Source organism: Copadichromis virginalis, linkage group LG3 (assembly GCF_057382275.1).
Source record: "Copadichromis virginalis isolate Kocher_CV1m ecotype Utaka linkage group LG3, C_Virginalis_male_GT1.1, whole genome shotgun sequence".
Lineage (NCBI taxonomy): Eukaryota > Metazoa > Chordata > Actinopteri > Cichliformes > Cichlidae > Copadichromis > Copadichromis virginalis.
This window is the reverse complement of record NC_140620.1, coordinates 25,356,284-25,500,462: the sequence shown is the minus strand read 5'-3', so window position 1 is coordinate 25,500,462 and position 144,179 is coordinate 25,356,284. Positions and strand designations below refer to the sequence as shown.

The 144,179-nt window shown below is 39.0% G+C and overlaps 11 protein-coding genes, 1 long non-coding RNA gene and 1 pseudogene across 16 annotated transcripts; 9 read left to right on the top strand and 4 right to left on the bottom strand.

Annotated features, from left to right (window-relative positions):
- The first annotated feature begins 6,520 nt into the window (after window positions 1–6,520).
- On the top strand, window positions 6,521–8,467 carry LOC146713649 (uncharacterized). Its single transcript, XM_085452698.1, has 2 exons — window positions 6,521–6,592; window positions 7,361–8,467. The coding sequence occupies exon 2, from the start codon at window positions 7,370–7,372 to the stop codon at window positions 8,237–8,239; it is 870 nt and encodes a 289-aa protein (XP_085308824.1). The 5' UTR covers window positions 6,521–6,592; window positions 7,361–7,369; the 3' UTR covers window positions 8,240–8,467.
- Window positions 8,468–18,596: 10,129 nt separating this feature from the next.
- Window positions 18,597–20,547, top strand: LOC146713648 (uncharacterized). The gene is made up of 2 exons (XM_085452697.1): window positions 18,597–18,668; window positions 19,441–20,547. Exon 2 carries the CDS (start codon window positions 19,450–19,452, stop codon window positions 20,317–20,319), a length of 870 nt encoding a protein of 289 aa, XP_085308823.1. The 5' UTR covers window positions 18,597–18,668; window positions 19,441–19,449; the 3' UTR covers window positions 20,320–20,547.
- A 4,623-nt stretch (window positions 20,548–25,170) lies between these two features.
- LOC146713647 (uncharacterized) lies at window positions 25,171–27,121 on the top strand. Its single transcript, XM_085452696.1, has 2 exons — window positions 25,171–25,242; window positions 26,015–27,121. The coding sequence occupies exon 2, from the start codon at window positions 26,024–26,026 to the stop codon at window positions 26,891–26,893; it is 870 nt and encodes a 289-aa protein (XP_085308822.1). The 5' UTR covers window positions 25,171–25,242; window positions 26,015–26,023; the 3' UTR covers window positions 26,894–27,121.
- Window positions 27,122–37,267: 10,146 nt separating this feature from the next.
- On the top strand, window positions 37,268–39,201 carry LOC146713646 (uncharacterized). Its single transcript, XM_085452694.1, has 2 exons — window positions 37,268–37,322; window positions 38,095–39,201. Exon 2 carries the CDS (start codon window positions 38,104–38,106, stop codon window positions 38,971–38,973), a length of 870 nt encoding a protein of 289 aa, XP_085308820.1. The 5' UTR covers window positions 37,268–37,322; window positions 38,095–38,103; the 3' UTR covers window positions 38,974–39,201.
- An 11,802-nt stretch (window positions 39,202–51,003) lies between these two features.
- On the top strand, window positions 51,004–52,937 carry LOC146713645 (uncharacterized). Its single transcript, XM_085452693.1, has 2 exons — window positions 51,004–51,058; window positions 51,831–52,937. The coding sequence occupies exon 2, from the start codon at window positions 51,840–51,842 to the stop codon at window positions 52,707–52,709; it is 870 nt and encodes a 289-aa protein (XP_085308819.1). The 5' UTR covers window positions 51,004–51,058; window positions 51,831–51,839; the 3' UTR covers window positions 52,710–52,937.
- Window positions 52,938–73,909: 20,972 nt separating this feature from the next.
- Window positions 73,910–84,110, top strand: LOC146713644 (uncharacterized). The gene is made up of 7 exons (XM_085449478.1): window positions 73,910–74,005; window positions 76,944–77,146; window positions 77,283–77,384; window positions 77,780–78,133; window positions 82,669–82,746; window positions 83,306–83,406; window positions 83,561–84,110. Exons 3-7 carry the CDS (start codon window positions 77,294–77,296, stop codon window positions 83,567–83,569), a joined length of 633 nt encoding a protein of 210 aa, XP_085305604.1. The 5' UTR covers window positions 73,910–74,005; window positions 76,944–77,146; window positions 77,283–77,293; the 3' UTR covers window positions 83,570–84,110.
- A 2,111-nt stretch (window positions 84,111–86,221) lies between these two features.
- Window positions 86,222–91,669, bottom strand: LOC146713643 (RING finger protein 150-like). The gene is made up of 2 exons (XM_085449457.1): window positions 90,725–91,669; window positions 86,222–89,247 (listed from the first exon to the last, which is right to left on the bottom strand). The coding sequence occupies exons 1-2, from the start codon at window positions 91,173–91,175 to the stop codon at window positions 88,958–88,960; spliced, it is 741 nt and encodes a 246-aa protein (XP_085305583.1). The 5' UTR covers window positions 91,176–91,669; the 3' UTR covers window positions 86,222–88,957.
- Window positions 91,483–93,009, bottom strand: LOC146713642 (tripartite motif-containing protein 16-like; annotated as a pseudogene).
- LOC146713641 (butyrophilin subfamily 1 member A1-like) lies at window positions 92,965–104,795 on the top strand. The gene is made up of 7 exons (XM_085449487.1): window positions 92,965–93,034; window positions 95,796–95,915; window positions 96,115–96,453; window positions 97,201–97,403; window positions 98,391–98,469; window positions 99,804–99,908; window positions 101,327–104,795. The coding sequence occupies exons 3-6, from the start codon at window positions 96,261–96,263 to the stop codon at window positions 99,818–99,820; spliced, it is 492 nt and encodes a 163-aa protein (XP_085305613.1). The 5' UTR covers window positions 92,965–93,034; window positions 95,796–95,915; window positions 96,115–96,260; the 3' UTR covers window positions 99,821–99,908; window positions 101,327–104,795.
- A 519-nt stretch (window positions 104,796–105,314) lies between these two features.
- LOC146713640 (uncharacterized) lies at window positions 105,315–110,528 on the top strand. Of its 4 annotated transcripts, none has more exons than XM_085449428.1 (6): window positions 105,315–105,475; window positions 107,314–107,414; window positions 108,221–108,580; window positions 109,228–109,320; window positions 109,411–109,517; window positions 109,596–110,528. In XM_085449428.1, the coding sequence occupies exons 1-6, from the start codon at window positions 105,393–105,395 to the stop codon at window positions 109,638–109,640; spliced, it is 789 nt and encodes a 262-aa protein (XP_085305554.1). In that variant the 5' UTR covers window positions 105,315–105,392; the 3' UTR covers window positions 109,641–110,528. The 4 variants fall into 4 exon arrangements, with proteins under 4 accessions (XP_085305554.1, XP_085305548.1, XP_085305559.1 ...); XM_085449422.1 differs by having other exon boundaries at window positions 105,317–105,475; window positions 109,408–109,517; XM_085449433.1 differs by having other exon boundaries at window positions 105,412–105,475; window positions 106,799–107,414; window positions 109,408–109,517.
- A 7,532-nt stretch (window positions 110,529–118,060) lies between these two features.
- On the top strand, window positions 118,061–120,368 carry LOC146713639 (putative selection and upkeep of intraepithelial T-cells protein 1 homolog). Its single transcript, XM_085438803.1, has 5 exons — window positions 118,061–118,104; window positions 118,306–118,607; window positions 118,697–118,978; window positions 119,087–119,209; window positions 119,810–120,368. Exons 1-5 carry the CDS (start codon window positions 118,061–118,063, stop codon window positions 119,923–119,925), a joined length of 867 nt encoding a protein of 288 aa, XP_085294929.1. The 3' UTR covers window positions 119,926–120,368.
- Window positions 120,369–121,096: 728 nt separating this feature from the next.
- Window positions 121,097–121,464, bottom strand: LOC146713638 (uncharacterized). Its single transcript, XR_014918186.1, has 2 exons — window positions 121,372–121,464; window positions 121,097–121,240 (listed from the first exon to the last, which is right to left on the bottom strand). It is a non-coding gene; the product is annotated as an uncharacterized LOC146713638 (long non-coding RNA).
- A 2,341-nt stretch (window positions 121,465–123,805) lies between these two features.
- Window positions 123,806–124,747, bottom strand: LOC146713637 (uncharacterized). Of its 2 annotated transcripts, XM_085449345.1 has the most exons (3): window positions 124,666–124,747; window positions 124,199–124,558; window positions 123,806–124,033 (listed from the first exon to the last, which is right to left on the bottom strand). In XM_085449345.1, exons 1-3 carry the CDS (start codon window positions 124,712–124,714, stop codon window positions 123,876–123,878), a joined length of 567 nt encoding a protein of 188 aa, XP_085305471.1. In that variant the 5' UTR covers window positions 124,715–124,747; the 3' UTR covers window positions 123,806–123,875. The 2 variants fall into 2 exon arrangements, with proteins under 2 accessions (XP_085305471.1, XP_085305479.1); XM_085449353.1 differs by lacking the exon at window positions 123,806–124,033 and having other exon boundaries at window positions 124,182–124,558.
- Window positions 124,748–144,179: the final 19,432 nt, after the last annotated feature.

Here is a 144,179-nt window from a genome sequence, read left to right as displayed (position 1 = left end):
AATGTTGTAAACCTGCATCTTCTTTTGCGCATGCGAGAGCCAGAGAGCGTTTGCTGTCGCATTTTATTTGTAGTGTGAACAAGCAGACAAAAAAAAAAGACCTGCAGTGTGAACGTAGCCTTACAGAGGCGAGGCTGCTGGACACTGGCGTCACCAGGCCCTCTGACCACCACCAGTAGGCAATGGGTGAAGTGTCTTTCCCAAGGACACATAAAAACGCAGAATCACCATCGGCCCACAGGGCGACTGCCCGGTATGCCTGATAGCCAGTCTAGCTATGATCGTGCCATCAGTGAACCCTTTGCGTACCACCTTTGCGTGCCCAGGGTTACCAGCCCCTGGCATAGGGAATAGCACTGACCACAACAGACTCTAGTTTTTCACTTATAGCCATATAAGCCTATACTGGTGTTTTAAAAGTCATGTTAGCACATGCTTTTCTAAATAGTTTTTGGGATGCTTAGAACTCAAATTGCACTGCTTTAAATGGTTTATTTTGATGCACATCCTGTTTTCTTTGTAAATTTACATTATAGGATTTATTTTCATTTTTTCTGCAGTATATAAAAATTGGTGTATATCAAAAATAAAACTATGAAGACACTCAAAATAAATTTCCCGTTGTTGTAAACTATTTTTTGTACCTTTTTTGTATATAAAGTTTTGAGGGATAAACCTCTTGAATTTCTCGAAGTAGAAATATATGTAAAAAACTAAAAAAAAAGCCATTTTCATTTTTTTTTCAATTTATTGCACTTTTTTGCAATTTATGTAGTTACTATGGAATTAATGCATACATGTTATTAAAATTTGGGCTATAACAGTTGTATTGATGTATAGCAACTTTTAATGCTCCAAAAAATGGCACTACAGCATGTAAAAATATAAAGTAAGCTCTGGTGGACTTGGTTCTGTGGTAGGTCTTAAAGGGTTAACACCTCACTTTAACTTGTTGAATTCATGAAAGTCTGTTTTTATTCTGTTTGATTCTTTATCTTTTGATCTTTTTGTCTTCTGACTCAACAAGATGTCTAGAAACGAACTCACCTTCTTTACTTGCTGCTTTAAACTGTCAGTTCACTCAGTGACTCCACCCACACCCCTGCTTTCACAATTGCTTTCCTCAGAATTATTGAACAGTTTCGGGGGTTCCTGTCAGACCGCTTGGAAGTAGTTTATGAAAGCATCAAAAACCCTAGCACGCGAGGAACAAACTGTGGCTTTGTCCTTCTGACACACACACACACACACACACAATGAGCTTCAGTTCAGCTCTTCATTTTCTGTTTTAACTGTTTTCCACTGAACTTTATCTGCTGCAGGTTTGTTTGTTTTTTTAGAGTGAGTTCATGATGATCCTCCAGAATCATACATTCAACCATTTCACACGAGAATGAGAACCGATAAGAGGACAGCACTGTGACTCAGAACGTTCAAGTCTTTATAAGCTCAATAAATGTGAGGAAAAATTCTAGGTCACCCCCTCACCATCAGGTGCTTGTATTCTGACAGTAACTTCAACAATATAATTAATGAAGCCATGTTAGATTTCATCTTCATACCGTACATATTTTCAGCATTACAGGCCGTCCAAGTAGAGAGGATGGCTCTATTTTCATTATTTTATTCAAGTGCTTTGGAGCCCAGCAGAGCCACATGAAAGTTTCTGGGCCTTAGAAACACACGTAAGCACTGTTAGAAATTACAACCATATTAGTTTTGCACACACTGTCCTTCTGAGACACATTCACACACTGAGCTTCAGTTCAGCTCTTCATTTAACTGTTTTCCACTGAACTTTATCTCAAAATGATATTTTTTTCTGATCTGACTCAGGAATTCATACCTCAGCAATATTTACGTCCACTAAAATTTCCATTTAAGTTTATCCATAATGCACTTTGTGAAGTTTCCTCCAGTGAATGATCAAACATTGGGCAACAATGCTGGTTTGTGCAGTAATGAAAGTGCTGCAGGTTATTGAGACTCTGACAGATCCATCATGTGGCTCGCAGCTGCTCAGAGAGCTCAGGTTTAGTCTTCATACTGGGACTCTTGCAGTGTGTGGGAACATGGGAACATGAAGGAGCTCTAACGTAACTCACAGTAATAGATGACCTATGTGGTGAACCTTAAGTGTAACAGGTTTAAATAAAGTTAAAAAACACTGAAGGAGGTGTGAGTCAAAGACTCATCTGCAGTTCTCAGTTTTTACATCAGACCCTCTGGTTTTACAGCAGAATGTAAGAAAAAAACATCTGCTCAAAATTCATATTAAAGTTGATGTTATAGGCAGTGTTGGGAAGGTTACTTTTAAAATGTATCCCACTACAGATTACAGAATACATGCCCCAAAATGTATTTTGTAACATAATACTTTGGTTTACTTAATATATTATCATGCTTTTTACAACTACATGAATGTACTATTTGTGTGTGATTTATTACTGTTAATGAAGGTCCGAACCGTAGTAAAGGGACATCTGGCTAATGCATCGAGCTCCATGTCGGGCTCGTAGCCGAAAAATAGCTTTACTTTGTTGTGTGGGTCAACTTAGCTCCCGTTTCTGCTCGATGACAACTCGTACTTTTCCACTCTTCTTTTTCTCCCTCCTCACACTCACAGACACATAACGGGTATGGCAGTCCATTCTCCCTGCAGCACGGACTACACCCATGAGGCTACATTCTTCAGAGTTAGGCCTGTAGCATTCTGCCTATTAGCTTTGCACAACAACAACAACAACAAAAAGGTGCTCTTAACCCAGGAAACACACAGTCACAGAGAGAGAGCGCGCAACTCTGTAACCATGGCAACTGTAACGCTTCCACTTGGAACAACAGAACAAAGCTGTCAAACAAAACCCAAACAGTCCTGACCCGCCGGAATATGAAACAGGAAAATACTGCGGTGTAATCCATTTATTTCAGCAAAGAAACTATATTAAAAAAAAATCCTTTTTACCTAGTTACTCATATTTTGTATCTTAAATACGTAACGGCGGTACATGTATTCCGTTACTCCCCAAAACTGGTTATAGAACAATCAGAGAAAGAATTTGTGGTAAAAAACCTGCATTTTGTAGTGAATGAAGTCAGTGACCCTTATTCATGCTGCAGGTTATTACTGACTGGGAAAGAAACACACAAACACGAAACTGTGACCAAATAAACCGATCCACCCAGCTGCTTTGACTACCACTGAATCCATTTTCAGTTATGATAAAATTCACCAGAATGTGAAAGACAATATCCAAGCGGTCTGACAGGAACCCCCGAAACTGTTCAATAATTCTGAGGAAAGCAATTGTGAAAGCAGGAGTGTGGGTGGAGTCACTGAGTGAACTGACAGTTTAAAGCAGCAAGTAAAGAAGGTGAGTTCGTTTCTAGACATCTTGTTGAGTCAGAAGACAAAAAGATCAAAAGATAAAGAATCAAACAGAATAAAAACAGACTTTCATGAATTCAACAAGTTAAAGTGAGGTTTTAATTAAGAACAGTGCAAACAGAGCAGTCAATTCAATTCAATTTTATTTAGATAGCGCCAAATCGCAATAACGGTACGGCTTTGACTGATTCCATCAACAGCACCAGAATGCTTCCCGTCTGTCAATGCAAAAATGAAACTTATAACAATAAGATAACTCAGTAGGTGCTCCGGATCCACACCTCAAAGTCATTACTGATGCCCTGCAGAATTTTACGTGCGTTGCCATTCCAGTAGTTTTATTGCATTAGTACTCTACTGAGGTCCACACCAGACATCACCACTGCAACATCTAACTTTTGTGGTGTCCTTTGTTTAAACATTCCCACATAGCAAGCAGGTCTGGACCAAATCTGGTATCAAGCCGGCACTGCTGGCTGACTTCTGGCATGATAAGACGTCTGTCATCCAGATATGGGCCAGGCCTGGCATAGATGGCACTGTCTATGTGATGGCATGCCACAATTGATGTTTGGTTTATGTGGCCCAGGCTTATAGAAAAAAAGGCCTGGCCCAGATCTGGCACCAAGCTGGCACTTCTGACTGACTGGTGTCATGACAGAGTGTATGTCAACCACATGTGTGCCAGGTCTGGCAATGACGCCACTGTTTATGCGATGACATGCCATATCTGGCCCGATTATGGTTTGGTTTATGTGGCCCAGGCTCATAGAAAACAGCTCTGGCCAGGATCCGGCATCAAGCTGGCTGACTGGTGTCATGGCAGAGTGTATGTCAACCAGATGTGGGCCAGGTCTGGCAGTGAGGCACTATTTATGTTCCTATTTTCCTATTTTAGTTAGAAGACCCAAATGCCATGTTGCAATACTATACTGCTCTGGTAGCCAACCTTTCACATGTAGGTTTGACAGGTTTGTGAGTGTACACTTTATCCAAAACCTAGTGAGGGTTTACTCATCTTTGCCAGCGGGTGGCTGTAGCTCAGGCAGTAGCGCAGGTCACCTATTGATTGGAAGGTTAGTGGTTCAATCCCTGGCTTCTCCAGTCTGCATGTTGTGAGTGTGAATGTGTATGAATGTAATTACGAAGCACACAGTTTAGAGAGAGTGTGATTGGGTAAATGTGGCATGTTGTATAGAGTACTTTGAGTAGTCTGGGAGAGTTGAAAAATGCTATATAAGAATCAGTCCATTTACTGTCTGAACAGAATTTCATCATGTTACTTTTGCACTGTTATGCACATGTTGTTATTACATGGCTTAAATAAGGTATGCATTAAGCTGACATCTGGGACCAGAGCTGAAACTGTTCTGGGCCAGCACAGGGCCATCAGTGTGTCTGCAACTGGCCCGTGGCTGCACAAAACTTACACATGGCCCACATACCGCAAAGAATGACAGCCCTTTGGTGGCCCAGACCAAGTTTGCCAGAGGTAATCCACACATGGATAAGCAAAGGAACACCGGTGTGTCTGCAACTGGCCTTGTGCTGGCCCATGTGTAGGCCACCTCTAGCAAACCAGATCTGGGCCACCAATGGGCCATCATTCTTTGCGGTAACTGGGCCATATGTAAGCACAATGTGTGGGCCAGATCTGGACCATACCAGTTTTGCTATGTGGGTTGGAGCCTTTGTGGAGTCTTTGATAAACTCTTCATGATTTGCTTACCATCCCCGCCTCTGAGCTGAGGGTGCCGTCATCTATCTGCTCAATATAGACACATACACACATATATACACATATATGTGTGTGTGTGTGTGTGTGTGTGTGTGTGTATATATATATATATTTATATATTTATATATTTATATATTTATATATATATATATATATATATTTATATATATATATATTTATTTATTAGGGGTGCAACGATACACAAAATTCACGGTTCGGTTTGGTTCGATACTTTGGTATCACGGTTCGATATTTTTTTGATACAAAAAAAATGTTCATGCCTTTTTAATTTGTCATTTATTAAAATTATAAATATATATTTTAACTCAAAAGTACAGTTTTTAAATTTAATGTTGCTGAAACAACAAAGGGATAAAATAATAAATCTATCTGATCGAGAAATCACTCATCTTTGGAAAAGAGAGTTTATTACAGAGAAATGGCTCTTTCCAAAATAAAGATTCTTTCGGAAATGTAGCTGGGTAATTGTGTCATTGGCATCGGTGAGCCACTGTCAATATGTGACATATTGAAATCACGTTTGAATTTGCGCTTGTTTTTTGCTTTCACTTTGCAATCGCGTGAACTGTGTATAGAGAGCGACAGTACTGATTGGTGAGTGATGATAATTTGCGCAATTAATTAATTAATTAATTACCAATCGTTAGCTTACTATGCAAACATGACAAGTGAAATCTCCCGCAGCTTAAACATGTGAGAGGTTGATCGCGCAGAGAATCGCTGAGCGTTATGTGAGTGCGTGTGTAAAAGCAGCAGGATATATATTTCAGTTCTGCTGAGCCAAATAAGACAGGTCAGGGTGAAGAAGTGACAGCCAAACAAAATCTTACCACAAAACGGAAAAGTTATGACAAATCAGACTAAAAGGCAAAAAGAAAGTGCAGCTTTTTTTTATTACTTTTTTGTTTCAGCAACATAAAATTTAAAAACTGTACTTTTGAGTTAAAATATATATTTATAATTTTAATAAATGACAAATTAAAAAGGCATGAACATTTTTTTTGTATCAAAAAAATATCGAACCGTGATACCAAAGTATCGAACCAAACCGAACCGTGAATTTTGTGTATCGTTGCACCCCTAATATATATATATATATATATGTATATATATGGATGGATGGATGGATGGATATATATATATATATGTATACAAATACACTGGGATATTTATATTAGAGCTATTTTGTTAGATTTTATAAACTCGTCATATGTTGGATTAATTAATGATGACCAACATGGAACATATTGCAACATGGAGATAAAAGTAGGTGGGTCGTCTGTAACACAGTCACCGTTCTAACGTGTATTTCCTAAGAAACTGCATGTCACAGCTGGTGATTTCACAATCAGCCTGTCGTGTATAAAGGCAGGTGTTTCTGTTTGAGATCAGCATATTCCAGCCACCTAAAATACTTTATCCAGTGAAACACTTTCTGCGCACACGTAAGTCTGCAACACTGTTTAAAAAGTTTTTGAGATTTAGTCGAGCTAATGCAATCTATTAAATGATTCTTACTTTACTTTCTACTTTACTGATGGTGGTACAGGTTTTTGGTTTCTATCAACATGAACTTGAAATCTCTTTACTTGCTATTTTTATTAAAGTGAAAGCATGCAAGTTAAGTTTTGTTTATTGTGCATTATACGTAAGCTCTTTTAGGTTGATCTGACTTGTTAACTCCTGTGTCTGGGAGAGGGTGCCCCTAGTTAAATCATGTGTCACCACTTGACATAATCTAATCACATTGTTCTAACAATTCTCTTTTTTTTCAGTACACTGCTCACACAGTACGTGCATTTTGTTGTGTTCTGCATAAAAATGTCATCCTAGCCTCAGTAGGCCATTATAAACAGATTCCAGGTCTGCATCAACTGTGATGTCCAGATTAATCTTTTTAAATGTTGGCTGAGAAATACTGTAACAGTCTGAATGATGGCTTAATCTTTATTTGACTCATTGTTTCAAAATTAGGATTGGTTCTGTGGATTTGCTTTTCTTCATGTTTCCTTTTGAAAGAGCTTTGGAACAAGAAGATATAATGTGTTGCTACTGTCAGAATTACTAATAGTAACATAAGCACAGTTTGGTAAAAGGTCAGCAATTCATGGCATTAGTAACCAACTGTGCAACATGCATGTTTCTGTCCTGTTTTCTCTTTAAAACCACTTTGCTCTCTGTGTGTTCACTCATGAATTCTTTTTTTGATGCAGGAACTCAAAATGCCCGACATCACTGATCTTGCAGTGTCTGTAGATAAAAGTGATGAGAGTAAGCTTCGTGCAGAACACTTCATGAAAATTGATGTCAATCTGAATGAAGGAGTCAAAGGAAACACCATCTACCTTTGGTACAAAACGGGCAACTGTGCAGCCATCACCAGGATTCAATTTTCATTCAATAAAGAGATGGCAAAGGGCTTGATCTCTGATGGCTTCCACAAGATTGAAAAAAACCTCAACTCTGGAGCGGGTGGAGATGAGATCTACCTGTGGTACAAAAAAGGCACCACAGACTATGATGTTCCCATCCAGAAGCTTGATGTCACTACGAAATGGTTAGATGAAGCTCAGAAGCTTAAACATGGCTGGGAGAAACTGGCCTTTGACCTGAACCATGGTGCTGGAGGAAAGCCAGTCTACCTGTGGGTGAAGAGAGAGAAGCCAACGTACATCTGTGACATTGATGCCAGCACTGCCTCTGATGGAGATGCTGACTTCTTCAGCAAGGGTTACATCCGAATGGATGAAAACAACAAAGGGGGAAAACTCTTCATCTGGTACCGTCAGACCACTGACCCTGAGCGGGCCATCAAAGATCTGGAAATCTCCATCAGCCAGGATGAGTATGACAGCTTTCAAAATCAAGGCTATGAACCAGTGAACCAGGATCTACAAGAGGGAAGCCAATCTAACCAGGTGTTCCTGTGGTACAAGAAAGACGACTGCTGCAAAAGCCCCATCAAGATCATCACTCTGATCAGCAAAAACGCTAAGGGGGTGTATCAGGATGTTGGAATGGAGGTCATTGAAAAGCCCTTCATCAGAGGCAGCTGTGCCTGTGATAGCAGTTACCTGTGCTTCCTTCAATGAGAGTAGTCGTGGTAACAGAGCTGAAAGCAAGGAATCAAAGTTGTTCCTGTTTAATGGGTTTGGTGATGGTTCTTCTTTCCTTTCTGAAATGATCTTCAATCACTGTGATCTCAGAGCTTTGACTCCACCAACGATCATTGATCTCACAATCAATCAATCTGTTTGACTCTGTATGACTTTATTCTAATGATTGTCTCTGTTTCAATAAAGCCTCTTGAGCATCTGAAATATCTTTGTGTCGTGTGTCAAAGCTTCAACTGATGCGTGTTAACAGAATAAAGTGAAGAGAGCAGCTCAGCAGGATCAATACATGACTTCATTTAGCAGAAACCTGGGTTCACTGTCTGGGCATTTTAATAACATCGGTATTATTTGTGGTAGTAGTATTGATTGTTGTAAAGCAGAAATCTCACTAAATCTCGTTGTACGGAGATCCAGATGAATTTAAAGATGTCATCAGAATTTATTACTGTTATTATTTTGGTTCCTGATGACGTTTGCAGACTTTGAGCTACAGAAACCATTCAGCTTGAGCTCTTTCAACCTGTTTAGGAAGCCTTATAATTCTGAAATACAGTCAGAGCATCATCAGGCAGAGAGTGAAGGAAAGGAGGCAAAAACAGAGGGAGGAAGAAAGGAGAGGATGATGAAAAAGGAAGCAGGAGAGGTGAAAGTTACCGAGTATACTGATGTTTGTGAGACAGGGGCCGAGATGTCACATCAGTTTACATGGTGGGACACATGCAGCCCACTCTGATCCTGAGTCAAACTTTGCCTTGTCTCAGTGTAAACAGCTTTATCTGCACATTTAATCTCTCATATATGTTTATATAAGTAAAAGAGGGGCACATCTCAGTGTTTCTACGCCATAAAGAAGTCACTCTGTCAGCATTCCTCTCTGGGCAACTACAGAGGAGCAGAAGAGTCAAAATAAAGGCTTTTATGCCTCAATAATTAATTACAATAAAATATGCATTATAAAATTCGCATTCAAAATCAATAACTAAAAGTGAAATAAAAAGTCCTTCTAAAATATTTTTACTAAGCAATGTGGGAACATTTGGACTGACGAGTTTACTGTCAGCATTTTAATCGCTAGTTTAAAGGCTGTAGGTTGCAGCCATTGCTCTAACACTGTATAACACTGTATAAATGTAGTCTGAATTTCTTCAAGCTTTATTTATGAAGAGCACTGCTGCTTACAAAACACATAGCTAGCTTGTACTGCTGGGTTATGTTTTCATAAGCTAAGATGCAAGAAAGTCCTGTGTTCATTTAAGGCCGGGGTCCCTCTGTGTGGAGTTTGCGTGTTCTCCCCGTGTTCGCGTGGGTTCTCTCCGGGTACTCCAGCTTCCTCCCACAGTCCAAAGACATGCAATTAGTGGGGATAGGTTAATTGGAAACTCTAAATTGCCCATAGGTGTAAATGTGGGTGTAAATGCTTGTCTCTGTGTTAGCTCTGCGACAGACTAACGACCTGTACAGCGTTTACTCTGCCTCTCGCCCTAAGACAGCTGGGATATGCTCCAGGCCCTGAAAAAGGATAAGTGGAAATGAATGAATAGATGGATGAACCTCCTCTATGGTAGTATAACTGAAGCACATAACTAACACTGAAACCTCAGAGTTTCTTTTAAGTCACCTCGATGAGACAAAGTCCAAATTATTTATAAACATAAATACAGCTTTTCTCACACTTTTCTCTCTACATTTGGAGATTTGTGGGAGCTTTTAATAAATGACAAACACATTTGTCATCTTTATGTGCTCACAGTTTGACAGAGAAACAACAGTCTGACTTTGTTCAGAGTTTATTTAATAATATGTAGGGAAAAAATGACAGTTTTTCACCACAGATTTTAGTGTTTTGTTATAAAGTTCTTGTTTGTTTGTTCTGTGACTCAAAAACAAAACAAACACACAAACAAATAAACACAAAGACTTACCAAAGATATAGACTTCAGACTCTGACAGTGATCCAAACTGTCACTGTCAAAGTGAAATGAATCGTTGGAGTCGAAACAAACCGAGACAAGAATTAACGAGTCACTGCAAGTTTCCAGCATTCCATCATCTACTCCTCAGATAAAAACTGAGCATGATGGACACAGGCACGGTTTGGACGGTTTGACTTTATCACATATTGCATCAGATCAGTACAGAGTGTAAACCAAAGAGGAGCTCAAAATGGTTTCAGCAGTTTATTATTACCTTCAACAAGGAGCTCATGTTTTTCTTAGCATTTGCATTTCATTCTGTCTGTAAACACAACAGCTCTAAAGGTTTAGAATGTATTCTGATAAAACTCTGTTGGGTGTAGAGCAGGATCATGTTATAATGATCCAATAAGGGTGCATCTGGTTTACATCCACTGAGGTCTTTTTGATAGAAAAAAAAATGTTCATGCCTTTTTAATTTGTCATTTATTAAAATTATAAATATATATTTTAACTCAAAAGTACAGTTTTTAAATTTAATGTTGCTGAAACAACAAAGGGATAAAATAATAAATCTATCTGATCGAGAAATCACTCATCTTTGGAAAAGAGAGTTTATTACAGAGAAATGGCTCTTTCCAAAATAAAGATTCTTTCGGAAATGTAGCTGGGTAATTGTGTCATTGGCATCGGTGAGCCACTGTCAATATGTGACATATTGAAATCACGTTTGAATTTGCGCTTGTTTTTTGCTTTCACTTTGCAATCGCGTGAACTGTGTATAGAGAGCAACAGTACTGATTGGTGAGTGATGATAATTTGCGCAATTAATTACTGCAAACATGACAAGTGAAATCTCCCGCAGCTTAAACATGTGAGAGGTTGATCGCGCAGAGAATCGCTGAGCGTTATGTGAGTGCGTGTGTAAAAGCAGCAGGATATATATTTCAGTTCTGCTGAGCCAAATAAGACAGGTCAGGGTGAAGAAGTGACAGCCAAACAAAATCTTACCACAAAACGGAAAAGTTATGACAAATCAGACTAAAAGGCAAAAAGAAAGTGCAGCTTTTTTTTATTACTTTTTTGTTTCAGCAACATAAAATTTAAAAACTGTACTTTTGAGTTAAAATATATACTTATAATTTTAATAAATGACAAATTAAAAAGGCATGAACATTTTTTTTGTATCGAAAAAATATCGAACCGAACCGTGAATTTTGTGTATCGTTGCACCCCTTTTATATATATATATATATATATATATATATATATATATATATACATACATACATACATACATACATACATACGTGTGTTCCTTTGCTTATCCATGTGTGGATTACCTCTGGCAAACTTGGTCTGGGCCACCAAAGGGCTGTCATTCTTTGCGGTATGCGGGCCAGTTGCAGACACACTGATGGCCCTGTGCTGGCCCAGAACAGTTTCAGCTCTGGTCCCAGATGTCAGCTTAATGCATACCTTATTTAAGCCATGTAATAACAACATGTGCATAACAGTACAAAAGTAACATGATGAAACTCTGTTCAGACAGTAAATGGACTGATTCTTATATAGCATTTTTCAACTCTCCCAGACTAGGCAAGGCAAGTTTATTTGTATAGCACAATTAACAACAAGGTGATTCAAAGTGCTTTACAGAGACATTAGAAACAAAAACAAATAAAAAGCATGATTTAAAATTGATTAAAACAAGCAAATTAACAAACAAACAAAACAGTATATAAAATCAGAACAATAGATAAAATCAGTAGTTAAATGTAAGTTTTGAAATTTAAGCTAAAAAGTGTGGATTTGGTGCTTTATTCAAATGCAGCTGAGAACAGGTGAGTCTTCAACCTGGATTTAAATAAACTGAGTGACTCAAATTACTCTATACAACATGCCACATTTACCCAGTCACACTCTCTCTAAACTGTGTGCTTCGTAATTACATTCATACACATTCACACTCACAACATGCAGACTGGAGAAGCCAGGGATTGAACCACTAACCTTCCAATCAATAGGTGACCTGCGCTACTGCCTGAGCTACAGCCACCCGCTGGCAAAGATGAGTAAACCCTCACTAGGTTTTGGATAAAGTGTACACTCACAAACCTGTCAAACCTACATGTGAAAGGTTGGCTACCAGAGCAGTATAGTATTGCAACATGGCATTTGGGTCTTCTAACTAAAATAGGAAAATAGGAACATAAATAGTGCCTCACTGCCAGACCTGGCCCACATCTGGTTGACATACACTCTGCCATGACACCAGTCAGCCAGCTTGATGCCGGATCCTGGCCAGAGCTGTTTTCTATGAGCCTGGGCCACATAAACCAAACCATAATCGGGCCAGATATGGCATGTCATCGCATAAACAGTGGCGTCATTGCCAGACCTGGCACACATGTGGTTGACATACACTCTGTCATGACACCAGTCAGTCAGAAGTGCCAGCTTGGTGCCAGATCTGGGCCAGGCCTTTTTTTCTATAAGCCTGGGCCACATAAACCAAACATCAATTGTGGCATGCCATCACATAGACAGTGCCATCTATGCCAGGCCTGGCCCATATCTGGATGACAGACGTCTTATCATGCCAGAAGTCAGCCAGCAGTGCCGGCTTGATACCAGATTTGGTCCAGACCTGCTTGCTATGTGGGAATGTTTAAACAAAGGACACCACAAAAGTTAGATGTTGCAGTGGTGATGTCTGGTGTGGACCTCAGTAGAGTACTAATGCAATAAAACTACTGGAATGGCAACGCACGTAAAATTCTGCAGGGCATCAGTAATGACTTTGAGGTGTGGATCCGGAGCACCTACTGAGTTATCTTATTGTTATAAGTTTCATTTTTGCATTGACAGACGGGAAGCATTCTGGTGCTGTTGATGGAATCAGTCAAAGCCGTACCGTTATTGCGATTTGGCGCTATCTAAATAAAATTGAATTGAATTGACTGCTCTGTTTGCACTGTTCTTAATTAAAACCTCACTTTAACTTGTTGAATTCATGAAAGTCTGTTTTTATTCTGTTTGATTCTTTATCTTTTGATCTTTTTGTCTTCTGACTCAACAAGATGTCTAGAAACGAACTCACCTTCTTTACTTGCTGCTTTAAACTGTCAGTTCACTCAGTGACTCCACCCACACTCCTGCTTTCACAATTGCTTTCCTCAGAATTATTGAACAGTTTCGGGGGTTCCTGTCAGACCGCTTGGATATTGTCTTTCACATTCTGGTGAATTTTATCATAACTGAAAATGGATTCAGTGGTAGTCAAAGCAGCTGGGTGGATCGGTTTATTTGGTCACAGTTTCGTGTTTGTGTGTTTCTTTCCCAGTCAGTAATAACCTGCAGCATGAATAAGGGTCACTGACTTCATTCACTACAAAATGCAGGTTTTTTACCACAAATTCTTTCTCTGATTGTTCTATAACCAGTTTTGGGGAGTAACGGAATACATGTACCGCCGTTACGTATTTAAGATACAAAATATGAGTAACTAGGTAAAAAGGATTTTTTTTTAATATAGTTTCTTTGCTGAAATAAATGGATTACACCGCAGTATTTTCCTGTTTCATATTCCGGCGGGTCAGGACTGTTTGGGTTTTGTTTGACAGCTTTGTTCTGTTGTTCCAAGTGGAAGCGTTACAGTTGCCATGGTTACAGAGTTGCGCGCTCTCTCTCTGTGACTGTGTGTTTCCTGGGTTAAGAGCACCTTTTTGTTGTTGTTGTTGTTGTGCAAAGCTAATAGGCAGAATGCTACAGGCCTAACTCTGAAGAATGTAGCCTCATGGGTGTAGTCCGTGCTGCAGGGAGAATGGACTGCCATACCCGTTATGTGTCTGTGAGTGTGAGGAGGGAGAAAAAGAAGAGTGGAAAAGTACGAGTTGTCATCGAGCAGAAACGGGAGCTAAGTTGACCCACACAACAAAGTAAAGCTATTTTTCGGCTACGAGCCCGACATGGAGCTCGATGCATTAGCCAGATGTCCCTTTACTACGGTTCGGACCTTCATTAACAGTAATAAATCACACACAAATAGTACATTCATGTAGTTGTAAAAAGCATGATAATATATTAAGTAAACCAAAGTATTATGTTACAAAATACATTTTGGGGCATGTATTCTGTAATCTGTAGTGGGATACATTTTAAAAGTAACCTTCCCAACACTGCCTATAACATCAACTTTAATATGAATTTTGAGCAGATGTTTTTTTCTTACATTCTGCTGTAAAACCAGAGGGTCTGATGTAAAAACTGAGAACTGCAGATGAGTCTTTGACTCACACCTCCTTCAGTGTTTTTTAACTTTATTTAAACCTGTTACACTTAAGGTTCACCACATAGGTCATCTATTACTGTGAGTTACGTTAGAGCTCCTTCATGTTCCCATGTTCCCACACACTGCAAGAGTCCCAGTATGAAGACTAAACCTGAGCTCTCTGAGCAGCTGCGAGCCACATGATGGATCTGTCAGAGTCTCAATAACCTGCAGCACTTTCATTACTGCACAAACCAGCATTGTTGCCCAATGTTTGATCATTCACTGGAGGAAACTTCACAAAGTGCATTATGGATAAACTTAAATGGAAATTTTAGTGGACGTAAATATTGCTGAGGTATGAATTCCTGAGTCAGATCAGAAAAAAATATCATTTTGAGATAAAGTTCAGTGGAAAACAGTTAAATGAAGAGCTGAACTGAAGCTCAGTGTGTGAATGTGTCTCAGAAGGACAGTGTGTGCAAAACTAATATGGTTGTAATTTCTAACAGTGCTTACGTGTGTTTCTAAGGCCCAGAAACTTTCATGTAGATCTGCTGGGCTCCAAAGCACTTGAATAAAATAATGAAAATAGAGCCATCCTCTCTACTTGGACGGCCTGTAATGCTGAAAATATGTACGGTATGAAGATGAAATCTAACATGGCTTCATTAATTATATTGTTGAAGTTACTGTCAGAATACAAGCACCTGATGGTGAAGGGGTGACCTAGAATTTTTCCTCACATTTATTGAGCTTATAAAGACTTGAACGTTCTGAGTCACAGTGCTGTCCTCTTATCGGTTCTCATTCTCGTGTGAAATGGTTGAATGTATGATTCTGGAGGATCATCATGAACTCACTCTAAAAAAACAAAAACAAACCTGCAGCAGATAAAGTTCAGTGGAAAACAGTTAAAACAGTAAATGAAGAGCTGAACTGAAGCTCATTGTGTGTGTGTGTGTGTGTGTGTGTGTCAGAAGGACAAAGCCACAGTTTGTTCCACGCGTGCTAGGGTTTTTGATGCTTTCATAAACTACTTCCAAGCGGTCTGACAGGAACCCCCGAAACTGTTCAATAATTCTGAGGAAAGCAATTGTGAAAGCAGGAGTGTGGGTGGAGTCACTGAGTGAACTGACAGTTTAAAGCAGCAAGTAAAGAAGGTGAGTTCGTTTCTAGACATCTTGTTGAGTCAGAAGAGGTTTTAATTAAGAACAGTGCAAACAGAGCAGTCAATTCAATTTTATTTAGATAGCGCCAAATCGCAATAACGGTACGGCTTTGACTGATTCCATCAACAGCACCAGAATGCTTCCCGTCTGTCAATGCAAAAATGAAACTTATAACAATAAGATAACTCAGTAGGTGCTCCGGATCCACACCTCAAAGTCATTACTGATGCCCTGCAGCATTTTACGTGCATTGCCATTCCAGTAGTTTTATTGCATTAGTACTCTACTGAGGTCCACACCAGACATCACCACTGCAACATCTAACTTTTGTGGTGTCCTTTGTTTAAACATTCCCACATAGCAAGCTTGTTTTGACACACCTGAATCAAATGAATGGCTTGTTATCAGGCCTTTGCCAAACTTGATGGCATGCTGAAGAGGTAATCAAACCATTAGGGATGCATCTAAAAACTGGAGGACAGTAGCTCTCGAGGACTAGGATTGGGCACCCCTGGTCTATGTGATGGCATGCCACAATTGATGTTTGGTTTATGTGGCCCAGGCTTATAGAAAAAAGGCCTGGCCCGGATCTGGCACCAAGCTGGCACTTCTGACTGACTGGTGTCATGACGGAGTGTATGTCAACCAGATGTGGGCCAGGTCTGGCAGTGAGGCACTATTTATGTTCCTATTTTCCTATTTTAGTTAGAAGACCCAAATGCCATGTTGCAATACTATACTGCTCTGGTAGCCAACCTTTCACATGTAGGTTTGACAGGTTTGTGAGTGTACACTTTATCCAAAACCTAGTGAGGGTTTACTCATCTTTGCCAGCGGGTGGCTGTAGCTCAGGCAGTAGCGCAGGTCACCTATTGATTGGAAGGTTAGTGGTTCAATCCCTGGCTTCTCCAGTCTGCATGTTGTGAGTGTGAATGTGTATGAATGTAATTACGAAGCACACAGTTTAGAGAGAGTGTGATTGGGTAAATGTGGCATGTTGTATAGAGTACTTTGAGTAGTCTGGGAGAGTTGAAAAATGCTATATAAGAATCAGTCCATTTACTGTCTGAACAGAATTTCATCATGTTACTTTTGCACTGTTATGCACATGTTGTTATTACATGGCTTAAATAAGGTATGCATTAAGCTGACATCTGGGACCAGAGCTGAAACTGTTCTGGGCCAGCACAGGGCCATCAGTGTGTCTGCAACTGGCCCGTGGCTGCACAAAACTTACACATGGCCCACATACCGCAAAGAATGACAGCCCTTTGGTGGCCCAGACCAAGTTTGCCAGAGGTAATCCACACATGGATAAGCAAAGGAACACCGGTGTGTCTGCAACTGGCCTTGTGCTGGCCCATGTGTAGGCCACCTCTAGCAAACCAGATCTGGGCCACCAATGGGCCATCATTCTTTGCGGTAACTGGGCCATATGTAAGCACAATGTGTGGGCCAGATCTGGACCATACCAGTTTTGCTATGTGGGTTGGAGCCTTTGTGGAGTCTTTGATAAACTCTTCATGATTTGCTTACCATCCCCGCCTCTGAGCTGAGGGTGCCGTCATCTATCTGCTCAATATAGACACATACACACATATATACACATATATGTGTGTGTGTGTGTGTGTGTGTGTGTGTATATATATATATATTTATATATTTATATATTTATATATATATATATATATATATTTATATATATATATATTTATTTATTAGGGGTGCAACGATACACAAAATTCACGGTTCGGTTTGGTTCGATACTTTGGTATCACGGTTCGATATTTTTTTGATACAAAAAAAATGTTCATGCCTTTTTAATTTGTCATTTATTAAAATTATAAATATATATTTTAACTCAAAAGTACAGTTTTTAAATTTAATGTTGCTGAAACAACAAAGGGATAAAATAATAAATCTATCTGATCGAGAAATCACTCATCTTTGGAAAAGAGAGTTTATTACAGAGAAATGGCTCTTTCCAAAATAAAGATTCTTTCGGAAATGTAGCTGGGTAATTGTGTCATTGGCATCGGTGAGCCACTGTCAATATGTGACATATTGAAATCACGTTTGAATTTGCGCTTGTTTTTTGCTTTCACTTTGCAATCGCGTGAACTGTGTATAGAGAGCGACAGTACTGATTGGTGAGTGATGATAATTTGCGCAATTAATTAATTAATTAATTACCAATCGTTAGCTTACTATGCAAACATGACAAGTGAAATCTCCCGCAGCTTAAACATGTGAGAGGTTGATCGCGCAGAGAATCGCTGAGCGTTATGTGAGTGCGTGTGTAAAAGCAGCAGGATATATATTTCAGTTCTGCTGAGCCAAATAAGACAGGTCAGGGTGAAGAAGTGACAGCCAAACAAAATCTTACCACAAAACGGAAAAGTTATGACAAATCAGACTAAAAGGCAAAAAGAAAGTGCAGCTTTTTTTTATTACTTTTTTGTTTCAGCAACATAAAATTTAAAAACTGTACTTTTGAGTTAAAATATATATTTATAACTTTAATAAATGACAAATTAAAAAGGCATGAACATTTTTTTTGTATCAAAAAAATATCGAACCGTGATACCAAAGTATCGAACCAAACCGAACCGTGAATTTTGTGTATCGTTGCACCCCTAATATATATATATATATATATATATATATATATATATATATATATATATATATATATATATATATATGTATATATATGGATGGATGGATGGATGGATATATATATATATATGTATACAAATACACTGGGATATTTATATTAGAGCTATTTTGTTAGATTTTATAAACTCGTCATATGTTGGATTAATTAATGATGACCAACATGGAACATATTGCAACATGGAGATAAAAGTAGGTGGGTCGTCTGTAACACAGTCACCGTTCTAACGTGTATTTCCTAAGAAACTGCATGTCACAGCTGGTGATTTCACAATCAGCCTGTCGTGTATAAAGGCAGGTGTTTCTGTTTGAGATCAGCATATTCCAGCCACCTAAAATACTTTATCCAGTGAAACACTTTCTGCGCACACGTAAGTCTGCAACACTGTTTAAAAAGTTTTTGAGATTTAGTCGAGCTAATGCAATCTATTAAATGATTCTTACTTTACTTTCTACTTTACTGATGGTGGTACAGGTTTTTGGTTTCTATCAACATGAACTTGAAATCTCTTTACTTGCTATTTTTATTAAAGTGAAAGCATGCAAGTTAAGTTTTGTTTATTGTGCATTATACGTAAGCTCTTTTAGGTTGATCTGACTTGTTAACTCCTGTGTCTGGGAGAGGGTGCCCCTAGTTAAATCATGTGTCACCACTTGACATAATCTAATCACATTGTTCTAACAATTCTCTTTTTTTTCAGTACACTGCTCACACAGTACGTGCATTTTGTTGTGTTCTGCATAAAAATGTCATCCTAGCCTCAGTAGGCCATTATAAACAGATTCCAGGTCTGCATCAACTGTGATGTCCAGATTAATCTTTTTAAATGTTGGCTGAGAAATACTGTAACAGTCTGAATGATGGCTTAATCTTTATTTGACTCATTGTTTCAAAATTAGGATTGGTTCTGTGGATTTGCTTTTCTTCATGTTTCCTTTTGAAAGAGCTTTGGAACAAGAAGATATAATGTGTTGCTACTGTCAGAATTACTAATAGTAACATAAGCACAGTTTGGTAAAAGGTCAGCAATTCATGGCATTAGTTAGTAACCAACTGTGCAACATGCATGTTTCTGTCCTGTTTTCTCTTTAAAACCACTTTGCTCTCTGTGTGTTCACTCATGAATTCTTTTTTTGATGCAGGAACTCAAAATGCCCGACATCACTGATCTTGCAGTGTCTGTAGATAAAAGTGATGAGAGTAAGCTTCGTGCAGAACACTTCATGAAAATTGATGTCAATCTGAATGAAGGAGTCAAAGGAAACACCATCTACCTTTGGTACAAAACGGGCAACTGTGCAGCCATCACCAGGATTCAATTTTCATTCAATAAAGAGATGGCAAAGGGCTTGATCTCTGATGGCTTCCACAAGATTGAAAAAAACCTCAACTCTGGAGCGGGTGGAGATGAGATCTACCTGTGGTACAAAAAAGGCACCACAGACTATGATGTTCCCATCCAGAAGCTTGATGTCACTACGAAATGGTTAGATGAAGCTCAGAAGCTTAAACATGGCTGGGAGAAACTGGCCTTTGACCTGAACCATGGTGCTGGAGGAAAGCCAGTCTACCTGTGGGTGAAGAGAGAGAAGCCAACGTACATCTGTGACATTGATGCCAGCACTGCCTCTGATGGAGATGCTGACTTCTTCAGCAAGGGTTACATCCGAATGGATGAAAACAACAAAGGGGGAAAACTCTTCATCTGGTACCGTCAGACCACTGACCCTGAGCGGGCCATCAAAGATCTGGAAATCTCCATCAGCCAGGATGAGTATGACAGCTTTCAAAATCAAGGCTATGAACCAGTGAACCAGGATCTACAAGAGGGAAGCCAATCTAACCAGGTGTTCCTGTGGTACAAGAAAGACGACTGCTGCAAAAGCCCCATCAAGATCATCACTCTGATCAGCAAAAACGCTAAGGGGGTGTATCAGGATGTTGGAATGGAGGTCATTGAAAAGCCCTTCATCAGAGGCAGCTGTGCCTGTGATAGCAGTTACCTGTGCTTCCTTCAATGAGAGTAGTCGTGGTAACAGAGCTGAAAGCAAGGAATCAAAGTTGTTCCTGTTTAATGGGTTTGGTGATGGTTCTTCTTTCCTTTCTGAAATGATCTTCAATCACTGTGATCTCAGAGCTTTGACTCCACCAACGATCATTGATCTCACAATCAATCAATCTGTTTGACTCTGTATGACTTTATTCTAATGATTGTCTCTGTTTCAATAAAGCCTCTTGAGCATCTGAAATATCTTTGTGTCGTGTGTCAAAGCTTCAACTGATGCGTGTTAACAGAATAAAGTGAAGAGAGCAGCTCAGCAGGATCAATACATGACTTCATTTAGCAGAAACCTGGGTTCACTGTCTGGGCATTTTAATAACATCGGTATTATTTGTGGTAGTAGTATTGATTGTTGTAAAGCAGAAATCTCACTAAATCTCGTTGTACGGAGATCCAGATGAATTTAAAGATGTCATCAGAATTTATTACTGTTATTATTTTGGTTCCTGATGACGTTTGCAGACTTTGAGCTACAGAAACCATTCAGCTTGGTGACGCTGAGCTCTTTCAACCTGTTTAGGAAGCCTTATAATTCTGAAATACAGTCAGAGCATCATCAGGCAGAGAGTGAAGGAAAGGAGGCAAAAACAGAGGGAGGAAGAAAGGAGAGGATGATGAAAAAGGAAGCAGGAGAGGTGAAAGTTACCGAGTATACTGATGTTTGTGAGACAGGGGCCGAGATGTCACATCAGTTTACATGGTGGGACACATGCAGCCCACTCTGATCCTGAGTCAAACTTTGCCTTGTCTCAGTGTAAACAGCTTTATCTGCACATTTAATCTCTCATATATGTTTATATAAGTAAAAGAGGGGCACATCTCAGTGTTTCTACGCCATAAAGAAGTCACTCTGTCAGCATTCCTCTCTGGGCAACTACAGAGGAGCAGAAGAGTCAAAATAAAGGCTTTTATGCCTCAATAATTAATTACAATAAAATATGCATTATAAAATTCGCATTCAAAATCAATAACTAAAAGTGAAATAAAAAGTCCTTCTAAAATATTTTTACTAAGCAATGTGGGAACATTTGGACTGACGAGTTTACTGTCAGCATTTTAATCGCTAGTTTAAAGGCTGTAGGTTGCAGCCATTGCTCTAACACTGTATAACACTGTATAAATGTAGTCTGAATTTCTTCAAGCTTTATTTATGAAGAGCACTGCTGCTTACAAAACACATAGCTAGCTTGTACTGCTGGGTTATGTTTTCATAAGCTAAGATGCAAGAAAGTCCTGTGTTCATTTAAGGCCGGGGTCCCTCTGTGTGGAGTTTGCGTGTTCTCCCCGTGTTCGCGTGGGTTCTCTCCGGGTACTCCAGCTTCCTCCCACAGTCCAAAGACATGCAATTAGTGGGGATAGGTTAATTGGAAACTCTAAATTGCCCATAGGTGTAAATGTGGGTGTAAATGCTTGTCTCTGTGTTAGCTCTGCGACAGACTAACGACCTGTACAGCGTTTACTCTGCCTCTCGCCCTAAGACAGCTGGGATATGCTCCAGGCCCTGAAAAAGGATAAGTGGAAATGAATGAATAGATGGATGAACCTCCTCTATGGTAGTATAACTGAAGCACATAACTAACACTGAAACCTCAGAGTTTCTTTTAAGTCACCTCGATGAGACAAAGTCCAAATTATTTATAAACATAAATACAGCTTTTCTCACACTTTTCTCTCTACATTTGGAGATTTGTGGGAGCTTTTAATAAATGACAAACACATTTGTCATCTTTATGTGCTCACAGTTTGACAGAGAAACAACAGTCTGACTTTGTTCAGAGTTTATTTAATAATATGTAGGGAAAAAATGACAGTTTTTCACCACAGATTTTAGTGTTTTGTTATAAAGTTCTTGTTTGTTTGTTCTGTGACTCAAAAACAAAACAAACACACAAACAAATAAACACAAAGACTTACCAAAGATATAGACTTCAGACTCTGACAGTGATCCAAACTGTCACTGTCAAAGTGAAATGAATCGTTGGAGTCGAAACAAACCGAGACAAGAATTAACGAGTCACTGCAAGTTTCCAGCATTCCATCATCTACTCCTCAGATAAAAACTGAGCATGATGGACACAGGCACGGTTTGGCACTATTTATGTTCCTATTTTCCTATTTTAGTTAGAAGACCCAAATGCCATGTTGCAATACTATACTGCTCTGGTAGCCAACCTTTCACATGTAGGTTTGACAGGTTTGTGAGTGTACACTTTATCCAAAACCTAGTGAGGGTTTACTCATCTTTGCCAGCGGGTGGCTGTAGCTCAGGCAGTAGCGCAGGTCACCTATTGATTGGAAGGTTAGTGGTTCAATCCCTGGCTTCTCCAGTCTGCATGTTGTGAGTGTGAATGTGTATGAATGTAATTACGAAGCACACAGTTTAGAGAGAGTGTGATTGGGTAAATGTGGCATGTTGTATAGAGTACTTTGAGTAGTCTGGGAGAGTTGAAAAATGCTATATAAGAATCAGTCCATTTACTGTCTGAACAGAATTTCATCATGTTACTTTTGCACTGTTATGCACATGTTGTTATTACATGGCTTAAATAAGGTATGCATTAAGCTGACATCTGGGACCAGAGCTGAAACTGTTCTGGGCCAGCACAGGGCCATCAGTGTGTCTGCAACTGGCCCGTGGCTGCACAAAACTTACACATGGCCCACATACCGCAAAGAATGACAGCCCTTTGGTGGCCCAGACCAAGTTTGCCAGAGGTAATCCACACATGGATAAGCAAAGGAACACCGGTGTGTCTGCAACTGGCCTTGTGCTGGCCCATGTGTAGGCCACCTCTAGCAAACCAGATCTGGGCCACCAATGGGCCATCATTCTTTGCGGTAACTGGGCCATATGTAAGCACAATGTGTGGGCCAGATCTGGACCATACCAGTTTTGCTATGTGGGTTGGAGCCTTTGTGGAGTCTTTGATAAACTCTTCATGATTTGCTTACCATCCCCGCCTCTGAGCTGAGGGTGCCGTCATCTATCTGCTCAATATAGACACATACACACATATATACACATATATGTGTGTGTGTATATGTATATATATATATATATATATATATATATATATATTTATTTTAGGGGTGCAACGATACACAAAATTCACGGTTCGGTTCGATACTTTGGTGTCACGGTTCGATATTTTTTCGATACAAAAAAAAATGTTCATGCCTTTTTAATTTGTCATTTATTAAAATTATAAATATATATTTTAACTCAAAAGTACAGTTTTTAAATTTAATGTTGCTGAAACAACAAAGGGATAAAATAATAAATCTATCTGATCGAGAAATCACTCATCTTTGGAAAAGAGAGTTTATTACAGAGAAATGGCTCTTTCCAAAATAAAGATTCTTTCGGAAATGTAGCTGGGTAATTGTGTCATTGGCATCGGTGAGCCACTGTCAATATGTGACATATTGAAATCACGTTTGAATTTGCGCTTGTTTTTTGCTTTCACTTTGCAATCGCGTGAACTGTGTATAGAGAGCGACAGTACTGATTGGTGAGTGATGATAATTTGCGCAATTAATTAATTAATTAATTACCAATCGTTAGCTTACTATGCAAACATGACAAGTGAAATCTCCCGCAGCTTAAACATGTGAGAGGTTGATCGCGCAGAGAATCGCTGAGCGTTATGTGAGTGCGTGTGTAAAAGCAGCAGGATATATATTTCAGTTCTGCTGAGCCAAATAAGACAGGTCAGGGTGAAGAAGTGACAGCCAAACAAAATCTTACCACAAAACGGAAAAGTTATGACAAATCAGACTAAAAGGCAAAAAGAAAGTGCAGCTTTTTTTTATTACTTTTTTGTTTCAGCAACATAAAATTTAAAAACTGTACTTTTGAGTTAAAATATATATTTATAATTTTAATAAATGACAAATTAAAAAGGCATGAACATTTTTTTTGTATCAAAAAAATATCGAACCGTGATACCAAAGTATCGAACCAAACCGAACCGTGAATTTTGTGTATCGTTGCACCCCTAATATATATATATATATATGTATATATATGGATGGATGGATGGATGGATGGATATATATATATATGTATACAAATACACTGGGATATTTATATTAGAGCTATTTTGTTAGATTTTATAAACTCGTCATATGTTGGATTAATTAATGATGACCAACATGGAACATATTGCAACATGGAGATAAAAGTAGGTGTATGCTGTCCTCGCCCTGAGTCTCTTAGTTTCACCAGCTAGACAGCGAGATAACGATGCTCCAATAACCAGACTTATTTTCCTTTTTGCGCTGATTTATTGAAGAATGGCCTCTGACCATTGCCTTCTCTTTGACCATCGTAAAACTGAAAGTACAAAATACTGTATTAGCTAACTAACATTGTAAACTAGCTTGTTACCCTCTTACTGCAAGCTAACAAGATAAAACTTTCAAATGTACAAATTATCGTACCATTTTTACACAAAACAAAAGAATAATTATTTTATCGACACTCATACTTACAGACATATCTTGTCCAAGGCAACAACATTTTAAGGTCCGTATCAGCTTAGAACGATAACATTACGGTATCACTTTCCGCCATCTTTTATTTCTTCTTCACGTTCTCATTTTTTTCCTTTCCCAAAGTAACCGAACCCAAAGCAGCCACTAGAGGGAGCTCTAGGGCAGCTTACAACTATAATATCCGATTTAAGTTATAAAAGGCAGAACAAGGTGGGTCGTCTGTAACACAGTCACCGTTCTAACGTGTATTTCCTAAGAAACTGCATGTCACAGCTGGTGATTTCACAATCAGCCTGTCGTGTATAAAGGCAGGTGTTTCTGTTTGAGATCAGCATATTCCAGCCACCTAAAATACTTTATCCAGTGAAACACTTTCTGCGCACACGTAAGTCTGCAACACTGTTTAAAAAGTTTTTGAGATTTAGTCGAGCTAATGCAATCTATTAAATGATTCTTACTTTACTTTCTACTTTACTGATGGTGGTACAGGTTTTTGGTTTCTATCAACATGAACTTGAAATCTCTTTACTTGCTATTTTTATTAAAGTGAAAGCATGCAAGTTAAGTTTTGTTTATTGTGCATTATACGTAAGCTCTTTTAGGTTGATCTGACTTGTTAACTCCTGTGTCTGGGAGAGGGTGCCCCTAGTTAAATCATGTGTCACCACTTGACATAATCTAATCACATTGTTCTAACAATTCTCTTTTTTTTCAGTACACTGCTCACACAGTACGTGCATTTTGTTGTGTTCTGCATAAAAATGTCATCCTAGCCTCAGTAGGCCATTATAAACAGATTCCAGGTCTGCATCAACTGTGATGTCCAGATTAATCTTTTTAAATGTTGGCTGAGAAATACTGTAACAGTCTGAATGATGGCTTAATCTTTATTTGACTCATTGTTTCAAAATTAGGATTGGTTCTGTGGATTTGCTTTTCTTCATGTTTCCTTTTGAAAGAGCTTTGGAACAAGAAGATATAATGTGTTGCTACTGTCAGAATTACTAATAGTAACATAAGCACAGTTTGGTAAAAGGTCAGCAATTCATGGCATTAGTTAGTAACCAACTGTGCAACATGCATGTTTCTGTCCTGTTTTCTCTTTAAAACCACTTTGCTCTCTGTGTGTTCACTCATGAATTCTTTTTTTGATGCAGGAACTCAAAATGCCCGACATCACTGATCTTGCAGTGTCTGTAGATAAAAGTGATGAGAGTAAGCTTCGTGCAGAACACTTCATGAAAATTGATGTCAATCTGAATGAAGGAGTCAAAGGAAACACCATCTACCTTTGGTACAAAACGGGCAACTGTGCAGCCATCACCAGGATTCAATTTTCATTCAATAAAGAGATGGCAAAGGGCTTGATCTCTGATGGCTTCCACAAGATTGAAAAAAACCTCAACTCTGGAGCGGGTGGAGATGAGATCTACCTGTGGTACAAAAAAGGCACCACAGACTATGATGTTCCCATCCAGAAGCTTGATGTCACTACGAAATGGTTAGATGAAGCTCAGAAGCTTAAACATGGCTGGGAGAAACTGGCCTTTGACCTGAACCATGGTGCTGGAGGAAAGCCAGTCTACCTGTGGGTGAAGAGAGAGAAGCCAACGTACATCTGTGACATTGATGCCAGCACTGCCTCTGATGGAGATGCTGACTTCTTCAGCAAGGGTTACATCCGAATGGATGAAAACAACAAAGGGGGAAAACTCTTCATCTGGTACCGTCAGACCACTGACCCTGAGCGGGCCATCAAAGATCTGGAAATCTCCATCAGCCAGGATGAGTATGACAGCTTTCAAAATCAAGGCTATGAACCAGTGAACCAGGATCTACAAGAGGGAAGCCAATCTAACCAGGTGTTCCTGTGGTACAAGAAAGACGACTGCTGCAAAAGCCCCATCAAGATCGTCACTCTGATCAGCAAAAACGCTAAGGGGGTGCATCAGGATGTTGGAATGGAGGTCATTGAAAAGCCCTTCATCAGAGGCAGCTGTGCCTGTGATAGCAGTTACCTGTGCTTCCTTCAATGAGAGTAGTCGTGGTAACAGAGCTGAAAGCAAGGAATCAAAGTTGTTCCTGTTTAATGGGTTTGGTGATGGTTCTTCTTTCCTTTCTGAAATGATCTTCAATCACTGTGATCTCAGAGCTTTGACTCCACCAACGATCATTGATCTCACAATCAATCAATCTGTTTGACTCTGTATGACTTTATTCTAATGATTGTCTCTGTTTCAATAAAGCCTCTTGAGCATCTGAAATATCTTTGTGTCGTGTGTCAAAGCTTCAACTGATGCGTGTTAACAGAATAAAGTGAAGAGAGCAGCTCAGCAGGATCAATACATGACTTCATTTAGCAGAAACCTGGGTTCACTGTCTGGGCATTTTAATAACATCGGTATTATTTGTGGTAGTAGTATTGATTGTTGTAAAGCAGAAATCTCACTAAATCTCGTTGTACGGAGATCCAGATGAATTTAAAGATGTCATCAGAATTTATTACTGTTATTATTTTGGTTCCTGATGACGTTTGCAGACTTTGAGCTACAGAAACCATTCAGCTTGGTGACGCTGAGCTCTTTCAACCTGTTTAGGAAGCCTTATAATTCTGAAATACAGTCAGAGCATCATCAGGCAGAGAGTGAAGGAAAGGAGGCAAAAACAGAGGGAGGAAGAAAGGAGAGGATGATGAAAAAGGAAGCAGGAGAGGTGAACGTTACCGAGTATACTGATGTTTGTGAGACAGGGGCCGAGATGTCACATCAGTTTACATGGTGGGACACATGCAGCCCACTCTGATCCTGAGTCAAACTTTGCCTTGTCTCAGTGTAAACAGCTTTATCTGCACATTTAATCTCTCATATATGTTTATATAAGTAAAAGAGGGGCACATCTCAGTGTTTCTACGCCATAAAGAAGTCACTCTGTCAGCATTCCTCTCTGGGCAACTACAGAGGAGCAGAAGAGTCAAAATAAAGGCTTTTATGCCTCAATAATTAATTACAATAAAATATGCATTATAAAATTCGCATTCAAAATCAATAACTAAAAGTGAAATAAAAAGTCCTTCTAAAATATTTTTACTAAGCAATGTGGGAACATTTGGACTGACGAGTTTACTGTCAGCATTTTAATCGCTAGTTTAAAGGCTGTAGGTTGCAGCCATTGCTCTAACACTGTATAACACTGTATAAATGTAGTCTGAATTTCTTCAAGCTTTATTTATGAAGAGCACTGCTGCTTACAAAACACATAGCTAGCTTGTACTGCTGGGTTATGTTTTCATAAGCTAAGATGCAAGAAAGTCCTGTGTTCATTTAAGGCCGGGGTCCCTCTGTGTGGAGTTTGCGTGTTCTCCCCGTGTTCGCGTGGGTTCTCTCCGGGTACTCCAGCTTCCTCCCACAGTCCAAAGACATGCAATTAGTGGGGATAGGTTAATTGGAAACTCTAAATTGCCCATAGGTGTAAATGTGGGTGTAAATGCTTGTCTCTGTGTTAGCTCTGCGACAGACTAACGACCTGTACAGCGTTTACTCTGCCTCTCGCCCTAAGACAGCTGGGATATGCTCCAGGCCCTGAAAAAGGATAAGTGGAAATGAATGAATAGATGGATGAACCTCCTCTATGGTAGTATAACTGAAGCACATAACTAACACTGAAACCTCAGAGTTTCTTTTAAGTCACCTCGATGAGACAAAGTCCAAATTATTTATAAACATAAATACAGCTTTTCTCACACTTTTCTCTCTACATTTGGAGATTTGTGGGAGCTTTTAATAAATGACAAACACATTTGTCATCTTTATGTGCTCACAGTTTGACAGAGAAACAACAGTCTGACTTTGTTCAGAGTTTATTTAATAATATGTAGGGAAAAAATGACAGTTTTTCACCACAGATTTTAGTGTTTTGTTATAAAGTTCTTGTTTGTTTGTTCTGTGACTCAAAAACAAAACAAACACACAAACAAATAAACACAAAGACTTACCAAAGATATAGACTTCAGACTCTGACAGTGATCCAAACTGTCACTGTCAAAGTGAAATGAATCGTTGGAGTCGAAACAAACCGAGACAAGAATTAACGAGTCACTGCAAGTTTCCAGCATTCCATCATCTACTCCTCAGATAAAAACTGAGCATGATGGACACAGGCACGGTTTGGACGGTTTGACTTTATCACATATTGCATCAGATCAGTACAGAGTGTAAACCAAAGAGGAGCTCAAAATGGTTTCAGCAGTTTATTATTACCTTCAACAAGGAGCTCATGTTTTTCTTAGCATTTGCATTTCATTCTGTCTGTAAACACAACAGCTCTAAAGGTTTAGAATGTATTCTGATAAAACTCTGTTGGGTGTAGAGCAGGATCATGTTATAATGATCCAATAAGGGTGCATCTGGTTTACATCCACTGAGGTCTTTTTGATACAAAAAAAATGTTCATGCCTTTTTAATTTGTCATTTATTAAAATTATAAATATATATTTTAACTCAAAAGTACAGTTTTTAAATTTAATGTTGCTGAAACAACAAAGGGATAAAATAATAAATCTATCTGATCGAGAAATCACTCATCTTTGGAAAAGAGAGTTTATTACAGAGAAATGGCTCTTTCCAAAATAAAGATTCTGTCGGAAATGTAGCTGGGTAATTGTGTCATTGGCATCGGTGAGCCACTGTCAATATGTGACATATTGAAATCACGTTTGAATTTGCGCTTGTTTTTTGCTTTCACTTTGCAATCGCGTGAACTGTGTATAGAGAGCAACAGTACTGATTGGTGAGTGATGATAATTTGCGCAATTAATTAATGCAAACATGACAAGTGAAATCTCCCGCAGCTTAAACATGTGAGAGGTTGATCGCGCAGAGAATCGCTGAGCGTTATGTGAGTGCGTGTGTAAAAGCAGCAGGATATATATTTCAGTTCTGCTGAGCCAAATAAGACAGGTCAGGGTGAAGAAGTGACAGCCAAACAAAATCTTACCACAAAACGGAAAAGTTATGACAAATCAGACTAAAAGGCAAAAAGAAAGTGCAGCTTTTTTTTATTACTTTTTTGTTTCAGCAACATAAAATTTAAAAACTGTACTTTTGAGTTAAAATATATACTTATAATTTTAATAAATGACAAATTAAAAAGGCATGAACATTTTTTTTGTATCGAAAAAATATCGAACCGAACCGTGAATTTTGTGTATCGTTGCACCCCTTATATATATATATATATATACATACATACATACATACATACATACATACGTGTGTTCCTTTGCTTATCCATGTGTGGATTACCTCTGGCAAACTTGGTCTGGGCCACCAAAGGGCTGTCATTCTTTGCGGTATGCGGGCCAGTTGCAGACACACTGATGGCCCTGTGCTGGCCCAGAACAGTTTCAGCTCTGGTCCCAGATGTCAGCTTAATGCATACCTTATTTAAGCCATGTAATAACAACATGTGCATAACAGTACAAAAGTAACATGATGAAACTCTGTTCAGACAGTAAATGGACTGATTCTTATATAGCATTTTTCAACTCTCCCAGACTAGGCAAGGCAAGTTTATTTGTATAGCACAATTAACAACAAGGTGATTCAAAGTGCTTTACAGAGACATTAGAAACAAAAACAAATAAAAAGCATGATTTAAAATTGATTAAAACAAGCAAATTAACAAACAAACAAAACAGTATATAAAATCAGAACAATAGATAAAATCAGTAGTTAAATGTAAGTTTTGAAATTTAAGCTAAAAAGTGTGGATTTGGTGCTTTATTCAAATGCAGCTGAGAACAGGTGAGTCTTCAACCTGGATTTAAATAAACTGAGTGACTCAAATTACTCTATACAACATGCCACATTTACCCAGTCACACTCTCTCTAAACTGTGTGCTTCGTAATTACATTCATACTCACAACATGCAGACTGGAGAAGCCAGGGATTGAACCACTAACCTTCCAATCAATAGGTGACCTGCGCTACTGCCTGAGCTACAGCCACCCGCTGGCAAAGATGAGTAAACCCTCACTAGGTTTTGGATAAAGTGTACACTCACAAACCTGTCAAACCTACATGTGAAAGGTTGGCTACCAGAGCAGTATAGTATTGCAACATGGCATTTGGGTCTTCTAACTAAAATAGGAAAATAGGAACATAAATAGTGCCTCACTGCCAGACCTGGCCCACATCTGGTTGACATACACTCTGCCATGACACCAGTCAGCCAGCTTGATGCCGGATCCTGGCCAGAGCTGTTTTCTATGAGCCTGGGCCACATAAACCAAACCATAATCGGGCCAGATATGGCATGTCATCGCATAAACAGTGGCGTCATTGCCAGACCTGGCACACATGTGGTTGACATACACTCTGTCATGACACCAGTCAGTCAGAAGTGCCAGCTTGGTGCCAGATCTGGGCCAGGCCTTTTTTTCTATAAGCCTGGGCCACATAAACCAAACATCAATTGTGGCATGCCATCACATAGACAGTGCCATCTATGCCAGGCCTGGCCCATATCTGGATGACAGACGTCTTATCATGCCAGAAGTCAGCCAGCAGTGCCGGCTTGATACCAGATTTGGTCCAGACCTGCTTGCTATGTGGGAATGTTTAAACAAAGGACACCACAAAAGTTAGATGTTGCAGTGGTGATGTCTGGTGTGGACCTCAGTAGAGTACTAATGCAATAAAACTACTGGAATGGCAACGCACGTAAAATGCTGCAGGGCATCAGTAATGACTTTGAGGTGTGGATCCGGAGCACCTACTGAGTTATCTTATTGTTATAAGTTTCATTTTTGCATTGACAGACGGGAAGCATTCTGGTGCTGTTGATGGAATCAGTCAAAGCCGTACCGTTATTGCGATTTGGCGCTATCTAAATAAAATTGAATTGAATTGACTGCTCTGTTTGCACTGTTCTTAATTAAAACCTCACTTTAACTTGTTGAATTCATGAAAGTCTGTTTTTATTTTGTTTGATTCTTTATCTTTTGATCTTTTTGTCTTCTGACTCAACAAGATGTCTAGAAACGAACTCACCTTCTTTACTTGCTGCTTTAAACTGTCAGTTCACTCAGTGACTCCACCCACACTCCTGCTTTCACAATTGCTTTCCTCAGAATTATTGAACAGTTTCGGGGGTTCCTGTCAGACCGCTTGGATATTGTCTTTCACATTCTGGTGAATTTTATCATAACTGAAAATGGATTCAGTGGTAGTCAAAGCAGCTGGGTGGATCGGTTTATTTGGTCACAGTTTCGTGTTTGTGTGTTTCTTTCCCAGTCAGTAATAACCTGCAGCATGAATAAGGGTCACTGACTTCATTCACTACAAAATGCAGGTTTTTTACCACAAATTCTTTCTCTGATTGTTCTATAACCAGTTTTGGGGAGTAACGGAATACATGTACCGCCGTTACGTATTTAAGATACAAAATATGAGTAACTAGGTAAAAAGGATTTTTTTTTAATATAGTTTCTTTGCTGAAATAAATGGATTACACCGCAGTATTTTCCTGTTTCATATTCCGGCGGGTCAGGACTGTTTGGGTTTTGTTTGACAGCTTTGTTCTGTTGTTCCAAGTGGAAGCGTTACAGTTGCCATGGTTACAGAGTTGCGCGCTCTCTCTCTGTGACTGTGTGTTTCCTGGGTTAAGAGCACCTTTTTGTTGTTGTTGTTGTTGTGCAAAGCTAATAGGCAGAATGCTACAGGCCTAACTCTGAAGAATGTAGCCTCATGGGTGTAGTCCGTGCTGCAGGGAGAATGGACTGCCATACCCGTTATGTGTCTGTGAGTGTGAGGAGGGAGAAAAAGAAGAGTGGAAAAGTACGAGTTGTCATCGAGCAGAAACGGGAGCTAAGTTGACCCACACAACAAAGTAAAGCTATTTTTCGGCTACGAGCCCGACATGGAGCTCGATGCATTAGCCAGATGTCCCTTTACTACGGTTCGGACCTTCATTAACAGTAATAAATCACACACAAATAGTACATTCATGTAGTTGTAAAAAGCATGATAATATATTAAGTAAACCAAAGTATTATGTTACAAAATACATTTTGGGGCATGTATTCTGTAATCTGTAGTGGGATACATTTTAAAAGTAACCTTCCCAACACTGCCTATAACATCAACTTTAATATGAATTTTGAGCAGATGTTTTTTTCTTACATTCTGCTGTAAAACCAGAGGGTCTGATGTAAAAACTGAGAACTGCAGATGAGTCTTTGACTCACACCTCCTTCAGTGTTTTTTAACTTTATTTAAACCTGTTACACTTAAGGTTCACCACATAGGTCATCTATTACTGTGAGTTACGTTAGAGCTCCTTCATGTTCCCATGTTCCCACACACTGCAAGAGTCCCAGTATGAAGACTAAACCTGAGCTCTCTGAGCAGCTGCGAGCCACATGATGGATCTGTCAGAGTCTCAATAACCTGCAGCACTTTCATTACTGCACAAACCAGCATTGTTGCCCAATGTTTGATCATTCACTGGAGGAAACTTCACAAAGTGCATTATGGATAAACTTAAATGGAAATTTTAGTGGACGTAAATATTGCTGAGGTATGAATTCCTGAGTCAGATCAGAAAAAAATATCATTTTGAGATAAAGTTCAGTGGAAAACAGTTAAATGAAGAGCTGAACTGAAGCTCAGTGTGTGAATGTGTCTCAGAAGGACAGTGTGTGCAAAACTAATATGGTTGTAATTTCTAACAGTGCTTACGTGTGTTTCTAAGGCCCAGAAACTTTCATGTAGATCTGCTGGGCTCCAAAGCACTTGAATAAAATAATGAAAATAGAGCCATCCTCTCTACTTGGACGGCCTGTAATGCTGAAAATATGTACGGTATGAAGATGAAATCTAACATGGCTTCATTAATTATATTGTTGAAGTTACTGTCAGAATACAAGCACCTGATGGTGAAGGGGTGACCTAGAATTTTTCCTCACATTTATTGAGCTTATAAAGACTTGAACGTTCTGAGTCACAGTGCTGTCCTCTTATCGGTTCTCATTCTCGTGTGAAATGGTTGAATGTATGATTCTGGAGGATCATCATGAACTCACTCTAAAAAAACAAAAACAAACCTGCAGCAGATAAAGTTCAGTGGAAAACAGTTAAAACAGTAAATGAAGAGCTGAACTGAAGCTCATTGTGTGTGTGTGTGTGTGTGTGTGTGTGTGTGTGTGTGTGTGTGTGTGTGTGTGTGTGTGTCAGAAGGACAAAGCCACAGTTTGTTCCACGCGTGCTAGGGTTTTTGATGCTTTCATAAACTACTTCCAAGCGGTCTGACAGGAACCCCCGAAACTGTTCAATAATTCTGAGGAAAGCAATTGTGAAAGCAGGAGTGTGGGTGGAGTCACTGAGTGAACTGACAGTTTAAAGCAGCAAGTAAAGAAGGTGAGTTCGTTTCTAGACATCTTGTTGAGTCAGAAGAGGTTTTAATTAAGAACAGTGCAAACAGAGCAGTCAATTCAATTTTATTTAGATAGCGCCAAATCGCAATAACGGTACGGCTTTGACTGATTCCATCAACAGCACCAGAATGCTTCCCGTCTGTCAATGCAAAAATGAAACTTATAACAATAAGATAACTCAGTAGGTGCTCCGGATCCACACCTCAAAGTCATTACTGATGCCCTGCAGAATTTTACGTGCGTTGCCATTCCAGTAGTTTTATTGCATTAGTACTCTACTGAGGTCCACACCAGACATCACCACTGCAACATCTAACTTTTGTGGTGTCCTTTGTTTAAACATTCCCACATAGCAAGCTTGTTTTGACACACCTGAATCAAATGAATGGCTTGTTATCAGGCCTTTGCCAAACTTGATGGCATGCTGAAGAGGTAATCAAACCATTAGGGATGCATCTAAAAACTGGAGGACAGTAGCTCTCGAGGACTAGGATTGGGCACCCCTGGTCTATGTGATGGCATGCCACAATTGATGTTTGGTTTATGTGGCCCAGGCTTATAGAAAAAAGGCCTGGCCCAGATCTGGCACCAAGCTGGCACTTCTGACTGACTGGTGTCATGACGGAGTGTATGTCAACCAGATGTGGGCCAGGTCTGGCAGTGAGGCACTATTTATGTTCCTATTTTCCTATTTTAGTTAGAAGACCCAAATGCCATGTTGCAATACTATACTGCTCTGGTAGCCAACCTTTCACATGTAGGTTTGACAGGTTTGTGAGTGTACACTTTATCCAAAACCTAGTGAGGGTTTACTCATCTTTGCCAGCGGGTGGCTGTAGCTCAGGCAGTAGCGCAGGTCACCTATTGATTGGAAGGTTAGTGGTTCAATCCCTGGCTTCTCCAGTCTGCATGTTGTGAGTGTGAATGTGTATGAATGTAATTACGAAGCACACAGTTTAGAGAGAGTGTGATTGGGTAAATGTGGCATGTTGTATAGAGTACTTTGAGTAGTCTGGGAGAGTTGAAAAATGCTATATAAGAATCAGTCCATTTACTGTCTGAACAGAATTTCATCATGTTACTTTTGCACTGTTATGCACATGTTGTTATTACATGGCTTAAATAAGGTATGCATTAAGCTGACATCTGGGACCAGAGCTGAAACTGTTCTGGGCCAGCACAGGGCCATCAGTGTGTCTGCAACTGGCCCGTGGCTGCACAAAACTTACACATGGCCCACATACCGCAAAGAATGACAGCCCTTTGGTGGCCCAGACCAAGTTTGCCAGAGGTAATCCACACATGGATAAGCAAAGGAACACCGGTGTGTCTGCAACTGGCCTTGTGCTGGCCCATGTGTAGGCCACCTCTAGCAAACCAGATCTGGGCCACCAATGGGCCATCATTCTTTGCGGTAACTGGGCCATATGTAAGCACAATGTGTGGGCCAGATCTGGACCATACCAGTTTTGCTATGTGGGTTGGAGCCTTTGTGGAGTCTTTGATAAACTCTTCATGATTTGCTTACCATCCCCGCCTCTGAGCTGAGGGTGCCGTCATCTATCTGCTCAATATAGACACATACACACATATATACACATATATGTGTGTGTGTGTGTGTGTGTGTGTGTGTATATATATATATATTTATATATTTATATATATATATATATATATTTATATATATATATTTATTTATTAGGGGTGCAACGATACACAAAATTCACGGTTCGGTTTGGTTCGATACTTTGGTATCACGGTTCGATATTTTTTTGATACAAAAAAAATGTTCATGCCTTTTTAATTTGTCATTTATTAAAATTATAAATATATATTTTAACTCAAAAGTACAGTTTTTAAATTTAATGTTGCTGAAACAACAAAGGGATAAAATAATAAATCTATCTGATCGAGAAATCACTCATCTTTGGAAAAGAGAGTTTATTACAGAGAAATGGCTCTTTCCAAAATAAAGATTCTTTCGGAAATGTAGCTGGGTAATTGTGTCATTGGCATCGGTGAGCCACTGTCAATATGTGACATATTGAAATCACGTTTGAATTTGCGCTTGTTTTTTGCTTTCACTTTGCAATCGCGTGAACTGTGTATAGAGAGCGACAGTACTGATTGGTGAGTGATGATAATTTGCGCAATTAATTAATTAATTAATTACCAATCGTTAGCTTACTATGCAAACATGACAAGTGAAATCTCCCGCAGCTTAAACATGTGAGAGGTTGATCGCGCAGAGAATCGCTGAGCGTTATGTGAGTGCGTGTGTAAAAGCAGCAGGATATATATTTCAGTTCTGCTGAGCCAAATAAGACAGGTCAGGGTGAAGAAGTGACAGCCAAACAAAATCTTACCACAAAACGGAAAAGTTATGACAAATCAGACTAAAAGGCAAAAAGAAAGTGCAGCTTTTTTTTATTACTTTTTTGTTTCAGCAACATAAAATTTAAAAACTGTACTTTTGAGTTAAAATATATATTTATAATTTTAATAAATGACAAATTAAAAAGGCATGAACATCTTTTTTGTATCAAAAAAATATCGAACCGTGATACCAAAGTATTGAACCAAACCGAACCGTGAATTTTGTGTATCGTTGCACCCCTAATATATATATATATATATATATATATATATATATATATATATATATATATATATATATATATATATATGTATATATATGGATGGATGGATGGATGGATATATATATATATATATGTATACAAATACACTGGGATATTTATATTAGAGCTATTTTGTTAGATTTTATAAACTCGTCATATGTTGGATTAATTAATGATGACCAACATGGAACATATTGCAACATGGAGATAAAAGTAGGTGGGTCGTCTGTAACACAGTCACCGTTCTAACGTGTATTTCCTAAGAAACTGCATGTCACAGCTGGTGATTTCACAATCAGCCTGTCGTGTATAAAGGCAGGTGTTTCTGTTTGACATCAGCATATTCCAGCCACCTAAAATACTTTATCCAGTGAAACACTTTCTGCGCACACGTAAGTCTGCAACACTGTTTAAAAAGTTTTTGAGATTTAGTCGAGCTAATGCAATCTATTAAATGATTCTTACTTTACTTTCTACTTTACTGATGGTGGTACAGGTTTTTGGTTTCTATCAACATGAACTTGAAATCTCTTTACTTGCTATTTTTATTAAAGTGAAAGCATGCAAGTTAAGTTTTGTTTATTGTGCATTATACGTAAGCTCTTTTAGGTTGATCTGACTTGTTAACTCCTGTGTCTGGGAGAGGGTGCCCCTAGTTAAATCATGTGTCACCACTTGACATAATCTAATCACATTGTTCTAACAATTCTCTTTTTTTTCAGTACACTGCTCACACAGTACGTGCATTTTGTTGTGTTCTGCATAAAAATGTCATCCTAGCCTCAGTAGGCCATTATAAACAGATTCCAGGTCTGCATCAACTGTGATGTCCAGATTAATCTTTTTAAATGTTGGCTGAGAAATACTGTAACAGTCTGAATGATGGCTTAATCTTTATTTGACTCATTGTTTCAAAATTAGGATTGGTTCTGTGGATTTGCTTTTCTTCATGTTTCCTTTTGAAAGAGCTTTGGAACAAGAAGATATAATGTGTTGCTACTGTCAGAATTACTAATAGTAACATAAGCACAGTTTGGTAAAAGGTCAGCAATTCATGGCATTAGTTAGTAACCAACTGTGCAACATGCATGTTTCTGTCCTGTTTTCTCTTTAAAACCACTTTGCTCTCTGTGTGTTCACTCATGAATTCTTTTTTTGATGCAGGAACTCAAAATGCCCGACATCACTGATCTTGCAGTGTCTGTAGATAAAAGTGATGAGAGTAAGCTTCGTGCAGAACACTTCATGAAAATTGATGTCAATCTGAATGAAGGAGTCAAAGGAAACACCATCTACCTTTGGTACAAAACGGGCAACTGTGCAGCCATCACCAGGATTCAATTTTCATTCAATAAAGAGATGGCAAAGGGCTTGATCTCTGATGGCTTCCACAAGATTGAAAAAAACCTCAACTCTGGAGCGGGTGGAGATGAGATCTACCTGTGGTACAAAAAAGGCACCACAGACTATGATGTTCCCATCCAGAAGCTTGATGTCACTACGAAATGGTTAGATGAAGCTCAGAAGCTTAAACATGGCTGGGAGAAACTGGCCTTTGACCTGAACCATGGTGCTGGAGGAAAGCCAGTCTACCTGTGGGTGAAGAGAGAGAAGCCAACGTACATCTGTGACATTGATGCCAGCACTGCCTCTGATGGAGATGCTGACTTCTTCAGCAAGGGTTACATCCGAATGGATGAAAACAACAAAGGGGGAAAACTCTTCATCTGGTACCGTCAGACCACTGACCCTGAGCGGGCCATCAAAGATCTGGAAATCTCCATCAGCCAGGATGAGTATGACAGCTTTCAAAATCAAGGCTATGAACCAGTGAACCAGGATCTACAAGAGGGAAGCCAATCTAACCAGGTGTTCCTGTGGTACAAGAAAGACGACTGCTGCAAAAGCCCCATCAAGATCGTCACTCTGATCAGCAAAAACGCTAAGGGGGTGCATCAGGATGTTGGAATGGAGGTCATTGAAAAGCCCTTCATCAGAGGCAGCTGTGCCTGTGATAGCAGTTACCTGTGCTTCCTTCAATGAGAGTAGTCGTGGTAACAGAGCTGAAAGCAAGGAATCAAAGTTGTTCCTGTTTAATGGGTTTGGTGATGGTTCTTCTTTCCTTTCTGAAATGATCTTCAATCACTGTGATCTCAGAGCTTTGACTCCACCAACGATCATTGATCTCACAATCAATCAATCTGTTTGACTCTGTATGACTTTATTCTAATGATTGTCTCTGTTTCAATAAAGCCTCTTGAGCATCTGAAATATCTTTGTGTCGTGTGTCAAAGCTTCAACTGATGCGTGTTAACAGAATAAAGTGAAGAGAGCAGCTCAGCAGGATCAATACATGACTTCATTTAGCAGAAACCTGGGTTCACTGTCTGGGCATTTTAATAACATCGGTATTATTTGTGGTAGTAGTATTGATTGTTGTAAAGCAGAAATCTCACTAAATCTCGTTGTACGGAGATCCAGATGAATTTAAAGATGTCATCAGAATTTATTACTGTTATTATTTTGGTTCCTGATGACGTTTGCAGACTTTGAGCTACAGAAACCATTCAGCTTGGTGACGCTGAGCTCTTTCAACCTGTTTAGGAAGCCTTATAATTCTGAAATACAGTCAGAGCATCATCAGGCAGAGAGTGAAGGAAAGGAGGCAAAAACAGAGGGAGGAAGAAAGGAGAGGATGATGAAAAAGGAAGCAGGAGAGGTGAACGTTACCGAGTATACTGATGTTTGTGAGACAGGGGCCGAGATGTCACATCAGTTTACATGGTGGGACACATGCAGCCCACTCTGATCCTGAGTCAAACTTTGCCTTGTCTCAGTGTAAACAGCTTTATCTGCACATTTAATCTCTCATATATGTTTATATAAGTAAAAGAGGGGCACATCTCAGTGTTTCTACGCCATAAAGAAGTCACTCTGTCAGCATTCCTCTCTGGGCAACTACAGAGGAGCAGAAGAGTCAAAATAAAGGCTTTTATGCCTCAATAATTAATTACAATAAAATATGCATTATAAAATTCGCATTCAAAATCAATAACTAAAAGTGAAATAAAAAGTCCTTCTAAAATATTTTTACTAAGCAATGTGGGAACATTTGGACTGACGAGTTTACTGTCAGCATTTTAATCGCTAGTTTAAAGGCTGTAGGTTGCAGCCATTGCTCTAACACTGTATAACACTGTATAAATGTAGTCTGAATTTCTTCAAGCTTTATTTATGAAGAGCACTGCTGCTTACAAAACACATAGCTAGCTTGTACTGCTGGGTTATGTTTTCATAAGCTAAGATGCAAGAAAGTCCTGTGTTCATTTAAGGCCGGGGTCCCTCTGTGTGGAGTTTGCGTGTTCTCCCCGTGTTCGCGTGGGTTCTCTCCGGGTACTCCAGCTTCCTCCCACAGTCCAAAGACATGCAATTAGTGGGGATAGGTTAATTGGAAACTCTAAATTGCCCATAGGTGTAAATGTGGGTGTAAATGCTTGTCTCTGTGTTAGCTCTGCGACAGACTAACGACCTGTACAGCGTTTACTCTGCCTCTCGCCCTAAGACAGCTGGGATATGCTCCAGGCCCTGAAAAAGGATAAGTGGAAATGAATGAATAGATGGATGAACCTCCTCTATGGTAGTATAACTGAAGCACATAACTAACACTGAAACCTCAGAGTTTCTTTTAAGTCACCTCGATGAGACAAAGTCCAAATTATTTATAAACATAAATACAGCTTTTCTCACACTTTTCTCTCTACATTTGGAGATTTGTGGGAGCTTTTAATAAATGACAAACACATTTGTCATCTTTATGTGCTCACAGTTTGACAGAGAAACAACAGTCTGACTTTGTTCAGAGTTTATTTAATAATATGTAGGGAAAAAATGACAGTTTTTCACCACAGATTTTAGTGTTTTGTTATAAAGTTCTTGTTTGTTTGTTCTGTGACTCAAAAACAAAACAAACACACAAACAAATAAACACAAAGACTTACCAAAGATATAGACTTCAGACTCTGACAGTGATCCAAACTGTCACTGTCAAAGTGAAATGAATCGTTGGAGTCGAAACAAACCGAGACAAGAATTAACGAGTCACTGCAAGTTTCCAGCATTCCATCATCTACTCCTCAGATAAAAACTGAGCATGATGGACACAGGCACGGTTTGGACGGTTTGACTTTATCACATATTGCATCAGATCAGTACAGAGTGTAAACCAAAGAGGAGCTCAAAATGGTTTCAGCAGTTTATTATTACCTTCAACAAGGAGCTCATGTTTTTCTTAGCATTTGCATTTCATTCTGTCTGTAAACACAACAGCTCTAAAGGTTTAGAATGTATTCTGATAAAACTCTGTTGGGTGTAGAGCAGGATCATGTTATAATGATCCAATAAGGGTGCATCTGGTTTACATCCACTGAGGTCTTTTTGATACAAAAAAAATGTTCATGCCTTTTTAATTTGTCATTTATTAAAATTATAAATATATATTTTAACTCAAAAGTACAGTTTTTAAATTTAATGTTGCTGAAACAACAAAGGGATAAAATAATAAATCTATCTGATCGAGAAATCACTCATCTTTGGAAAAGAGAGTTTATTACAGAGAAATGGCTCTTTCCAAAATAAAGATTCTGTCGGAAATGTAGCTGGGTAATTGTGTCATTGGCATCGGTGAGCCACTGTCAATATGTGACATATTGAAATCACGTTTGAATTTGCGCTTGTTTTTTGCTTTCACTTTGCAATCGCGTGAACTGTGTATAGAGAGCAACAGTACTGATTGGTGAGTGATGATAATTTGCGCAATTAATTAATGCAAACATGACAAGTGAAATCTCCCGCAGCTTAAACATGTGAGAGGTTGATCGCGCAGAGAATCGCTGAGCGTTATGTGAGTGCGTGTGTAAAAGCAGCAGGATATATATTTCAGTTCTGCTGAGCCAAATAAGACAGGTCAGGGTGAAGAAGTGACAGCCAAACAAAATCTTACCACAAAACGGAAAAGTTATGACAAATCAGACTAAAAGGCAAAAAGAAAGTGCAGCTTTTTTTTATTACTTTTTTGTTTCAGCAACATAAAATTTAAAAACTGTACTTTTGAGTTAAAATATATACTTATAATTTTAATAAATGACAAATTAAAAAGGCATGAACATTTTTTTTGTATCGAAAAAATATCGAACCGAACCGTGAATTTTGTGTATCGTTGCACCCCTTATATATATATATATATATACATACATACATACATACATACATACATACGTGTGTTCCTTTGCTTATCCATGTGTGGATTACCTCTGGCAAACTTGGTCTGGGCCACCAAAGGGCTGTCATTCTTTGCGGTATGCGGGCCAGTTGCAGACACACTGATGGCCCTGTGCTGGCCCAGAACAGTTTCAGCTCTGGTCCCAGATGTCAGCTTAATGCATACCTTATTTAAGCCATGTAATAACAACATGTGCATAACAGTACAAAAGTAACATGATGAAACTCTGTTCAGACAGTAAATGGACTGATTCTTATATAGCATTTTTCAACTCTCCCAGACTAGGCAAGGCAAGTTTATTTGTATAGCACAATTAACAACAAGGTGATTCAAAGTGCTTTACAGAGACATTAGAAACAAAAACAAATAAAAAGCATGATTTAAAATTGATTAAAACAAGCAAATTAACAAACAAACAAAACAGTATATAAAATCAGAACAATAGATAAAATCAGTAGTTAAATGTAAGTTTTGAAATTTAAGCTAAAAAGTGTGGATTTGGTGCTTTATTCAAATGCAGCTGAGAACAGGTGAGTCTTCAACCTGGATTTAAATAAACTGAGTGACTCAAATTACTCTATACAACATGCCACATTTACCCAGTCACACTCTCTCTAAACTGTGTGCTTCGTAATTACATTCATACTCACAACATGCAGACTGGAGAAGCCAGGGATTGAACCACTAACCTTCCAATCAATAGGTGACCTGCGCTACTGCCTGAGCTACAGCCACCCGCTGGCAAAGATGAGTAAACCCTCACTAGGTTTTGGATAAAGTGTACACTCACAAACCTGTCAAACCTACATGTGAAAGGTTGGCTACCAGAGCAGTATAGTATTGCAACATGGCATTTGGGTCTTCTAACTAAAATAGGAAAATAGGAATATAAATAGTGCCTCACTGCCAGACCTGGCCCACATCTGGTTGACATACACTCTGCCATGACACCAGTCAGCCAGCTTGATGCCGGATCCTGGCCAGAGCTGTTTTCTATGAGCCTGGGCCACATAAACCAAACCATAATCGGGCCAGATATGGCATGTCATCGCATAAACAGTGGCGTCATTGCCAGACCTGGCACACATGTGGTTGACATACACTCTGTCATGACACCAGTCAGTCAGAAGTGCCAGCTTGGTGCCAGATCTGGGCCAGGCCTTTTTTTCTATAAGCCTGGGCCACATAAACCAAACATCAATTGTGGCATGCCATCACATAGACAGTGCCATCTATGCCAGGCCTGGCCCATATCTGGATGACAGACGTCTTATCATGCCAGAAGTCAGCCAGCAGTGCCGGCTTGATACCAGATTTGGTCCAGACCTGCTTGCTATGTGGGAATGTTTAAACAAAGGACACCACAAAAGTTAGATGTTGCAGTGGTGATGTCTGGTGTGGACCTCAGTAGAGTACTAATGCAATAAAACTACTGGAATGGCAACGCACGTAAAATGCTGCAGGGCATCAGTAATGACTTTGAGGTGTGGATCCGGAGCACCTACTGAGTTATCTTATTGTTATAAGTTTCATTTTTGCATTGACAGACGGGAAGCATTCTGGTGCTGTTGATGGAATCAGTCAAAGCCGTACCGTTATTGCGATTTGGCGCTATCTAAATAAAATTGAATTGAATTGACTGCTCTGTTTGCACTGTTCTTAATTAAAACCTCACTTTAACTTGTTGAATTCATGAAAGTCTGTTTTTATTTTGTTTGATTCTTTATCTTTTGATCTTTTTGTCTTCTGACTCAACAAGATGTCTAGAAACGAACTCACCTTCTTTACTTGCTGCTTTAAACTGTCAGTTCACTCAGTGACTCCACCCACACTCCTGCTTTCACAATTGCTTTCCTCAGAATTATTGAACAGTTTCGGGGGTTCCTGTCAGACCGCTTGGATATTGTCTTTCACATTCTGGTGAATTTTATCATAACTGAAAATGGATTCAGTGGTAGTCAAAGCAGCTGGGTGGATCGGTTTATTTGGTCACAGTTTCGTGTTTGTGTGTTTCTTTCCCAGTCAGTAATAACCTGCAGCATGAATAAGGGTCACTGACTTCATTCACTACAAAATGCAGGTTTTTTACCACAAATTCTTTCTCTGATTGTTCTATAACCAGTTTTGGGGAGTAACGGAATACATGTACCGCCGTTACGTATTTAAGATACAAAATATGAGTAACTAGGTAAAAAGGATTTTTTTTTAATATAGTTTCTTTGCTGAAATAAATGGATTACACCGCAGTATTTTCCTGTTTCATATTCCGGCGGGTCAGGACTGTTTGGGTTTTGTTTGACAGCTTTGTTCTGTTGTTCCAAGTGGAAGCGTTACAGTTGCCATGGTTACAGAGTTGCGCGCTCTCTCTCTGTGACTGTGTGTTTCCTGGGTTAAGAGCACCTTTTTGTTGTTGTTGTTGTTGTGCAAAGCTAATAGGCAGAATGCTACAGGCCTAACTCTGAAGAATGTAGCCTCATGGGTGTAGTCCGTGCTGCAGGGAGAATGGACTGCCATACCCGTTATGTGTCTGTGAGTGTGAGGAGGGAGAAAAAGAAGAGTGGAAAAGTACGAGTTGTCATCGAGCAGAAACGGGAGCTAAGTTGACCCACACAACAAAGTAAAGCTATTTTTCGGCTACGAGCCCGACATGGAGCTCGATGCATTAGCCAGATGTCCCTTTACTACGGTTCGGACCTTCATTAACAGTAATAAATCACACACAAATAGTACATTCATGTAGTTGTAAAAAGCATGATAATATATTAAGTAAACCAAAGTATTATGTTACAAAATACATTTTGGGGCATGTATTCTGTAATCTGTAGTGGGATACATTTTAAAAGTAACCTTCCCAACACTGCCTATAACATCAACTTTAATATGAATTTTGAGCAGATGTTTTTTTCTTACATTCTGCTGTAAAACCAGAGGGTCTGATGTAAAAACTGAGAACTGCAGATGAGTCTTTGACTCACACCTCCTTCAGTGTTTTTTAACTTTATTTAAACCTGTTACACTTAAGGTTCACCACATAGGTCATCTATTACTGTGAGTTACGTTAGAGCTCCTTCATGTTCCCATGTTCCCACACACTGCAAGAGTCCCAGTATGAAGACTAAACCTGAGCTCTCTGAGCAGCTGCGAGCCACATGATGGATCTGTCAGAGTCTCAATAACCTGCAGCACTTTCATTACTGCACAAACCAGCATTGTTGCCCAATGTTTGATCATTCACTGGAGGAAACTTCACAAAGTGCATTATGGATAAACTTAAATGGAAATTTTAGTGGACGTAAATATTGCTGAGGTATGAATTCCTGAGTCAGATCAGAAAAAAATATCATTTTGAGATAAAGTTCAGTGGAAAACAGTTAAATGAAGAGCTGAACTGAAGCTCAGTGTGTGAATGTGTCTCAGAAGGACAGTGTGTGCAAAACTAATATGGTTGTAATTTCTAACAGTGCTTACGTGTGTTTCTAAGGCCCAGAAACTTTCATGTAGATCTGCTGGGCTCCAAAGCACTTGAATAAAATAATGAAAATAGAGCCATCCTCTCTACTTGGACGGCCTGTAATGCTGAAAATATGTACGGTATGAAGATGAAATCTAACATGGCTTCATTAATTATATTGTTGAAGTTACTGTCAGAATACAAGCACCTGATGGTGAAGGGGTGACCTAGAATTTTTCCTCACATTTATTGAGCTTATAAAGACTTGAACGTTCTGAGTCACAGTGCTGTCCTCTTATCGGTTCTCATTCTCGTGTGAAATGGTTGAATGTATGATTCTGGAGGATCATCATGAACTCACTCTAAAAAAACAAAAACAAACCTGCAGCAGATAAAGTTCAGTGGAAAACAGTTAAAACAGTAAATGAAGAGCTGAACTGAAGCTCATTGTGTGTGTGTGTGTGTGTGTGTGTGTGTGTGTGTGTGTGTCAGAAGGACAAAGCCACAGTTTGTTCCACGCGTGCTAGGGTTTTTGATGCTTTCATAAACTACTTCCAAGCGGTCTGACAGGAACCCCCGAAACTGTTCAATAATTCTGAGGAAAGCAATTGTGAAAGCAGGAGTGTGGGTGGAGTCACTGAGTGAACTGACAGTTTAAAGCAGCAAGTAAAGAAGGTGAGTTCGTTTCTAGACATCTTGTTGAGTCAGAAGAGGTTTTAATTAAGAACAGTGCAAACAGAGCAGTCAATTCAATTTTATTTAGATAGCGCCAAATCGCAATAACGGTACGGCTTTGACTGATTCCATCAACAGCACCAGAATGCTTCCCGTCTGTCAATGCAAAAATGAAACTTATAACAATAAGATAACTCAGTAGGTGCTCCGGATCCACACCTCAAAGTCATTACTGATGCCCTGCAGCATTTTACGTGCATTGCCATTCCAGTAGTTTTATTGCATTAGTACTCTACTGAGGTCCACACCAGACATCACCACTGCAACATCTAACTTTTGTGGTGTCCTTTGTTTAAACATTCCCACATAGCAAGCTTGTTTTGACACACCTGAATCAAATGAATGGCTTGTTATCAGGCCTTTGCCAAACTTGATGGCATGCTGAAGAGGTAATCAAACCATTAGGGATGCATCTAAAAACTGGAGGACAGTAGCTCTCGAGGACTAGGATTGGGCACCCCTGGTCTATGTGATGGCATGCCACAATTGATGTTTGGTTTATGTGGCCCAGGCTTATAGAAAAAAGGCCTGGCCCGGATCTGGCACCAAGCTGGCACTTCTGACTGACTGGTGTCATGACGGAGTGTATGTCAACCAGATGTGGGCCAGGTCTGGCAGTGAGGCACTATTTATGTTCCTATTTTCCTATTTTAGTTAGAAGACCCAAATGCCATGTTGCAATACTATACTGCTCTGGTAGCCAACCTTTCACATGTAGGTTTGACAGGTTTGTGAGTGTACACTTTATCCAAAACCTAGTGAGGGTTTACTCGTCTTTGCCAGCGGGTGGCTGTAGCTCAGGCAGTAGCGCAGGTCACCTATTGATTAGAAGGTTAGTGGTTCAATCCCTGGCTTCTCCAGTCTGCATGTTGTGAGTGTGAATGTGTATGAATGTAATTACGAAGCACACAGTTTAGAGAGAGTGTGATTGGGTAAATGTGGCATGTTGTATAGAGTACTTTGAGTAGTCTGGGAGAGTTGAAAAATGCTATATAAGAATCAGTCCATTTACTGTCTGAACAGAATTTCATCATGTTACTTTTGCACTGTTATGCACATGTTGTTATTACATGGCTTAAATAAGGTATGCATTAAGCTGACATCTGGGACCAGAGCTGAAACTGTTCTGGGCCAGCACAGGGCCATCAGTGTGTCTGCAACTGGCCCGTGGCTGCACAAAACTTACACATGGCCCACATACCGCAAAGAATGACAGCCCTTTGGTGGCCCAGACCAAGTTTGCCAGAGGTAATCCACACATGGATAAGCAAAGGAACACCGGTGTGTCTGCAACTGGCCTTGTGCTGGCCCATGTGTAGGCCACCTCTAGCAAACCAGATCTGGGCCACCAATGGGCCATCATTCTTTGCGGTAACTGGGCCATATGTAAGCACAATGTGTGGGCCAGATCTGGACCATACCAGTTTTGCTATGTGGGTTGGAGCCTTTGTGGAGTCTTTGATAAACTCTTCATGATTTGCTTACCATCCCCGCCTCTGAGCTGAGGGTGCCGTCATCTATCTGCTCAATATAGACACATACACACATATATACACATATATGTGTGTGTGTATATGTATATATATATATATATATATATATATATATATATATATATATATTTATTTTAGGGGTGCAACGATACACAAAATTCACGGTTCGGTTCGATACTTTGGTGTCACGGTTCGATATTTTTTCGATACAAAAAAAAATGTTCATGCCTTTTTAATTTGTCATTTATTAAAATTATAAATATATATTTTAACTCAAAAGTACAGTTTTTAAATTTAATGTTGCTGAAACAACAAAGGGATAAAATAATAAATCTATCTGATCGAGAAATCACTCATCTTTGGAAAAGAGAGTTTATTACAGAGAAATGGCTCTTTCCAAAATAAAGATTCTTTCGGAAATGTAGCTGGGTAATTGTGTCATTGGCATCGGTGAGCCACTGTCAATATGTGACATATTGAAATCACGTTTTAATTTGCGCTTGTTTTTTGCTTTCACTTTGCAATCGCGTGAACTGTGTATAGAGAGCGACAGTACTGATTGGTGAGTGATGATAATTTGCGCAATTAATTAATTAATTAATTACCAATCGTTAGCTTACTATGCAAACATGACAAGTGAAATCTCCCGCAGCTTAAACATGTGAGAGGTTGATCGCGCAGAGAATCGCTGAGCGTTATGTGAGTGCGTGTGTAAAAGCAGCAGGATATATATTTCAGTTCTGCTGAGCCAAATAAGACAGGTCAGGGTGAAGAAGTGACAGCCAAACAAAATCTTACCACAAAACGGAAAAGTTATGACAAATCAGACTAAAAGGCAAAAAGAAAGTGCAGCTTTTTTTTATTACTTTTTTGTTTCAGCAACATAAAATTTAAAAACTGTACTTTTGAGTTAAAATATATACTTATAATTTTAATAAATGACAAATTAAAAAGGCATGAACATTTTTTTTGTATCGAAAAAATATCGAACCGAACCGTGAATTTTGTGTATCGTTGCACCCCTTATATATATATATATATATATACATACATACTTACATACATACATACATACGTGTGTTCCTTTGCTTATCCATGTGTGGATTACCTCTGGCAAACTTGGTCTGGGCCACCAAAGGGCTGTCATTCTTTGCGGTATGCGGGCCAGTTGCAGACACACTGATGGCCCTGTGCTGGCCCAGAACAGTTTCAGCTCTGGTCCCAGATGTCAGCTTAATGCATACCTTATTTAAGCCATGTAATAACAACATGTGCATAACAGTGCAAAAGTAACATGATGAAACTCTGTTCAGACTGTAAATGGACTGATTCTTATATAGCATTTTTCAACTCTCCCAGACTAGGCAAGGCAAGTTTATTTGTATAGCACAATTAACAACAAGGTGATTCAAAGTGCTTTACAGAGACATTAGAAACAAAAACAAATAAAAAGCATGATTTAAAATTGATTAAAACAAGCAAATTAACAAACAAACAAAACAGTATATAAAATCAGAACAATAGATAAAATCAGTAGTTAAATGTAAGTTTTGAAATTTAAGCTAAAAAGTGTGGATTTGGTGCTTTATTCAAATGCAGCTGAGAACAGGTGAGTCTTCAACCTGGATTTAAATAAACTGAGTGACTCAAATTACTCTATACAACATGCCACATTTACCCAATCACACTCTCTCTAAACTGTGTGCTTCGTAATTACATTCATACACATTCACACTCACAACATGCAGACTGGAGAAGCCAGGGATTGAACCACTAACCTTCCAATCAATAGGTGACCTGCGCTACTGCCTGAGCTACAGCCACCCGCTGGCAAAGATGAGTAAACCCTCACTAGGTTTTGGATAAAGTGTACACTCACAAACCTGTCAAACCTACATGTGAAAGGTTGGCTACCAGAGCAGTATAGTATTGCAACATGGCATTTGGGTCTTCTAACTAAAATAGGAAAATAGGAACATAAATAGTGCCTCACTGCCAGACCTGGCCCACATCTGGTTGACATACACTCTGCCATGACACCAGTCAGCCAGCTTGATGCCGGATCCTGGCCAGAGCTGTTTTCTATGAGCCTGGGCCACATAAACCAAACCATAATCGGGCCAGATATGGCATGTCATCGCATAAACAGTGGCGTCATTGCCAGACCTGGCACACATGTGGTTGACATACACTCTGTCATGACACCAGTCAGTCAGAAGTGCCAGCTTGGTGCCAGATCTGGGCCAGGCCTTTTTTTCTATAAGCCTGGGCCACATAAACCAAACATCAATTGTGGCATGCCATCACATAGACAGTGCCATCTATGCCAGGCCTGGCCCATATCTGGATGACAGACGTCTTATCATGCCAGAAGTCAGCCAGCAGTGCCGGCTTGATACCAGATTTGGTCCAGACCTGCTTGCTATGTGGGAATGTTTAAACAAAGGACACCACAAAAGTTAGATGTTGCAGTGGTGATGTCTGGTGTGGACCTCAGTAGAGTACTAATGAAGAAGTGACAGCCAAACAAAATCTTACCACAAAACGGAAAAGTTATGACAAATCAGACTAAAAGGCAAAAAGAAAGTGCAGCTTTTTTTTATTACTTTTTTGTTTCAGCAACATAAAATTTAAAAACTGTACTTTTGAGTTAAAATATATATTTATAATTTTAATAAATGACAAATTAAAAAGGCATGAACATTTTTTTTGTATCAAAAAAATATCGAACCGTGATACCAAAGTATCGAACCAAACCGAACCGTGAATTTTGTGTATCGTTGCACCCCTAATATATATATATATATATATATATATATATGTATATATATGGATGGATGGATGGATGGATATATATATATATATATATATATGTATACAAATACACTGGGATATTTATATTAGAGCTATTTTGTTAGATTTTATAAACTCGTCATATGTTGGATTAATTAATGATGACCAACATGGAACATATTGCAACATGGAGATAAAAGTAGGTGGGTCGTCTGTAACACAGTCACCGTTCTAACGTGTATTTCCTAAGAAACTGCATGTCACAGCTGGTGATTTCACAATCAGCCTGTCGTGTATAAAGGCAGGTGTTTCTGTTTGACATCAGCATATTCCAGCCACCTAAAATACTTTATCCAGTGAAACACTTTCTGCGCACACGTAAGTCTGCAACACTGTTTAAAAAGTTTTTGAGATTTAGTCGAGCTAATGCAATCTATTAAATGATTCTTACTTTACTTTCTACTTTACTGATGGTGGTACAGGTTTTTGGTTTCTATCAACATGAACTTGAAATCTCTTTACTTGCTATTTTTATTAAAGTGAAAGCATGCAAGTTAAGTTTTGTTTATTGTGCATTATACGTAAGCTCTTTTAGGTTGATCTGACTTGTTAACTCCTGTGTCTGGGAGAGGGTGCCCCTAGTTAAATCATGTGTCACCACTTGACATAATCTAATCACATTGTTCTAACAATTCTCTTTTTTTTCAGTACACTGCTCACACAGTACGTGCATTTTGTTGTGTTCTGCATAAAAATGTCATCCTAGCCTCAGTAGGCCATTATAAACAGATTCCAGGTCTGCATCAACTGTGATGTCCAGATTAATCTTTTTAAATGTTGGCTGAGAAATACTGTAACAGTCTGAATGATGGCTTAATCTTTATTTGACTCATTGTTTCAAAATTAGGATTGGTTCTGTGGATTTGCTTTTCTTCATGTTTCCTTTTGAAAGAGCTTTGGAACAAGAAGATATAATGTGTTGCTACTGTCAGAATTACTAATAGTAACATAAGCACAGTTTGGTAAAAGGTCAGCAATTCATGGCATTAGTTAGTAACCAACTGTGCAACATGCATGTTTCTGTCCTGTTTTCTCTTTAAAACCACTTTGCTCTCTGTGTGTTCACTCATGAATTCTTTTTTTGATGCAGGAACTCAAAATGCCCGACATCACTGATCTTGCAGTGTCTGTAGATAAAAGTGATGAGAGTAAGCTTCGTGCAGAACACTTCATGAAAATTGATGTCAATCTGAATGAAGGAGTCAAAGGAAACACCATCTACCTTTGGTACAAAACGGGCAACTGTGCAGCCATCACCAGGATTCAATTTTCATTCAATAAAGAGATGGCAAAGGGCTTGATCTCTGATGGCTTCCACAAGATTGAAAAAAACCTCAACTCTGGAGCGGGTGGAGATGAGATCTACCTGTGGTACAAAAAAGGCACCACAGACTATGATGTTCCCATCCAGAAGCTTGATGTCACTACGAAATGGTTAGATGAAGCTCAGAAGCTTAAACATGGCTGGGAGAAACTGGCCTTTGACCTGAACCATGGTGCTGGAGGAAAGCCAGTCTACCTGTGGGTGAAGAGAGAGAAGCCAACGTACATCTGTGACATTGATGCCAGCACTGCCTCTGATGGAGATGCTGACTTCTTCAGCAAGGGTTACATCCGAATGGATGAAAACAACAAAGGGGGAAAACTTTTCATCTGGTACCGTCAGACCACTGACCCTGAGCGGGCCATCAAAGATCTGGAAATCTCCATCAGCCAGGATGAGTATGACAGCTTTCAAAATCAAGGCTATGAACCAGTGAACCAGGATCTACAAGAGGGAAGCCAATCTAACCAGGTGTTCCTGTGGTACAAGAAAGACGACTGCTGCAAAAGCCCCATCAAGATCATCACTCTGATCAGCAAAAACGCTAAGGGGGTGTATCAGGATGTTGGAATGGAGGTCATTGAAAAGCCCTTCATCAGAGGCAGCTGTGCCTGTGATAGCAGTTACCTGTGCTTCCTTCAATGAGAGTAGTCGTGGTAACAGAGCTGAAAGCAAGGAATCAAAGTTGTTCCTGTTTAATGGGTTTGGTGATGGTTCTTCTTTCCTTTCTGAAATGATCTTCAATCACTGTGATCTCAGAGCTTTGACTCCACCAACGATCATTGATCTCACAATCAATCAATCTGTTTGACTCTGTATGACTTTATTCTAATGATTGTCTCTGTTTCAATAAAGCCTCTTGAGCATCTGAAATATCTTTGTGTCGTGTGTCAAAGCTTCAACTGATGCGTGTTAACAGAATAAAGTGAAGAGAGCAGCTCAGCAGGATCAATACATGACTTCATTTAGCAGAAACCTGGGTTCACTGTCTGGGCATTTTAATAACATCGGTATTATTTGTGGTAGTAGTATTGATTGTTGTAAAGCAGAAATCTCACTAAATCTCGTTGTACGGAGATCCAGATGAATTTAAAGATGTCATCAGAATTTATTACTGTTATTATTTTGGTTCCTGATGACGTTTGCAGACTTTGAGCTACAGAAACCATTCAGCTTGGTGACGCTGAGCTCTTTCAACCTGTTTAGGAAGCCTTATAATTCTGAAATACAGTCAGAGCATCATCAGGCAGAGAGTGAAGGAAAGGAGGCAAAAACAGAGGGAGGAAGAAAGGAGAGGATGATGAAAAAGGAAGCAGGAGAGGTGAACGTTACCGAGTATACTGATGTTTGTGAGACAGGGGCCGAGATGTCACATCAGTTTACATGGTGGGACACATGCAGCCCACTCTGATCCTGAGTCAAACTTTGCCTTGTCTCAGTGTAAACAGCTTTATCTGCACATTTAATCTCTCATATATGTTTATATAAGTAAAAGAGGGGCACATCTCAGTGTTTCTACGCCATAAAGAAGTCACTCTGTCAGCATTCCTCTCTGGGCAACTACAGAGGAGCAGAAGAGTCAAAATAAAGGCTTTTATGCCTCAATAATTAATTACAATAAAATATGCATTATAAAATTCGCATTCAAAATCAATAACTAAAAGTGAAATAAAAAGTCCTTCTAAAATATTTTTACTAAGCAATGTGGGAACATTTGGACTGACGAGTTTACTGTCAGCATTTTAATCGCTAGTTTAAAGGCTGTAGGTTGCAGCCATTGCTCTAACACTGTATAACACTGTATAAATGTAGTCTGAATTTCTTCAAGCTTTATTTATGAAGAGCACTGCTGCTTACAAAACACATAGCTAGCTTGTACTGCTGGGTTATGTTTTCATAAGCTAAGATGCAAGAAAGTCCTGTGTTCATTTAAGGCCGGGGTCCCTCTGTGTGGAGTTTGCGTGTTCTCCCCGTGTTCGCGTGGGTTCTCTCTGGGTACTCCAGCTTCCTCCCACAGTCCAAAGACATGCAATTAGTGGGGATAGGTTAATTGGAAACTCTAAATTGCCCATAGGTGTAAATGTGGGTGTAAATGCTTGTCTCTGTGTTAGCTCTGCGACAGACTAACGACCTGTACAGCGTTTACTCTGCCTCTCGCCCTAAGACAGCTGGGATATGCTCCAGGCCCTGAAAAAGGATAAGTGGAAATGAATGAATAGATGGATGAACCTCCTCTATGGTAGTATAACTGAAGCACATAACTAACACTGAAACCTCAGAGTTTCTTTTAAGTCACCTCGATGAGACAAAGTCCAAATTATTTATAAACATAAATACAGCTTTTCTCACACTTTTCTCTCTACATTTGGAGATTTGTGGGAGCTTTTAATAAATGACAAACACATTTGTCATCTTTATGTGCTCACAGTTTGACAGAGAAACAACAGTCTGACTTTGTTCAGAGTTTATTTAATAATATGTAGGGAAAAAATGACAGTTTTTCACCACAGATTTTAGTGTTTTGTTATAAAGTTCTTGTTTGTTTGTTCTGTGACTCAAAAACAAAACAAACACACAAACAAATAAACACAAAGACTTACCAAAGATATAGACTTCAGACTCTGACAGTGATCCAAACTGTCACTGTCAAAGTGAAATGAATCGTTGGAGTCGAAACAAACCGAGACAAGAATTAACGAGTCACTGCAAGTTTCCAGCATTCCATCATCTACTCCTCAGATAAAAACTGAGCATGATGGACACAGGCACGGTTTGGACGGTTTGACTTTATCACATATTGCATCAGATCAGTACAGAGTGTAAACCAAAGAGGAGCTCAAAATGGTTTCAGCAGTTTATTATTACCTTCAACAAGGAGCTCATGTTTTTCTTAGCATTTGCATTTCATTCTGTCTGTAAACACAACAGCTCTAAAGGTTTAGAATGTATTCTGATAAAACTCTGTTGGGTGTAGAGCAGGATCATGTTATAATGATCCAATAAGGGTGCATCTGGTTTACATCCACTGAGGTCTTCAAGGTCAACAGTATGACTTGCTGGTGGAAAATTAAAAGTATGCTGTGTAATGTTAACATTTATAAAGTACAAAGATTTAAAATATCACGTTACATTTGAACTCTGACCTCTACATAAGTTCATAAGACATACTTTTCTTTCTTATTCTCATTTAAAATGTCGAGCTTTTAATAAATAATTACCTGACACCCAAAGTTTTAATTTGATGTAAAATGAATAGAAGTCAATTACTGTACATAGTGACTATTAAGTCTAATATATATACCCTAGTAAGCTATAGTACTTTTTACTTTGGGAAGGTACCATCTGTGCAGTCTGCAATTTTGTTGAAGAAAGATCTTGAATCTATTTAATATTTCTTGAAAAATAATTGATTTCTGTGCACTTTTTTTTCACACTGCGTCAAATTAAGGTTGATTACGTCGATTAAGCATCATGAGGTGGCGCGTGAGGGGTGGTTCCCTATTTTTTATTTATTTATTTTTGTTGTTGCTGGGAGTTGGAACCCTATTAGTTAGGTTGCTTAATATTTATGCTAAGTACTCTTTAAAATACCAGAATAGGGAGGATGGTGTAGGTCTAAGTTCATTAGATTGATCAGTATTGCTGAACTATGAAATATTTTTTTTGTATACAGGTATAACAGAATAGCTTTAGTGTAGTTGTTGTTTTAAACTTGAGTATGAACTTGCAGACTTGCAAAATGCAGCAAGATATTTTAAAAAACAGTTTTGTTGATTAAAAAACACTATATCGGATTCATATCGGTATCGGCAGATATCCAAATTTATGATATCGGTATCGGTATCGGACATAAAAAAGTGGCATCGTGCCATCTCTATCAGAAAGTGATAAAAACACATTAGAAATAGCAATAGCTTCATAACAGACCAATAACTCAACACATTGTCATCAGCAGATGTTTTCATGTTCAGCCTTATTTTATGTAAGGTAAGTTTCATGTTGGAGTCATGGTCTCATGTCTCTGACGTATGTATCATATCAAATATATGTCATATCAAAACAACCCCACACCTGCAGTTGTTTCAGTTTTTCACTGGTGCTGCTAGCTGGATAACCTTATGCAGGCAGACATCCATATCAGTCTACCAAACAACAAGCTTCTCTCTTTGTGCTTCAAACCCCTCCCACTTTGAGAAAAGGAGCTGAGAGAGAGAGAGAGAGAGTCAATTACAAAGAAGAAAGAAAAGTGAAACCCTCCTCAGAAGGTCTGACTCGTGTACCTGCAGTCGACCTGTGATGGACTCCAGTTTGGTGTTCACGTCATCCCAGGGGTGGCCGCACTCCCTCGCCGATGCAAACACAAATTGCATCTGAAGCAGGAGGTGCAGATATTTTTTTTTTGCTTTTTGCTTTTTTTGTTGTTGTTGTTGTTCTTTTCTAAATCCAGGCTTGATCACGTGGAGGTATTTGGAAAACTTTTTTGGCCAGCGGATGACTGTTGTCTTGCAGATGTAAGAACTGGAACCCAAATTCCGAACCCAATACACAATCAATTCACAAGAACACATTATAAAAGCAAGTCCCGTTCTTGCCTGATTTCAACTGAATTCTGCATCAAAACAGGGTGACAGAAGTAAAACGAGTGTTTGCAGCAAATGTGAGCACAAAGCCTCACTTGGTACGAGCCTGCTATTAAAGTTCTCCTCTATGCAGACGACTTTCCTATTGTCAAGGCACAACTTGGATCTGCTGTACAAATCTTATGGATACACGCTAAATGAAACAATAGTGTAGATTTGATGTTCATTTACCTGCAGATTCACTATACCTGCCAGCTCTGTGGTCTTGCACAACATTTGGCAAATCACTATTTAATACAGGAAGTAGGTAGGTGAACAAAAACACTGCAAGAAATGTACATAACAATTACAGTAAATAACTGTAAAATGGCAACGGTACATTACCATTAAATCAAAAAGAATAAATGATTGTAATATGTATATCAAATTTCTGTAAATTGGCAAACAGTGATTTTCTTTTATTTTTACACTGCTAATATGTTGAAAACATATTGATTTACAGTAATATTGTCACGGTCTGGCTGGCAGACCGTGGGGGATGTTGGAGAAAGGACCCAAACGCTGGACTTAGTGGAATGAGCAGTGGGTTTTTTTACAGTGAGGTAAATGTACACCACACAATAAGTCTCCAAAGTGCTCCTTCGACTCCCGTGACGTGTCTTCTCCTAAGTGCTGGTATTTCGTGCTCTCTGCCCCTGTGCCTTCGCACACCCCGTGTGTCTTGCAGTCCTGTGTTCCGCTGTCCTCCTGAGGAAAAACAACAGACACAGCCGTTATGGCACCAACTCCAGCAGGCATACACTGAACAGCACTTTTTCACAAATTTTTACTTCATCACTTAAATCACTGCTGCTGTTATTGTGTATATGCTGCTGTTATTGTGTATATATTTATTTATACTTCTTGTGTATTTTGTTCATACATTCTTATATAGTTCTATATTGTGTATTGTGTATTTTGTTGTACAGTTATTTTATTTTCAATTTAATTTATATATTTTATCTTATTCTTTCCCAGTGTGTTGTACAGTTATTTCATTTTTAACCTTAATTTATATTTTATTCCTTCCTAGTTAAATTTACCCTTTTTAATTTTTCATATTTATTTCCTATCTTATTCATAGCTAGGGATGGGTATTGATAAGATTTTCACGATTCCGATTCCATTTTCGATTCTGTTTAACGATTCGATTCTTTATCGATTCTCTTATCGATTCTTTTTTTTAAAAAAAAAAAAAGGAGAACACTAAGGTCGATTAGCTTAGAACTTTGTTTTATATCTTCTCTTTGAACAAGGTAGACATTTAGGAGTAACATGGCCTTACAAACCCAACAGTGACATCTTAAGAGATCCAGCCTATGGCTCTTCAATGGGGTGTCACAGGGTCCCCAGGAAAAAAAAATTGTAAATGTAAAATAATAAAATAAATATTCGTCTGTAGCAATAACAAAGTATAACATAAATTGTTCTGTGGCAATTACACAAGAATATCCAGTAATATCCCTGCCTACAATTAAACACATTCACTTACCGAAAATCGGGGACATCTGCTGTGGCAAATGGGTGCAAGCCTTTTACCACAAACTTAGTCACTGCTCGGTGACATTCGTCTATCCTGGCCTGAAAGGAGACGCTACCGGTAGACTGCAGCGAGAACTGGCAGCATCTGAGCCAGACTCTGTCTCTCTCATCATGGTCACCTAAATGCACAGTAATGGCAGGTTTTGTAATAAAGCAGATCGCGCTAACATAATATGCACTGTTAGTTGATTATTTACCTGCCGCATTAACGGGAGAGGACGTGCAAACGTTACCGCTGCTGCTGGGTTGAGTCCGGAGCGGAATTAAAAACACGACATTCATTTAAGGTCATCGCGTGTTTTGTGAGCAAATGCTTTTGCATATTCGTAGTGTTTCCTCCCTTAAATGAAGTATCTACTTTGCAAGTATTGCAAGTTGCCCTGTTGTCATCCGTTCTCGTAAAGTATAAACTTTTGAGCGTTTGAGCCACTTACGCGCCGTGTTTCCTGCCACGTAAATGACGCTCCGCAACGTGGTGACGTCATTCGGGGCGACTGGAATCGATAAGGGAATCGTTTGCAAAAATGGCAAACAATTCCAAGGAATTGAAACAGTGGGAACCGGTTCTCAACAAGAACCGGTTTTCGATACCCATCCCTATTCATAGCCTTTTCCTTTTTTGTTTTCTTTAGGTCACGAGCAGTTTTCCAAGCATTTCACTACATATCGTACTGTGTATGACTGTGTACGTGACAAATAAAAATTTGAATTTGAAACTTTAAACACTGACATGGAGTCTAACTCAACGATCCTGCGCCTGAGGAAGCTCCATCGCACTGTTAAATAGCTCCCCCGACGAGCCTGATCAGAAGCAGGTGTGTGAGAACCTAGGTGTGACCGGCAGCCGGCAGGGCCACGCCCATCAGGCCTGCAGGTGGCTGTCCTTCATCCTTCAGCCACACCCGCAGACACCCACACGTACACACACCAGCATGGAACACAAGAGCACAGTGCAGCAAATATACATCCAATACAATAATAATAATAATAATAATAATAATAATAACAGCAATAGTAATACTAAAGGTCCACACTGCTCACGGACCCCAAGTCCCCGGAACTGGGTCCGTGACAAATATGGCACATTGTCTTCCAAAACAACAGGAAAAATCTGTAAAATTATCTACAATTAATCACCCTACAATTTACATAATAATTCTGTATGAATGACAATCTGTCCAGCTTTTTTCATTTGAATTTAATATTTACAACTGTATATTAATTACTCAAAACATACCGTACTTTTAATTTTAACAAAATGTCAAAACATTGTTAGAATTATTGTGAAAATTACAGTGATTTTTTTTTATATTAACAAGCTCAGACTGTTTGATAAAACAGTATCTTAACAGTAAATACGAGCAATTACTAAAAATAAAAAAAATATGTTTATTTCTTTAAGTTCTACAGTCTCACCAAGTATATAACACTGCTATTTACAATGAAAAAAAAATATTTTGTGGCATAATTAATGGCAAAAGGCCATTTTCTATTGTAGAACCAGTTACCCTAAAAATAACACCGTCTGTGTGCTTTTACAGTGTTTTTTAACCCTTTAATGCACACCATGAGTCACAAGTGATTGTGTTTTAATCTTCCCTATCATTGCAAAAAATTACATTCAGATTTAAAATCTCAGGGATTCATCAGTTAACTTGATTTGATCATTAAACATAATTATTCTTATTATTTAATTGATTACTCCTCCACCATTCATGTCCATCTGTTTAGTGTACCCATCTTCTGATGACTACTTTCAGCAGGATTATGCACCATATCACAAAACTGATCATGTAAAACTGGGTTCTTAAACATCACAACGACTTCACTAAACTTGTCAGGGGTTGTGTGCGGAGGCGAGGAAGAGATGACCCACACGCAGGACTCTTGGTGCAGAATGAGGTTTATTGGAAACTGAGACAAAAGATGACAGGATGGCTGGCTGAACTCAATGGACTGGTAGACTAACTGGCTGACTGAACTGAACACGTGACGGGAACAACATCAACATTAATGACACGACAGTGAACGAGTGGAAACAGAGGACTTAAATACACAGACTGATGAGGATGATAATTAGAGGCCGGTGAGTACACAGCTGAACATAATCTGGCTAATAACACAAGAGACGAGCTGACACAGGAAAAGCAGGAAGTGACAACATTGATGTGGCAACATAACCTAAACGTGACAAAACTGAAAAAAACAGGGTCACCGACCCAGGAACCCTGACAAAACTCCATTAGCCTCACCCCTGGCGTCGTTGCCCACCTCTCAATTTTAAATACACTTAGACATTAAGGGCTATCAGGAGGGACTATGCGCTTACCTGCTGCTCTCTGGCAGGTAGCTCCATGCCCTCCTGGGTTTTAATTGCACCTTAGAACACACATGCATCAACACTACAATGAGCGGGTGGAGGGAGGTTTGGAGTCTTCTCCCACCCCCGTTCTCTGCGGCCTGCTGGAGCGGGAGGGCTAGGAGGAGTTGGCCGTCCGACTGCGGTCTGGGGTGTGGGGCCTCCCTGCTGCTACGGAGTTGGGGTGGTCTGCCTCTCCCCACCGCAGGGAAAAGGGTAACACCACCTGGGTCTGGGTGCAGTTCCCCCCTCCAGGGGCAAGGGTACCTAGACCCGGTTTGTAGAGTACGCTTGGGGAGTGTGATCGTGTGTACAGCGTCTCTTTATGTCTGTCTCCACGTTGGTTGAGTGTGGAGTGAGTGCATATGAGAGCATGAGGGGGGGAATGGATGTTTGTGTCTGTGTGTGCCTGTATGTCTGTGTCTATATGTCAGGTTGGGTATCAGACACCACCTCTCTGGGGACACCTCAGGCCCTCCAAGGTTTGGAGGCCTATCTCCACCCACCACCACTTCCCCTGCCGGTGGCGGACTCCCTCAGGTGTCGGTGCGTTGGTGGTTCTTTGTGTCTGGGGGTGGGCGTCCAGGTACACACCGGCTCACTCCTTGGCGGACGTTTATCGGGGCCTGGAGCCTGGGGCTCGCTCGGGCCCCTTCGGAGGTGGGGTGCCCCCGGCCTCTCGGCCTGGGGCTCGGTCACTCAGGCACAGCTGGGGGCCGGCGGAGCTCATGGGCGCGTCACTGCAACTCCCCCTGGCTTCTGCTCCGCGGCTGCTGAGTGAACCCTCATCTGGGACTCTCCTCAGCTCTTACTGGAACAGTGGCGCGGCTGCCCCTCTGTTGGTCTTCCATGGTCTCTTGTGTTCTGGGGGCCTCTGGATGTCTGGAGTTTTGATCTCCTCCATACCCGCTTCACACCCTGGAGGACGGGGCTGTGGCCCCCCCACACTCCCTAGCAGATCGTTACATGGAGAAACCTTTGGAATACAAGCGCGCTGATCCACACAGGTATGCACACGGGTGTTCACTGCTCGTAGACCCAAATTACACCTTTCTTGGCCGCTACTTCGAAGCACATCTGTCCTGCGTGCTGCACAACAACATTGAATATTTAGTATTTACTGCTGTTTACACTTAGCTAGATAAATGCGATGGTGTTGTGTTTAGTATGTTGCTTTGTTTTTTTTGCTTGTTTTCTATTTTTCTCTCAACAGGTGATCCAGGAGATTTTTTTTTTCTCCCCCCCCTTTCTCACTGTCCCTCTCCCCTTCTGTTTTTCCTTTCCTTCCTCTTTCTTTCTCCCTTTCCTATCCCTCACTCATGTCTGTCCCGTCTGTAACATCTGAAAATAAAATATAATAAATAATAAAAACAAAGATCGACCAAATGGACCAGTACGGCAATGCCACGATGATCCATTTGGCAAAGTAAATCCATTGGGTATCCTTGTTGGTCTTCAGACAACAATTCTGATGGCTAAAGAACCAAATGGGACAGGCAAAAAAAAAAAAAAAAAAAAAAAAAAAAACTCCATCAGCCTCCACATTAATCAGATCCCAAACCAAGGGCACCTTTGGGATGTGGTGGGACAGGAGATTTAAATCATGAATTTGCCACTGTTCAATCTGTTTGAGTGTGATACAACCTGCTGAAATTAAAATTAATTGATTAAATAAAATAAAAATGAAATACCAAAAAAATAATGAAATAATGTTAATAAAATAATTGGTGTAGTTTGCAAGGTCAAGAGCAGTCAAAGAATGTATTATAAGTAGGGGTGCACATAAGAGGTCCGCTGGTGCACATGCGCTGTCAAAAAGAAAGACACGCACCAGATAAGAAGTAGCAACGTGCGTTTGCATACATACGATTTTCTGGTGGAGGACAGACATTTGTTTAGAACTCTTAGAGATGTCGAAGAAGCAAGCTCTGTAAGCAATTATTCTGGTGTTCCTCCACATACAAAGAAATGTCAGAAGGAGTCCGAACCGCAAGAGAAGCGCGTATTCTTGGAAATTCCGAGAATACCCGCAAAAGAAGATGTCCGCGCTTCTTTTGCGGGTATCTTTAAGAGTTCTGAACAATTGTCTGTTCACGTTTGCGAACATCTTATGTACACGAACACGCGTATTTTATTTTGACAGCGCATGCGCACCTGTGGACCACTTATGCGCATCCCTGATTATAAAAACTGTAACAATCAGTTTCTTTAAAAAGTCTCATTTGTATGCACGTTTTGAAGACAATGCATCACGTGTCTAAACCGTTACCTCTATATAAAATATGAAAAATTATAAAAATATAGCGCCACTTCTAACGGTTCAGACTGACTCAGACATCCTGTTGTGCAATTTTTATTTACTTTTTTTTTTTTTAACTTGACTTTATACACTGCTGGGGGGGGTTGTAAAGTTCACAATAACCAGCATTATCATCATGTTATATTATAATTTTCACAAAAGCCTTGAAGCAGAAGCAGAAAAAGTCATACTTTATTAAAACCTAAAACTAAAGTACAGTATTTGAATGTGTGTATTGTGTCTACTGTTTATTAACTCACCATATTTATAAACATCTTAATAATAAATTCCATATTCTATTACCCCATTATTTGTGAACAGTGGGTTTGCGGGGTTAGGGGTGTTGGGGGTAGGGTCTTTAGGCTTTGGCCCCCACCCCGGCCATCAGTATATTTTTAAGCAAATATTTCTAACTTTTATTCTTATTGTATTCTAATTTTTGCTATATAACTTTTGCACTCTCCACTTCCTGCTGTCCATCCATCCATCCATCTTCATCCGCTTTATCCGAGGCCGGGTCGCGGGGTCAGCAGCCTAAGCAAAGAGGCCCAGACCTCCCTCTCCCCAGCCACCTCCTCCAGCTTATCCGGGGGAACACCAAGGCGTTCCCAGGCCAGCCGAGAGATATAATCTCTACAGAGTGTCCTGGGTCTGCCCCGGGGCCTCCTCCCGGTGGGACATGCCTGGAATACCTCACCCAGGAGGCGCCCAGGGGGCATCCTTGTCAGATGCCCGAACCACCTCAGATGCCCGAACTGTCAATCTCCGGCTCCCTTCTCCCATCACTCGCGAACAAGACCCCGAGATACTTGAACTCCTCCACTTGGGGCAGGAACTCATCCCCGACCCGGAGTGGGCACTCCACCCTTTTCCGGCTGAGAACCATGGCCTCAGATTTGGAGGTGCTGATCCTCATTCCCGCTGCTTCACACTCGGCTGCGAACCGTTCCAGTGCGAGCTGGAGGCCCTCACCCGATGAAGCCAACAGAACCACATCATCCGCAAAAATCAGAGATGAGATTCTGAGGCCACCAAAGCGAAAGCTCTCCGCCACTTGGCTGCGCCTAGAAAGCCTGTCCATAAAAATTATGAACAGAACCGGAGACAAAGGGCAGCCCTGGCGGAGCCCATCACCCACCGGGAACGAGTCCGACTTATTGCCGGCAATGCGAACCGAGCTCTTACAACGGTTGTATAGGGATCGAATGGCCCGTAGCAATGGGCCAGACACCCACAGGACACCCCGAGGGACACGGTCGAATGCCTTCTCCAAGTCCACAAAACACATGTAGACTGGTTGGGCAAACTCCCATGCACCCTCAAGTATCCTGGAGAGGATAAAGAGCTGGTCCAGTGTTCCGCGACCAGGACGAAAACCGCATTGTTCCTCCTGTATCCGAGGTTCGACTAGCGGACGAACTCTCCTCTCCAGCACCCTGGCATAGACTTTCCCAGGGAGGCTGAGGAGTGTGATCCCCCTGTAGTTGGAACACACCCTCCGGTCCCCCTTCTTAAAGATGGGGACCACCACCCCGGTCTGCCAGTCCACAGGTACTGCCCCTGATCTCCACGCAACATTGCAGAGGCGTGTCAACCAGGACAGCCCTACAACGTCCAGAGCCTTCAGGAACTCGGGGCGGACCTCATCAACACCAGGGGCTCTGCCACCAAGGAGTTGTTTAACTGCCTCAGTGACCTCACCCCCGGAAATTGGCGGGTCATTCCCCTCATCCCCAGACTCTGCTTCCTCCTCGGAAGACGTGTCAGTGGGATTAAGGAGGTCCTCGAAGTATTCCTTCCACCGCCTGACAATTTTCTCAGTCGACGTCAGCAGCGCTCCGCCAGCACTATACACAGTGCAGGTAGAGCACCGCTTTCCACTCCTGAGACGCCTGACGGTTTGCCAGAATCTCTTCGAGGCAGTCCGACAGTCTTTTTCCATGGCCTCTCCGAACTCCTCCTACACCCGAGTTTTTGCTTCAGCCACTGCCCGAGCCGCATTCCGCTTGGCCTGTCGATACCTGTCGGCTGCCTCCGGAGTCCCACAGGCTAACCAAGCCCGATAGGATTCCTTCTTCAGCCTGGTGGCTCCCTTCACCTCTGGTGTCCACCATTTGGTTCGGGGATTACCACCACGGCAGGCACCAACCACCCTGTGGCTGCAGCTCAATGCAGCAGCTTCGGCAATGGAGATGCTGAACATGGTCCATTCGGACTCAATGTCCTCAGTCTCCCTCGGAATGCTGTTGAAGCTCTGCCGGAGGTGTGCGTTGAAGATCTCGCGGACTGGGGCCTCTGCTAGACATTCCCAGCACACCCTCACTACGAGTTTAGGTGCACCAGGTCTGTCCAGCGTCCTCCCCCGCCACCTGATCCAACTCACCACCAGGTGGTGATCAGTTGACAGCTCAGCCCCTCTCTTTACCCGAGTGTCCAGAACATATGGTCGCAGGTCTGGTGATACGATTACAAAATCGATCATCGACCTACGGCCTAGAGCGTCCTGGTGCCACGTGCACTTATGGACACTCTTATGTTCGAACAGGGTGTTCGTTATGGCCAAACTGTGATTATTACATTACAGATTGTTTTATGGTGTACTATTGTGTATCAACACAAAAGCAAACAAAAAAAAAAACAGTTGATTGAATAATATGTTATAAAAATGATTATGATTTAGCTGAAGTTCAAATTGTCATGATTTTTATGTTTGTTTTCATTTGTCTAATAACAGCATGGCCCTGTTTCTTTGCATTTCTATTTTTAAGTTTTAGTTTGACTAATAGTGACACTAAGTTCAGTTCTTGGTTTCACTTTTGGTTCTGTTTCAGTCCTTCACTCAAAAAAGAAACAAAAAAAAAGAAAAAACACAACAAAACCAAATAAAGAAATAAACCTAAAATTGTGACTTTAACTAAATATATATATATAAATGTAAAATGAAATGTGCTTGACTGATATAAATTAAGTTTATTCCAAGCACGTTATAATTAATGATAATTTAATTGAATAATAAATTGATTGATTTTATGCATTTCTTCTTCGTGACTTCAGAGCTGAGTGTGGATTTATATTGTGAGAAACATGTAGAAGTCTGAACAGAGAAACTTAAAGGCTCATAATATTCAAATGTCTACAAACTCAGTTTGAAGACATTTAATCTCATTCCTGCTTCTGTCTGTGAAATATCATGAAGATACTTTACAACACATTTTTATTCTTGTTGCTGTAACATTTTCTTTCTTTTTTTTAACTGTAAGTTGGAGGAGGAGTGATCGCTGGTGTGGTGTTCATCTTGTTCATCCTGGTTGGAGTAGGTGGATGTTTGTTTATGAAGAAGCACAAAGAACGAGTTAGTTTATCAGAGACAGAAAGCTTATTTTCTTCATTAAGTTTTATAACTGCTGCAAATATAAAACTTTCAGAGCACTTTTAACATATTTTTTTCAGCCACAGTTTTGTAGTTTGTTAAACTTGTAATTTTCAGAATAACTTAGTGAATCTTTAAATTGTCTTTCTGTGTTTAAACAGAGTGACTCCTCCTCACACACAGAAGTGTTGCGGGTTTGATGAAGAAGGTCTAAATGTGAATGAAACCAGCACAGAGTCAGGAGCAGAGAGGTCCTTGAAGCTGCAGATCAGACTGTAAAGATTAATTGTTGAGGAGGAAGAAGCAAATGTGAAGTTTTCAGTGTGACAGCATGTTGTCAGTCAGAGCTGCTCACAGTATAAATGTGGGAGTAGAAGGAAGGACGAGAGCAGCCTGATGTGAACAGACGGAGCTCTGATGTTTGTCACAAACTGTGCAGCCGACCTGGAGCTACAGGCTGGTTTACCTGAAACCTTCAGACTGAACACACAGAGCTCCAGCTGTGAGCTGCTCATCAAACTCAACACAGGTTGCTAACTACTGAATGATAGGCTCTGATCCAGGGTCAGAGCATGAACATTGCACATGGGCACACAGTCAATAACAATACACTCGAGTTTCAATTAGTGTTTTGAAAAATGATGTTTTATTGGTGAATGTATTTGTTTTGTACTACAATGTTTAAATATATACTATATTCTAAACTATGTTTTTATGAAGTAATCCAATTTATAGATCCTGTGTCAGGAAGACTTTACATCATGTGATCAAGAACAAATGAAATGTTTCTCTGAGTCTGAAGGAGACCAATGTTGATACCACTGATGGATGAAACACTTCCTGTGGGTGGTGCAACAGAAACTGACAGCACATAAAAAGGTCTCATCGACCAGCATTACTGCAGATTAGCCAGTAGGTAGCAGCGTTCTCTTAAACCAAGATCTGTTTCACACATCAGCACTTTGATTATTTATATTTTGTGCTGTAGATTGCAATGTGTTCAAATCAAATCAAATCACTTTTATTGTCACATCACATGTGCAGGTACATTGGTACAGTACATGTGAGTGAAATTCTTGTGTGCGAGCTTCACAGGCAACAGAGTTGTGCAAAATACAATAACGTAAACAAGCAAAATATAAGAATGGCTAAATCTGAAACTAATAAATATATGTACAATATATAATAGTATATGCATTTCTGGATGTGTATACTAAATATGTTTTTCTACGTGTGTGTGTGTGTGTGTGTGTGTGTGTGTGTGTGTGTGTGTGTGTGTGTATACACATATTTTACAAGTTAAATAGAGTTGAGACATGTGCAAAACAAGTGGCATTTATATACAGTATGGAGTGGATAATGTTGAAGTTCCAGTAGTGAAGCTGAGGTGTCTATGAAGTGTTCAGCAGTCTGATGGCCTGATGGAAGAAGCTGTCTCTCAGTCTGCTGGTACGGGACCGGATGCTGCAGAACCTCCTTCCTGAGGGAAGTAGTCTGAACAGTTTATGGCTGGGGTGACTGGAGTCGTTGATGATCCTCCCCGCTTTCCTCAGGCACCGCTTCCTGTAGATGTCTTGGAGGGAGGGAAGCTCACCTCCAATTATCCTTTCAGAGCACCGCACTACTTGCTGGAGAGCTTTGTGGTTGTAAGCGGTGCTGTTGCCATACCAGGTGGTGATGCATCCAGTGAGGATGCTCTCAATGGCACAGCGGTAGAAGGTCCTGAGGATGCGGGGGCTCATGCCGAATCTTTTCAGTCTCCTGAGAAAGAAGAGGCGCTGCTGCGCCTTCTTCACTGTTTTGTTTGTGTGTACTGACCACGTAAGATCCTCAGCCAGATGTACACCAAGGAACCGGAAGCTGCTCACTCTCTCCACAGCAGCGCCGTTGATGGTGATGGGGGTGTGTACTTCTCTGCACCTCCGGAAGTCCACTATCAACTCCTTTGTCTTTGCGACGTTGAGTGTGAGATGGTTGTCTTGACACCAGTGGGTCAGGGCGCTGACCTCCTCCCTGTAAGCCGTCTCATCACCGTTGGTGATAAGACCCACCACTGTAGTGTCGTCCGCAAACTTCACAATGATGTTGGAGCTGTTAGTGGCTGTGCAGTCGTAGGTGTAGAGTGAGTACAGGAGAGGGCTCAGTACACACCCCTGTGGAGCACCAGTGTTCAGTGTGATGGGGGATGAGATGATGCTGCCCAGTCTGACCACTTGGCGTCTGTCAGACAGGAAGTTAAGGATCCAGCTGCAGAGGGAGCTGCTCAGTCCTAGATCCTGCAGTTTCCTGTCCAGCTTCGAGGGAACGATGGTGTTGAATGCTGAGCTGTAATCTACAAACAGCATTCTCACATACACGTCTCTCTTCTCCAGGTGTGACAGGGCAGTATGTAGTGTCAGGGCTATGGCATCATCAGTGGACCTGTTGTGGCGGTATGCGAACTGTAGAGGGTCCAGTGAGTCGGGTAGTGCAGAGCAGATGAAGTCCCTGACCAGCTTCTCGAAGCATTTGCTTACGATGGAGGTCAGGGCTACAGGTCGCCAGTCGTTCATAATAAACTGAAGAGATGTCCATGATGTCCGTGTTATTTCTGAACTATGATTTTATTTTTCACGTTTCATATCAGCTGCTGATTACTGACAGAAGTCCAGCTGTTCTGTCACATCTGTTTACTGAATGAACTTCAGCTGCTGATGTTGATGAGGACCGAATCACCAATAGATAACTTCAATCTGAAGTTTGTCTTTCAGCTGAATCAGACTGATGATTTATTCATAAACATACATTTCTGTTGTTAATAAAAGGTTATTTTCTGAGTTTGAGTCTCTTCCAGTCTCTTGTTTCTCTTCAGTGTGTGAGCCCAGCTGTGACAGTATGTCACTACGTACATCATGTTGGACATCATGTGCATCATAATCAGTGATTGTTCTCTGTCATTATTGTTTACTGACTGCACTCAGGTGAAAGGTCAGCAACGTTTTAAAAGTCACAACTCTGACTTCCTGTAACTCGTCCTTCAATCTGGAATAAATTATGACCAACGAGAGACTGAAGTGAGACTTGAGGCTGATTGGATGGTGTCATCACTCCAGCAGGCGGGCGGTATGAACACAATAACTCGACAATGACATAGGATTTTCAGATTTGATCCAGAGGTCCATCTGCTATAAATGTCTGACTTGTTTTATTTGTGTAATACTGGTTTTACCATTAGAGGGAGCCAGAGGACAGGGTGATCACCGCCAGAGCTACACAATGAACTCGTGAAGGTATCTGATGGGAATGTCCCTGAGCAAACAACCAGAAACAGACATCAGGAGGGTGGCCTGAGGACCCAACATTGTCTAGTGGGCCCTGTGCTCACTGCCCAGCACTGTGGAGCCTGACTGACATTTGCCACAGAATAGCAGAACTGCCAGGTCCACCAGTGGGGCCCTGTGCTTCTCACAGTTGAGAGCAGGTTCACCTAAGAGCATGAGACAGATGTGAAAGGATTTGGAGAAGCTGTGGAGAACATAATGCTGCCTGTAACACTGTTCAGCATGAATGACACACACACAGACATACACACACACACACATATACAGGGAGTGCAGAATTATTAGGCAAATGAGTATTTTGTCCACATCATCCTCTTCATGCATGTTGTCTTACTCCAAGCTGTATAGGCTCAAAAGCCACTACCAATTAAGCATATTAGGTGATGTGCATCTCTGTAATGAGAAGGGGTGTGGTCTAATGACATCAACACCCTATATCAGGTGTGCATAATTATTAGGCAACGTCCTTTCCTTTGGCAAAATGGGTCAAAAGAAGGACTTGACAGGCTCAGAAAAGTCAAAAATAGTGAGATATCTTGCAGAGGGATGCAGCAGTCTCAAAATTGCAAAGCTTCTGAAGCGTGATCATCGAACAATCAAGCGTTTCATTCAAAATAGTCAACAGGGTCGCAAGAAGCGTGTGGAAAAACCAAGGCGCAAAATAACTGCCCATGAACTGAGAAAAGTCAAGCGTGCAGCTGCCAAGATGCCACTTGCCACCAGTTTGGCCATATTTCAGAGCTGCAACATCACTGGAGTGCCCAAAGCACAAGGTGTGCAATACTCAGAGACATGGCCAAGGTAAGAAAGGCTGAAAGACGACCACCACTGAACAAGACACAGAAGACTGGACCAAGAAATATCTCAAGACTGATTTTTCTAAGGTTTTATGGACTGATGAAATGAGAGTGAGTCTTGATGGGCCAGATGGATGGGCCCGTGGCTGGATTGGTAAAGGGCAGAGAGCTCCAGTCCGACTCAGACGCCAGTAAGGTGGAGGTGGAGTACTGGTTTGGGCTGGTATCATCAAAGATGAGCTTGTGGGGCCTTTTCGGGTTGAGGATGGAGTCAAGCTCAACTCCCAGTCCTACTGCCAGTTTCTGGAAGACACCTTCTTCAAGCAGTGGTACAGGAAGAAGTCTGCATCCTTCAAGAAAAACATGATTTTCATGCAGGACAATGCTCCATCACACGCATCCAAGTACTCCACAGCGTGGCTGGCAAGAAAGAGTATAAAAGAAAAACTAATGACATGGCCTCCTTGTTCACCTGATCTGAACCCCATTGAGAACCTGTGGTCCATCATCAAATGTGAGATTTACAAGGAGGGGAAACAGTACACCTCTCTGAACAGTGTCTGGGAGGCTGTGGTTGCTGCTGCACGCAATGTTGATGGTGAACAGATCAAAACACTGACAGAATCCATGGATGGCAGGCTTTTGAGTGTCCTTGCAAAGAAAGGTGGCTATATTGGTCGCTGATTTGTTTTTGTTTTGTTTTTGAATGTCAGAAATGTGTATTTGTGAATGTGGAGATGTTATATTGGTGTCACTGGTAAAAATAAATAATTGAAATGGGTATATATTTGTTTTTTGTTAAGTTGCCTAATAATTATGCACAGTAATAGTCACCTGCACACACAGATATCCCCCTAAAATAGCTAAAACTAAAAACAAACTAAAAACTACTTCCAAAAACATTCAGCTTTGATATTAATGAGTTTTTTGGCTTCATTGAGAACATGGTTGTTGTTCAATAATAAAATTATTCCTCAAAAATACAACTTCCCTAATAATTCTGCACTTCCTGTATACACACAAGTAGATATACATATTTAGTATACACATTCAGTAATATGAATACACTCTTATATTGTACATATATTTATTCATATAATTCTCACATTTAGCCATTCTTATATTTTGCTTGTTCTTATGTTAATGTATTTTTGCACACCTCTGTCGCCTGTGAAGCTCGCACACAAGAATTCCACTCACATGTACTGTACCAGTGTACCTGCACATGTGATGTGACAATAAAAGTGATTTGATTTGATTTTGATGATCTTATAGGCAGACCTCTACAGTCTCTTTAATACCACCTGACTGCCATGGTCAGAGTGGCATCCTGTGAGGAAGTCCTTGGAGCTGCTGTCAGACCCTACGATGACAATGGTCGACCTCATGTGGGGAGAGTATGAAGGCAGCTCCTGAAAAAATGAAGGAACGAAATCAGTAACATCATAATTATGTCAGACTATTTAGCATTAATAAGGTGTTCTTATGATTATTATGCTTAATTCACCATTTGTAAAGTATTACTCCGCTTTAGCATGTCCTGTATAAATACATATATAAATGATAATTCTTCATTAAGAATATCATATATAATTATCTCATAGCACCATTTATGAAGTAAGAGATTCATAAACAATTATTTTGGAATGTGGAAATAAATATTTGCATGTTTTGTATCTGTTTGTGATTTATTTAGTTGTGAAGCCGAGTTTGAGTCTAGATGTACTTTCATTTTCATTTATAAATGCTTTAAAAGGCAAAAATAGTCCTCACTCTAAACGAGCTCACACCAAATACTTAACTAACAACTAATAAGTGCCTGAATTACACTGTGAAATCAAACCTCTGTTAACACACTCACAAACAATGAGTTCATATCTTAATCATTACAAATACAAATGTGCATCTGAATACTCTCCCTTATTCATACTTTCCTAATGGGATATGTACTCATTGTAGCTGTTACAAAAAGTTCATTTAGATTTTTGATAAATTAAATTCACTATTTTCAGTACTCCTTCACAGAGTGTCACTGAAAGTGACGACAGCTCTGAGTGATTCTGACACTGAAACAAGATTAAATCTTCATGATTCTCAGCTGAGTTCTGAAAGAAGGATTAGACTTCATAGATTTTTATTTCTGATGAAGATGTTTGACTTTTTTTCTGAAGCATTTTGGTCAGGCCTTTGTTAGAGCACATTCTCATAGAGTCTCTGTATATTTCTGAATCACACGTCTAAGTCCACAGGTGGCAGCTGTTATTTAAAATAGTTAAAGAACTGAGCAACATTACAGGGAGTCCAGCCAGAGCCCTGTGACTGCACTTACTGCACAGAATCACATTATAACAGGTTCAAATAAAAAAGCAGCTCTTTTATCAGAATCATCCTTATCTGAAAAGCATGTGCACACATACAAAGAACTGAGCTCATTTTCTTCACCGTGACACCGGCAGATGAAAGCAGACTTCAGAGGCTGAACACACAGAGCTCCAGCTGTGCTGTGTCCTTTGATGCAATACCAGAGCAAGACGCTAGAGGTCACTGTTTAATTTCTGTGTCAAAACATTAAACACACTGACTTGTTCCACACATGAGTGTGAGTCTGCTTCCAGCATACAAACTGTCTCTGTGTGACTGCTGCCGTCAGAGTGGGAGTTCTTACTGTGGGTGAATGTGTTTCAGGCCTGTATAAAAGACGATATAAAAAAAGATGGATGCAATGATGTCACACACTCGCTTTTAAAGTGTTTTAAAACTAATCTTATGAATGAAATGAAATACATTTTATGAAAGTTTGATAAAGACGAAGACATCAGAGTTCCAAAGTAACCTGATATGTACAATCCCCGTACATCGTTCCCTACATGCTGTCAGTACCAACAATGATATAGTTTTAAATAAACGGCTCTGTATAGCATTATTTTGACTTTCAGGTTTATCTGTTGAATTTAGGAAGAGATCAGAGGACAGTTGTGATATAATATTTAAATCTCCATATTTGACAATGTTGACATTACACAGTGCGCTCATCTGCCCTCGTTTATCACCAATTACCCTCCAGAGGCGATATAAGCTGGAGGAGAGCAGTGTGGGTGTGGGGGAGGCTTATGGTGGATTTCCACTGTGCTGGTCAGTGTGTGCTTCTGGTCTAGGTGTGGAAAAGGCCTGCTGTGTGTGTGTGTGTGTGTGTGACCAGCCCCACCATGCGTGGCTTGTTGTGAGTAGTGGTTTTGCTTAGGTGACGGCGGCCTCCATTACTTGGTTTGGCCTGCCTGGTTATTGCTTTACCTTTAGAGCTTGTTGTGTTTACAGACAGAATGAAATGCAAATGCTACCAAAAACATGTTCAGCTCCTCCTTGGTTTACACATGATCGGATTCGGCACTGATCTGATGCAATATGCAATCAAGGTCAGCTGTCTCTGCGTTCGTCATGCTCAGGGTTTATCTGATAAATAGACAGAAGAATGTGCAGCAATAAACATTAGAAACTGATCTGACTGGAGTGTCTGGTTTGCAGTAACTTGTTAATCGTTGTCTCAGTTTTTGTTTCCTGCTCGGCTCCAGCAACTCGTTTCACTTGGACAGCGACAGTTTGGATCACTGTGTCGGCGTCTGGGGTCTTTATCTGTGGTAAGTCTTCTTTTTATTTGTTTGCTTTTTCTGGGTTTTTTGGGGGGTTTTTTGTTTTTGTTTTTTTCAGTCAGGTGACAAACAAACAAGAACCTTATAACAAAACATTACAATTTGTGATGAAAGACTGGGATTTTTTTTACATGTTACTGAATGCATTCTGAATAAAGTCAAACTGTGAGCACATACACATGTCAGTACATACTGACAGGTTCTTTATTGTTTTGTGATTTCTACTTCTTGGGTAAGTCATGTCTCATGACGCAGTTTGTTACTCCTGTCCTGTGTTCCCTCTGTTTAGTGTCAAGTCTGTGCCTGTCGTGTGTTTCCTGTTTTATTTTGATAGTCCCTGTCCTGTGTGCAGTGAGTGTTTCATGGGCCACCATTAAACACTTTTCTTTAATGTATTTGCCAAATAAAGATAAAACACAGAGCTGACTGCAGCGGCATGTTTCTTTCTGTCATGGCAGCTACATACACACAGACTACTGCTGTTTACAGAGTGGGTGGAGTCAAATCACATGGATTGTTTCGGTTTCTCCTTTGAAAATGACTCTTTAGCACAAACTAAGGACTAAAGATGAAGCATGTTTACTAAAGTTACAAAACTTATTCTAAGATTAAATTGAGCATTCACCTGTCTGTGTTGAACTGTGACAATCATCTGTTAACACGACTTTTCAGCTGTTTGGGGGCAGAGTCAGTTTGGTCCTCAGAAATAATCCTTAAAGTTTGGAGGTGTTTGGTTAAATTCATCATTGAGTCATCTGGTTTGTTCTGCTCTGCTAGAGAGCTCGCTTTTTCTACGTTCAAAAGAAAATATAATATTGGCTCAAGAGGAGGGAGCACTATGCCAAAGACTTGTGGTTCATGCTGACATTTATGCTCAATGTTATATCACTTATTCCAGTAATGTTGTGTTGGTGTCTTATGTTTATTGTTCCAGCTTCCAGTTTGGATTCAGGAGACAGACACTATCTCTACTTTTAAGATTAGGCTTAAAACTTTCCTTTTTGCTAAAGCTTATAGTTAGGGCTGGACCAGGTGACCCTGAATCGCCCCTTAGTTATGCTGCAATAGACGTAGGTTGCTGGGGGATTCCCATGATGCACTGAGTATTTCTTCTTCAGTCACCTTTCTCACTCACTATGTGTTAATAAACCCTGTGCACGAGAAAATGCTAACTTCCTGTTTTAAGACCAAATGTAGAGTTTTACATTTCCGGTAGCTTTATTTTGCGGTCAATCGCTACTGCAAAGGTGGACTCCAAAATCATGTCCAAAATACAAAAACGGAAAGATCACATTAAGTTACAAAGAGCAGAAGGTGGGAACACTCACCATTGCTGTGTCATAAAAAAAAATCAAATGATTGATTTTGATATTTGAAGAGTGTAGATTGAGTGGTTGTTTACATCACTCAACAGAAGCAGAACTGCATCACAGAATCAGAAGCACATCTCCTTATAGTGACAGTTCTTATGATTTAAACAGGCAAATGTTCAGCATTCAAACTACAGGTGAACATTAGTGAAAGCCAGATGTTTCCCCCGTAAAGTCGATATCAGCTAGAAATTTCAAGTACACACCTACATAGCATCAACAAACCGCGAATAAAAAGGAAATTAAAAAAATAAAATAAATGATTGCTGGTAAGTGTCTCTATATATTAGTATTTATGAAGGGTATGTTGTGATTTACCTTCAAGATTATATAAATACTGAGAAATGTAAAATTTGAATCCTTTCTCTCTTTTGCTCTGAGGCGCAGGACAAAAAATATTGACAAATAGATTAACATCATGTACGGATATATCCGGTAAATGCCCAAGACATCATGAGAAATGTAAATCGCCGTTTGATTCATCCATTTACTTGACTTGTTTTCGAAAACCCGACTGTAAACAAGGCGTGAATATCACACTAGAAACGAAGCGCCCTACAGGAGTTTCCCCACCGGAAGTAGCATATGCTAAGGCGCACAGACCTCTCTACACTGAATCATACTTGTTATTAATCTCTCTTCCACAGCATGTCTGTTGTTCCTTCTCCCACCCCAACCGGTCGCAGCAGATGGCCCCGCCCCTCCCTGAGCCTGTCCTGCAGAGGTTTCTTCCTGTTAAAAGGGAGTTTTTCCTTCCCACTGTCGCCAAAGTGCTTGCTCATAGGGGGTCATATGATTGTTGGGTTTTCTCTGTATCTACCTTACAATATAAAGCCTTGAGGCGACTGTTGTTGTGATTTGCCGCTATATAAATAAAATGAATTCTATTGTTTTGAATTGAATTGAATTAAATTCAATTGAACTGAATTGAATGTGTATGCAACACAGATATAAGTGAAAAAAGAAAAAAAGGTGGAGTCGAAAATAAATAAATGCAATAAAATATGTTAAATAACTGACATGTCAGCAGACAAAAAGCGCCAAGAAACACTGTAAACAAACATACACTATCTCACAGCATCTGTGGGTGTGGGGAGTTTTTGTGTCACAGGAATAAAAAAGAAACTGAAAAAATCCATTTGTCATGCATATAAAAAAAAAAAGTTGCTTGCAAATAATGGATGTGCTTCATAGCTTTTCTTTTTACAGTATGTTAGAAATGGATTATAGTGAGAATGACGTTGCTTCTCATTGAAAGCAGATGTAGTTTTTAATTAGATATTGATAATTAGATATTTTAGGGTTTTTTTGGGGGGGGGGGGGGGGGGGGTTGACAATGATGGTGATCTGCCTGGACAAAAACTTCCAGGCTGATTTTTTTGTCTCAGTACAAGCCTGACCAGAACACATTTAAAATCATTGCCCTCTGTTATGTAATCAGTGATGATCTAAATGTCTCTTTACATATAAACTATTTTTAAATCGCTTAAACACTGAAACAGCTTCTTGAATGTGACTTCACTGGGACTGAACCTGTTTTCCTGTTATTGTTACAGAGTGGAGGAACTCATTGATCAACAGTACAGGATCTGCAGTCTGGAGATGATGTTCAGAGTAGGCAAATGAAGAAACACATCACAGAGAAGCTCTGAACTTAAAATCCTCGAAGATATTTTCTCTTTTGTTTGTTTGTTTGTACTTGAAAGTTTTTTAAGAAAGCAGCACGTATTTCCAGTGCTGACTAAAATATTTATTTGAGGTAAGATTTCTTTAATGTTGTTAAAGAATTAGAAACATTAACATTTAGAAAAAACACATGATGTAATATTAGTCTGCTGGACTTCCTGTGAGATGCAGAGAGTAACAGGAAGCTTGTTTTGCTTATTGATTTTCAGAGTAAAGAGTGATGGCTCTTCAGGAGATCAGTGTGATCTTTACACACAGACCCTCGGCCTTCTCTGCTGCTGTGCTGCTTCTAACACTCGTCCTCTGCAGAGGTGAGCAAAAACTGCTGAGCATTTAAACTCATCTATGATCAGAGCAGACACAGATCAGGGTATATGAATTATGATTATTTATATTTTGTACTGTTTACTTTTTGTTGTTTTGTGTAAACAAATAAGGAAAGATTGTTAATAAATAAATGTGATTCTAGGCATCATGATTGTTGGAAACAAAATGTTGGAAACTTAAAGCATCTTTAGCAGGAGCCAAAACAACAAGGAGCAGATTATGGCGTTCTGAATAAATGGACAAATATGACAGGCTGTAGTGGGAGCCTTGAAGTTCTTTGGATTTATAAAAGAAATGATGCTTCGTTTATTCCTGTGTTTTACTGTCTGATCTTGTACTAAGTTGTGAGTGTGTCTGCTCATCTCTGTCTCCTCAACAGGATCATTTGTAGTGGATGTGACACAGAGCTCCTATCAGGCAGAGGAGAACCACAACATCACACTGGAGTGGACGTTCACCACCAAACCAGACACGCCCATCTCAGCACTGGAGATCCTCTGTTACATGAATAATGATCATAAACACATAACTCTGTATTATCTTCGTGGTGGTGTCGAGTTCTCAGAGGATGAAGAGTTTTCAGGACGAGTCCAGAGTGACAAAGACGCCCTCAGAGAAGGACGAATCAGACTCCAGCTGTCCAGACTCAGGACTGAGGACTCGGGTCTGTACCTGTGTGAGGTGGACACAGGTTATGGCCGCGGCTCCAACAGCTGCAGAGTCACCGTCTCTGGTAAGACAATTCATTTATACACATGTGATCACTGTGAGCTGTTAACGTTAATCATGGTTCAAACCTGAGATAAAATTGGTGTGTATAATTGTTACAGGCTTTCAAAGTGATGAACACAAATCTTTAGCTTCCACTTTCATAACAACAGTGTCTTTATAAATATCCTGTTTGATTGATGGCGTTTCAGACACCAGCAGCTGTAGCCCCACTTTCACTGACTCGAGTCCATGAACTGGATCTCCTTCAGTGTTCGAGAACTGATGTTTCCTTTTGGAGCATTTTAATAGAATTACCAGAAAAACTGTGTAGTTAGAAAATTACATCCATAAACTGCATCACACAGACACACACCTGCTAATTAGTGCTGAGTACAGTAACAGACATATAGGAAGTCTACACAGAGATGATATGAAACTATCCATGGAGACCAACACTGGTTGATGTAGAAGACTGTAAACATGGTCATTTCTGCTTTAAGTTGGACTTTTTAACACAAGAGTCTTTGTGGCTTACACACACGTGAGGCTAATTCTTCATGGAGCTGCTGGTCCAGGTAACATCCCTGAAGGAGGCCTCAGAGTCTGAGTCGACCACAGAAATCCACAGTGTCCAACCTCAGTGACACTGTTACTGAGCAGCTTCATCAGGACATGTGATGGCGTAGATGTAGATGGCGTGTAAGATGGCGCCGGTGTGCATGGCTCGCCGTCCACGGTTGTCGGATCCACTTTTGCTCTGCGTGTTTCTATTGTTTTTGTCACTTTTATTGAACAACGCTGACTCTCTATTGACCTACGATCGTGAAGCTCTGTTAAATATTCGACTTGCCACAGAGAATTTGGGAAGGACTAACGCTGATGGACAGGACTTTTTTCCACCTCCGCTACTATCTGGAGTACCGCATCACCTGGATTACACCCCTACCACATCTCATAAGAGGAAGCGCTTTAAACGTCGGGGAAAACGCAGCGGGCTACTCGTGAAACTGAAATCATATTTGGCTCTTTCATCTGGCAGTAACAGATTAGTTTCCGAATGCACTCTGACTGAATTCAGACCTCTGCACTGGCGTTTTGTCTCCTGTCGCTTCCTGGAACCTACTGGCACCTGGCTGGTACCTGTTGTCGGCTTGGCTGAAGAGATCCAGCATCCCCGCCTTCTCTTACCTCATCTTCGCTGCGGTGGAGCGAATCCGCGGAATCTTCGGCAACTGAAACAGGTTCCCTGGATGGCTGTCACCGGTCTGACGGACCCTACCAGGTTTGCCCTTGTTAACGCTAGGTCGCTAGCAAATAAAACGTTCATTTTGAAGGATTTCTTCACCTCTCATAATCTGGATTTCCTCTGTGTGACAGAAACCTGGCTAAGTGACGGTGAGTTAAGCTCTTTCTCAGAACTATTACCGCCAAATTGTTCGTATTTTAACTCACCAAGGACTACGGGCCGAGGTGGAGGAGTGGCCACAGTTTATAAATCTACTTTTCATTGTCGCCAGCTGTCACCTGTCACTTTCTCCAGTTTTGAACTGAATATGTTTGAGCTTGGTAGCAGTCATCCTGTTCTTTGTGCGGTGATCTACCGTCCACCAAAATATAATAGGAACTTTGTTAATGACTTCTCTGAGTTCTTGGCTGAAATAATGCCAAAGTATGACAAGGTTTTAATCTTGGGTGATATGAATATTCATGTGTGTTGTCCTACTAAACCATTGGCAAAGGACTTTTTAAACCTACTTGATGCTTTTAATGTTTTGCAGTCTGTCACTGGTCCCACTCATAAATATGGACACACTCTGGATCTGGTTTTGTCTTATGGTTTACCTGTTTATAATCTTCAAATTTATGATGTCGTCTTTTCTGATCATATGCCTGTATTGTTTGAAACTTCTCTTCCCTGTAATATCACTATCTGTGGCCCTCCTACTGCTTCTCGCATGTTTAAACCATCAAGTGCCGTCCAGTTCTCTACCGCCTTTAATAAGGCCTTAAATGTTGACTCAGAGCTCTCAGTCTGTGCCGACACTGAGGTGCTGACTGCAAAATTCTTATCTACTTGTCAAATCATTCTGGATACTGTTGCTCCTCTGAAGGTCAGGCGGCCTAAATTGAAGTCTGAGCCGTGGCTGAACGACATCACTCGGGCTGCTCGAAGAGAGTGCAGAAAAGCAGAACGCAAATGGGAAAAAAGACAAGCTACAAGTGTCTTATGATATCTTAAGAGATAGCTGGCATAGATATCAGAAAATTGTCAAGAACCAGAAATCCGCCTATTTTGCAGGTGTTATTAATGACAACTGCCATAAGCCCCGTGTCTTATTTAGTATTTTAAGCTCTGTTCTTAACCCTCCCCAATCCTACTGTATAGAAGCTTCTGCTGAAACTTGTGAAGCTTTTTTAAATTTCTTTGTGGAGAAGATTTTATCTATTAGAGCACATATTTTACTCCCTTCTTATGACCCTTCTGTTATTTTTACGCCTTTAGCAATTTTTAGCCATTTTGAACCTGTGTCTCTATTTAAACTGGGTAAAATTGTCACCCAAATCAAGTCTGGCTCTCCCAGTGATGTTCTTCCCCCTCGCTTTTTTAAAGAAGTTTGGGGCACTATTGGACCTTATATTCAAAGGCTTATAAACAGCAGCCTGACTTTAGGCCATGTACCTGCAATTTTTAAACAGGCAGTGGTCCAGCCTCTGCTGAAACGCCCTGGCTTGGATGCCTCTTTGTTGAGTAATTTCAGACCTATTTCAAAGCTGCCTTTTGTTTCTAAAATTTTAGAAAAAGAAGTGTGCTCACAGCTGCAGGCTTTTTTAGAGAGTCAAAACATTTTTGAGGTATTTCAATCTGGTTTTAAAGCACTTCACAGCACAGAGACTGCGCTTTTGAGAGTTTTTAATGATATCTTATTAACTGCTGACTCTGGGAAGTCTGTCTTACTTGTGCTTTTGGATCTCACAGCAGCTTTTGATACAGTAGATCACAATATTTTGATTTATCGTCTAGCACATCATGTTGGAATTAGAGGCACTGCCTTGGAGTGGTTTAAATCATACCTCTCTGATAGAAGTTTTTCAGTCTCACTTGGTAAATTTCATTCATCTTCCGCCCCCCTCCCATGTGGTGTACCTCAAGGATCCATCCTTGGGCCCCTTCTTTTTAGTATTTATTTACTTCCCCTTGGCCATATTATTAAAAAACATAAAGTCTCATTTCATTTTTATGCAGATGATTGTCAAATTTATCTACCGATGAAACACAATGACCTTAACCCCCTCAGGCCTATTTTAGAATGTCTTAAGGATATCAGAGCATGGTTGGCTCTGAATTTTTTAAACTTTAACGAAAAGAAGACTGAAGTCATTATATTTGGGCCGAATGGACCTGGTGTCCCTCCATCTGACTTGGGTCCTCTTACATCGTGTGTCAAATCAATTGTCACCAACCTTGGAGTAAAATTTGACACAGCTCTTAAAATGGACAAACAAGTAAATACAGTGGTGAGAAAAAGCTTTTTTCAGTTGAGGCAGCTCTCTAAAGTAAAACCTTTTATTTCTTTTTGTGACTTGGAGAGAGTTTTGCACGCATTTGTGACCACTCGCCTTGATTATTGTAATGGACTTTATATTGGTATTGATCAGGCTTCACTATCACGCTTGCAAATGGTCCAGAATGCTGCTGCTCGCCTGTTGACAGGGACACGCAAACGTGAGCACATTACCCCTGTTCTTGCCTCCTTACACTGGTTGCCTGTCCATTTTAGAATTCATTTTAAAATTTTATTGCTTGCTTTTAAAGTTTTAAATGGCCTGGCTCCGTCTTACCTGTCAGACCTTTTACACCAATACACTCCACAAAGGTCTCTCAGATCATCTGACCAGTCACTCCTTGCTGTCCCCATGTCGAGACTTAAACACAGAGGAGACCGAGCTTTCGCTGTTGTGGCCCCCAAACTATGGAACAAACTGCCCCTCCATATTAGGCAGGCCCCAATACTTGAAATGTTTAAATCACTTTTAAAAACACACTTTTTTTCAAAGGCCTTCTAGGAGTGTTATCAGAGCCAGTTTGTAGTCAGTTTTTAGTCAGCTGTTGGTCATTCTTAATCTTTTTACTTTGTTAATCTTATTCATTGTATATCTTATTGTTTATTCTACTCATGTTGATTTATTTTTATCTTCTTTTTCAATTATATATTTGTTTTGTTTATTGATTTCATTGTATGCTTAAAGTATGGTTTTAACTGCTATCTCTGTTTTATTATTGGAAAGCACTTTGGTCAACTTTGTTGTTTTTAAAAGTGCTATATAAATAAAGTTGGATTGGATTGGATTGGATGTGAGGAAACCAACACTGAAGAGCTACAAACTGTTTCTCTCATCACAACATTGTTTTTGTTTTTGGGTTCTTCATTGTTGGTTTCATGTTTCAGTTTTGTAAGTTTCCACTTGGTAGAAATAAAACTGTGAGCAACTTAATTCACTGTCATAACATTAGATCATTTTCCAATTTATTACAAAGAATTTTTTATTTTATTTCAGAATCAAGGCCTGGGAAGACAGAAACAACTCAGCAACCTGGAAGTCTCCAACCACCAGAGCTGAAGGAAGAGACCAAAGGTAAAAACAAAATAACTTTACAGTTTACAAAATCACTCATTCATTATATTGTTTATACACAGTTCAGTCAGGAGATATGGGCCAAATCTGAGAACTGTATTAATTTACCAGAACAGAAAACACTCCCATCCAGTTTTCTAGAAATGGATTTAGTTCAGTCTTAAAATAAAGAGAGTCTAAGACTAGGCCTTCATAAGTGAAACTGAGTCTATATGAATAACAAAGTAAAATCCTCCCATAAACCTGCAGCTCTTTCAGGTAAACATACTGAGGTTCTGCTTCAAAATGTCAAATATCAGTTTTATCCAGTTCTGGGTTTTGGGGGCTCGAGTCTTTCCTGGCTGTCATTGGGCAAAAGGCCCGATGTAAGCTGGAGGTCACCAGACTGTAAGTGGTGATAAATGAAATTCTCTGTGCATCAGAAACATGTAAATAAAGTCTGGTGTTCACCTCCCAGAGTAATACTGCTTATTTAATGGTTAATTCCACTTCCTGTTTTTAAAATGTGCTCGTTTACATCATTAACTGAATTATGTGTTTACTGTTTTTTGCACCTTAGGAATTTCTTTGTCAGGCCGGCTAGCAATCGTCGGGGCTGTATTCATCTGTATCTCTCTGATCTCATGGGGATTTATGTTTTATCAGAATTGCAAAGAACACGTAAGTCTGTCAGAAAAAAAAGTATTGTCTTTTAAAAACAAATGTTTACAGTTTGTGTCAGAATCATTTGCTCTGTGACATTTTAAAGTCTCTTAAACTTTTCATATTCAGTATAACTCAGTGAGTCTTTGGATTTTCTTTCAATTTCAAACAGAGTTCTTGATGAAGACGTTGTCAGCATATGGACCTTCTAGTTCAGTTTCATGACAACAGCTTGAAACTGCAGATCTCAGACTTTGAACAGAAACTCTTCATAACATCATGATTATAAACCAGATTTGAAGTTTCCAATTCGATGCTGTTCAGTTGGCGTCAAGAACAAACAGAGGGAAAAACAACACAAACAACACAAAAAAGATTTAAATTCAGGACTTCAGTCCAATATTGAAATCCTTCAACTCATCTGAACTATAAATATGCTGAGGTGTTAAAATAAAAACAGGATGAATTGAATTTGAGGTAAAACACAAAACAGCATTAACAGGATGGAGCTTCATGTTTTGTGTTAACATTGTTTAATACACTCTTGTTGGCACTTTTGTTGACAGTAAAACGGTTTCTCTACTTTTTATTTGTCATGTGTGCTAAAAAAGCAAAGTAAGAAAACTAGTTGGACTGATATTTACACTCGTGTCTCGTTTTAATGCAACATCAAAACAGCAGAAACCTCAGTGAGAAGAACTCTGACTCACATAAAGATTCATCAGTTTCATTCAGAATACAACTAATCACCAAAGCTGCAGATTCTGTGTTATTAATGTGTGTTTTATGGGAGAAACTGGATTTTCTTCTTAGATTTTCCAGTGTCAGCTCATCAGTGAACTGTTCCTCTCACAAAGACTACAAGACCTCAGTCAGGTTTATGTTCCCAATCCAAAGTTTTTCCCAGAATAGAGCTGCTCTCTGCTGCAGCTGATCCATGTCCTGTGTCTAACCCTCGATCAGAGTCCAGTGTAGAAATACTCCTGTTCTTGTCGTTGTATATAAATCTTTGTTCTATTTTTTTCTCTTTTTAAAAAATGTTTACTTTTGTTCTGTTGTCTGAATTTGTCATCACTCGGATGTGTCCGTGTGTTTATTTCTGAGTAACTCTGTAAGTTTGTCTTTCACTGTTCAGATCTGCCTCTTGTGTGCTGTATCTCTGCACTGCACACAGCTGTGACAACAACTCAGTGTGAAACACCTGGTTAAACGATGGACATGGAAATATTATCATTTATGCAAAACTATATATAATATATTTTGAATATGTAAACAAAATTAATATAAAATAATTTAAATTGAATTCAACTGAATTCTGTGTCAAGAAGTTTTTACATCACATGAACATTTAAATATCACAACTCTGACTTCCTGTAACTCGTCCTCCAGTCTGGAATAAATACGACCAATGACAGACTTAAATCAGATTTACACTATGAAGGCTGATGGGGTGATGTCATAATTCCAGTGGGTCGGCTGAATGGACACCCAACACTGTGAACATGTTAACTTGAGAAAGAGGAGATGTAGCATTCTCTGACTGATACCACAGGTGTATCTGTGAGGCTGAGGTGTAGCACTGACAGCTGTCAGTAATGTTTGTAAAACACTGCTGTCCTCCTACATGGGAGCAGCACAGACACAGGCTGTATCCCAATTCAGGGTCTGCAGCCTTACAGGCCGCATTTTAAGGCCGATTACGTCACAGCGACGCGACGAAGGCTGTCCCAATTCGAAGGCTGCTCGAAATGCGTCCTTCATTTCCCTGAATTTTAAGGACGTGGCGGTGTAGACTTTGTGGCCCAACATATCCCAGAATGCATAGCGCGGCGGTGGGTGTGGATAATTTTGCCGAAAAAATAAACGGCAGATGAGGGGCGCCCGAAGAGTAAACTTTAAGTAAGTACTGGATATGATGTCACTTATTTATGTGCAAATGTTTAATAACGAAGAACATTAAACATTACTGTTGCCACATGTCGGCAAAGTTATGTGACATTAGAGACGTTTGTACTAACTTGGTTTTAAAGCCTTTACTTTACAATATACGCCGTTCAATAGCTGAGCTTAATCTTACAGAGAATGATCAAAGCTCATGTAGAAACAAACAAACAAATGAACAGATTTTCTCCTTCATTTCTGTCAAACAAAGCTGTATGAAACGTTTCTAGCTGTTAGTATCATGGTTGCTAGGCAACCTGGGCAGCGCAACGGAGGCTAGACCGTCCCATTTCACAAGCCTCGCACTTCCGGCCTTAGCGGCCCTTGAGGATCGTTGAGACTGCGTACTTTAAGGCTGCAGACCCTGAATTGGGATACAGCCACAGTCACAGGATAAAAGATGGATGTGAGATGATATTTATAGGTTTATATGAGAGTTTGAAGCTGACTTGGATTTAAAGAGGTTGGATGTGAGGAATTAGAAGCAGACCTAAAGCATCCTGACTTTATTGACTTATTTTGATTCTAGAGCCCATAATTTGCAAAATAAACAATTATAAATGTCAAAACTTTTACATAGCAGCACCTGGAGATCATGAAGTCACCTGGAAAGTTTATAATGAGGTCATAGTGAGATCGAGGCTCATTCTGTCATAGACTTCAATATAATCTGGTCTGTTTTTCAAGATAAAGGAGTCTCCCCCTGCTGGTCATTAAAACAAATCCAGGTTTAACCTTTCAGAGCTGAGTGTCAGTCTTAACAGTGTAACAATGAAACAGACTGAAGAAATAAATCAAAACTTCAATTTCCTTCTAGAAATGTGTCCATGGTAGGAACTGAACACATTTCAGAGTTCCCACCATAAAGGCATATGCTAAAAAATATTACTATTAGTATTTTTTTTCCAATACCACATACACAAAGGTGAAATTCATGTGAACCCCGGACGAACTGCAAACGAACAGATACAGAAAAAGATTATTTATGTGAATATGAATTTAATCAGATTTCTGAGGAAAGTTTACACAACATGACACTGAAAAAAGGTTTTACCAGAAAACTAACTTTCATGAGGCTCAGATTCACGCATGCGCAGATCACCAAGTCCTCCACAAGAAGTTCTGATGTTTGTTTATAAACACTCCCCCACGTGGCTGGTAAAACACAGTCGTTACTCTGTGTGTCGTTACTCCCACGGATACGTTCACTCACTTTTAATACACAGAACCTGACATTACAGGTAACATTCTCAGATTTTCATTAATGTGTTTCATTTATTCTGTGCAACAGTGTCATTGTTTTCTCTGTGGAGTGGAAAGTTTACATCATTATGAATATCAGAATGTAGTACGAAGGGAAATAAGTGTGCAGTGCTGAGCTTGAAACTTTAAAGTTTTCTGTTTGGTGACAGAGGCTGTTTTGACCTGTTTATTAAACACATAAAGGTGAACACATGACCTGCCAGGACCAGGTTATGTCCCGAGCTCCGGTTTAAAAATGACTGGATAAATCCACATTGTTAGGTCTGTACTCGCAGACCTCGCTAACTCAGAGACTTATCCCCGTGAACAAAGCAAGACACTCAGAGCTCAGTCCATTTTAACTTGAGAAGGAAGCCAGTCCAGTCAGGATCCCAGAGCTTTAAGCTCCTCACCTGATCCCAGACAACTTCAACTCCAGCCTGTTATTCAGTAAAAACAGTTAGAGAAACACCCCATTGTAAAACCCTTATGGTGTGTTGTAAAAGCTAAGGCACTGTGTTTGTGTGTATGCATGCATATGTGAGAATGTGAGTGCGTGTATGTGTGTGTATGTGTGTTTGTATACGTGACTTCCTGGTTACACGCGTTTTAAAAACATCTAACAACACCAAAGGGTTATCTCCCTTCACCCCGTATATGGTTTAACCCCTTTAACGGTCTATAAAAGGCACAGTTGAGCCCATAAATGACAGGAAGTGAACATGCCTTACCTACGGTGGCCCTGAGAGGCCAAACAGACTGCAACTTCAGAAAACACTTGCAAAAAGAAAAACGTGGCAAAAAGAAAAATGCTGCAAAAAGAAAAATGCTGCAAAAAGAAAAATGCTGAGTGATACCAGTTGCAAAGAATTTTGGATCCACCTCCACCATCCAGAAAATCAACAACTGCAAATCATAGCATGGTGGGGGGAAAGCAAAAAGAAGTCAACTAGTATGTGTGTGTTTAGACAGATTTGAAACAAAGTAAGTTCCAAGGCACGTTGAGTCGGCGGGAAGCTGAATTACAGTTTTCAAAGACCTGACACGGTGCTTTGACAACTTGGCAATCCTGTAAAATGTTTGTCACAATAAGAATCCCCCCCCTACATTACACAAATCAAGACTTAGATATAGTTAAAAGTATAAAGTGTCTATACATTTGGATTGGTACATTATTAAGTAAAACAACAGGACCTGTCTAAAACAAAAATTGTCTTAATTCAGTTGCTTTCTACATGCTAATTACAAGGAGAGACTTGGGTCCTTGAAAATATTGCCTGAAAGAAAGCATGAATGCTGAAATCACAGTTAGAATTTGCATAGACTGTCTGCATGTTCAGGGACCTTTTACCCAAAGATTAATAAGGTTGCGCATGACCCTCAGACACACAAGGTGCATATAGTCCAGCACAAAACCTGAGACTAACTCCACTCCCAGCTCATTCAGAGGTGACACCCCAGCATGGTGCTCTTTGTATGCTATAGCACGAAAAGTCAAACTGTACTTTGATTACTCCAGGCAGTAACAAACAATAAAACCACACAACCCTTGCTGCTACACACTAAACTGTCTGACAGCAAAATTAAATCAATATACAGATATATATATATATATATATAACATACTATTGTAATAATCTGACTTTTATAAGCAGCCATAGTCAGCAAATTCATAATGAAAGCAACAAACAGCTCATGTTTTGATGAAACTGCAAACCCTCCTGGCCATTAATCACATAAGCTGTACATGCAGGAAAAAAAGGCTGATAAAGGAGCACAAAATTAAGACAAATCCAAGACATAAAACGAACTACAATAACAGGTTGTATGCACAAATAAGGCATCAGTGAACAAAAATCTTTAGAAATACAGCTAAATAAAAAAAATGTTTTCTTCAAATAAATGTGGAGATTCTAGCTAAATATATATCACAGAAGGAATTCTGGTAAACATTAACACAGCTTAAAAACAGAGGGCCACAGCATGAATGAACCTTAAAATGAAACTGAAAGATAATATTGAAACTGAAATAAATGTACTGAAAAGGTTTGTATTGAACGTGAAAAAAATTGATACTGAAAAAAGATTAAATGAAAATGTGTTTTACAACCAAGTTTTCACACTTACATCTTTTTTATTCACCTACAATTCTTTTAAATCCATCACAGTGTGATGTTAAACTGAACCATCACCTGATGGAAATGTTTATTATTAAACTTCATCTGTTTGAAGTTTAACAGGTACACGTCCCTCACTCAGAACAGAAAAGCAGATGCAACAGATGTTCCTGCCTTGGTTTGAAGACACCTGCATTCACACTTAGAAAATCCATCTGTACATGTCAGTAAGTGTCTCACATTATCATTATCTTCATTGTCTTCATAAACTAAGCAGAACAGCAGGAGACGCAGACCCGTGTTCGCGCCTGGTTCCGGTCTCCCGCATTGGTGTATCTGAACCTCTGGATGTAGCAGAAGATGAGCCAGACGATGGAGATGATCATCAGCACGATGAAGAAGATCGATACGAACACCACCGACGTCCTGCTCACGTACTTCTGCAGGCTCCTCGTCCCGATGGTGATCGTCATGGTGACCGTCACATTTCGTTCCAACAGCGATACGATCTCGCGGCCTTTTGGCTCCGGGATCATGATGGCGACGACCTCGCTCGCACCTGAAGATGAGGACAGGTGAGAAGCACTTTGATGGACACTGTACTTTTTACATGAGCTATAGAAATAAATATTGATTGATTGATTGATTGATGTCATCATTTTGGCCTAAAATATTTGTCAATTAAAAAAAGGAGTAGAACTCCAGGAGCAACAACCACCAATTACTAGGAACAGGAATAGGTTTCAAATATCAAGATGAATAAAAAATAAATCTACATTATTGAAGCAAGGATATTTAGTGGGCTTATATTTAAAAATCCAAAACACTTCCCTTCTCCTTTCTCTGTCACTAGTATGGCTTTGTAATGTAATTCATGTGGCTCGAATCCAGCGGTCCCCAAACAACTCACGGACCAGTACCGGTTCGTGAGTTGTTTGGTAGCGGGCCGTGAAAGTTGAGGCTGGATTTAAAGCAAACCAACCACCCAGGGCTTTTTCCCTGCCCAGTCAGAGTGGCAGCAAAACAGTGCCTCCACAGATGGGAGAATTGTGAAAGTGGGGAAACACAACTTTAAAATTATATAAAAATACACTGCTCAGCAAAAAGTGGTTCCTCTAGTCTAAACTATGCAATTTCCAAATAAGGAGAATCTGGGAACAGTTTGCATATAAGACCGTGCCAAACCTCCTTGGACTGACATAAAACTAGATGACTCAACACTTCCCTTATAACAGAAATACCTCGTCAGTTGGACTTTTTCCATGACGTTTGTATTAAGAAATTAATATAAACATTGTCCATGTCACCTTTGATCCCCATGACCTTCTACCGCTCGTCCATTGAGAGCCTGCTAACCTACTGCATGACAGTATGGTACAGCAGCTGCACTAAGGCGGATAGAGTGAGGCTTCAGAGTGTGGTCAAGACAGCACAAAAGGTCATCGGCTGCCCTCTCCCCTCCCTGATGGAGAGTTATTCCTCCCGCTGCCTCAGCAGAGCAGCAGACATCATCAAGGACAGCTCCCACCCTGGTTTCAACATGTTCAACCTGCTACAGGTGCATCAGCACAAAAACCCAAAGACTCAAAAACACTTTCTTCCCTAAAGCTATAACCACCCTGAACTCACACATGCACCGATAACACAGCCCCCCCAATTTTTTTCTTCCCATTTCATCTATGAACCACCACTGTGCAATAACCCAACTGTATATACACAACACTATTTATTACATATTACTTTTTTAAAACCGGCTTATATATTTGTACATTTTATATATATATTTTTCCCTCTGTTAATACTGTCCATATGTATATAGTGCTGCAGAACTGTGCCCCCCCAGCATGTTTGCACTGAGTAGGAGATGCTCTGTATCTCATTATACAACCGCATAGTGACAATAAAGGCATTCTATTCTACTCACCCCAGCAGCAAACTACCCAACTTAGAAAAGCTAAGCAAAGCCTCCTTCACAGAGGGAGGAAATCGAGTTAAATGCGCATTTATTGGGGTGAATAAAGCAGAGCATCATCTACCTGGCATGGTGATGGTGTCGTTCGTGTTGGTGGAGCCCACATTAAAGATGACCACCGCAGAGGCGTTGTGGGCTGCAGCGTGGCGGATCTTGTCCTTGTAGGTGCAGTTGCCCCGGGCTATGAGCGCCACCCAGGCCCCGGCCTGAGCGGGCACCGCGAAGCGGGTGTTGGGGTCGCAGGCCTGGCGGTCGAGCGGTGCTGCGGGCAGGACCAACACCCCCTTGGCGTCCCGCTTCGGAGAGTGCTCGCCATATCGCCCGCACTCCGTCTTCTCGGTGCGCAGCTCCGAGGTGGCCGGGTCCACGTAGGTGATGTTGACGAAGGCGGTGTACCACTCCTCCCGCTCGGCCACGGTGAAGTCCAGGCACAGCAGGTGGACGAAGCAGAAGGAGAGCAGCCACGTAGAGAGGGCCAGGCTGCGGCAGGCCGCCACCAGCGAGCCCGGGGCCATGACGAGCCTCCCCGGGGTGAGAGCGAGCTGTGTGTCGGTAGGTCGGAGGAGCCCGGTAGCTTCAACGCTGGAGCCTCCTACTCCACCATGCTACAAGGCAAAACCACCAGGAGCGTGTTTAACTCGCTTATACTCCCCTTTGTTCACACGGAAGAAAAAAAATCTGTTTTTAGCCGCTCCCCTCCACTACTCTCGGGCTACCTAGCAGCAGACGCCTGTTAGCAGTCTCCATTTCCAGCCTCCACCGTTAACTCGATGAGAAACACCCACGAAAAAACTCCTAAATGCGCACAACTGAAAGGAGAAATCACCACAGGAGTGACGCGACGTAACCCCGCTGAGGTGAAGCTACAGGCGGCGGGCTGTTGTGCCAAAATTGAAAATTTTCTGTGTTACAAGTTAAGACCCAAGATTTGTCATTCCACCCAAATCCACATTCATCTGAGCTCCCTGCTCTGCTGATATTCTTGTATGCAACTGCGACATAAACTTCTCCCCCTCTCCACTCCACCTCCCAGTAACAACGTCCACTCAGACTCTCTCTATTCAGGACCTGATAACATCCAGTGAATCTGTCTGGATGATCAGAATAAGACTGTTGCTGATTCATAAATGTTACTTTTCTGTTCCCGTCAGATAATAACAGACGTCTGTGAGTTGTGTTTGGATCCAGTGTGATTTCACGTGAATATTTTAAGAATCCAGCTCTGGTCTTTGGCTCTGCTGGTGACAGTAAAACATCCTCTTCAGTGACTGTCAGTGAGATGTTTGTCCATTCCTCTCTCAGAATGTCCTGTAGTTTATCTCTGGTCTCTGACACAGCTGCTGTCACATCCTCAAAGTAGCTCAGAGGACGAATATTGATGCTGGATGAGTGTGTAGACTCACTGAGTGCTGACAGTGAGGGGTAGTTGTGTAGAAACTGGTTGTGATCCTCTGTGTGTGAGAGCTGCTCCAGCTCGCCGTCTTTCCTCTTCAGCTCAGCGATCTCCTGCTCCAGCTTCTCCTGAAGCTCTTTGACTCGACTCACTTCAGTTTCCTGCTGGGATCTGACCTGCTGCTTCACATCAGAGCTTCTTTTCTGGAGGAGACGGATCAGCTCAGTGAACATCTTCTCACTGTCCTCCACTGCTTTATCAGCAGAGCCATTGATGGCCTCCACCTCCTGTTGAAGCAGCTTCACATCTTTCTCTCGCTCCTGGATTCTCTGCTGGATGTTTAGTCGTCTCACCTCGAGCTCCTTCTGCTTCTCAGTCCTTTCTGCTGCAGCTGGGACTGTTTCATGGCCTTTATGTTCATCAATTGTGCAGAGATAACAGATACTCTGCTGATCAGTACGACAGAAAATCTTCATCACCTCATCATGACGAGAGCAGATGTTCTCCTGGAGCTTCTTGGAGGGGGCCACCAGCTTGTGTTTTTCAAAGGCAGGAGACTCCAAATGAAGCTGTATGTGTTTATCACAGTAGGAGATCAGACACACCAGACAGGACTTGATGGCTTTCCGCTTCCTCCCAGTGCAGACATCACAGGCCACATCTTCAGGTCCAGCATAGCAGTGATCAGCTGGAGCAGCTTGGAGTCCAGTCTTCTTCAGCTGCTCCACTAAAGCTGCTAACATGACGTTTTTCTCCAGGACAGGCCTCGGTGTGAAAGTCTTCCTGCACTGAGGGCAGCTGTGGATTCCCTTCCTGTCCTCTTCATCCCAGAAACCTTTAATACAGTTCCTGCAGTAGCTGTGTCCACAGGTTGTAGTCACCGGATCCTTCAGTAGATCCAAACAGATGGAACAAGAGAAGGTTTCTCAGTCCAGCTGAACTCCTTTATGCGCCATTTCTCCTCTCAGTGTCAGTGACTGTGTGAGTTTCTCTTCCTTATAACTGAAACTAGTCTGAGCTCTGATCTCAACAACATGTTTCTGCAGTGAATGGAGCCTGTCAGCTCTTACATGTCACCACATGTTGGTTACCCATCGGCAAACTGCAGATCTGAAGGGGAGGGAACGAGGAAACACGTGGACAGAGAGGAGGTGCTGTGTTTAAGAGCAGGAAGAAGAGGGAGGTTATCAGGCTGTGCTTCACTCCAGGAAGAGGAGCAGTTAGAGAGCGATACTGTGTGTTTAACCCTTTTATTTACTGCTCACTTGAACTTAAGCTTGTTAACACTTTCTTCTATATAAATAAATCACACTTTGTGTGTTTTTCTTTCTGTGATTTGAGATCATCACATTTTTATTTTATAATTTTTATATGTTATACGCACAAAAGAGCACTTTTTAAATGTTCAATGTTCAGCTGGAAATGAATGTGAAACTTTGGTGATGATCTCAAATCACAGAAAGACACAAAGTTCTGCTCTCTAGGTGAACCAATCCTTGTCCACCTTCCTCTTGGGCAAAAAAAAAGTACTGCCTGGAGTACCCAGTGTTGATTGTCCCAAAAGAAATAAACCAACAAAACTTGAAGATCATGTATCACACCAGGAGGGGGTTCTATACAAGCTAATTGATGCCATAAACAGAAGTGGCCAAGTTATTTATAATCAACACTCTCCCTCTATATGACATTTGGGGCAACAGCCACCTCCACTTTTCCAATTTTCCCCCAACTTTCTCCACCACCCCTTCCCAGTTCTTACATTCTGTAGCCTCATCTCCCACGTACACACCCAGATACTTCAACCCTCCCCTTTACCACTTCAGCTCACCTGGAAGTAGCCCAATTCACCTGTGCAGCTAAAAATCTGCAAAAGTTCCCAACAATTATTCCCAACTTATTCACATCTTGGTGACTCCTAACAAATACAATAATATCATCAGCATACGCAGACAAACTAAAAGACATATTGACATCAGATAAAACCAACCCAGTAATGTATGACCTCACATTGTGCAACACTGGTTTGATAGACAGAGCATACCCGACAGTGGACAGCCCAGCCTAATGCCTCTAGTTAATTTAAAAGGTTTACACAAACGACCATTTATTTTCAGTACACTTTCAATTTCCTCGTACAAAACCATAATCTTAGCGATTAAACCAGAGCCGAGACCAAACCTTTCTAGCACACTCCAGAGGTAACGATGCTCAACTCAGCCAAAAGCTTTTTCTTGGTCCAGAGAAATCAGATCAGTATCATAACCCAGTGAACTGGAGACTTCCAAAACACCTCTAACTAATGACACATTGTCGACAATAGACCTACACAGCACACAGTAAGTTTGCCCTGGATGTAAAATTTGATCCATCACCATCTTCAGCCTGTTTGCCAGCACCTTTGATAGCAACTTACAAATATTAACATTATTAATCCCCTCTACGAAGCGAGAAAAACGTGCAGTGTGTTAAGCTTGAAACTTTAGTTTTCTGTTTGGTGACAGAGGCTCTTTTGACCCGTTTATTAAACACATGAAGGTGAATACATGACCTGCCAGGACCAGGTTATGTTCGATTTAAAATCGAGTGAATAAATCCACATTTTCACTGATTCTTTTGTATACAAGTTTTTTAGTACGATCGATCTTATAATGTGACTAAAGCTGCTTCCACGGGCTGTGTGACGTTTAACATGTAAACGTATCCAGTTTAAAGTGTCAGAACTCCTGACTGCTGTGAGAGCGGTGCTTCTTCCAGGTTGTAGTAACTGTGTTGCTTCAGCCACTCGCAACATTGCGATCATAAAGCTAGTAAAGTAGTTCTAATAACAGCTCGAAATTTAACTCTACTCAATATAATGTTAATTTCAAAAAGGATGGTTGGATGACTTGTTGTAGAGTCTGACAATGATTCAGAATGAATGATCCCAGTTTTAATTATAATGCACATATTTTAAGATGAACCCTTCAGTTATCAAACCTGAGGCAAAGGTACTTTCCAGAGTTAAAGACGTATTTGCAGCAAAGAAAGTAAAATGTAACACGTGGAGCATTGTTTCAGTTTCTTAATATCCGCATAGAGACAATATGTTTCACTTTAAGCAATTACTGTAGCATTATTCAGTACAGACATTAAAAAATAAAATCATCACATTGCTGACTGGAAAGTCCTCCAGGGCCTGAAGCAGCAAAGCAGCCCCAGAACAAACCTAAAAAGTTCATCTTTTGTTAGTCCACAGAACATTTTCCTAAGAGTCTTGCTGATCATCATAAAGGCCTGCAGTTCTTTACATGTTGTTGTCGGATATTGTGACCTCCTGGATGAGTCATTAATGCGCTCTCGGGGTAGTTTTTGTAGGCCGAACACGTCTGTGAACATTCACCACTGTTCCAATTTTTTCTCCACTAGTACATAATGACTGTCACTGTGTTGCACCGGAGTCCCAAAACCTGAGAAATTACTTTTTTAGACTGAAAGATGTTTGTGTTATTTTTTAAGCTCTTTTAGCACAGGTTGGATTGTCTGCTGCAAAACTGTGTTTTCAAATTGGCTTCCCAATATTAAAAATAGGTAACAGTAAAAAAGAAAAAAAAAAACCAACAACCTGGAGACATGTTAGATTAAAATATTGTTTGGGTATTTAATATAATTTAATAAATTCAACACAGACAACATTATTCTGTTGTGATGATCCAGGAAGATTAAGTGTGGTTGATCAAAGTACACGTGTGTTTTATTGTTTCAGGAAGCAGAAGACAGATGAAGAAGGACGTGCACGAGAGGCTGAAGCTCAGCATGCTCTTTCTGTGTTGACCCTCAGTCTCCATTGTTGTTTTCCTGCTTCTAAAACTTCTCTCATGCAGAGGTAACATTTATAGCAGCACATTTGAGGTTTTCTGTAAACCTTTAAACGAATTTAAGGAGGACTTGACTATTTCACAATTTCATTTCTATCTTTATGCGACAAACTGAGAAGCCATATAAAATTCAGTGCTCATTTACATATCTGACACGGCCTTCCAGATTGTTCCCAGAGCATCAGTGAAATATCGGATCTGTTTCAGGTTATTTTCAGGGAGGACCTCTGCAGCAAGTGGTGGCTCTCCTGGATGATGATGTTGTTTTACCCTGTTCTCTGGAACGTCCTGTGGATGCTTCATAGCTGCAGCTGGAGTGGGCGAGAACTCACCTGACACCAGGATTTATCTACATGTGGGAGAAAAATAAAGAAAATGTGGACGACAAGCAGCCGTCATATGTTGGAAGAACCTCACTGTCCTTTTATAAACCGGAGCATGGAAACATCTCACTGACTCTCTCTAAAGTACAGCTGTCTGATCAAGGACCGTACAGATGTCTCATTCCAAAGCTGGGTCAAAGGTCACATGTACACCTTATTGTAGGTAAGTGGATATCTTTGTAGTACAAATACATAATAAAGTCAGTTTATGGTCCTGACTGCACATTTCTAAATGTACAATACAGTGTTCCCTCCTTTATCGTGGGAGTTACGTTCTAAAACTAACCTGCAATAGGTGAAATCCGTGAAGTAGCCAGCTTTATTTTTTAATATTATTATAGATGTTTTAAGGCTGTAAAATCCCTCACTACACACTTTATACACTTTTCGCAAGCAGGCATGAACATTTTCACACTTTTTTCTCTCGTTTAAACACTTTCAAAGTTCAAACCTTTGTAGAAAAATAAGTCCAGTATTATAGAGCGAAACCAAAGGAACCCATGTTGCCTTTGACGGTGCAAGACGTTTCATCGACACTGTTGTGTTCGTTTGGGAGAAAACTTACAAACATACTGTACAGCATTTCAGAGTAACACTGCTAACAATAGAAGACTTATGTAAATTTGACAAGCTGAACGCTTTCTGTACTGACAGGAGACACGGCACGAGATTGATTGACAATGGTCTACAGCCAATCAAGACGCAGAACACAATGCACGGTAAAAAAAAAAAAAAAAGCACCATGCAAAATTGCACAAAAAAAACCGCGAAACAGCGATACCGCTAAAGGTGAACTGCGTTATAGCGACGGACCACTGTATTTCATACTTCTGGTCTTCTTGCTTCGGTGTATCTAAATGTTTGACTGGTGTCACACATGCAGTGGGTGAATACATTTTTCCTTCCTCAGCTTCAGCATCTACACCCGTCATGAAGGTGATGTCAAATGTCAGCAGCAGGGTGGTGTTACAGTGTGAGTCTGCAGGCTGGTATCCAGAGCCTGAGCTGCTGTGGTTGGACGGTGAGGGAAACCTCCTCTCTGCTGGACCTACAGAGACCCTCAGAGGTCCTGATGACCTCTATACTGTCAGCAGCAGAGTGACTGTGGACAGTGTTGGGAAGGTTACTTTTAAAATGTATTCCGTTACAGAATACAGAATACATGCCCCAAAATGTATTCTGTAACGTATTCCGTTACGTTACTCAATGACAGTAACGTATTCTGAATACTTTGGATTACTTAATATATTATCATGCTTTTTACAACAACGTGAATGTACTATTGCTGTGTGATTTATTACTGTTACTGAAGGTCCGCGACTCCAAACTGTAGTAAAGGGACCTCTGACTAATACGGCGGGGTCCCTGTCGGCTCGTAGCCGAAAACTAGCTTTACTTTGTTGTGTGGGTCAACTTTTCTTGCGAGAGACAGAGACAGGGGTTGAAAGACTGCTCGAACGGAACTTATTGTTTTCGGAGGAAAACACGAACACGGTGTACAGTCGAGTCTTAATAGCTTACTTACAACTGGGCTCGTCAGACACTCTTCTTGGCTGCAGTGGTTATTATTATATTTACATGCTTCCAGCTCCCGTTTTTGCTCGATGACAACTCGTACCTTTCCACTCCCCTTTTTCTCCCTCCTCGCGCTCACAGACCCATAATGTGTATGGCAGTCCATTCTCCCTGCAACACGGACTACACTGCCCATGAGGCTACATTCTTTAGAGCTATGCTTGTAGCATTCTGCCTGTTAGCTTAGCACAACAACAACAACAACGAAAAGGCGCTCTCTCACCCAGGAAACACACAATCGCAGAGAGAGAGAGAGCGTCGCCCTGTAACCATGGCAACCGTAACGCTGCCGCCTGGAACAACAGAACGTAGCTGTCAAACAAAACCAAACAGTCCTGACCCGCGACAAAATGAAACAGGAAAGTACCGCAGTGTAATCCATTTATTTCAACAAAGTAACTGTATTCTGAATACCACCTTTTTAAACGGTAACTGTAACAGAATACAGTTACTCATATTTTGTATTTTAAATACGTAACGGCGGTACATGTATTCCGTTACTCCCCAACACTGACTGTGGAGAAGAGACACAGCAACAACATCACCTGCATAGTCCAACAGAGGAACACCAACCAGAGCAGAGAGATACACAGACATGTTCCAGGTAATAATGACTCACATTCAGAAACAAACTATTTCATTATTTCTATCATTTCTGTTTTAGGTTTTAAAATATTTTTGCTTTCTTCTTGAAAGTGATGTCATCAGGGAATCTGGATTCATTGTCTTTACCATCATTTTTTTTTCTCGCATGGTTTTTCTTGTTGTGGTTTTTCTGTGGAAGTTGAAACAAACCCAAAGTGGTAAGAATTTTATTTTATGTACTGTAATAAAGCAGAGTCTGAAACTTAGGTTTGCATTTAATTCAGCAGGTAGCTGCTGAATTTGTAAGAATCTGTAGGTTTGCTCAAAAAAAGAAGTGGACAGTCTCGAATTTTATGGCAGTTTCATTTTAATAAACAGAGAGAGAATTACAACCAAAACTACAGACATAAAAAAACATTACATAAAAGATATAAATGATCTTGCCAGTTATTGACTGACATAAGTGTTTGATCCACGAATAAAGCATGACCTAGTATTTGGACACTTGCTGGTGAGTACAGCGCTAAGACATTTGTTGTAGTTGGTTACCAGGGCCGTGCAGATATGTTTGAAGGGGCAGGTGGTCAACCGCCCTCTGCACGTGCCTGTTGGCTACCACGTTTGCAAACATCTCAACTGCCTCGTTTGAGTTTTGGACGAAATGCATTCTGGGATATTTGCCTGGGTTTGGCTACAGTGGCTAGCGAGCCAATCGGAACAGCCAATCGGAATTTTTTCATCCAAGTCTGTGATTGGTTGGTTTTGTGGCACAAATATAACACTGTACAGAAAGAGTTGAATGTGCAGGAGCAGAGATGTTGAGGGTGCGAGCAACACATTGCGAGCGGGTCCGCAGAGATCTGAGAAAGAGCAAATGCAAAACCTGAGCGAGAGGGGCTGTTATTGTGTGTGTATATGGATAAGAGCAAACACCGAAATACATTTTTTGCACGCAGCAATGATTTCTGTTCACTCAAATTTAGCTTTTCTTCACTCAAAATAAATTTCTCCTCAAAATGCAACACTTTGTAAATGTTTTTTTACAGGGGCTCAAAATAGTGGCACAAAAATAACGCCATATTTATTGGCTTTATTGAGGATTATTTGTTAATAGATATCAAGTAAAATGGAAGTAAAAGTTCAGTCTGATCTTAAAATATGAGTTTCATGTCTGTGCGTTGAGATTTAACGGCATTATTTACTGGTTATCTCACTCCTGAACCACACCCTCCTCTCCTGTTTGTCTCCTGGTTTAGTTGTCCAATCTGACACAGATGCACTTTTATACCTGTGTCCTGTGGCTGTGTGGTTGGACATTTGCGTGACGTGTTTTTATTTTTCTTTCTTCTTTAGAGTACCAGAGTCTCTGAATGCCTCCATTTGAAAGCGGGTTGCTGCCGACCCTCCATGGAGGGGTTTCCCTCTGGATTTTCATCCTCTGCTTCAGTTTTATTAAAGGTAAATGAATTTCTTTTTATCAGACTCTACTTTGAGTTCATTTTGTATTTAACTGGTAAGTAATACTAACAACCATTTTCCCCATTGAAATGTTTCCAGTATTATTTTTCTAATGATTACATAAAATTTAACAACCCTCCCATTTTCTAAACAACCAACGAGACTGTCAGGTTACATCAGAGACTCAAGGGAAGTAGGTTGCATTTTTATGCAGTGCACAAAAGGAAGACTAGATGTCTGTAAACACCTGATGACTATGTTAAACACAGCAGTAGTTTGTGTTTCCTCATTGTTCATGTCCACAGTGAAGAGTTCTGCTTTGTTTCTCCAGCAGCACAATCCCGAAACAGTTTCAGAGTCTCTGTGTTTCCAAACTGAGCTGATAAATGTTTACAGTAACATCTGTGTTATTAGTTGATGTTGAGCTCCATCTGCAGGAGGGACACCGTTAAAATGTCATCAGTGTTTAGTTTCTCTCACATTTATCATGGAGCAGATCTCAGTGGGAGTGGATGTTTGCTGTGGATGTTTACAGGCTAAAATCCTTCTAATGTGACATGTTTTCAGAGCTCACATGTAAATTACAACCATCCAGTTTCTTCTTCATGATTTCAAAACATCTCGGTGAATCAAGTTTCCTGTGAGCTGTTTAAATTGACTTTAGATTTTGGTGGATGATCAAACTGTGGCTGCTTAACTGTGCTGACTGCAGAGATACTGAATAAGTCTGATCAACAGATTCATGATGAAAGTCATGGAAACAAAATCATCATCACAGTTATCTTGGTCATCTTCATTTCACTGACTGTGGAAACAAAGTGGATTTATTCAAGTTTAAGTAGCTCATCAGTTGAAAATCAACATTTTTTGTTTAAAAATAGCTGATAACTATTCGCTGATAGCTGCCAACATCTGCGAACAAATATAATTCTATGAAGTTGTTCTATATAGTGTGTAAATGTTAATATAGAGCATTATTAAATTTATTGCTAATGCAATCGTATGGAACATTGACTTCTAAAGGAAATTTTAGATGGCACTCGTCATCAGAAAGGTTGCGGACTCCTGGTCTACAAGGACTGGGTCACTGTCCTCGTGTGGACATTAGAGGAACTGCAGCTGTGGATTTTATGTGAAGCAAATATAAAAGTATTAATTTCACATTAACCTTAATATGTCTAAAAATCAGCTTTAAATGAATTAATTCCCTTTAAAATATAAATAATTCAAATTCAGTGTTTAGTGGCACATATTTTTACTGTGACACATGCTGTAGGTGTGGCTTGTTTCCATCAGTGGCTCTGGAAACACCTTTATGTTGTAAGCACACAAGTTGTCATGGGGATGCGGCCCCATTTGTGAGACTGCTGTATTATTACTTAGTATTCATTTATATGTAAATTTTGTTCTTATTTCAGAACCACAGGCGACAGAAACAACTCAAGCAGAAAAGAAAGAAAAGCCTGAATTCTTCATAACTTTTATAAACATTATGATCATGCACTCACTATGTCGTTATGTACAGTACAGATAGACCGGGTGATAAATTCGCAGCTGTATGTTTTCACAGTAAGGTAAAACAGTTTATCAGACATGGATTAATCCTAGTCCCAGACTAAAAGGAGCACTAGGATTATTCCACATGTGTGTAAGTCTAACAGAGACAAAGTTTATTTTCTTCTAAGTTTTATAAAAGCTGTAAATATAAGATAATCAGAGCACTTTTAACAGATTTTAGTTTTATTTGTGTCACAGTTTTGAAGTTTGTTAAACTTGTAATATTCAGAATAATGCTGAATTTTAAATTGTCTTTCAGTGTTTAAACAGAGTGACTCCTCCTCACACACAGAAGTGTTGATGGTTTGATGAAGAAGGTTTAAATGTTAATGAAAGCAACACAAAGTCAGGAGCAGAGAGGTCCTTGAAGCTGCAGATCAGACTGTAAAGATTAATTGTTGAGGAGGAAGAAGCAGATGTGAAGTTTTCAGAGTGACAGCATGTTGTCTGACTGACAACAGTATAAATGTGGGAGGAGAAGGAAGGACGAGAGCAGCCTGATGTGAACAGACGGAGCTCTGATGTTTGTCACAAACTGTGCAGCCGACCTGGAGCTACAGGCTGGTTTACCTGAAACCTTCAGACTGAACACACAGAGCTCCAGCTGTGAGCTGCTCATCAAACTCAACACGTTTGACTAAATACTGAACGATAGACTCTGATCCAGGGTCAGTGTTTAACATTGCACATGTGCACAATGTCAATGACAAAAAGTTTCAATTTTGTGTTTTGGAAAATGTTTTATTGGTGAGTAGGGCTGCCACTAACAATTATTTTGATAGTCGACTAGTCACCGATTATTTTTGCGATTAATCGACTAATCAGATCATCATCCATTGGACCTAAAACGTACAGCTTATTGCACCAGCATGCATCTGCTCTTATGTAACTTAGCTTACAGCTTTAAGTGTTTAAGGTATGTGCTAACTAAAAAAAAGACAAGATGATAGTTTATTAAACTTTTAATGAAATTTTCAGATTGTCTCTGTCAGGGACCCTGGGTCTGAGCGACCCAGGCCGCTAAATTTGGACACAGGTATGAAACCAGATGCTGCTTCTTCTTCTTCTTTGGGGTTTAACAGCTGGCATCCCTGGACATGCAGTGCTGCCCTCTTCTGTTTCAGTTGGTTATTACACTCTTAAATCCTACTACTTATTCTTGCGTCTTTCAGGATTTTACAAAGCTTCAAATGACATGTCGACAATTAAATTAGTTGTCGACATTTTTAATAGTCGACTAATTGTGGCAGCCCTATTGGTGAATATGTTTTTTTTGCACTACAGTGTTTAAATATATGTTATATTCTAAACTATGCAATATATTTAACCTTGTTAATATAAAGTAATTAAATTAGTTGATCCTTTATGTTTCTGTGAGACTGAAGGAGACAAACTTTGAAGTCACTGATGCTTGAAATACTTCCCATGGGTGGTGCAGCAGATACTGGACAGCACATAAAATGTTCTGAGAACTTCAGGGGTCTCATCAAACAGCATAACTGCAGATCAGCCAGTAGATGGCAGCAATCTCCTAAATCAAGACCTGCTTCCACCAACTTTGATTTTTATTATGATTTCTAAATGGTTTATATTTTGTGCTGTAGATTGTTTTATGGTAACAGTGTATTCATAACAAATTGAAGAGATGTTCATGCTGTCTGTATTAATTCATTTTTTTATTTTATTTATTATTTAAGTTTTTTTTTCTTCACGTTTCACATCAGCTGCTGATAACTGACAGACATCCAGCTGTTCTGTCACATCTGTTTACTGAATGAACTTCAGCTTCTGATGAGAATGGGCAAGGATTTCAGTCTCTAGATGTGCAAAGCTGGTAGAGACATACCCCAAAAGACTGGCAGCTGTAATTGCAGCAAAAGGTGGTTCTTCAAAGTATTGACTCAGGGGGCTGAATAATTACGCACACCCCACTTTGCAGTTATTTATTTGTAAAAAATGTTTGGAATCATGTATGATTTTTGTTCCACTTCTCACGTGTGCACCACTTTGTGTTGGTCTTTCATGTGGAATTCCAATAAAATTGATTCATGTTTGTGGCTGTAATGTGACAAAATGTGGAAAAGTTAAAGGGGGCCGAATACTTTTGCAAGCCACTGTAGGCTTTCTTGACTTGACTTGACTTCCTTACAGGCAGACCTCAGTCAGTCAGAGTTGGTACAATGACATCAGGTACAAAGATAGTGAGCACAGTGACTCCCCAAGGCTGTGTGCTCAGTCCACTCTTGTACACGCTCTTCACCAGGATCCCCAATTATACATCAGCGGGATTCTGGTGGAGAGGGTGAAGACCTTCAATATATTTACAGAAGACCAATTATGAGCTATTGAGCCATCGGCCCCCGGGGGCCAACCCCCTGAACTTATAATAGCGTATAATGAACTGTTCCTTGAGCTGCTGTCTTGTTGGTGGACATTTGGTTTTGGACTGTTCCCTGTGCTCCTGTGCCCTTGATGGATATTTTGTTTTGGACCCTGGACCCCAAAGGTTTAATATGAAGTTTATTACACAAAGATGTTTTAGTGCTTTAGTGCATTGAGTTTTTAAGACTACAAAGCTCTTTATCTGAATGCCAACGAGATGTGGAGTCACCGCCGTCTTCCACCCAGGAACAGCTGAACTGTGAACTTTTGTGCTGTCGCTCCCACGTCGACCTTCTGATCTCTATGGACACTGCCTCCTTGGACTCCAGCATTTTTTTGTTTGAACTGTTTTTGTATATTTCTGGACTCAGTTTTGGAAAGCTGTTGGCTTTCAGCCCTGATCGTGTCCGTGCCGTCGGGTGAGAAAGGCGACATCTCACTGATTCTGATGTTTTGGCAGGTCCGCGCTTTGTGTTTACGCCCTTTTTGCATTGATGCTATCATGAACTAGCTCTGTGCAGGCAGATAAGGACCCAAATGCAAAACTCATGAGCATGAGTCCAAAACTGAGAAGAAGGTCGACGCGGGAGCGACAGCACAAAAGTTCACTGAACAAAAGTTCACTTTTGTTCAGTGAACTGCAGTTTCAGACACTCCTACAGCATATGACAGTTTTTTGTGTTTGTTTTTTTAAACACGTGTTTTCAAAATTGGAGTTCAAGTTATTTTTTACTTCCAACAGTGTTAACATACTACACAGGTCATGAACAAGATTTTTTTTAATTTTCATTGTAAGTGGGCTAAAGCAGTTAATTAAAAGTAGTCTAACATAAATGTAAATGCTGTAATTTGATTATTTTAATAAACCATGTAACTTGGATGGATTTGATGCTGGCGTGACCACAGTGCACACGTCTGCTGTTGCTCACAGTGGTCCTAGGGACCGCTCAGGGAGTTTGTGTATTCGCTCAGATACATGAAAAATTAGAGGGAACATTACCTGGGCTCCCTCTTTACTCTGGCAACTGGTACAAAGATAACAGCGCACAGTCGTCATCAACAGTGTGTGATACAACTGCACATTCAATTCTCCATCTTGGGATTATTTTCTTTTGCTGAGGCATGCACTGTGCAGCGATTTAGGACCTGGAGTAACAATGGAGTTGCGGTATTTGTCCACATCAATTTTGAGGAAATTAATTAAGCTGTTTTCTAACTCTGTTAGACTACACTACACGCTACTATGTCACTGGTGATTACAACACAGCTTCAGTCATACTGTTTCATGACACGGGGCACAAACCCAGTAAACCTCAGTCCCAGAGCCGCAAACAGGAGGTGTGGGACTTTAGCAACTGGATAAACCAGAAGAGATCTGGGAATGTTTTTGTTGTGTCCTCATGGCGACCAATGACACGCCCCAAAATTACGCATGACGTCTTAATTAGATCGTCTCCCTGACAGCCACTCAGCAGTCGCGTTTAGGAGTTTAGGAGAGTTTAGGAGGAAGTCTGAGTTGCCCTGTCAGTCTCTGCACTTGTTGTTATGTCCCGGCTCAGCTCGTCTTCTTACACTTTTCCACTCTGGACTTTAATCTTGTTCGGCTTTCTTAATCACACCTGTTCAAGGTAAACCGATGTTTTACTTAAACTCTGCTTTCAGCTTAAAGCTAACTTTAGTGGGTACTATGACTGTCGTGTCTGCAAGGAGTGGGTGAAATAATCGCTGGTTTGTCACAGCAGGTTGGTCCAGAGTTAAACTATTCTCAGCTATGCTGCAAAATATTACTGACGCCTTTAACTTCTAATAGCAGCCCATGCACTTTGAGTGGAAGAAGACTGTGTCATGATTTATGATGTTAATACATATTACAGTAGCTAAATCATAAACATTATTAATGACCAATAAATGATTTATGGTTTCCACTGCGGGTAAAAAGTCATATACTGTTAGTCAACCCCTAAAACAAGACTATAAAATGTGATGTACTGCCAGAGTTCAGTCAGCTACAATCACTATCATTGCTTACAATAATGATATTACACACATAAAATATAGCTACAGTATAACATGGATAGACAGGATTTAGTGAGCTGCAGTCTATACTCCCATGATATCCCAATATCATGTAATAGAGATTTCAGACACATATATTTATTACCGTAAGGAAATAAATCTGCAAACATAAAATCTGCTCAGAATTATTTCTGGACAACAGCTGATGTTTTAAAACTTACATTCTTCTTTCCTCAGTCTGAGGATCTTTGTTCAAAAGCAATAATAATGACAGATGTGTCTTGTAGTGTAGTTTGTGTGTCGACAAAGTTGTAAAAACCCCGATCTTCCACACAGTCAGAGGCTGCAGGTGATTTGCAGTTATTTCAATGTGAACTGCTCTGGGAGAATCACCCCAGAGACTCGTGCTGAATGTAGAGCACAGAAACTAAAGTAATGATACCAAACTTGATATGATACGATTAATGTTCGGCTCATTCTGTCCGACTGAAGCATTTTTTTTCTCTGCTGAGAGGCCAAGAATTCATCTATGAACTATTTATGCAAATTATAGTATAGAATGTGAAGTTATACTGTTGGCTGCTGTTGCTCTGTTATTGGTATCTCAGAATGGTTTATACCTTATTGTAATCTGTACTGATCTGATGCCATGCATCAGCTCACCTGTGTTTGTAGTGTGCTGAAGAACAAATGCTTTTACAAGCTGATCAGACCGGAGCGTCTGGTTTCACTCACTGTCATACTCAGCTCCAGCAAACTCCCATAATCTTGAACAAGCTGAACTATAAATTATTGATGCATGCCTCAGTCTTCACTGCTGTTTTGGTGCTTGTAACTTTTCTGTCCTAGAGATAAATACCTATACAGACGTCACTGGATTCAACTGAATTCCAACCATTTGTTTAAGCTTTTCCCACTAATGTGCTGTTTATCAGAGATGAAGACGTCAGCTGCTCCTGCAAACACAGTTGGTAAAATCTTCTCTGCTGGAAAACCGTGATGATGTTTCCAGGTAACAGAGGTTCAGTCAGTTTTACACAGAATTTCATTTAGAAAAGAAAAACTTAGTTTTTTTTAAATCCAGCAACATTTGATTTTTGTCTGATTTTGCCAGATTTGACCACACTTTCCTGTTCAGAATAAATAAAAACAGATTTATGATGGTTTGTGGGGATTTCTAAAGCATGTTCCTGTAAATTATCTCTGCATGCTGCTCACTGTGTTGTATTTTTCTGATTTCAGTTTAGTTTTCAATCGTTTTAGAGATTTTTAGGTGTTGCTCAGGATTCCCCTCACTCTTGAACTTAGTAGATTTCTGTTGGTTGTTGGTGTTGTTGCTCGCAGCCACCAGCTAACATTAGTAGTTGGTCAGTATCATAGCTGCTGACATGCTGCTGAACATGCAGCATGTCTGTGTGTTGAGACGTAACAGTTATATTTTTGTCTGCAGCCTGAATGTGAAGATGAAGAAGAAGATCTGGATCATGGATTTCATGCCTTTCCTTGTGGTCCCACTGTGGACTTCAATTCTTCACTTGGATTTTGTTAAAGGTAAATAACGTCTCTATTACGTTCTAGTTCGTTTGTATAGCACAGACTCTGTGTTTACCTTATTTACTGTATTTCCATGAATGTTGGCACACATTTCAATAAACCACTGCATCCATTTCACATTTTCCTACAAAGAATTGAAAGCAATGAAATGCAGCTCAATACTTCCACAGCTTTGTATTCACAAGCTGCACGGTTTATTTCGCAGACCAAATTTAATGCTGGGATATTTTAATGTAGTCCTTGCTACTGTCTTGCTTAACATAAGCATTCCTACCAGGTCATGAGTATTTGGTCTTATTTGGAACAAGTTCTGAATGTTGTGGGACATAGATTTATTTGCTGCTTTGCACATTGTGCAGTTCTGACGTCAACCAAGTCTTTAAATTTAAGAATATTACATTTGAGGAAAAGTGGATTTGCTGGTTCTCTTGAAGTGGTTTTACTTATTATCCTTATTGCTCTTCTTTGCAGAATGTATGTGTTTCCCCACACTTACACAATATATAATTCAAGGAAGTCTAATGGGACAATACTGCGTGTGTACGTATGTGTATATATATATTCTATTGGTCGAATATGTGTGATTCCCAAATATTATCAATTTTGTTTGTACTCAGTTTCAATGTTGATTTATTATAGTCAAACCAAGTTTGTATCCTCAGCAAACAATAAGATTTTCAATTAGTTTGAAATTTCACATATATGTCAGTAATGTACAATATGGACAGGAGCATGTCAGGAAAAAAAGTTCTGATGTTGTATAAAGTTGTGAGTGTGTCTGCTCCTCTCTGTCTCCTCAACAGGATCATTTGTAGTGGATGTGACACAGAGCTCCTATCAGGCAGAGGAGAACCACAACATCACACTGGAGTGGACGTTCACCACCAAACCAGACACGTCCATCTCATCACTGAAGGTCTTCTGTATCCTGAATAATGGCCATAAATACTGGACTTTTTATCATCTTTTTGATGGTGTCGAGTTCTCAGAGGATCAGGACAAAAAGTTTTCAGGACGAGTCCAGAGTGACAAAGACGCCCTCAGAGAAGGACGACTCAGACTCCAGCTGTCCAGACTCAGGACTGAGGACTCGGGTCTGTACCTGTGTGAGGTGGACACAGGTTATGGTCGCGGCTACAACAGCTGCAGACTCACCGTCTTTGGTAAGACAATTCATTTATACACATGTGATCAATGAACTTGAGATAAGAATGTATATGTAAATGTTACACCAAATAAACAGAAGATTATTGGTTTCGTTTTACAGCTGTACCAGGGGTTATATTTCTTTGTTCTTTGTGTACATTGACTCGTCATCATGTGCTTGAATCTGATGGTAATTAGTGTGAATGCTTTATTATCTTTATCATTATTATTATTATATATTTTTTAAATGGTTTCTTTGAACTCTACAGCTTTTGTCTTTAATTAGTTTAAAACAAGAGTTGGGCACAAGTTTGAATTAATTTTGATCTTCAGTAAACAAACTGTACAAAGACTCAAAGATCATCAGTTTGATCTGTGGGAAAATAAGCATCTTCTTGTTACTTGTCACTGCAAGTTTGTGCCATGTGTCTGTCACTGTGTGAGGAACTTAAAATGTGACGATAATTTAAAAAGAAATTCACATCCTGTTGAACTTTTTATTGACTTTTGATAAACTGAATGCTATTTGATTAAAGACATTAGTACCAACTTGACATTTCAATGTCGTTCTGTGGTTCAAACATCAAATTGCAAACACTCTGGTTCTTACGTCATATATTTTTATCAACTGATTATGACTCTAATGATTTTTGTGTTTGTCTAGATGCAAACTTTGCTGAAACCTCGACAATGGAAACGCTGCTGCTTTCCAGAAGCCTCCAAACTCCAGATCATCAGGCCACGACTCCAACAAATGGTGAGAAAACAGTCCAACTCTTCTCTGCATCATCCCTGTTTGGGGTTTTGTGTATTTGTAGTGACCTTCTTTTGTTTTCTACATCAGCAGGTCGATCCAGGGTCCCTGTGGTCATCGCTGTCATCACCTTATTATCAGTTGTGGCTCTCGCTGGTTTTGCTGCATTTTTCTCTCGCCACATTTTTCTGAAGCTAAAAGTAAGAAACAAACAAACACAAACATGTTGTTGCTTCTTGTGTTGTCAGACTGACTCATTACTCTACATTTTTCAACAGAAGCATCCAGAGGATGAGACACAAAAACAACCACTACAAGTCTAGCTGCTTTACTCAAAGTAATAATGGTCTTAATGGAGCTGAGAGTGTTAGAGATTTATCTTTGCTGGATCTTCGCAGTCAGGTCAGGGATTCAAACCAGCAACCACACTCAGGTCCAGCAATAAATTTAATTTATTTTTTTTAATTTAATGTAATCTACCCTACAACTTTGTGGACCGGCGGAGCTAAATACCAGATTCCTCCAAACTTCAAGAATTTTCCATGCATCATTTTTGTTTGGTTGAGTTTTTGTGATTGTCATTTTTTAATATGTTTTTAGTTGGTTTATTTACTGACTGACAACCTGGCTTATTCACCTTCTTTTAACAGAAGCATTTAGAAGATGAAGATTTTTCTGGATTTATTGCTTTTGTTTGTCTGTATAAACTTTGTTGTGCCATCAGTGTGGTCATCACATCATAATGTTTTATTACTGTTGTTGTATTTTATTTATTTATGCCTGATGGTAGTCCAATTTTTTTTTTTTTTGTGTTGTTTTTTTGTTATTGTACTGAATGAAAGTTCTGTTTGTAGTTTTTGTACATCTGTTGGGTTTCAGGGATATTAAAATGCACTACAGGCTTTTTCAACTGATTCCAATTCTAAATCAGAATCAGAATACTTTATTAATCCCAAAGGAAATTATGGGTTACAGCATGTGAGTTAACTAAAGTGCTTGAACTGTTCAGATTAAAGTGCTGGATGAACATCAAATCTGCATACATGCTGCTACTACTGCACATTCACAGTGTGTGTGTGTGTGTGTGTGCCCCCCCCCCCCCCCCCCCCCTCCTTTTTTTGCACAAGTCGAGGAGCGTGTCAGGTTACATTTCCCTGTGTGTTATACTTGTATAACTATGCATGTGACAAATAAAGAACCTTGAAATCTCACTTGTGGTTAGTAACACTTTGAGTTGTCAGTAAGTTGTTTTGGTTTCTTTTTCTTTGGTCAGAAGTTTTCAAAAACACAAGTTACACAAAATGTTGTATCACCAGAACACCACACAGCCAATCAGTAACAAGAAAAATTATTATAATAAAAACTTGAACACAGCTATTCTAAGTTAAAGCCAAGGAATAACATCGGTTTTAAGATATGTTTCAAAATCAGCCAACAAGGGGCCAGCCTAACCTGGGCAGGGAGATCATCAGTTTGATGCGATGACTGAAAAGACTCAATGATGCTGGTTCTCAGTCTGGTTTGAGGGACAGACAGGGGCAGCTGGTCCATGGACCTTAGTGATCTTGATGGAACACATGAGGAACTCAGATATGAATGATCCATTAAAAGTTTTAAGAAGTAATATCTTAAACTCAAAACAGACATTTATACCAAAATGGTGGAAATATGCATATTTGACTCCAAAGTTCATCACTAATGGAGTACCATATGGCTGCAGTGGGCCCAGGTCCAAGAGAGAAGCAGCTCACACACGGAAACCACTGGGTCTGAGCACAATAACTTTAGTTTTACTTTCATTGAAAATAAAAAAAAAATAATTAAGGCCATCTGTGCTTTGATGTCTTTTAGACAGTCCAATAGTGTTTTCAGGAAGCTGACATTATTTCTCTTTTAGGCGTATATAATGTGAGGGTTCTGAATCTTTCTGAAATGTTAAAACCAACAAAATGGAGACATAACTTTCTTAGCAGCACCTTTACTCTCCACACACATCAACAACAACAACACTTTCTGTGCACAGCCCCCATGAGACTTCACTCACCACTCAGGAGTCAGAAAATCAATGAAACAGGTGATTGCAGGAAAACCAACGAGGTAGAGTCACATGAACACTCATGATGCTCATAGACACCTCTGTGTGTTGTTTCCAAGCTCCTAAGACCACATTCAATAAACACACATCCATTCACAAATAGATGATTAAGGAATGAAGGTGCTGTTTCAAGAATGCCTGTTTGTCCACATTTCACCTGCTTTCATTGAAGTTGTGTAGACCACAGTGGATCTACGTCTTCGTGAGCCAAAAAATAAGATGTAGAAATATTTTACACCACTTTATGTAACCCAGACTGTCTATTTATCTTTATTAGGCGAATGTTTAAACTGTTCACATGCTGGTGACTTGTTTCAGTTAGTGGTGTTAAAACCTCTTGAAATTTTATTTTTGTACTGCATGACTTATATGAAGTATAGTCTAACCATCTGTAACAGATATACACACACAACAGGGATTTGTTTGGTCTTGTTCAACCACTTTCAGCTATGTCAAAACAAGACTGGGCGATGCTGACACCACTCCAAAATCAGTGCAAATCTCCTTCAGCCTCAGGACAGGAAAAGCCATTTCTCACAGAACTTCCTAACACAGAATCATTTGAAAATAAACTGAAAACAAAACATTTTAGTAGCAAATAAATAAGTACATGTAACATGGTAACAACATAATGATATAACACTCTGACACCTCTGTTATTGACAACGAAAGAGTGGGTTTGCAAAATGTCAAATCTTTGAGCTTGGATGAGACTAAAAGTGCAATATGCAGTAAAAAAAAACAACAAAAAAAAAACGGTCTGAAGATAGTTCAGGTTGATAAGTTGGAGAAATGAGGTATTGAGACAGCAGCTCTGTGTATTCGTTCTCTTAAGGTTTCAGGGAAACTGGCCTGTAGCTCCATTAGGACAACATTAGCTGTCCACCTGTTAACTTCAGTCCTCAAACTGAATGAGAAGATCCTCATGCTCAGACCTTCTTCATCAAGTTCTTTGCACTGGTGTGTGAGGATGAGTCATTCTGTATGAAACAAATCTTTAGGAAAAAGAACCATCATGCAATGTTTTTTAACACATGTGAGCACTGAAAACATTAGAAAAGTGTTATGTTTGTGTGTCTTCCGAGACAGTCATTAAAAACGGTCACAATAAAAATCATTCAGACCTAAACTGCTCTAATATCGACATGTTACAACTCCAGAGTCAGCGCCATCAAATCAGTTTTTAAAGAATTTAGAGAGAAACATGTTAATGCAGTGTATGGACGGCACACTGGCACACTGAAAAGGAAACAAATATTTTGATGTGTTCACCTGTTGCTCAGGTGTGGAAGAAAGCACATCATGTTTTTGTCATGTATGTGCGTGGGTGTGCATTCCCATGCTCTGAATCAAGAGATAAGACCTGTAGATTTTTCCCAACACATCAACATCCAGACAAGAGTAGCTGGGTGAGCAATTACAGACATGCAATCTACAGGCTATTAGATCTATTAATAAAATTTGGAGGACCCAAATCACTGGAGGCAGGTCGAACAAAGAACAAGTGAGATTTTAGAAGTGTAGAAGGCCAGAAAACAACAAATGCACAAAAGAAGGAGCACAAACAAGAGCCTCAGTTAAATTGACAGAAGGAGTCAGAAAAACATCAAGACAAAGACGTGGAGCATAACTGCATAAGAAACAGAAGGCGGAGTCACAAATAAACCAGGAAGTAAAAACAGGGAAGCCACAACCCAGACTCGACTCCAAACCTGAAGTCTTTAATGACAAAACCATTATTTCAGAAAAGTTCAGGAATGTCACTCAGTGAGGTGGGGATCAGTTTAGCATACACCTTGGTGACTTATGAAGGTGTGTGTATTTGTTTGTTTTTGTTTCCTGGAAACAGGAGAATTCAACACTATTGTCACCATGGTGAAATATCAACAACACTTAGCACATAGCCCCACCCCTCATATTTATGTCTGAGCCATTCTTAAAAGGTTTTGCTTTTACTTTTAATTGGGACACGGTCATTTCACTGACGGTTTAAAAACACATGGTTTTTTGACTAAAGGAGACCAATGTGATCAACAATATGGAGGACCACAAGAGCCACGCACATCGAAATAGAAAGAATTCTGTGCTTAATAATTAATTGTAGAATAAATTCTGCATTTGTAAATTCATTTTCGAATTCCAATTTAATAAATTGATTTTCAAAATGCTTTTTAAAATGGTAATGCAGCACCTGGTCCATGAGACGTGGAAAGTGGTGAGGGGCTCTGAACAAGCAGAATGACAAGGCCATTTGTTCCTTGGACTCTGAAGATAAGGGAAACTGCCAAGAGCCCTTGATTAATCCAGCATTATGAAATTCACTCTGGCACAGCTGGCTGCCGGCAGAGCCCACAGGCATGTCACTGCAAACCCCTCTGGCCTCTGCTCGGTGGTTCCTGGGTAACCCCTCATCTGGGGCTCTTCCCAGGAGGGTGGCACGGTTACCGTTTAGTGGTCCTCCTTGGGTTCTTGTACTCTGGGGCCTCTGGATGTCTGGGGCCTGGATCTCCTCCATACCTGCTTCATGTCCTCAGGGACAGGGCTATGGCTCCCCACACTCTCTAGCAGATCGTTACATGGAGAAACCTTTTGAATACAAGCGTGCTGATCCACACAGGTATGCACACGAGTGTTCACAGACACAAACTACACGTTTCTTGGCTGCTAACTTAAAGCACATTGTGCACTGTTGATCTTGCGTACTGCACAATAACATTTAATATTTAGTATCTACTGTTATTTACTGTTAGCTTGTTTATTGTGATTGTGTTGTTTTTATTATGTTGCTCTTTATTAATTGTTTTCTTTTCTGTCTTTTTCTTCTCTCGACAGGTGATCCAGGTGTTTTTTTCTTCCCCCCTTTCTCACTATCTCCTCTCTCCTCTGTTTGTCTTTCTCTCCCTCTTTTTCTTTCAGTTTTTTTCTCCTTGTCCCCCAGCCATATCTGTCCCATCTGTAACAAGCGAAAATAAAAATAAAATAAATTCAACAAGATGAACACCACCACAGCAGCAGTTTCTTTCTTTAAAAAAGAAAGAAAAGGTTACTGCAAAAATAATAAAATGATTTATTGTTAGTGTTGAAAAGTATCTTCATGATATTTCACAGACAGAAACTGGAATTAGATTTAATTTACTCATTTCTGATGCCACAAACATGAATTCATGATCAGTTATATATTAAAGTGGATTCCTCTTGTGTGACCTCATGTCTGCTGTGTTTTTGTAAAGACTTATAAAAATGTGTTACCTTAAACTTTGGTCTCTTTATTTAAATCTGGTGTTTGGAGATTTTGGGGCTGTTGAGTCGTTTCTGCTTCTGAAAATTAAGAACAGTGACACAAACTTCTTGGTCATAAATATTTTCTGAATTTGATCGATGATCTTTTATTGGAATGTATTCATATAAAACTGAGTTTGTAGACATTTGATTATTATGAGCTTTTAAATTTCTCTGATGTTTGTTTGATCCTCACTGAAAATTCAGACCTGTTCATACTTCTACATGTTTCTCACAATATAAATCCACACTCGGCTCTGAAGTCAGCTGACTTCATGTTTCTACCAGGGACTGAAACATGAAGTCAGGACAGAAGAAGCACAAACTGCAGTTCCTCTAATGTCCACATGAGGTTTCAAAAGTGACTCGGTGCTCACAGACTGCTGTTAAAATGTTTCACTGTACAGCAGAAATAAACACGTTTACATCCTGATACAAAGACTGATTTGGTCTTTGTGGTTAGTGTTATATATAAAATGTGTGTGTACAATTTATTTGTGTTATTTTAATAATATAATTTAATAATAACATTTGAATCTGTATTCTGATTCTAAAGTTTTGTTGTTTAGCACTAGTAAACTGTGTCGATGTGATTGTTTCATTTAAATGCTCCCAGAAGCACCAATGACACAAACAGCTGCCTGAGTTTAGACCCTGCCGACTTCATTATTATTCAAACAGGATGTTGAAACTATCAAACAACTAAACATTATGTTTACAAATATATTTTATCTTTGGATCCAACCTTGATCTATTTTAACAGCTCACAGTGATCACATGTGTATAAATGAATTGTCTTACCAGAGACTCAGTCCTGAGTCTGGACAGCTGGAGTCTGATTCGTCCTTCTTCTTCTTTGTCACTCTGGACTCGTCCTGAAAACTCTTCATCCTCTGAGAACTCGACACCATCATGTAGGTAATACAGAGTTAAGTGTTTATGGTCATTATTCAGTCTTTACACAACATCAGAACTCCTTTCACAGTGAATCAGAGACAACGCTGTGAAAAATCACTGATTTGTTGGTTGATTTGTTCAAAAAGATCAGAAACAAATCTACAAACTACAAAATCAACAATAATAATCTCGTGAAGTTTGGAAAAAACAGAGACTCTAAAACAGTTTCATGATTGTTCTGCTGGGGAAAAAGCAAAATTCTGTGAACCTGAAAAACTATGAAACACAAACTACTTTAGTCATGTTTGGTGTTTGCTGACATCTAGTGTTCTTCTTGTGATGGCGCAAAAAGGAAAACTCCTTTGAGCCTCTGCTGTAACATGACACTGTCTCTTTTGGGGTTTTGAAAGCTGGATATTTTTTTAAATTCCATGTGAGCATTAGAAAAATAATACTGGAAATATTTCAACACGGAAAATGGCTGTTTGCATTACTTACCAGTTATATACTAAATGAACGCAAAGTAGTTGTCACCTTTAATGAAACTGAAGAGTGAAACAGAGTGGGTTAGGGTTAACCCATGGAGGGGGTTCACTCTCACCATGGTCTCTTGTGTTCTGAGGGCCTCTGGATGTCTGGAGTTTTGATCTCCTCCATACCTGCTTCACACCCTGGAGGACGGGGCTGTGCCCCCCCCCCCCCCCCCCCCCCCCCCACACCCTCTAGCAGATCATTACATGAAGGAACCTTTTAAATACAAGCGCGCTCATACTCACAGTTATACACACGGGTGCTCACACACACAAACTACACCCTTTTTGGCTCCTACTTCAAAGCACACTGTGCGCTGTCGATCTTACGTGCTGCACAATAATATTTAATATTTAGTATTTACTGTTATATTCACATATATCATCATGATGTATGTTTTATGTTGCTTTTTTTTTTGCTTGTTTTCTCTTTGTTTTTTCTCAACAGGTGATCCAGGTGATTGATATATGTATTTTTGTCTGCTTATTTTGTTGGTTTGTGGTTTTTGCCCTTTATCCCCGTCCCTCTTCACTGCTGTTTTTCTTTCCCTACCTCTCTTTCTTTTCCACAGTCATGTCTGTCTTGTATTTAGCAAAGTGAAAATAAAACAAACAATAAAAGGTGAATCAAATAGACCAGTACGGCAAGGCTGGGATGGTCAATTTGGTAAAGTAAATCCGTTGGGCATCTTTCTTCGCCTTTAGACAATAATTCTGATGGCAAAAGAGCCAAACGGGACAGGCAAAAAAAAAAAATGCCCAACAGTTTTTAATTTGCCAAGTGGATCATTACAGCATTGCCATACTGGTCCACTTGATTAATCCTTGTTATTTATTTATTATATTTATTTTAAGTTTTAAGTTATTGCGAATGCAATAGAGATGACCGGGGATAGGAAAAGGAAAGATGTAGACAAGAGAAGTTCAAGAAAAGGAGAGTGCAGAGGCTAATCCTACACTTGAAGCCACTGAGGTGGTCATTGGTGGGGTGACGCAATGCTGCCACTTTTATGAATGAAACCTGTTACAGTCCAATAACTCACTGTATACTTACGACTGTGTAACCGCATCAGACACCACCTCCATTGTCAAGTTTGCTGACAACACTGTTGTGGTGGGCCTGATCTCTGACAACACCGAAAAGGCCCACCTGGAGGAGATTGCGAACCTGGAGAATTGGTGTCAGGAGAACAACCTCTTCCTAAACGTCAGCAAGACCAAGGAGCTCATGGACTAAAGTCTCTGTTACTGTAGTGAGTGATGCTCTTTAATTTTAACCTTTTAATTTTAACCTCTGTTGCAATAACTTTTTAAACAAAAATGTTTAATAACAAAGTCAGCTGCAGTTTGAACAAAAACACAATGATGCTGATGTTCACCATAAAAACATCATACAAGCAGAACTCTGCAGACTTTAGTGAGACAGTAGAACATCACAATAAAGTTTAGTAAAAAAAAAAAATGTTTCTGTAGTTTCATGTGGTAGAAACAAAAGTCCAAAAAGTCATTTTCTGCTTCAGTGACCCAGCAGACTGACAGTTAATCCAACAATGAAGCTTTTCTTTAAAGTGCTGAGAATCAAATATGGTTAGGTTTTAAGACACATGAAAAATCAACAAATAAAATCATAGTTTAAGATCTATATGTTTTATATTCAGACATTCAACCAGAGACAAATAATTAATGACCAAACAAGTTTTTGTTCATTTGTGATGTGATTCACTTTGCTTTCAAGTTTCGAAAGAGTGTTTTTACCACAACAAACCTTAAACAAAGAAGCACCATTTAAAAAAAAAACAAAAAAAAAAAAACAGAACAATCAAGCAGTCATTAGTTCCTGTATTTAACTAGAGTTGTTTTTCATGACATTGTAAAAAGGCTAATGCAAAGAGGAAATGTAGACTCTGCTCACTTTCAAACCACTCAAATCCCAGTTGCAGTAATGTGGGTGGAGTACTCCAACAACAAACTGCAGGTTGGTACCAGGTATTTAATCTTAAATCTCATGTAAGGAATCAAAAACGAAAAGGAAAAATCACTGAAGAGGAGCCCCTGGTGGACCCATGACTGACTCACAACTTCCTTATAATTTTACACACTTCTGTGAAAATGAAATAATACTGCTTTCATTTTCTCCTATTCATAAATATGATCAATATGAAAAAGCTATTTAAACTTAATTCCCAGATTACAGCAAACGATATCCGGCTCGGACAGTCTCGGTCGTTGTGTCCTTGGGCAAGACACTTCACCTACCGCCTACTGGTGTTGGCCAGAGGGGCCAGATGTCGTCCATCTTCATAAAGATGGACGGCTGGTGTTTGAGAACCAAAATCCATCTTATCACTTTCGTACACGAGTCTTTGTGGATGAACTGATCAAAGGGAATGTCTCGCTTAAAATATTCAAAGTGAAACTCTCTGATGAAGGAACGTACAGATGCTTCATTCCCTGGATACGTGAAGAAGCTTCCATTGTTCTCACTGTTGGTGAGTCTAAACATTTAAACAAACCTGATTTAAAGAAGCTTTATGATCAGTGGAAAAGAGTTTACAATACCTTCTTCCCCCTTCATCAGCTTCAGCATCTACACCCGTCATGAAGGTGATGTCAAATGACAGCAGGAGGATGGTGTTACAGTGTGAGTCTGCAGGCTGGTATCCAGAGCCTGAGCTGCTGTGGTTGGACGGTGAGGGAAACCTCCTCTCTGCTGGACCTACAGAGACCCTCAGAGGTCCTGATGACCTCTATACTGTCAGCAGCAGAGTGACTGTGGAGAAGAGACACAGCAACAACATCACCTGCAGAGTCCAACAGAGGAACACCAACCAGAGCAGAGAGACACACATATATGTTCCAGGTAATAATGACTCATGTTTAAGAAACATAAATTTGCTGTATTATAATAAAAAAATTGCCTTGTGACCAGTTTTATATAATTTTCTTTTTTTTCTTTTTGTCTTTTCAGACAATTTTACAACTGATACCATAACCACTGTTCAAGTTATCATTCTCACTGTAGTAGTGGTTGTTTGCTTTCTGATTTTTCTTGTTGTTTCTATTAAATGGAAGTTCAGACCAAAGGAAACTGGTAGGTTGTTAATTAATTTATCTTCTCTTTACAAGAAACTCAGAATCTGCAACACACTATTTTGCTTTAGTACTACTATATGTCACTGAATTACATAAAGGCCGGTTGAAATTTGTTCCTCTTTATTCCAGCTTTTTTCTGATTTGTGTTTCCTCTGAAAAATCATAAAATGCATACGTTTCAGTCGATTGCTGTGAAAGGATCTTTTTTTTCTTTTTTTTTTCTTTTTTTAGTTTTTTTTATTTTATTTACAGTGCTATTTAAATCAGTGTTTGCAAAAGTTATTTGCCATGGGTGGAATTATGATATTTTACTAGGAAATCTCAGGTGAGGAATTAAAAGCAGAAGGATAAATGAATGAAGAGGAACCCCTTGTGAAACCATGGAAGACTATACTTAAAACTGACCTGAAACTCTGTTCTAATTCTTATCTGTTATTTCAGGAAAAATGAAATAATGCAGTTTAAATTTTCTCCTATTCATGTTTATGACCATTATGAAAAAGCTATTTACACTTAATTCCCAGATTACAGCAAACAATATCCAAGTCTAGCAAATATTTACACAAATAGTAACTCTGCTGTTTATCTGTATTTTTAGACAACAGGAATGATGGACGTCAACAGAAAAAAGAAGAAAATGACATCCAATCCTTGATGAGTATAAAACTAATCTCAACAAAGGGACTGCTGGAATTTGAGAAAAAAATGCAATGAGTGAGGTAATCAAAGAAAATGACGAAACTGAAAACAGAACAGAACCCATCCCTTTTTCTTTTTTTTTTCTTTTTTTAGTGTCATCTAAAAGCTAAATGTTTAAATCCAATCCAATATGGTGTATCAAGTTTAGTTGTTAATAACTGATGTCAGTATGCAGCATTGAGCATGTCACTGTATGGATTACTGTTACCTGGATCAGCTAATTCTGGTGGTTCCAAAGTCTCAACTGAATGACCAGAATGGCTTTTTCAGTTATACCCCCTGACCACGTTAATATGCCACTGCCTGTTATATAAAATGCAGGATAAAAATAATTTTCTTCCTTTGCTTTTAACTTTAAATGAGCGATGTCTACTTCCTTGTATTTATTGTTGTTTTTATTATTTTGCTTTTCAATTTTTTTAGGTTTTGTTGATCTTGTTTATTAAAACGCTCTATAAATCAAACTGAATTTGACTGATTTTCTGTTGGGATGCTTTCTTTCACATTTGACTCAACGCACAACTGAGAACACACACAAAGTCTACATATAATAATAGATTGACTGACACATACCACATAGTACACAGATGATCAGACACAGAGACCTAACTATAGACCTAACGCCTAACTATATAGGCTAAAACATATTCTAATGTAAACGCTGTATTCTGGGAAGACATAGATGATGTGTGACATTTGGGGGGCTACATATTCATGCTGGATAGAAGTTGTCTATAAAGCCAGATGCTCCAGAGGTGTTTGGTAGTGATGGGCAGATGAAGCTTCATGAAGCACTGAAGCTTTTCATCCAATTGGTTCATCCCAGCGCAAAGCGTCTTGAAGCTTCATTTGCTCTAGTAGGACACCTACTGGACGTAAAAATATTAGTTGGCATGAATTTGAAGAGCGTGGCCTTTTGCACACAGCCTGTAAATGTCAACAACAAAAGGAGTGTGTAAAACATGTATATTGTAGTGATGGCAGTATACTTTGTATATTTATACTGGCAGTATGGAAAATGATCATTTGGAAATGTTTAAAATGGAAATGATCATTTACTGTGAGGTGAGGTGTGGTTGGGGTGTGGACAGTGGTTGTGCTTTTGTAACGTTGAGGTATGGACAGCTACACACTGAGGCCTCAGTCCTGCCCATATTTTATTCAGTAAAAACTAAATTTTCACTGCTTTTATAACCTTTAGTGGGGAGAACATAGCTAGGATTTAATGATTTAACAAATCTTTTGAATCCTTTGTCCTCCACAATGCTAAATGGCTGGGAGTCCTCAATCACCATGCTAACCAGGTCTTCATCTATTTGAGATTGTTCTCCTGAGGAAAGACAATAAAGACAAAGCACAAATATAAATATCACACACGTAACTTATTACAGTTGTATAATATTGTTATATCATTTAGTAACATTACTGCATGCTATATTATCATTGCATTTGATGGCTCACCTGGTCTTGCTCCACAATCGCTGTTCCCCTTATTCTCATGCAAAGCTCTGTAGTGCCTGAGCATGGATGAGGTGTTGTTGTTATATCCCAGCTCCCTGGCACATTGCAAACACTTCACCTTGTACAAAAGTAAAGTTGCTTAACATAACTTGTATTGCACCATCAGTATCATGAAAATACATCTTCTGTAGAAATTTACATACCTTGTTGGGAGGAATAAGATCAAAATGTTCCCACACAGGGGAGGACATCCTCCTCTTCTTAGCTGGCTCCATTCTCTCCTGACTTTCTCTCCTCACTCTCATAAACCTCCAAACTGTCTCCAAACTCTCACTAACCGCAACTCTCCATCAAACGCCCACATTTTGAATGGAGTCTGAGGGGTTTATATCGCTGTCATATCTCGCGGCAAAGTTCGAACCACTTCATGAACCAGTCACGTGGTACAGCCGGGCAGCGAGGCTTCGGACGTCATCATTTTCAGCTCCTCCCATAAATGAAGCATCGCGGATACGCGCATCGTGGAAACGCCCCCTCCATTACTCGACACAAGCTTCGAAGCCTCGATACAGAACGTCACATCACTAGTGTTTGGGTTAAATGTAAATGTGAGAGAAACTTTGCTTTGTCTGATGTTCAGCATCCAACTCTGCTTACGAGCATGAAACAAGCATTTCAAATTGACTGGTAGGTTATCTCTGTCTTGTTGATTCAATGGATACAATAAACACACATCACTACAATTTTATTTTCTTAGCGTTTATATGGTGCAATTTGCATGAACACAGGAGCTGGAGGAGAGAGGACCAAGCAGCAGCACATAACTCTTAACAAACATAACTCATGGGAACCTGCAGGCAACAATACTACAATAATACAATGTTACAATTATTTAAACAGCCTGACATTTGTTCCACACATTTTACTGAAATAAGAGAAAATATGACAAACATACCGTAACACATCTTGTTCTCTAGGAACCAAGTGAGCCAACAGGCAGAGTGAGAAGACCGCAGGACAAATTAAACTACTCTAGCTAAACACATTACTTTATGTATTTATGTATGTGTTATAAATATTGTTTTATATGATTAATGTATATCCCTTTCATTAATGTAGCATATGTTAAAACAAATATTAGCTGACCCAAAGCACTTTCATGTAAAAGTAGAGGAAACAATAACTTCAATCAAAATCCTGAAACATCCATCAGTAGCTATTGGTTCATCTTCAGCTACAGAACATTTTTTTTCTGTACCTAAAACTCATCATGTATTTTAATTTTTGATGAGCTTGCACAGCGAAACAGCAGGAATGAAAATCAGCACTTACAAATCTCAGGCCATGATCCTAAGCCAGAAAAGAGTCAAGGCCTCACTCTGACTCTGGGATGAGTTTCTGCTCCAAGTGGAGGAGTTTAAGTATCTCTGGGCCTTGTGGGGGAGAGGGGCACAGGAGATCAATAGACAGATTGGGACCATGACTGCAGTGCTACAATGGTCCGTCGTGGTGAAGAGAGCTGTGCATAAAAGCAAAGCTCTCAATTTAGATCCCTACTCTCACCTGTGGTCACAGTGTTTGCCTGGTTTTTGGTCTGTTTCTGGTGACCATGTTTTTCTTTTGAGCTGCTTGAGCAGGTCGATCCAGGGTCTCTGTGGTCATCAATGTCATCGAAGGTTTTGCTGCATATTTCCCTCGCTACATTTTTCAGAAACTAAAAGTAAGAAACAAACAAACACAAACATGATTTAAATTTGTTCATGTATGCCTCGTCAAAGGGGTCAAAGGTCATCAGCCAGGCTGGTCAGACACAGATGGAGACCGTTCGCATTAACACCTGAGACCATCTTAGAGCAGAGATCCAGGTCATCATCAAACTCCATAACATGTGACTTACGGACAAGAAATCACCATGACGACAAGTCGCTGAGCTGAGCTTTTCAACATCTGAACATGAAGTAAAAATATTCTGATCATTTCCAGCTCTGAGTTTTTATTCTGTGAGTCTACAAGAGTAACTCTGAATGATTCACAGCACAAAACATTCTTCTTTATATTTATCTGTGTCTTTGTGAGGAAATGAAAAGAAAAACAGCCTGAATGGAGGAAGTGAGCCGAGGAGCAGAGATGTAAAAATGGTTTGAGATCACGTTTGAGGAAGTCATGTGGAAGAAAGTCCTGTGATGTGATGTGTTTGCAAAGTATGACAAACATGTGTGTCCTACAGGTCCAGCTGACCCAAACACTACACCACCCTGTGTGGGGAAAAATTTTATCACTATGTGGAAATTATCAAAAGCGATTTAAGAAACTTTTTTATGAACAATTATTACAATAGAAATGTTATTTATAAGATTGCAGATTATTTCAGCTGCATTAACTTAAATTCAGAACCAGGAAATTTTACATTTTATTCTACAAGTTATTTTCCGCCACTAGTCAAAGGAAGAGAGTCGTGTAGTCTTTAGGTTGAGGGTAACTTGTTGTTTTTTGATTTTGCTCTTTTATTTCCTTCCTACAATAAACCAAATGAAAGCAGCCAGCATGGCAGACAGAGGAGCTGTTAGTGCTGTTAGACCCTGCATAGTGCTCAGCATGGCTTTTTCCCAACTCTTTACTTCTCCACTCAAAGTTGATCTCTGAGGTTGGACCTGATCAGCAGCTGTTAAATGTCAGCCATCTGGACTTTCATAATATTAAATATTACAGTTATAAATGAATCATACAGTTAAAGCTTGATAAAGTCTGTTGTTCAACAGCTGAGTCACTACAGCAGTGATACAGATGTACAAAAAATTACTATTATTTTTCTACTTAATCATCTCACCAGTGACGTTGAGTCGACATCTTCCAACGCTGAAGCCATAATCAGTGTCCACCTCACACAGGTACAGACCCGAGTCATCAGTCCTGAGTCTGGACAGCTGGAGTCTGATTCGTCCTTCTCTGAGGGCGTCTTTGTCACTCTGGACTCGTCCTGAAAACTTTTCATCCTGAGACTCTGACACCTCAACACCTTCATGAACCTGATACAGGACTGAGAGTTTATCACTGATGAAGAGTTCACAGAGGATGTTGAGAGTTTTGGTGGATCTGTCAGATTTGGTGGTGAACGTCCACTCCAGTGTGATGTTGTGGTTCTCCTCTGCCTGATAGCAGGTCTGTGTCACATTGACTACAAATGATCCTGTTGAGGAGACAGAGAGGGAAAGAGAGGAGCAGACACACTGAGAACTGGAACAAATCTGTTGTTGAGCTTTATTTGGAGTTCATAAAGTGAAGCTGTAAACTAACCAGACACACATGAGGTGAGGATGATGAGCAGCAGGATCCTGCAGATCATCTTCTCCCTGTGAGAGGAGACAGAGGTGAAGAGTCATCAACACATGAGGTCAAAGGTCAGTCAGTACAGTTAGAAGAAGGAAAATCTCCACTCACAAAACTTTCTGATCCAATGAGCCTGCAGGCAGCAACAAACCATTCAGAATGTATTTATTGTTTTTGGTTTTCATCAGCTGTGAAAAGCACTGAGTGTGTTTCAGGTAAATATGCACATTTTTATTTAAATTCAAAAGTTATTGTCATACATGTATAAAACATGTAAAGTAACACTTTTAATCAGAGTGTAGCGTCAAGCCATTAAAATGTCTGAGATGTTGATGAAGTAGCAGAGCGGGTTGATAATGAAATGAGCATCAGGAGCCCCAGAGGGTCAACCATGGTTTTACAGTTAGAGGCCAATCTCAGTTTTCTCTCCTCATCTTTTCAGACTGTTTTTGACTAGTTTTGAATTTGGCTAGGGTCAGTGTCACTGCTGGTAACATTAGGATCTCACAGGTAGTCCAACTCCTTAGGATATCACATCAGTGAGTTCCATTACAAGAAGGTTTGCTGTGTCTCTCAGCACAGTCTACAGAGCATGGAGGACATTCAAGGACAGGCAGGTACTCTAGGACAGGTGGGCAGGGTCAAAGAAGGTCTTTAAACCATCAGCAGTTCAAATGTCTGATGTTTTGTGCACAGAGCAACAGGATGAGCACTGCCAGAGCTAAAAAATGATCTCCAGCAGGTCACTGGTGAATGTCTCTGAGCAACAACCAGAAACAGAATTCATGAGGGTGCCTGAGAAACCAATACCCTCTAGTGGGCCCTGTGCTTACTGCCCAGCACTGTGGAGCCTGACTGACATTTGCCACAGAATACCAGAATTGTCAGGTCCACCAGTTGTATTTGCCTCCATGTTTGATTACAACACTGTCAGTGGGTGTACTGAGTTGCTGTGTGTGCTCATTGTGGAAAAGCAGGAACTCTAAGCAGTCTTACTCATGTTCATTGAATAAATAGTAAGTTTGTTCTGGAAGTTGTTTAAATGTTTTATTCATGAAGACTTTTAGTGACAGCAGGAGAGTCTCTCAGATTGACAGTAAATATTTTTATGAAATGTGTCTTTTAATCGGAGTAACAGAAGAGAAACAAAACACACTGTATCAGGCTTTGGATATGAAGGATTTTAGGTTGACCGTCCAGAAGTTCAATAAAGAATAAAGTATATGACAACAACAAAAAATGTAGAACAAAAAATAATGCATTGTTGTGTTAATGTAGTTCCAGGATTAAGTGACCACCATGTCATATTATTCCTGACAACAGGAAGACAATCTATACAAAAGTCTGAATAATGTATAAACATAAATCATTCAAATATTTTTCTTTGTGGTTATACTCGTGTAATGGTTGATGATTTTACATGTTTTACAACTCCAGCAGACTGAATAGTTCAAAGTTTGCTTGGTTTTATGCTGGTGCATATCTGAGTATCAGATGGTGCCACAGGTCAGACTCCAGCAGCTCTGTCTGGAAACAGCAGACAGAGGAAACCTGCACCACAGGCGCTGATACTGCAATGCTTTGAAAAAGCATATGTTTGAGGTAAGATTTCATTTTCTGTACTGTCACAATCCTGGCTGAAAGGGAAGAGCAAAATAAGAAGACCACATGACTGATATGAAACATAAATGTATTTAATAATGCAGCAGGTTTTATTAGTCAGTCTGTTTCAGTGTGATGAAGAATGTGTTCATAGCATTTCTCTCAATATCTCATTCAGGGGTCGTCACTGAGGTGTGTAGCTGCTGTCCAAAGAGTTTCAGTGAGTTAAACACCCCCCACAAGCATCTATATGAAGACTGTGGAGGAAGTCAGTGAATGTTCTCCTGAGCAGTGTTGGGCAAGTTACTTTGAAAAAGTAATTAATCATAGTTATTAATTACTTCTTCAAAAAAGGAACTGAGTTAGTAACTGAGTTACAATATTCTAAAAGTAATAAATTACTTGAAAAGTAACTATTGTGTTACTTTAAAAAAAAAAATGTTTAACCCTCTGGGGTCCAGGGTATTATTGGCCATTTTTAACGACTTTTGATTTTCCCTCCACATTTTACCTTTAAAAACTATTTACTTTGCCTTGTTTGGTATCATCTTTTTTAGCACAACCTCACGTGTCTGAATTTACAGTCATGTTTTCATTTTGACATACTGTAATAACACAGTTGATCTCAAATCAAACACTAGGTACGAGATACATACCTATGATACAGTGATACTTTTGGTAAACAACCATTTGACTAACATGTGTGTCTCACCTGCTCTTGTTCCCTCTCTCTCCCTCTCTGTTCCTCTCTCTCCCTCTTTGTGCTGACAATCAAGCCAAACACCAACATCATCAAATATACAGTTGAAACCAGATATTTACACACTCTTCAGATAAACACAAACATTTTTTAATTGTAACATCAAATCAGACTAAATGTTTATTTTTTTAGATTGATGAATATAAAAAACATATTTGTTAACTTTAAGAGTAAAGAGAGAAACTATCTGTATTTCTTAATTGTAAATGGCACCAAATTGTATTCAAAACTGAGCCACACTTATGGAGCTCCACAATTCTTTTCCTGGTGTTTTGGTTGACATCTCTTGATTTTCCCATTTCAAAGAAACAGGCTCTGTGTTTTGCCTTATATGCATCCACAGGTGTGCCACCAATTTATCCAAATGGACTCTAGTAACCTATCAGAAGCTTCTTCAGCTCAGAATGCAGTGAAAAAAATATGTTGTTGGATTTACTTAATTCAATGGTGGACATTTGTTGCACACAGATGTTTTGCTTTGGCAGCAACTTAAACAATTGAGTTAAATTAACACAATTTATTCATGTTCAATAAGCCTGTGCAATTTGTGTTGATAAAATGTGACTTAAACATGTTTTGATGAAGTAATTTGAGCTCTTGGAATATTTTAATCCTTCACAATTTTCTCACTTTATCCCAACACCATTCAATAACTTTTACCCAATACTACTTGGTCACTTAAATACTACATGTTATCTTCAAATTACATTTTGCTATTATATTCTAGTATCAAATACACAATTTTCAAATGGAGGCCTTATAACAGATTGTATTGTTCTCTTCCAAGATGGTTGCTGGCATCCACCAGTAACCTTTCAAAACGAAATGTCTAATTTCACTGCATTGACAGTAGGTAAAGAATTAAACTGACATTACTCCTCCACTGAATCTACATAAATCAACAGTTAAATAATGTCAGATCTTCCGTGTTCTCTGGAATCAATCACAGCAAAGAAATTAGACTGTTTCTTTTGAAAAATGTTGGGAAAGAACAAATCAAACCATTCTATTTAAGGCCTCTGACGTCAAGATTCAGTTAAACAACAATTATAACTAAACAATTTGAGATAATGTTAGTTTCCATTAACATTAAATTAGGTTACTGAATTGGCAAACACCTTCCTATTAACATTACCCATTTTACTACAATAACTAAAGAAATTAGCACTTGCAGGTCAAAACCTTTATTCAAGAGACGCAAAAATAACATTGATACAGTGACTGTCAAAAATTACAGCACTGATCATACTGTGACATCATGGTTCAAAACAGCACACTTAGAAATATTCAACGTTCTTTACTTCAACTGAATGAAACTGAAAATACCATTTCACACGACCCATATGGGATATTTAGACTGTATAACTGTTCACGCTACATCTCTTCACTAGTAAAAGAAAAAAAATACAAAGAGAAATTTAAAAATGCTGCCAAACAGACCAACAGAGAACTTGTACAGAGCAAAAGGAAAAACAAACAACAACAAAAAAAACGGCTCATCCTCATGGCAGTTGCAGAGTATATAAAAATGAACCCTGCGATCTGTTCCTGGAATTGAGCTTCAAAAATGCAGCAGAACAAGTGTGAGATTTAAATCTCCTCTCACCTAGAGCTGATCACCTTGCATGCATAACAGTGAGCTTTCCTTGCAGGAGCAGTTTTGTCTTAGTTGTGAGCTTTTCTTGAGAGCTGAGTTGCATCCAACTCCATTACCACCCTTTGAATCACCTCAAAAGTGTAGCAGAGCTGCGATGGGTAACTCATGTTGAAGGAATATAAAAGGTCCAAACAGCATGGCTACTGCAAAGGTCACGTTATCCAGATCTTGAAGAACTACTATACCCTCGATGATGATGCCAACATCAGAAAAGTCATTGCCTGGTGCATCCTCTGGAGACAGATGTTCATTGTGGTTTTCTCAATCTGTGCAGTGGCCTCAGTCAAGTCCTGGTTAAACACAAAACATTTCTTTAAGATTCCTTTTTAAACTCATCTCTTTTGAATCTACCAGTTCTAATGTTAGAGTAATTTAAACCAATGCAAGCAACATAGTAAATAGCTATAGCCAAAGAGTGGCCTGCCATGCTGCCATTCATGGTCTAACAGAGTTTCTAAGACAGAGTGAAAAACATAATAATTTCAAATGCTTTACATTAGTTTTTGTTAGAAAGACACCGGCCCATCATAAATCCAGGTTATGTCACTCAGAAGATGTTAGAATTTAGACTTTCAGCCCCACAATTTGGTTAGCTGTTGGTCAGTTGGTCTTTTTTTTTTTTTCAAACAAACGCTAATGTAAATATTGGTGGGATTTTCCTTTGTTCACTAGAATGACAAATTTAAAGTTTTTTCACACTGATGTGACCCCTAATACAGGGGTGGGGGTGACCGTTTCTAAATCATTTAGCTGCTTAAATGCTAATGCTAATGCTGCTTGTTCATAGCACAACACTTTTGTTGCTGCCATAAATGCCATTAGTTCAGGGAGGTCCATGAACCAATGAACATGCTCCATGCACCACTCAGCAGGCCATTTGTAAATATGTGTACAAATGGTTGGTTTTTTGTATTGTTTTTATCAATAAATGTCAGCAACAAAGGACATACAAAGGACATGTGTTGATTTCTCCCTAAGATGGCAAACTGAAACACTGAAACACTCCACTCCCCCACCCCCTCAATCACTCAGTGAGTGATTGAGGGGGTGGGGGAGCTGCTAAAAGCGGTGAGCTTCCTTTTGTGTTTCATCTTGATGCATTCTCAATCATCCAGGGAAACAAATCTCCAAAAGTCACCAACTTGGAGTGTTTCAGTTTGCCATCTTAGGGAGAAATCAACACACATGGGTGTATGTCCTTTGTTGCTGACATTTATTGATAAAAACAGTACAAAAAACCAACCATTTGTACACATATTTACAAATGGCCTGCTGAGTGGTGCATGGAGCAAGTTTTGGGTGGCTTGCGACCTAAAATCCAAGTACACAGTTGCAAAAAAAATCAGGCCACTGTGCGATGTGTTCACTGCTACAGGTACACATGTGGTAAATGCAGACGACAGATACCGTGGCAGTGCCAGGATTGTGAGTGATTGCTGAAAATGTTGAAATGTACTCACTCACTTTTTATCATTATTTGTAAATATGTGTACAAATGGTTGGTTTTTTGTACTGTTTTCATCAATAAATGTCAGCAACAAAGGACATACAAAGGACATGTGTTGATTTCTCCCTAAGATGGCAAACTGAAACACTCCACTCCCCCACCCCCTCAATCACTCACCCCCACTCCCCTCCCTCCAGAATTCCTAGGTAACGGCCTAATATACATATGAATGACTAGCCAATTTAGCTTCCACTTCCACCATTTGACTGCTCTCGGGTTTTATAGGTAGAAAGGTAGAAGCCTGGGGATGCTAGTGTTAAAGTAACATCTGTGTTGTTATTATAACATGGTTTGTTATAATATCATTGGTTATAACATGGCTGGTTATAAAATGGTTATAACATGGTTGGTTATATCATGGTTATAACATGATTGGTTATAACATGGTTTGTTATAACACGGTTATTAACATGGTTGTTATAACATGGTTGGTTAAAACATGGTTGATTATAACATGGTTATAACATGGTTGGTTATAACATAGTTATAACATGGATAGTTATAACATGGTTATAACATGGTTGGTTATAACATGCTTATAACATGGTTGGTTATAACATGGATGGATAAAACATGGTTGGTTATAACATGGTTGGTTATAACATGGTTATAACATGGTTGGTTTTAACATGGTTATAACATGGTTGGTTATAACATGCTTATAACATGGTTGGTTATAACATGGTACGTTATAACATGGTTGTAACATGGTTGGTTATAACATGGTTATAACATGGTACGTTATAACATGGTTGTAACATGGTTGGTTATAACATGGTTGGTTATAACATGGTCGGTTATATAATGGTTATAACATGGTTGGTTATAACATTGTTATAACATGGTTGGTTATATGATGGTTATAACATGGTTGGTTAAAACATGGTTATCACATGGTTGGTTATCACATGGTTGGTTATAACATGGTTATAACATGGTTGGTTATAACATGGTTGGTTATAACATGGTAATAACATGGTTGGTTATAACATGGTTGGTTATAACATGGTTGGTTATAACATGGTTATAACATGGTTGGTTATAACATGGTTGGTTATAACATGGTTGGTTATAACATGGTTGGTTATAACATTGTTATAACATGGTTGTTTATAACATTGTTATAACATGGTCGGTTATATCATGGTTATAACATTGTTATAACATGGTTGGTTATATCATGCTAAGAACATGGTTGGTTATAACATGGTTATAACATGGTTGCTTATAACATGGTTGTAACATGGTTGGTTATAACATGGTTATAACATGGTACGTTATAACATGGTTGTAACATGGTTGGTTGTAACATGGATGGTTATAACATGGTTGGTTATAACATGGTTGGTTATAACATGGATGGTTATATCATGGTTATAACATGATTGGTTATAACATGGTTTGTTATAACACGGTTATTAACATGGTTGTTATAACATGGTTGGTTAAAACATGGTTGATTATAACATGGTTATAACATGGTTGGTTATAACATAGTTATAACATGGATAGTTATAACATGGTTATAACATGGTTGGTTATAACATGCTTATAACATGGTTGGTTATAACATGGATGGATAAAACATGGTTGGTTATAACATGGTTGGTTATAACATGGTTATAACATGGTTGGTTTTAACATGGTTATAACATGGTTGGTTATAACATGCTTATAACATGGTTGGTTATAACATGGTACGTTATAACATGGTTGTAACATGGTTGGTTATAACATGGTTATAACATGGTACGTTATAACATGGTTGTAACATGGTTGGTTATAACATGGTTGGTTATAACATGGTCGGTTATATAATGGTTATAACATGGTTGGTTATAACATTGTTATAACATGGTTGGTTAAAACATGGTTATCACATGGTTGGTTATCACATGGTTGGTTATAACATGGTTATAACATGGTTGGTTATAACATGGTTGGTTATAACATGGTAATAACATGGTTGGTTATAACATGGTTGGTTATAACATGGTTGGTTATAACATGGTTATAACATGGTTGGTTATAACATGGTTGGTTATAACATGGTTGGTTATAACATGGTTGGTTATAACATTTTTATAACATGGTTGTTTATAACATTGTTATAACATGGTCGGTTATATCATGGTTATAACATTGTTATAACATGGTTGGTTATATCATGCTAAGAACATGGTTGGTTATAACATGGTTATAACATGGTTGCTTATAACATGGTTGTAACATGGTTGGTTATAACATGGTTATAACATGGTACGTTATAACATGGTTGTAACATGGTTGGTTGTAACATGGATGGTTATAACATGGTTGGTTATAACATGGTTGGTTATAACATGGATGGTTATAACATGGTTGGTTATAACATGGTTATAACATGGTACGTTATAACATGGTTGTAACATGGTTGGTTATTACATGGTTGTAACATGGTTGGTTGTAACATGGATGGTTATAACATGGTTGGTTATAACATGGTTGTAACATGGTTGGTTATAACATGTATGGTTATAACATGGTTTGTTATAGCATGGTTGGTTATAACATTGTTTGTCATAACATAGTTGGTTATAACATGGTTAGTTATAACATGCATGGTTACACCATGGTTATAACATTGTCGGTAATAACATGGTTGGTTATAACATGGTCGGTTATAACATTGTTATAACCTGGTTGGTTATAACATTGTTATAACATGGTTGGTTATATCATGATTGGTTATAACATGGTAATAACATGGTTGGTTATAACATGGTAATAACATGGTTGGTTATAACATGGTAATAACATGGTTGGTTATAACATGGTTATAACATGGTTGGTTATAAGATGGTTGGTTATAAGATGGTTGGTTATAACATGGTTGGTTATAACATGGTTGGTTATAACATGGTTGTAACATGGTACGTTATAACATGGTTGTAACATGGTACGTTATAACATGGTTGTAACATGGTTGGTTATAACATGGTTGTAACATGTTTGGTTATAACATGGATGGTTATAACATGGTTGGTTATAACATGGTTGTAACATTGTTGGTTATAAGATGGATGGTTATAACATCGTTTGTTATAACATGGTTGGTTATAACATTGTTTGTCATAACATAGTTGGTTATAACATGGTTGGTTATAACATGGTTGGTGATAACATGGTTTGTTATAATATGGTTATTAACATGGTTTGTTATAACATGCTTGGTTACACCAAGGTTATAACATTGTCGGTAATAACATGGTTGGTTATAACATGGTCGGTTATATAATGGTTATAACATGGTTGGTTATAACATTGTCATAACCTGGTTAAATATAACATTGTTATAACATGGTCGGTTATATCATGGTTGGTTATAACATGGTAATAACATGGTTGGTTATAACATTGTTATAACATGGTTGGTTATAACATGGTTATAACATGGTTGGTTATACCATGGTTATAAAATGGTTATAACACGGTTGGTTATAACATAGTTATAACATGGTTATAACATGGTTGGTTATACCATGGTTATAACATGGTTATAACATGGTCGGTTATATAATGGTTATAACATGGTCGGTTATATAATGGTTATAACATGGTTGGTTATAACATTGTTATAACCTGGTTAATTATAACATTGTTATAACATTGTCGGTTATATCATGGTTGGTTATAACATGGTAATAACATGGTTGGTTATAACATTGTTATAACATGGTTGGTTATAACATGGTTATAACATGGTTATAACATGGTTGGTTATACCATGGTTATAACATGGTTGGTTATATAATGATTATAACATGGTTGGTTATAACACGGCAATAACATGGTTGGTTATAACATGGCTATAACATGGTTGGTTATAACATGGTTATAACATGGTTGGTTATAACATGGTTGGTTATAACATGGTTGGTTATAACATGTTTGGTTATAACATGGTTATAACATGGTTGGTTATAACATGGTTGGTTATAACATGGTTGGTTATAACATGGTTGGTTATAACATTGTTATAACATGGTTAATTATAACATTGTTATAACATTGTCGGTTATAACATGGTTGGTTATAACATGGTTATAACATGGTACGTTATAACATGGTTGTAACATGGTTGGTTATTACATGGTTGTAACATGGTTGGTTGTAACATGGATGGTTATAACATGGTTGGTTATAACATGGTTGTAACATGGTTGGTTATAACATGTATGGTTATAACATGGTTTGTTATAGCATGGTTGGTTATAACATTGTTTGTCATAACATAGTTGGTTATAACATGGTTAGTTATAACATGCATGGTTACACCATGGTTATAACATTGTCGGTAATAACATGGTTGGTTATAACATGGTCGGTTATAACATTGTTATAACCTGGTTGGTTATAACATTGTTATAACATGGTTGGTTTATCATGATTGGTTATAACATGGTAATAACATGGTTGGTTATAACATGGTAATAACATGGTTGGTTATAACATGGTAATAACATGGTTGGTTATAACATGGTTATAACATGGTTGGTTATAAGATGGTTGGTTATAAGATGGTTGGTTATAACATGGTTGGTTATAACATGGTTGGTTATAACATGGTTGTAACATGGTACGTTATAACATGGTTGTAACATGGTACGTTATAACATGGTTGTAACATGGTTGGTTATAACATGGTTGTAACATGTTTGGTTATAACATGGATGGTTATAACATGGTTGGTTATAACATGGTTGTAACATTGTTGGTTATAAGATGGATGGTTATAACATCGTTTGTTATAACATGGTTGGTTATAACATTGTTTGTCATAACATAGTTGGTTATAACATGGTTGGTTATAACATGGTTGGTGATAACATGGTTTGTTATAATATGGTTATTAACATGGTTTGTTATAACATGCTTGGTTACACCAAGGTTATAACATTGTCGGTAATAACATGGTTGGTTATAACATGGTCGGTTATATAATGGTTATAACATGGTTGGTTATAACATTGTCATAACCTGGTTAAATATAACATTGTTATAACATGGTCGGTTATATCATGGTTGGTTATAACATGGTAATAACATGGTTGGTTATAACATTGTTATAACATGGTTGGTTATAACATGGTTATAACATGGTTGGTTATACCATGGTTATAAAATGGTTATAACACGGTTGGTTATAACATAGTTATAACATGGTTATAACATGGTTGGTTATACCATGGTTATAACATGGTTATAACATGGTCGGTTATATAATGGTTATAACATGGTCGGTTATATAATGGTTATAACATGGTTGGTTATAACATTGTTATAACCTGGTTAATTATAACATTGTTATAACATTGTCGGTTATATCATGGTTGGTTATAACATGGTAATAACATGGTTGGTTATAACATTGTTATAACATGGTTGGTTATAACATGGTTATAACATGGTTATAACATGGTTGGTTATACCATGGTTATAACATGGTTGGTTATATAATGATTATAACATGGTTGGTTATAACACGGCAATAACATGGTTGGTTATAACATGGCTATAACATGGTTGGTTATAACATGGTTATAACATGGTTGGTTATAACATGGTTGGTTATAACATGGTTGGTTATAACATGTTTGGTTATAACATGGTTATAACATGGTTGGTTATAACATGGTTGGTTATAACATGGTTGGTTATAACATGGTTGGTTATAACATTGTTATAACATGGTTGCTTATAACATTGTTATAACATGGTTGCTTATAACATGATTATAACATGGTTGGTTATAACATGATTATAACATGGTTGGTTATAACATGGTTGGTTATAACATTGTTATAACATGGTTGCTTATAACATGATTATAACATGGTTGGTTATAACATGGTTGGTTATAACATGGTTGTAACATGGTTGGTTATAACATGGTTATAACATGGTACGTTATAACATGGTTGTAACATGGTTGGTTATAACATGGTTGGTTATAACATGGTCGGTTATATAATGGTTATAACATGGTTGGTTATAACATTGTTATAACATGGTTGGTTATATGATGGTTATAACATGGTTGGTTAAAACATGGTTATCACATGGTTGGTTATCACATGGTTGGTTATAACATGGTTATAACATGGTTGGTTATAACATGGTTGGTTATAACATGGTAATAACATGGTTGGTTATAACATGGTTGGTTATAACATGGTTGGTTATAACATGGTTATAACATGGTTGGTTATAACATGGTTGGTTATAACATTGTTATAACATGGTTGTTTATAACATTGTTATAACATGGTCGGTTATATCATGGTTATAACATTGTTATAACATGGTTGGTTATATCATGCTAAGAACATGGTTGTTATAACATGGTTATAACATGGTTGCTTATAACATGGTTGTAACATGGTTGGTTATAACATGGTTATAACATGGTACGTTATAACATGGTTGTAACATGGTTGGTTGTAACATGGATGGTTATAACATGGTTGGTTATAACATGGATGGTTATAACATGATTGGTTATAACATGGTTATAACATGGTACGTTATAACATGGTTGTAACATGGTTGGTTATTACATGGTTGTAACATGGTTGGTTGTAACATGGATGGTTATAACATGGTTGGTTATAACATGGTTGTAACATGGTTGGTTATAACATGTATGGTTATAACATGGTTTGTTATAGCATGGTTGGTTATAACATTGTTTGTCATAACATAGTTGGTTATAACATGGTTAGTTATAACATGCATGGTTACACCATGGTTATAACATTGTCGGTAATAACATGGTTGGTTATAACATGGTCGGTTATAACATTGTTATAACCTGGTTGGTTATAACATTGTTATAACATGGTTGGTTATATCATGATTGGTTATAACATGGTAATAACATGGTTGGTTATAACATGGTAATAACATGGTTGGTTATAACATGGTAATAACATGGTTGGTTATAACATGGTTATAACATGGTTGGTTATAAGATGGTTGTTATAAGATGGTTGGTTATAACATGGTTGGTTATAACATGGTTGGTTATAACATGGTTGTAACATGGTACGTTATAACATGGTTGTAACATGGTACGTTATAACATGGTTGTAACATGGTTGGTTATAACATGGTTGTAACATGTTTGGTTATAACATGGATGGTTATAACATGGTTGGTTATAACATGGTTGTAACATTGTTGGTTATAAGATGGATGGTTATAACATCGTTTGTTATAACATGGTTGGTTATAACATTGTTTGTCATAACATGGTTTGTTATAATATGGTTATTAACATGGTTTGTTATAACATGCTTGGTTACACCAAGGTTATAACATTGTCGGTAATAACATGGTTGGTTATAACATGGTCGGTTATATAATGGTTATAACATGGTTGGTTATAACATTGTCATAACCTGGTTAAATATAACATTGTTATAACATGGTCGGTTATATCATGGTTGGTTATAACATGGTAATAACATGGTTGGTTATAACATTGTTATAACATGGTTGGTTATAACATGGTTATAACATGGTTATAACATGGTTGGTTATACCATGGTTATAACATGGTTGGTTATAACATTGTTATAACCTGGTTAATTATAACATTGTTATAACATTGTCGGTTATATCATGGTTGGTTATAACATGGTAATAACATGGTTGGTTATAACATTGTTATAACATGGTTGGTTATAACATGGTTATAACATGGTTATAACATGGTTGGTTATAACATGGTTGGTTATAACATGGTTGGTTATAACATGTTTGGTTATAACATGGTTATAACATGGTTGGTTATAACATGGTTGGTTATAACATGGTTGGTTATAACATTGTTATAACATGTTTGCTTATAACATTGTTATAACATGGTTGCTTATAACATGATTATAACATGGTTGGTTATAACATGATTATAACATGGTTGGTTATAACATGGTTGGTTATAACATTGTTATAACATGGTTGCTTATAACATGATTATAACATGGTTGGTTATAACATGGTTGGTTATACCATGGTTATAACATGGTTGGTTATAACATGGTTATAACTTGGTTGGTTACAACATTGTTATAACATGGTTGGTTATAACATGGTTATAACATGGTAGGTTATATAATGGTTATAACATGGTTGGTTATAACATGGTACGTTATAATATGGTTGTAACATGGTTGGTTATAACATGGTAATAACATGGTTGGTTATAACATGGTTATAACATGGTATGTTATAACATGGTTGTAACATGGTTGGTTGTAACATGGATGGTTATAACATGGTTGGTTATAACATGGATGGTTATAACATGGTACGTTATAACATGGTTGTAACATGGTTTGTTATAACATGGTTGTAACATGGTTGGTTGTAACATGGATGGTTATAACATGGTTGGTTATAACATGGTTGTAACATGGTTGGTTATTACATGTATGATTATAACATGGTTTGTTATAACATGGTTGGTTATAACATTGTTTGTCATAACATAGTTGGTTATAACATGGTTAGTTATAACATGCTTGGTTATAACATGGTTTGTTATAACATGCTTGGTTACACCATGGTTGTAACATTGTCGGTAATAACATGGTTGGTTATAACATGGTCGGGTATATAATGGTTATAACATGGTTGGTTATAACATTGTTATAACCTGGTTAATTATAACATTGTTATAACATGGTCGGTTATATCATGGTTGGTTATAACATGGTAATAACATGGTTGGTTATAACATGGTAATAACATGGTTGGTTATAACATGGTTATAACATGGTTGGTTATAACATGGTTGGTTATAAGATGGTTGGTTATAAGATGGTTGGTTATAACATGGTTGTAACATCGTAAGTTATAACATGGTTGTAACATGGTACGTTATAACATGGTTGTAACATGGTTGGTTATAACATGGTTGGTTATAACATGGTTGGTTATAACATGGATGGTTATAACATGGTTGGTTATGACATGGTTGTAACATGGTTGGTTATAAGATGGATGGTTATAACATGGTTAGTTATAACATGGTTGTAACATGGTTGGTTATAACATGGTTGTAACATGGTTGGTTATAACATGGTTATATAGTTGGTTATAACATGGTTGAATGGTTTGTTATAACATGGTTGGTTATAACATGGTTATAACATGGTTGCTTATAACATGGTTATAACATAGTTGCTTATAACATGGTTGGTTATAAGATGGTTGGTTATAACATGGTTGGTTATAACATGGTTGGTTATAACATGGTTGTAACATGGTACGTTATAACATGGTTGTAACATGGTACGTTATAACATGGTTGTGACATGGTTGGTTATAACATGGTTGTAACATGTTTGGTTATAACATGGATGGTTATAACATGGTTGATTATAACATGGTTGTAACATGGTTGGTTATAAGATGGATGGTTATAACATGGTTGGTTATAACATAGTTATAACATGGTTGTAACATGGTATATTATAACATGGCAATAACATGGTTGGTTATAACATGGCTATAACATGGTTGGTTATAACATGTTTATAACATGGTTGGTTATAACATGGTTGGTTATAACATGGTTGGTTATAACATTGTTATAACATGGTCGGTTATATCATGGTTATAACATTGTTATAACATGGTCGGTTATATCATGCTAATAACATGGTTGGTTATAACATGGTTATAACATGGTTGCTTATAACATGATTATAACATGGTTGGTTATAACATGATTATAACATGGTTGGTTATAACATGGTTATAACGTCGTTAGTTATAACATGGTTGGTTATACAATGGTTATAACATGGTTTGTTATAACATGGTTATAACATGGTTGCTTATAACATGATTATAACATGGTTGGTTATAACATGATTATAACATGGTTGGTTATAACATGGTTATAACATGGTTAGTTATAACATGGTTATAACATGGTTGGTTATAACATGGTTATAACATGGTTGGTTATACCATGGTTATAACATGGTTGGTTATAACATGGTACGTTATAATATGGTTGTAACATGGTTGGTTATAACATGGTAATAACATGGTTGGTTATAACATGGTTATAACATGGTATGTTATAACATGGTTGTAACATGGTTGGTTGTAACATGGATGGTTATAACATGGTTGGTTATAACATGGATGGTTATAACATGGTACGTTATAACATGGTTGTAACATGGTTTGTTATAACATGGTTGTAACATGGTTGGTTGTAACATGGTTGTAACATGGTTGGTTGTAACATGGATGGTTATAACATGGTTGGTTATAACATGGTTGTAACATGGTTGGTTATTACATGTATGATTATAACATGGTTTGTTATAACATGGTTGGTTATAACATTGTTTGTCATAACATAGTTGGTTATAACATGGTTAGTTATAACATGCTTGGTTATAACATGGTTTGTTATAACATGCTTGGTTACACCATGGTTGTAACATTGTCGGTAATAACATGGTTGGTTATAACATGGTCGGGTATATAATGGTTATAACATGGTTGGTTATAACATTGTTATAACCTGGTTAATTATAACATTGTTATAACATGGTCGGTTATATCATGGTTGGTTATATCATGGTTGGTTATAACATGGTAATAACATGGTTGGTTATAACATGGTAATAACATGGTTGGTTATAACATGGTTATAACATGGTTGGTTATAACATGGTTGGTTATAAGATGGTTGGTTATAAGATGGTTGGTTATAACATGGTTGTAACATCGTAAGTTATAACATGGTTGTAACATGGTACGTTATAACATGGTTGTAACATGGTTGGTTATAACATGGTTGGTTATAACATGGTTGGTTATAACATGGATGGTTATAACATGGTTGGTTATGACATGGTTGTAACATGGTTGGTTATAAGATGGATGGTTATAACATGGTTAGTTATAACATGGTTGTAACATGGTTGGTTATAACATGGTTGTAACATGGTTGGTTATAACATGGTTATATAGTTGGTTATAACATGGTTGAATGGTTTGTTATAACATGGTTGGTTATAACATGGTTATAACATGGTTGCTTATAACATGGTTATAACATAGTTGCTTATAACATGGTTGGTTATAAGATGGTTGGTTATAACATGGTTGGTTATAACATGGTTGGTTATAACATGGTTGTAACATGGTACGTTATAACATGGTTGTAACATGGTACGTTATAACATGGTTGTGACATGGTTGGTTATAACATGGTTGTAACATGTTTGGTTATAACATGGATGGTTATAACATGGTTGATTATAACATGGTTGTAACATGGTTGGTTATAAGATGGATGGTTATAACATGGTTGGTTATAACATAGTTATAACATGGTTGTAACATGGTATATTATAACATGGCAATAACATGGTTGGTTATAACATGGCTATAACATGGTTGGTTATAACATGTTTATAACATGGTTGGTTATAACATGGTTGGTTATAACATGGTTGGTTATAACATTGTTATAACATGGTCGGTTATATCATGGTTATAACATTGTTATAACATGGTCGGTTATATCATGCTAATAACATGGTTGGTTATAACATGGTTATAACATGGTTGCTTATAACATGATTATAACATGGTTGGTTATAACATGATTATAACATGGTTGGTTATAACATGGTTATAACGTCGTTAGTTATAACATGGTTGGTTATACAATGGTTATAACATGGTTTGTTATAACATGGTTATAACATGGTTGCTTATAACATGATTATAACATGGTTGGTTATAACATGATTATAACATGGTTGGTTATAACATGGTTATAACATGGTTAGTTATAACATGGTTATAACATGGTTGGTTATAACATGGTTATAACATGGTTGGTTATACCATGGTTATAACATGGTTGGTTATATAATGGTTATAACATGGTTGGTTATACCATGGTTATAACATGGTTGGTTATATAATGGTTATAACATGGTTGGTTATACCATGGTTATAACATGGTTGTTTATATAATGGTTATAACATGGTTGGTTATAACATGGTACGTTATAATATGTTTGTAACATGGTTGGTTATAACATGGTTATAACATGGTTGGTTATAACATGGTACGTTATAATATGGTTGTAACATGGTTGGTTATAACATGGTTATAACATGGTACGTTATAACATGGTTGTAACATGGTTGGTTGTAACATGGATGGTTATAACATGGTTGGTTATAACATGGTTGTAACATGGATGGTTATAACATGGTTGTAACATGGATGGTTATAACATGGTTATAACTTGGTTGGTTATAATATGGTTATAACATGGTTGGTTATAACATTGTTATAACATGGTAGGTTATATAATGGTTATAACATGGTTGGTTATAACATGGTACGTTATAATATGGTTGTAACATGGTTGGTTATAACATGGTTATAACATGGTACGTTATAACATGGTTGTAACATGGTTGGTTGTAACATGGATGGTTATAACATGGTTGTTATAACATGGTTGGTTATAACATGGTACGTTATAACATGGTTGTAACATGGTTGGTTATAACATGGTTGTAACATGGTTGGTTGTAACATGGATGGTTATAACATGGTCGGTTATAACATGGTTGTAACATGGTTGGTTATAACATGTATGATTATAACATGGTTTGTTATAACATGGTTGGTTATAACATTGTTTGTCATAACATAGTTGGTCATAACATGGTTAGTTATAACATGGTTGGTTATAACATGGTTTGTTATAACATGTTTGGTTACACCATGGTTATAACATTGTCGGTAATAACATGGTCGGTTATAACATGGTCGGTTATATAATGGTTATAACATGGTTGGTTATAACATGGTTGGTTATAAGATGGTTGGTTATAACATGGTTGTAACATGGTACGTTATAACATGGTTGTAACATGGTACGTTATAACATGGTTGGTTATAACATGGTTGGTTATAACATTGTTATAACATGGTTGGTTATACCATTGTTATAACATGGTCGGTTATATCATGGTTATAACATTGTTATAACATGGTTGGTTATATCATGCTAAGAACATGGTTGGTTATAACATGGTTATAACATGGTTGCTTATAACATGATTATAACATGGTTGGGTATAACATGATTATAACATGGTTGGTTATAACATGGTTATAACATGGTTAGTTATAACATGGTTATAACATGGTTGGTTATAACATTGTTATAACATGGTTGGTTACAAGATGGTTATAACATGGTTGGTTATACCATGGTTATAACATGGTTGGTTATATAATGGTTATAACATGGTTGGTTATACCATGGTTATAACAAGGTTGGTTATATAATGGTTATAACAAGGTTGGTTATACCATGGTTATAACATGGTTGGTTATATAATGGTTATAACATGGTTGGTTATAACATTGTTATAACCTGGTTAATTATAACATTTTTATAACATTGTCGGTTATATCATGGTTGGTTATAACATGGTTATAACATGGTTGGTTATAACACGGCAATAACATGGTTGGTTATATCATGGCTATAACATGGTTGGTTATAACATGGCTATAACATGGTTAGTTATAACATGGTTGGTTATAACATGGTTTGTTATAACATGCTTGGTTACACCATGGTTATAACATTATCGGTAATAACATGGTTGGTTATAACATGGTCGGTTATATAATGGTTATAACATGGTTGGTTATAACATTGTTATAACATGGTTGGTTATAACATTGTTATAACATGTTCGGTTATATCATGGTTGGTTATAACATGGTTGTAACATGGTACGTTATAACATGGTTGTAACATGGTACGTTATAACATGGTTGTAACATGGTTGGTTATAACATGATTGGTTATAACATGGTTGGTTATAACATGGATGGT

Excerpts from the sequence above, each read along its gene's own strand:
- LOC146713649 (XM_085452698.1), top strand. The coding sequence starts at position 7,370 with ATGCCCGACATCACTGATCTTGCAGTGTCTGTAGATAAAAGTGATGAG.
- LOC146713648 (XM_085452697.1), top strand. The coding sequence starts at position 19,450 with ATGCCCGACATCACTGATCTTGCAGTGTCTGTAGATAAAAGTGATGAG.
- LOC146713647 (XM_085452696.1), top strand. The coding sequence starts at position 26,024 with ATGCCCGACATCACTGATCTTGCAGTGTCTGTAGATAAAAGTGATGAG.
- LOC146713646 (XM_085452694.1), top strand. The coding sequence starts at position 38,104 with ATGCCCGACATCACTGATCTTGCAGTGTCTGTAGATAAAAGTGATGAG.
- LOC146713645 (XM_085452693.1), top strand. The coding sequence starts at position 51,840 with ATGCCCGACATCACTGATCTTGCAGTGTCTGTAGATAAAAGTGATGAG.
- LOC146713644 (XM_085449478.1), top strand. The coding sequence starts at position 77,294 with ATGGCTCTTCAGGAGATCAGTGTGATCTTTACACACAGACCCTCGGCC. Across the intron at positions 77,385-77,779 it reads AACACTCGTCCTCTGCAGAG|GATCATTTGTAGTGGATGTG; the intron begins GTGAGCAAAAAC and ends TCTCCTCAACAG. Across the intron at positions 82,747-83,305 it reads GCTGAAGGAAGAGACCAAAG|GAATTTCTTTGTCAGGCCGG; the intron begins GTAAAAACAAAA and ends TTTGCACCTTAG.
- LOC146713643 (XM_085449457.1), bottom strand. The coding sequence starts at position 91,175 with ATGGCCCCGGGCTCGCTGGTGGCGGCCTGCCGCAGCCTGGCCCTCTCT. Across the intron at positions 89,248-90,724 it reads CGACACCATCACCATGCCAG|GTGCGAGCGAGGTCGTCGCC; the intron begins GTAGATGATGCT and ends CCTCATCTTCAG.
- LOC146713641 (XM_085449487.1), top strand. The coding sequence starts at position 96,261 with ATGTGGGAGAAAAATAAAGAAAATGTGGACGACAAGCAGCCGTCATAT. Across the intron at positions 96,454-97,200 it reads ACATGTACACCTTATTGTAG|CTTCAGCATCTACACCCGTC; the intron begins GTAAGTGGATAT and ends TTCCTTCCTCAG. Across the intron at positions 97,404-98,390 it reads GCAGAGTGACTGTGGACAGT|AGACACAGCAACAACATCAC; the intron begins GTTGGGAAGGTT and ends ACTGTGGAGAAG.
- LOC146713640 (XM_085449422.1), top strand. The coding sequence starts at position 105,393 with ATGTCCCGGCTCAGCTCGTCTTCTTACACTTTTCCACTCTGGACTTTA. Across the intron at positions 105,476-107,313 it reads CTTAATCACACCTGTTCAAG|CCTGAATGTGAAGATGAAGA; the intron begins GTAAACCGATGT and ends TTTTGTCTGCAG. Across the intron at positions 109,518-109,595 it reads ACATTTTTCTGAAGCTAAAA|AAGCATCCAGAGGATGAGAC; the intron begins GTAAGAAACAAA and ends ATTTTTCAACAG.
- LOC146713639 (XM_085438803.1), top strand. The coding sequence starts at position 118,061 with ATGTGGGTGGAGTACTCCAACAACAAACTGCAGGTTGGTACCAG. Across the intron at positions 118,105-118,305 it reads AAACTGCAGGTTGGTACCAG|ATTACAGCAAACGATATCCG; the intron begins GTATTTAATCTT and ends CTTAATTCCCAG. Across the intron at positions 118,979-119,086 it reads GACACACATATATGTTCCAG|ACAATTTTACAACTGATACC; the intron begins GTAATAATGACT and ends TTGTCTTTTCAG.
- LOC146713637 (XM_085449345.1), bottom strand. The coding sequence starts at position 124,714 with ATGATCTGCAGGATCCTGCTGCTCATCATCCTCACCTCATGTGTGTCT. Across the intron at positions 124,559-124,665 it reads CCTCACCTCATGTGTGTCTG|GATCATTTGTAGTCAATGTG; the intron begins GTTAGTTTACAG and ends TCTCCTCAACAG. Across the intron at positions 124,034-124,198 it reads ATGTCGACTCAACGTCACTG|CTGCTGATCAGGTCCAACCT; the intron begins GTGAGATGATTA and ends GACATTTAACAG.